Below are 132,916 nucleotides of genomic sequence, written 5' to 3'. Positions count from 1 at the left end.
AAGTGGGCGTCCTCATTATCGAACGGAGATTCAAGAAATTGTGATGACCCCTGCCTTTGAAACAGATTCGAAATTCGTAAATACACACTTTTATTAAACGTAATTACATAAAGTTGTAGATTGGATGTTGACCATTCTTACAATGAAAAGAAATATGCTTGTTTTGAAAGTTTATTTTGTCGCAAATTTCGCATGTCCTTAAGTGCAGTCATCCTTTTAAAATAATCTATAGAATTATATCTGATTGCTAGAGGATATAAAATTACATATATCTGCTATCAAGATTATCGGGAAAAAAGAACATGAAATATACTTCCTTTTTAACAATGAACACAACATGAGAATATACCCAAAACGAATTTTAAAAGAATTTTATAAGTTGTAATTATAAGTTTTTTTTATATAAAGCTTTTATAAATTGTAAAATTGTAATGATTTTTTCAGTTATTTAAGTTTGCTCCTGAAGGATTTCAGATACCTTTCATAACCTTTTTTTTTAATTCGGAAAGATACCATAGCCAATCTTTAAAAGAAAACATGATAATAAAAATGTGTTACAAACTTATTATATTGATTCTTGGGGAACAGATGGTAGTAAATACATGTACAGGAAAATTGAGTCTCTATGGAACACCAAATCAACATAAACTCCAAAAATGGAAAAATAACATTTGATTATTTGAAGACATATTCAGTTTATTTTATACGCACAACAATTCACTTAAAGATCTTTTCAAATAATTAATTATATGTATCTTCAATTAGTAATTAATGCGGACACCAATTCAATTGTTGATATCACGTATTGTTTTGCTGAATTGATATATGCAATAATTATGTTTTGAAAAATTATTATTTTAAAAAAATCATTTCTAAGAAAACTGTTTTTTTTTTTTAAAATAAATATTACTAAAACGTGTTCCCCAATTTATTGTGTCCTTCTTCATATTCACGCGTACTATGAAACCTGCTTTAACTTGCCACCATTGTTTATGTAAATTTTTGTATACAATCGTAAAATTGTGATAAATTCAGTTCAGCTCTCTTCAAATATCAGCAAACATTAATGCGAGCCATAGTTAAATCGACAAAAGCAATAATTCAATTCATGTGCGTAAAATTAAAATTAATACCTCTTTCAATTGACTTATTCGTATGCTCGCAATAATTGAATTATTGCTCTCTTTTATTGAATTCATGCGCACATTGTTATTCACTTTGATTGCATTAAAGAGCGCATCAATCATTTCATGCGCACATCAATCCAATTGATGAAATAAATTCAAATGATACATATTGTTTGTTTGTTTTATTTGAACAAAAGACACATCTCATACGTATACAAAATATGTACATAAATATTTACACATAAGATTTGCACAAGATAAGTGTATTATATGGTATACAATATAATTAGCAATTACATTAACAATAGCATTTACTGCTTTATAATTTCTTATTGTACACTATTTCCAATAATTGCGCTTAGAAATGGAATTTTAAATGTCTTCTAATACTTTGCATGTATGATCAATGATTTTAGTTTATGTTAATTTGGTGCTCCATATTTCACAGGGAGAAAATATATTTCTGTCTTAGTTCCTAGCAGTTAATAAATTGCATTATCCATTAAAATACTGGAATAGTAAATACAGTACCATTTTTGACTGGGATACGATTCTATGGATGTTCTATACAAAGGCAATAAGTAAGACAACTATTACCCGCTCAAAATTCACATTGTATTAAATACAGACTGTATTTCTTTTTTACATAAATGTAAAAATTTATTTCACTTTCATAAAAAAATATGATACAAACTCAAATATTGCAAATACATTGTATATCTGTTAGGAAGAATGTTACTGGTCATCACAGTTTTAGAATTAACAGATCTTATGGAACATGTACGGAAAATCATACTATTTCCTTGCCGGTCATGTTCACTATAACTTTTTGTAGAAATGTTCCTTTGAGTTGCCGTATCTCTGACTTATATCTCTTATTTTCCTCCGTGTGGTTCGGACCCCACTGTTCGTTTGGCTGCAGCGATTTTCTCAATTTCTGAAAGTTTAAATTTGAAAATTTTTGAATTTTTGAATTTATAAAACAAAATCATATGTTATCACAAAAAAAAGAGCTATAAACTATCATTCATTTGACAAGTAATATTCATTAAAGAAAAAAAATCATATTTATGCATTTTACGGACAAACAGATAATGAATACTTAAAGAGTATATCTCTAATTACTTGATTCAAACAGCTACCAGCAAGTAGTATGTACATCATTGGTATTACTTTACAGTGAGTATAAATAAGCTAATTAAAAAACACCAACCTCCAAAAAAGTGCCACCCGAGGCGATTCTTATTTCTCTGTAGGCTAGGAGAGGGATCGGTAGAAGGGGTATCACTGCAATAAACCAGCCGAACCCCTGGGCCCAGTCGGGGTATTTGTAAGTGCCGTACTCGGGAGGGACGTAAGAGTTTAGGGTCACTATCATAGTTACCTGATAATGGAGACATACATCAATTAATTACGCCGAATAAAACAACGTTCTTATGAAAGAAAGAAACGGCTTATATTCTGTATCTGAATATGCATACCAATAGGATCAATGGAGTGATAAAACACCAAGAAATTCTGATAATGGTTGGAATTCCATGTCCTGTCATTAAAGCAACATCCCGAGAGAACATTTCTGCTCCTGTAAATCGTTAATATAATTTTTAACACACAGCAAAATGACGGTGCATAGATAATGTATATAATCGACTGAAAGAAAAAAAATGAATACAGATATTACAGTAGTAGCTGCAGAACTGTAGCTCTCTGGTTGAGAAAATTTGGACACACACAGATCCAAGCATTAATGTAAAAACCTTCAGGACTACTTCTTCGTCGCACGCTTTGGGTATTGTTTAATGTATAAAACATGTATGTGTCAAAATTTTTGAAACTGACATTCGTAGACGACAACATAGGACTGTTCGAGACTTTTGAAAGGTGAATAAAATAACAGATTATGAGTAAAATATATGGTTAATTAATGGATAGAAGGCTTTTTTGCAGTGGAACTCCCATATTACATGAAATAAAACCCAACCGTGCGACAAAAAATCCCAATAAAACCCAAGCGCCGTAAATCGAAGGTTTTTGCATTGCTTGGATCTGTAGCTCTCCGGTTTGTTTGTCGAAATTTTTTTTTCAACCAGACAACTACGTACAGTTCTGCGGCTACTTCAGTGGCTGAACCACGCTTATGATTACCATAAATCCACCCAAATACTATGCATTCAAAAAATCCGAAGAGTGGCACTGCAATGGCTGCCGAATACCAATCAATGAGCTGAAACACGTACATACCACCCTGTAAAATACCACAGTCGTGATAAAAAGGTAAAAATACCATCTAAATGTTAAATGCAAGAAATGATTTCAAATCGCTATAAAAAAGAAATTAATCATTTGAACAAAAAATCATTATATTAAACTATTGGAAAATTGCTTTTCATAAACAGGTTGATCTCATGTGGTGGCACGGCGACCCCTAAACCAACCGCCGCTTCTTGATTAACTTTTTGCATTTGACTTGATCGGTAAAATATCACATCAGTTTAGAATTTTGTTTTTACAAAGGAATTATAAAAAAAAAATCCCTTATCGCCTTTGTACTCTTTTAAAATAATTTTTTTTCAGAGCGAAGGCGAAATGTGAGCACATCGCCATTATTACCTCAGTGCACATGATTAATCCAACAAGGAAACACACACCGGAGAAAATTGCAGTCAGTAGAGCTCGGCGTTTTCTCCAAATGCGGAAGGAATCGGACAGTGCTGTAAAAACAGGCTCGATAGTCCCGAACTACAATATCAAGCGGATTAGATTACTACCTTAAAAGAATCATGGATTTTTCACAATGGACATCCCAAACTAAAATTTACTTTGTGATATCGTTGTGATCGGAAATATATTCTCAATGCTGTTTCCTCTTGTCTTTTTCAATCGTTCAAAAGTCCTCAATGACTTCTTATTGTTAAACATCTTTTAAAGCTGGTTTCATAAAAATCTTTACCCTTTTCAAGATTACAAAACGACTGAAAATTAGGTCACCATGACCTACTTTTGAAATTTTAGTAGCTATATTTAAAAATTTCAGATACTAATTGTCTTAGAATCATCAAACTTTGTCAATTGATGTTTCTTGGGTCCTCGGAGTGTGTCAACTGAAAAGTAGGTCACTGTGACCTACTTTTGGAATTTTATATTTAAATATTTCAGATGACGATTGGCTTTGAATCATCAAACTTGGGTCCTCGGAGTGTGTCAACTGAAAAGTAGGTCACTGTGACCTACTTTTGGAATTTTATATTTAAATATTTCAGATGACGATTGGCTTTGAATCATCAAACTTTGTCAGTTGATGTATTTTGAGTCCTCAGAATGTGTCAACTAAAAGTATTTTGAGTCCTCAGAATGTGTCAACTAAAAGTAGGTCACAGTGACCTACTTCTTGTTTTTTTTAAGGCAATATCTAAATATTTCAAATAATAAGAGACTTAGAATCATCAAACTTTGTCTGTTGATGAATTTTGGGGTCCTCGGAGTATGTTTACTAAAAAGTAGGTCACCGTGACCTACTTTTGGAATATCATGGCTTTATCTGAATATTAAAGATAATAAGGGGCTTTAAATCATCAAACTTTGTCAGTTAATGCATCTTGGGTTCTCAGAGTGTTTTAACCAACATGTAGCTCACGATGACCTCCTTTTGGAATTTCAAAGCTTTGTTTAAATATATAGGATACTTAGAGGCTTCAAAAAGAAGTGATAGGTTGTACAATTTATCAGAAGAGCGATTCAAGGCCCTTGGGCTTCTTGTTGTTGTTAACATAATTACTTCGATATTGTATTAATGAATCCTACAAGTAGCCTATTTGAGATATTAGTATCCTTTAAGTCAATATAGACCAATACTAAAATACTAGTGGGTCTTGGATGGCTTTATTTATAGCCTCACATACTTGTCTGATCCCCACCCAACCCTTTTTGTGGTTTTTGAGTACACATGCAGGAAGCATTTTGTGTTTTAAGTATGAATGTTGTGTATAAATTGTTGAGGTGTGTATATGCAGTACCCGTACTAGATACTTATTATCTTACCCTTATTTAGATCAAGATCTATGCATTTATATGTAACAGGATGAATGGAGTATGAAAAATGATTGTATACAAAAATAACCTCATGTACGTTACATTAATGCATTACTATGTTAAATTATAGATTCCAAGGCTCCCCAATCTTGGCTATAAGCTAGGGCACATGTTTGTTCTGGGGTAATAAAAAAGGTTACAACATGACTCATTCCACATATTAAATTAAGAACGGGTTAAGAAATAAAAAGTAATTAAAATAAATTTGCAAATAAAGAACTGATACAACGCTCTAGCTAGCTCACGATTATCATTGATGTACAGTACAGGCCACGAGTTTTCCCCGAAAAACACGGGGCCCCGTGGACCGCAAGTCCACGCTTTTGCGTGGACCTCGATCAATGTCGGCGTCTTTGAAGTTAGGATGTCTGCGCACCGTGTAACACGGTGTGTACGCGCGGTGTATCACAGTGTCCCATTACGATATCACGCAGAACTTAAAAAAAATATTCATTCTCTTTGTTTAATCATTTATATCAATTTCCTTTGAAAAAAGTTTTTTTTTTTAATTTAATACCTTTTTCTTTAATATTAGTTCTTCATTATCGATATACAGATGTTTGAACAAATAAGATGTCCTAAAATCTAAGATCCACGTCCTCGTGACAGCACCGAAAAGACAAAGTCTTCAAATGTGTAGACATATCCATGTAAGTCGTGTTTCAAAACCTAGTTATACGAGAGAAAAAAATATGTTCGGTAAACTATTATAATGCTCAAAAGGAATAGTGATTACAGTTTCGTAAATAAATTACCTGGTTGTCTTTTCTTTCGATTATAGCTGTGTTCATTTTATTTACAGTCATTTTCATAATTTTTTTTTTTTTTTTTTTTTTTTTTTTTTTTTTTTTTTGGCACGTATGCATTCTGTCGTATTCATCAGATGCATATTTTATTTTATAAATCATTTCTACATAAAGAGATTTAAAAAAAAAATATCTAAAATAAAATTTAAAACGTGTCAGATACACGCACAAAATTCATAAACTCTCGATAATTTAAGGATTATTGCAGTCTGTAATCTTGTAAAATATGGAGGTAAATATATATCACACACAAAAAAAGTCGAGTTTTGGTATACTGTACAAATATTACCTTATCCTGAAATTATTTGATGAAAAATGTGTCGAACGGTTTGCGAAAAAAAAAAAAAAATCAATTACATGTAGCGAATGTAGTTCGGGGATGTACATGCATAGAATAAAGCTTCTCTTATGATCAATTTAAAGTCTTTGTAAAGTTATTATCATGGTTTTAGAGAAAAAAAAATATGTAGTTACATGTAGTAAAATCCCTGGCCTCTTTCAAGCTATTACGTTTGTTACCCCCCCCCCCCTTCTAAATTAATTGAGAGTCTGAAGATTTTTTTATGTTACGCTATTGTGAAATAAAACAACCATAATCTAACAGGTTACATGTTTATATGTGTCTGAAAAGGAATAATTTACAAGTAAGTTTGTAATCAAGCCAAAGTACACGTGTGGTGGCGTAACTCGGTAGATGAATTGCTGAAAGTCAGTTGAGTGTGTTATACACTTGATGTGGTCAAAGACGAACAAATTTGAAAGGTGTGATAAACACACAGCGCCCCTGGCCCTCCGGCTGTGTCCCAATATATTTTTAAGAAAGGTGTGAACTCGGAACTGACCATAAGAATGTTTCAAATCACGACTTTCCGCGTAAACAGACTTTCTGGGCCGTCTAGCGTCGTGCGATTTTGATTGACAGGTATGGCACGAGGATTTCGTGAGTAACCGAGAATAACATGTTGGGTTGACTATGAAACAATGTTACAGAATTTAAATAGTATTATAGAATGGTTAATTGTGACTTTGGTAATGTAAATAAAACGAAGAATTAATATTATTATTTATTTTTTTTTTTACAGATTTATGTGAAAGGAGGTTTAAAGAATCTCTCTCCTTCTCTCTCTCTGATTTTTTTTTTACACACTTCAATTAAAGAAAAACTTATAAAATACTTACACTGAAAAGGTTTTAAAACATAAATACTAGTTTATAAAAAGAAAAAAAAAACGTCGGTTACAAGAAATACGCTTCGGCATTATTAAACGAAGAATTAAATGATTTTTTTTTCCTTCAGACTTACATGTATGTGAAAGGGGGTTAAGAGCATCTCTCTCTCTCTCTCCTTTCTCTCTCTGACATTGTTTCTTTACATAATTAAGGAAAAAACATATTAAATTCTTACACACACTGAAAGGATTTTTAAAACAGAATTTATACTTACTAGTTTATGTAAAGACTTAATTCTGTTACGAAAAATACGCACATTATTGTAGACAGGGATTTTGCTCTCGATTCTCGCTTATAAATTCAGAATAATATAAGATTAACAAAATAAATGTGCTCTACACAAGAATATAAATGCTTGGTTTGTACACTAAAACAAATACATGCAGCTCGGATCGTATACCACATGTAACACTGATCATGCCATTTCTTCGTTACGTGATTACGTGGGATTAAATTCTTCAGACATTAAAAATTTCAATCCAAGTAATAATTTTAAAAAGTAATAACTAAACAACTTTACGAAATATGAACTTCTGGGCGAACAGTAAATTCATCTCCATTTAATTTTTCTGTTACTGATATTTAATCCTGTTACATGTATCATTATTTAGTACAATTCAGAATTTAACACATGCATGTCAATGTCTTCTAGATTAGAAAACGATAATTATACATATAAATCAATGTGCTAATTGTTTTAAAATCTTAAAAAATACTTTATCAGAACAAAATGATTTTTCTCTGTAATGTTAAAGACACGGTGCGGCACGGAGGGAATTTTTTGGGCACGGTGCGACACGGGGTGCATTAGCTGGAATTTTTCTAGACACGGTGCGGCACGGTGTGCCTACCTGTGTATTTCAAATCCACACACACCGCGCTACACCGTGCACACGGTGTAACACAGAGCATTTCACACGGTGTGTTTTCCACCGTGCGACGGGGAAAACTCGTGGCCTGTACTGTACAACCGAGAACGGGGGCTGTAGTTTATTTAAAGAAAACCTAGTAATTACGGAATAACAGACCTAGGTCTATAATAATACGAACACAAATTGTTCTCATATAAGGGAATTTTTTTTGTAGAGAATAAAGATCAATCCAGTACGTATAGATGAGGGAAAATGTAATTTTGAAAGTTTTCTAAGGTTGTCTCTCTTTTATGAATTTTGTAGTCAACCTTTACGGGGTGATTTTTGTGTTATAAAAATATTTCAAACTTCAGTGCAACAATTTTGTACAAACTACCCAACATACCTTCTTTATAATTGTTTATAGAACAGGATATATTTCTTAACAAGTGATAGTATACTAGTAATACTTCATTCTTATGTACTTAGTAATCTACTATGAACTCAAAGATTCATTACCGTGCTATCCAGTCCTACAGTGAGTAACATAATAAAGAAAACAACAGCCCAGACATTGGAAAGAGGAAGTTTAGCCAGGGCTTCTGGGTATGCTATAAATCCCAAACCAGGCCCTGTAGATGAAATAATGCAAAAAAATCACTTTAATCAAGTTCAGAATTTAATAGTGTATGATTCACATATCATCGTTATGGTGTGGTAAAAGATTATACTAGTATAATCAATATCTGAAATATGAACCTGACTTGACGACCTTCTCAATTGGGACACCGTTTTCATGTGCCATGTACCCTAGGACTGAAAAAACCACGAATCCTCCAAAAATACTGGTTCCCTCTCCCGCCAGTGCCAGAGCATAACAGTCTCTAATAGAGGGCAAAAGAAGCAAAAGATCTTTAAAAACGAAGTTTTCATTTGCAAAGCTTTGGTAACCTGTTTATTTGATTCTTGGTTTTCCGTGAGCAACCCCAAAAGCATTTATTCTTTTCCAAATGGAATTCTGTATTGAAATAGCAAGAACTTTAAATAAAATATATCTGTTGAATATTTTCAAAAGAAATTTAAAAAAAAAAGAATTCAAAACAAGATTTTTTGTGAACTTATTTCCTATATACCTTAGGCAGTTGTTATGGAATTTGTTGTAGCTAGCCATAGTTATTAGTGCTCCCCATACTATTCCACTGGAGTAGAAAATCTGAATGGCGGCTTCTGCCCATACCTAGTATATTATAAGATATGCTTATGAAACAGTCTCAGACAGGTTGAAAGTGACAAAGGACCATGAATCGACTTAAACCTCTGAAATTATTTAATTGAACATCTTCATTTTCATAGCGGGGCATAAAATTTCTCAGACTCTTAAACTGTTACCTTAGTTCTTGCATGGTTTCTGAAGCATCAAAATATATTGCATATTCAAATAAAAATGAACATTTTATCATAGGTTTCTATCTTTTGTAATGATATTTTATTTCATAACTTCCTACAATTAAAAAAACAAAGGTTAAAAGTATGTAAAAAAAATTGCACTATATATTCTTTAAGAAATGTGGAGGAATGTGTGAAATTTTTGCATAGCAAACAAAGTAGTCCGTTGCATGTTGAAAGCGTAATTTAAGTGGCTGCAGATGCCAAAGTCCAATCCCAAAATTTTTTCCAGAAATGGCGGATGATCAAAACGATTCATTATTCAAAATAGAAACCTAAGCCAAATATAGAATGTGTACCTTTCCATCCTTCAAACGCTCAAAATCTGGAGTAATATAAAACAGAATTCCATCGGCGGATCCAGGCAAAGTTAGGCCACGTATAAGTATTACAAACAAGAGGATATAAGGAAGGGTCGCAGTGACGTAAACTACCTACAAAAAAAAGAGACGTTCCGTTTATAAAACAATTAGAAAATTGTTTTTAGGCAACAGAACTGAAGATAATTGACCAAACCTTTGGATTCGTAGCATTCTATTCACACTAACGAAGGTTATAAGAACACGGTAAGTTGGACGCCAAGCGGACTTTGACAAATGGGATGTCACGAGAAAGTGTTACAACGATTGTTATACAGTGAAAGAATAATCTTGGTGCAGTTGAGTCAAGAACGCTATAGTTATTCTTTTACAGTTAACAATCGTTACACATTTCTCATGTTTATCCCATTTGTCATTTGTCACACTTGTGACACAAATTTTGTTAAGGTATACCTTGAAATTCTTTTAAGTTTCTCTCCGAATAGCTTCCATTGTGAAAATTGACAGAAATCAAGGGAGATGTACTGCGCTTAGCACTAGATACCAGTATTTTATTATTTCTCTGCGTGTCAAGAACGCAACTGACATTGCCGTTTTCTTAAAAATCAAAATAACGTTTGAGTTTTAAAAAAAACAAACATGTAAACTACGAGGGAAACCAGATTTTGATCGTTTTAATTTTTTTTGATGCTATAATTAATGTATGTAAATAATAAACACGATACTTTAAACAAAACTGAAATGTATCAGGCACGTAGTACCAGGGCTGGCTTGCCCCCTCCCTTTTTTTTATCCAAAAGTAGCCTTTTATTGTTGAAAATGTTCATTGAAAGGGCGGTTGACAAATGTTCACTAAAAGGGCGGTTTCCCCTCCCACTTTTTGACCCCCACCCCCCGAAATAGGATTTTGCCCGAAGAAGAATTTTTCGGTAAGTTGTCAAATATTCCCCCCCCCTCCTTCTTTAAAAAACGATACTACATACTTATATGTACGTATACATGTAATAAAAATGGCCTTGTGGCTGTCGGCACAATCGGACAATGATATTTCACTAAACAGAATATGATCATATTTTACATATTATTATATTATCATATAATTATATGATTATATTTTTTAAAAGTGTATTTTTTATTAGTAAGATGCACACATGAAATTATCTTTTAGTAAAATTTGCGCATTTCTGAAATCATATACATTGTCTGCGAATTTCTAGAACAACCCTCATTACATTCTTTTTTTAAGACTCAGAAAAATAAAAGTTAGTCTTACAAATATTCTGAGAGTTATTATAAAGTTTTCGTAGATATTTACATTGTTCCTACCTTTCCAACCGTTTTTACGCCTCTGACAATACATAAGTACACAAGCACCCAGGCCCCAAGGAAACACAATGCTAAATGCCACTGAATCTTCCCTATATCTTCAAGTCCTGATGACAGATGAAGAACACTTCCTCTGATAAAATGTTCAAAAAAGTGAAAATAACCCCTCACTCAAAAAAGACAAAAATGCAAAACGAGGTTCAGGATGGAGGGTTACTTTTTTCTTCTTTAGTTGTCAAAAGCTTAAAATTTTTAATACTTACTGCCAAAATTCCTCTTCCGGTGTTGCAATTAAAGTACTTTGAGTTTTGTTTACGACATCCAGACTACCGTTTTGGTGTACATCTAATGTACCGGATACGTTTCCGACATTATGGGACGTAATGTTATGAATGGTATCATTTACTCCGGACTCCCGATGTCCAGCCAGCACACACAGAGGTGTGTTCCATTCCTGTCCACACAGAGTCCATGGTAGTGGGGATTTGAAGGAGTTTATAAGGTAATAAAGTGTCCAGCAAATTATAACGATGTAGTATGAGCATGAGATGGTAGATAGAATCGAGATTCCAACACCCACTCCTGAAAAAGTAAGTGGTATCTCGGTGAAACATATGACAGAAAACATCTACGTTACAACATTTACTTATAGAACTTTTACTCATGCACAAGAGTCAAAATTATTTATCTAAAGCAGCATCGTCGCAAGCCACGGGTTTTGTGTCCATTCTATTTCCACTGTGGAAATAGAATGGACACAAAACCCGTGCACGTGGCTTGCGACGATGCTAAAGCAATTGCACTTCCACATTTTGTGCGCGAAAGTACTGTATATGACATAAGAATACATTTGCGCCACAGGTACTTGTGGACAGGACCCCCCCCCCCCCCCCGATATTCAACCCCGGGGCTTGCTGGACATTTTTTCACAAATCATATTTATTACAGTTATTTATCATGTGTACCATAGGAAAAAAATCGGGAAAACCCCAAAATAATCAATCCACACAAAAAATACCCCACTACACATATACATTATAATGTATAGTGGGGTAATTTTTGTGTGAAACGATTGTTTTGGGGTTTTCCCGATTTATTCCTATGGTACACATGATAAATAACTGTAATAAATATGATCTGTGAAAAAAAAGCTTAACAAGCCCTTGGTTGAATATCCCAGGGGTGGGGGTGGGGGGTCCTGTCCACAAGTACCTGTGATTTGCGCAAAAACATTTACAAGGTACGGGTTATTAGAAAAAAATTGACAATCACAAAAAGGGGTACCCCCCTCCCTACGTGCCTGAATGTTATGTTTGCTGGACTAGGAGTGGAGGTCGGGTGTAGCTAAAATAACTTTTCATAACTAATTTTATCAATCTAGAAGTTCCCAATCTAATTTTAGTCAAATGTAGAAAAAATAAATTCTTACATGTCCCTGAAAGATCGCGTGCAGGTGAATACAGTGTATTTTTTCTACAATGGTTTCCTGGGAAAGCTAGCAATTATTCAATCATGTAATAATTCGTATTGTTTAAAAATACATGTATTTTGATTATGCGTTACATTGTGATATTTTATAAAATATATCATATACTTTTCATTTAATACCCCGGTAATCTGTCATCCGTAGAGGATATGTACAACATCTGCACCGCACGACACATAATTTTGGACATTGAACCCCCTCCCACCTATAAAAAACATACCTAGAGTGAAGGGAAAATCAACCAAATAAAAAATTATTTAGAAATATTTTAAAGATTTATAACACTTACCTCTGAAGAGGGGACATACATCCCAGACTTTGACAATTCCCTTGCCTGAGAACTGACCCATGGTCACCTCTAGAGTGAACAGAGGAAGGCCGCAGAAAAAGAGGAAAAATAGGAATGGAAACAGAAAGGCTCCTGTCAACAGATTGTCAAAAATACTGTTGAATTTCCGTAAAAATTCTATACAAATATCCGTAAAAATTAATGTGAAAATACCCATGTAGAAAACTCCTTCAGGTAGTCCATCCCTCAGATTTTGGAATATAGCAGTGAAGTCTCTTTTATTCTTATTTATTGACACATCTCTGGTTAAAAACTTTTTTTGTTGTTACAGTATAGATCATTTATATAATTTTACTGCGAATGAACATCGTTAACACAGTTTCAACTCACCGCCGCCATTTCTCATACAGAGATATGGAAAACGCCAAATGTTTCCCAGACCAACGCAGAAACCCAACATAGAGAGAATGGATTCCGCCTTTTTGTCCCATTTCTCTCTCTCCTCGGAATTCTGGGTATTGTTGTCATCGCTAATTGTAAATTTCTCGTTAAGGTCCATCTTGTCTTGGCGTTGATTTTGTTAATGAAACAATGCTGTCACTTGTTCTAGATTTAAAAATAAGGAGGATTGTTTTAAAAAATTTTATTACATTTGAAATTGAATAAGACGAGAAAAATGTTGCTCATGTAGGCATTTGTTTGCTTATAAAAATAGCCATATCATTGTTGGATATCAAGGTTATCTAAAATATAACTTAAATCATGATGTAACGACATGTTTAAGATTGTTTATAAAAAGATTGGAAAATGAATTGTTAAAACAATTTTTTGGTGATTTTCTTTTTATATTATTGATTCTGTATTGAAAAACTTTTTTATTACCTACCTTTTAAGCCAAACTTTACGTAATACCATTCCGAAAAAAAAAAGAGAAAACTATTGGTAGATTTAATCGACATTGACCTATCCGATGCCCTCTTTAACTCTGTTCAAAAACAAATTCGCGTAATGTATTCAAAGACACAAAATAAAAAAAAAATTGGCATGATCCTAGTTCACATATAAAAGCAAGTATCATCGAATCCACCTGTCGTTCTATAATTTCACTTAATTGTAATCCTTCCGTGGGTGTAACATTTTTGTGCAGAATAAACCTGTTAGGTTAAAGAAAGTAAACATTTTATCACTGTTCTGGGGAAAAACACAGAAATTTTGACTAACCACGTCGAAACTTTTCTTCGAAATCAAAAACGGATGAATGTAATTAGTCTTAGTGTGGTCTACCAAAGGAGATGGGTGAACAAGGCGTGCAGAATGCCTATTGCTTCAGATATGTAAAAATCATATTCAGTTAGTGAATTTAGTATTTAGAGTAAAGTTTTCTTTATTGAAATTTATGAAATTGTGATAAACAAAATTTTTCTGAAGAAAATTTCTCGGCAAAATTATTCTGTTATTAAAAAAATAATGCAGTATTCGACTATTCGTGGGGTTCGAACCCTAGCAGTAAAAATCCTTAGTATCATTTTCTTTTGAAACTAACGGCTAAACACTACGCTACACAGCTCCTGGTGAATAGTGGCATTTAAATCATGTTTGTGATATGACCCTTGACTAAACGGACTCAAGTTTTTCACGGAAGATGGGAATGTTGTGTCATAAAAGTGTACTTTTTAGGTATAGTGGGTCTTTGCTCCATGTTTTTGTTAACAGAAAAATGTATATTTTTAGGCAAAATTTGAGGATAAACTTTTAAAAATAAATGGAGCAAAGACCCACTCATATCGACAAATTGTGATATAGTATGAGAAAATGATTCTTTTTGTCCTCTTTAGTGTACGTATGCTATTTCATAGGCAAATTAATCCTATCTTTGTGAGATTTTTGCAAATTGTTGAGATTTTACATGAAGTATACTTTAATGTTAGATGAAATATCAAAGAAAATTTTGTTATAATTGTAATTTAATTTTCACCTTCATATGCATGTTTGTCGCACTATAGGCACTTCGCCCGCCTTGTTCGCCCATCTTCTTCATTGAAATCGGACTCAGACCGTCGGAATACCACTGGGAGCCACTTGTAGTCACTCATTCCCTCCAGTTTTATTGGTGTTTAAGAAATAATATATTTAAAGAATTTCACAGAAAATTGTATTTCAGTAACCTGGCAGCATCGTTCGTTGAAATGAAAAGCTAATGCTAGTACTAGGAATTATATATCTTATAGTATTGTTTATTTGTATACCAAGTATTAATGATATCAAATCAAGTAAAGTAGAAGAGTTTTGAATTTCACAGATTTTTTTTAGTTACCCTGGCAGTACCGTTCATTGAAATAAAAAAAAAAAACGATAACCGACAGGTTGTTTAAACAGTAATTAACACTTCACAAACTGACCAATTACCCATGCGATCTCAATCAAGAGAGCCATAATTACCTCCAAATAGATATGTTGAAACGCTAAATTATCACCGTTTGTGCAGAAATTTATTTTAAAAAATAAATTTTAAGAAAATTGCGTTCAAATTTACATATATTTTATTTTTTCCGACTAACCGATTAAAGATTTTCTAACCGATTAACATCGTTCCGACCGAGTAATCGGTTAACCGGTTACAAATTGCCATCCCTAAAAATAATTTTGCCTTGTTTTTAAACCGTGCGCAGTAAACCGGGAAATACTCATATTTCCTAAGGCGGTGAAAATTCTGATAATTTCTTGGAAACACTCTGACTTCGCGGAAAATACTGGGAAATAAGGTGTGGCTGCATGTTTCATAATTTTAACCATATCTGATGGATATAGACATGAGGACATATGTAGTTCACCTACCTGGCTAAGACATCGTTGTCTCTGCAGCTGGTTTAAAAAATTCTAGCTACCCAGTAAAATATTTCCTTACATTATCATTATTACAGTTTACTCATAGACCAGTGTCATTTGTTTTAATACTTAACAGGAGAGGAGAAAAATGCGACGGACCAGACCTGGATTTGAACCTGGGTCCCCTGAATCTCCATTCAGGTGCTCTTACAATTGAACTTTCTGGCCACCGGCGGTCGAAACGGTCTGACCGCCTCATTCCTCCCTCGAAGATACCAACACAGGCTCTTCTTTTGCAGGTCTTTCACCTCTGTCACTCCCAGGGCATGGCACGGCACCAAATGCAACAGGTGAAAAACCTGCCAGGGAATATTGTTTGTAGGGCCGACTTTCTGTCTTTTGGATTCATATTCAATAACATCTTTCGTCCAATTTTTTTTTTCATCGAGTTGATACACAGAAAGCTACCGAAAATGTTCTCGTCATTATTAGGTATGAAACATAGTACGTGGCCGTTTTTTCATGGTCATTGGCACAACTTAGATGAATTTGGGTGACCAAATGTAATGTATTTCACGATTGATCTTTATTGATGGTTTCGGGATTAAAATGACTTAAACTAAATTCTTCAAAATTTCTGAATGATATTTTTCACCTCAAAAAATCAATTGGCTTCACATGTCACATACTCGTAGTTTATGTCAGAAACATTTAAGTATTGTGTGACTGTCCACAGCATTTTGAAAACATCGCTACTAGTCTACTACTGATAATTTGGCCATTATTTTATGTTCGAACAAAATATGCAAATTTTACGAAATAAATTTCAGGTTATAACAAGTGAATGGTCTGTTCTGCGTATTAAAGTACGAAGCAATACTCTACAAGACAAAAAATAACGAAGTAATTCAAAAGTCACTGAACCAAGATCAAGCTGATACTACTGCGAAAGAACACTGTCAGTTGTGCATTGTGTTCCTAATTATCTACAACACGTATATCTATATGATACATGTATTCCTGTAAACCTACTGAAAAGGGTTGATTCTCCTACATGCTTAGGAATGAGGTCGGTCATACATTGAGATGGCTGCATTTTTTTCCGGTGTAAAGGAGGTCAACTACAAAAGCTAGGCCATTTTCGAAGAATGAAAAATATTTTGCAATATATTTTTTAGCGATAATGTATGATATTTATATCTAAAATCAAAATAAATAAACATAAAAAAAATATGATGAATGAAGCAAAGATTATTTTTTACAGATGTGATAAACAAAATTCGTTAATCACGACGTTAAGTCTATTTCTTTGACTTAAAAGTCAAAATCTGTGTAATCTACATTCAAATGAATATACGAGGGGTTATCAAAAAGTTCGTGGACTGATGCGATAAAATTAATACTATGTAGTTGATGATTACAAAATTTGTAGGGAACATAAAACAACAAAAGTTTAAGAAGTGTTGAAAATTTCAGCTTGATATGTTGATAATTTGCCAAATTATCATTGAATAAAAAGAGCATTATATGATCACCCGGCGCTGTCGCCGTTTATTTTTATGACGTCCGACAACGTCATTATTTCTCCATGCCCGCTCCCTCTGCCTCAATACACTTATCTTGATGAGATTCTCTTGAGTAAAGTAAAGACCTAAACCCGTCTTGTTTATATGACTTTACAATGTTATGAACACATGATTTCAATGCATTAATATTGTAAATATTAAATCTATACATTGGAAAAGATCCTCGCTTGATTTGCCTGCATAATTTTCTTGCCGGTGTTCAATGTCAACCAATGATCAACGTCACTTTTCGACGTGTCTGACTTTGGACACCCTGACTACAAATCGACATTAACCGTGTGTCTCTTTTCTTGCTGAATCTGTCTTGGTATTTAAACACAAGTACTCTGGATGTATTTTATTTCTCTGTAGCCTGTTTAAACATTTTCTAGGTCTATGTCAGGTTTTCCAGGGGCTGAAACTTTATAGAAAGTTGTAAAATGACACCCTACCCCCTTTCGACGTCATTTTTAACCCCTATATTGGTTGGACATTCCCTATAAAATTTACGATAAAATTTCATAGAATATATAGAATCAGGTAAAAATTGCAACTTTTACGGAAAAATTATGTCATATCACATGAGTGAATTAATGGGAATTTCGGATGACAAATGCTCATATTAGAAGAGTTTTTCTCAGTTACACTCAGGTAGAAAATACGTCATGTTCGAGGTTGCGCCGCCTTGACATACCATTGCTTACAAAAACATTTACGATTCACTCAAAAATAAAACTTATGATTTATAGTTTATTTTACGGATAGAAAAGAAGATGCTTATTTAATGTTTAAAAATTCATTGATGTATCTTAAGCGGTTTTAATTTTATGACGCTAGTCCACGAACTTTTTGATAACCCCTCGTATATGACAATTCTGAAAGCACTGTACATACATATAAATGTATATTTTTGCGACAAACTTATCAGTGCCATCTTTTCACATCAAACATTCGTTTGCAATTTGTTTATATTTATACTTCAATTTTTACTTGACAAAGATTGAATCTCTCGAGTTTGATTGTTGGCCAATTATTTCATTTTTACGCATTGTAGTCGGCGACGGCGTATTTCTAGTGCCACTCTCCCCCTTTATCATAGAATCCTATGTAAATATTATTTATAAGAATGGTAAATGTCTTTAGGAGATAACCGTATTTAATTTTTTTTAAATATAAGATTTCTGTTAGAGCCTCCTTCATAATTTTCCTTACTTGCATGACGACTTTTCTAGAAATGTTCTGTTATAGCACGAAAGCTTAAAGCGTCGAATGCTTATGTTTGAATTAGCTTTACAACGTGGAATCACATTTCCACAAGGTTTCTTTTAAAAAGAAAAACAAAATCCAATGAAACCTTGATCAATACGCTAAACTGGGTATATTCAATTAAATTGAAGTTTCTGTACATTGCCATCAATTATCCTGGGCACCTTAGTGTTCGCAGAAAGTACAATCGCCATACGCTTAGTTTTGTCATGTATAATTACGTTCTGCTCCTCATCTTCAGCTCACATTTCATGTATGTTAGCACGTTATAATAAGGTAATATTTATCTAAGGAAAACAAATGTATATTAATTTTTATGATACCACATGTTCAGCCTGCTATATTACCAAGATTTCTATTTTCCTAACTATATACCTCGGTATCATTAAGATTTTTTTTTACACGAAAGTTAACGCCTCACTCACAATATACATACCACCACCCGTAAATATGAAGATGTAAACAATATAAAAAAAAAATAATTTAATACATATACACGTACTACTGTGTTCCTTACAAATTTTACGATTAGATTCTTTATCAGATATTTTGCTTGGTTTAAGGGGTAGCCGTATAATTATAATCTTTAAAATAAAACTTTTCTTTAAAGAATCTTTTCTTTTACTTCCACGAAAGTTATGCGTTTCATATTCATTATTTTTTTTAAAAAAAAAACACCTTTGATAAAGTTTTCATACACAAAAAAAGAAAAGTAAAAAAAAAAAACCAACTCCTACCTCTACTTTCAACTGTTTTCCAAGCACCTTTAGTAGCACACTAAGTAGTACTCGAGTCGGAACACCTAGAAATATCACTCTCACTCACTCCGAGGAGCAGGCTAACACGAGGTCAGCTGTCTGTATCTAATAAAAGTCCTGATTGACAAACACACTGAATGGAGCTAACGGAAGTGTTTGTAGGCAGAAAATCTTTTCGAGGAATTCCGCTTACGAAGCAGTTAAACTGTCTTTGAAGTTACTAAATACGTGCCAACGTCTTTGAAGTCAATAAATACGTGCCAACGTCTTAGAATTAAGTCACTAAATATAGTCACTAAATATATATTGCCAAACGTATGCAATATTTTTTTTCTTGGCAAAACGCAAATTTATAGATGCGAACGGTGTTCTCATGGATAATACATGTATGAATATACAATTCATTAATCTTTTTAATGTAAAGATGTATACAAACATGTATAGCTTATTATTTGATCTTTTACAGTTTAAAAAAAAATCACGTGTTTGTAAAATAGACTCACCTGTGTAAATGTATTCTATAATTTGCACACATCTGGCATTCAGCATAAACTGGTGAAGACGTTAAAGAATTGTTAATCGTACATAAATAGATGGCTGTATACTACCATTATAGTATACCCTATCACGTAACTGGTATTGATAGATAAAGCTGTACTCCAGATTTGTGGTGGTCAATACGTAGATGTTATTTACAATGTAGAGAATCTCATTGGCCAAGTTGGCTGTCTTAGTGCATGCCAGCTGATACTTAACAAAAAACATTACATATTTTTTGTAATAAAAAAATCAAATGAGAAACTATGTAACCAAATATACATATCATCCCGAAGATAATTGTTTACTCAAGTCTTTAGCTATACGACTCTCTGGCAAACTCACCGAAATCACTACATGGTCTTTGATTACTTCTTCTGGATTCACACATATATTTCAAACAAATATGTGGTTGTTCCTATTTGGTTCCACGAATACAATTCTGATTGGATCCAAGGATAGCTTGGAATTTACCTGAGCAGTAAGGATTAGCTTAGGGCGAGGGTAGTCGAGACCCAGAGAGGCTGATAAACAGTTCCAATCACGGACCAGAAACCAACCCGCTTTTATTCCGCTCAGTGTAAAAATTTTTAAAAAATCTTGCACAGAAACATGCGCCTACGAATAACCAATATACAGTATTCCGAATCAACAGAACAGCTTTGAAAGATAAACTATTTTAAAAATTATGCATATTGTCCCACAGATAATTGTTTACTCATGCATGCAGTTCTTGAGCTTCGACCCTTTGACATCTTTTAGTCAAACTCTCAGGAGATTCTGTAGTCTTTCGGGATTAACACATATGATCTTGGACACTCGGGTGTTTTTGAGTTTATATTGTAGCTTTGAGAGAGACCCCTCATATTCGAGATCCCGAGGTTAAAATTTAAGAGTAATTGTCTATCTATTAATAGTATTTATTTGGTGAAGAATATTTATGCAAAGGAAGAGCTAGTGGACATTGGTGCAAACTCTTTAAAAGTAATATTTGGGCAAGGAATAAGAATTTTACAAGGTAAATAGGTACCATATGCTTTATTGATTCTTGCTAGTATTATTTGATATTTAAAATGTTTAAACTTTATACTTTGCTTTTTAAAGATCAAAGAAAAAGGTCAAGATTAATTTATAACTAATAATTATTGAATTGTAATACTATAGTAATTTGGAGACTAAACCGTTACATTAAATTTCACATTATCTGCGGCAAGTGGGGGACACTTAATAAAAGTCAAAGTAAAATATCATGAAACATTTATTTATCTATTTATCTATTTTATTATAATTTATGCAATGTTCTAGTCTATACTTCATATGTTATTTACTGTGTTTTCAAAAAATGGAAAGAGTCACTTATTCAAAGAAATGTCAAGATGATCGAGTAAAGACAATTGAGATGTATTTATTGAATGTGGGGGTGGCGCAGCTTTTGCCTGACACACAATTGTCCGTGCAACAATATATGCCAATGAATAACTCTTGAAAGAAAGTAATAGGTAATAGAAAAAAATCTATGTTAACATTTATTCGTTGGATTTTTGTATGATTAAACGTCTGTGGCAACGCATTTTGAAAAAAAAATTACGCACTTTGAAATTTTTTTCAAAGTGCTTTAAAACTGGGACAAAATAACGTACTTGAAAAAAAATTTCAATGTGCGTTTTTTTTTTATTATTTATTTTTTTTTTTTAACCATTGAGACACTTAACGCACTTTGAAGAAATATGTATAAAACAAAAATTCTGGACTTGGATTTTAAAAATAGACGTCATTATTTTGTTACATTTCTTTCAAAAAACTGATGAATTGATCTACCCTCGTCGAGAACGAGAAGACAGGTAGAAGGTCCCTCAGCCCAACTCTTTATCTTTCCTACCCAAAAATTTGTAACTGGTATGACATTAATATACTTTCTCTCAATAAAGAGTTAACGTAAAATAGATGAAAAAAATTTGAGATAAGCTTTCCTAGAAAAAAAAAATTACGCGCCCTATAATTTTAAAGAAGAGAGGCTCAGGGGCCATATCGCTGGCCTGAGTAATAATAGCCAACTCACTACCTTTGGGAACAAGACAACCCCTTAAAATCTTTGGGAACAAGACAACCCCCAAAAATCTTTAAAACGTCTATATCTCAGACCCTGAAGTGACGCCATCACCGAAAAGTTATCCAACCAGGTTCAAATAATCATTTATCATACCAAAATATTGACGAAGCCGTGGGCATTTTTTTTTTCAATGCGTTAACTTGGTCCCAAATTTAACGCACTTTCAAAACATTTTTCAAAGTGCGTTGTAACACGTTTGATACTGTTTGAATGAAAGCGCTAAAGATTAGCTCAATAATCTAATTGATGAACTTATATATATATATATATATATATATATATATATATATATATATATATATATATATATATATATATATAGTATATATAAAATTTGTAACATATTGATTTGTTTTGCTCAAGTAATCAATATTCATTCATATACAAAAATTACTAAAGAAAAAAGACAGTAACATTCTGCGTGAATTTTATTTTCATTTCAATAAACAAGAAAAAAAGAAAGCGATGAAACATGTGTTTCCACACATAAATAATCCCCTAAACCAGATGTCACAAATTCTTTTCGCATTGTTACCATCATCGAAACTAGCACTTAATTCACCACCGTTATTCAAAAATCTGATTTTATAGGCACCGGCCGAAAAGGACAACAATGAAGAGACATGCATGATTATGACAAGTTTGTGGCGCCCGATTTGATATTTATTGCCAATGAGTGATATATTCAGAATATTCAGATTAGTGATTTTACCTAATCAATTAAAACAAGAGGCCCAGGGGCCACATCGCTCACCTGAGCACTATGGCGAGGAAAAAGCAGAAATCACTTCAATCTTAAAGGTTGAAAAGTTTAAATATAAAAGTGGTTGGGGGGGGGGGTGTCATGAATTGAACAAATTTGAATCTACATTATCTGAGGATGCTTCCATTTAAATATGACAAATCATGGCTTTGCTGTTCTTGAGTAGAAGATTTTTAAAGATTTAACCTATGTATTCCTATGTAAAACTTTGATCACACATTGTGGCACCACCCGACCCCCAGGGGTCATGTTTGAACAAACTTGAATGTACACTATCTAAGAATGCTTCCATATAAATATGACCAATCATGGCTTTGCTATTCTTAACAAATAGTTTTTTTAAAGATTTTTACTATGTGTTCCAATGTAAAACTTTGATCGCCCATTTAGGCCCCACCCGACCCCCGGGGGTCATGATTCGAACAAATTTGTATGTACACTATCTAAGGATGCTACCATATAAATATGACCAATCATGGCTTTGTTATTCTTAACAAATTGTTTTTTTTTTTTTTTTAGAATATTTACTATGTGTTCCAATGTAAAACTTTGATCGCCCATTGTGGCCCCATCCGACCCCCGGGGGTCATGATTTGAACAAATTTGAATGCACACTATCTGACGATGCTACCATATAAATATGACCAATCATGGCTTTGCTGTTCTTGAGAAGAAGATTTTTACTATGTGTTCCTATGTAAAACTTCGATCGCCCATTGTGGCCCCACCCGACCCCCGGGGGTCATGAGTTGAATAAATTTGAATGTACACTATCTGAGGATGCTTCCATGTAAATATGACCAATCATGGCTTTGCTGTTCTTGAGAAGAAGATTTTTAAAGATTTTTCCTATATATTCCTATGTAAAACTTTGATCGCCCATTGTGGTCCCACCCGACCCCCGGGGGTCATGAGTTGAACAAACTTGAATCTACACTACCTGAGGATGCTACCATATAAATATGACCAATGATGGCTTTGCTGTTCTTGAGAAGAAGATTTTTCCTATATATTCCTATGTAAAACTTTGATCGCCCATTGTGGCCCCACCCGACCCCCGGGGGTCATGATTTGAACAAACTTGAATCTACACTATCTGAGGATGCTACCATATGAATATGACCAATTATGGCTTTGCTGTTCTTGAGAAGAAGATTTTTAAAGATTTTTCCTGTATATTTCCTATGTAAAACTTTGATCGCCCATTGTGGCCCCACCCTACCCCCGGGGGTCATGATTTGAACAAACTTGAATCTACACTACCTGATGATGCTTCCAAGTAAATATGACCAATGATGGCTTTGCTGTTCTTGAGAAGAAGATTTTTCCTATATATTCCTATGTAAAACTTTGATCGCCCATTGTGGCCCCACCCGACCCCCGGGGGTCATGATTTGAACAAACTTGAATCTACACTATCTGAGGATGCTACCATATGAATATGACCAATTATGGCTTTGCTGTTCTTGAGAAGAAGATTTTTAAAGATTTTTCCTGTATATTTCCTATGTAAAACTTTGATCGCCCATTGTGGCCCCACCCTACCCCCGGGGGTCATGATTTGAACAAACTTGAATCTACACTACCTGATGATGCTTCCAAGTAAATATGACCAATCATGGCTTTGCTGTTCTTGAGAAGAAGATTTTTCCTATATATTCCTATGTAAAACTTTGATCGCCCATTGTGGCCCCACCCGACCCCCGGGGGTCATGATTTGAACAAACTTGAATCTACACTATCTGAGGATGCTACCATATGAATATGACCAATTATGGCTTTGCTGTTCTTGAGAAGAAGATTTTTAAAGATTTTTCCTGTATATTTCCTATGTAAAACTTTGATCGCCCATTGCGGCCCCACCCTACCCCCGGGGGTCATGATTTGAACAAACTTGAATCTACACTATCTGAGGATGCTTCCACATAAGTTTCATGTTTTCAAGCACAGTGGTTCTTAAGAAGAAGATTTTTTAATGATGCCATTAATTTTTCACGAATTCTTAATTATCTCCCCTTGGAAGAAGGCGTGGCCCTTCATTTGAACAAACTTGAATCCCCTTTACCCAAGGATATTTTGTGGCAAGTTTGGTTGAAATTGGCCCAGTGGTTCTTGAGAAGAAGTCGAAAATGTGAAAAGTTTACAGACGGACGGACGGACTACAGACAAAATGTGATCAGAAAAGCTCACTTGAGCCTTCGGTTCAGGTGAGCTAAAAAATGATACCAACTATAGATTCGGATAAGCGATCATGCAGCTATCCAAATGGGAGATATCACAAGTTCAGATCATAATTAGGCCCTTGGTTTCAGGATGGTTTATTTTGTGTAAATATGATATTTTTAAAATTTCAGCGATTTCAAATAGATTGTATGTGAATCTTAATGTTTTAAATTAATAAGAATACTTGATTAGCTAAGATTCTTAGTGTGAACAATACAAGAGAAATCAATAACCTTTAAGAAATTTATGTTGCATAATTTGACGCCGTGATTTTGTGACAGTTGTATATTTCTGTAATAATTTGTATAGCATAATTATAAAGCGTAATATGATATTTTTCTGGCTCTCTCTCTCTCTCTGCCTGGGAAGTCACTGACTAACTGGGACGATCAAAGTTCTGTAGCATAAAAGAAAAGTTTTGTATGTCGGCCAGAGCTATATGTAATCATTAAACTGATGTAGCTAGATCACCCCTACTTATAATTGGTTTATAATTAAAATATACCAGGTAGGTCGGTTTTTTCCCATTTCGCCTTAACTGTAAAATTTCCTATTCCCATTTCGCCTTCGTACCTTCTGGGGTTTATTAGGGCGAAATGGGAACTTGTGTAAACATATAATTATGCGTATAAGTAATGCTTGTATTGCATAGCAAAATTTCAAAGATTGCAGAGATTTCAAATTATTTGCTCACAGTGAAAAAAAAAATGATACAAAACCTGAAAAAAAAATTGATGAAAAAGGTGAATAGAGTCAATAGACTCTAAGCATAAAAATTACTGTAGAATACTGACTTAATACATTTAAGATTTACATGAAACATTTAATCTATACTTAAGTATTTTCTAAGACACTACATCCATAAAATAATTCACATTTTCATGAATAATTTTTGCAAATTTCTTATTTTTTAATTGTACAGTGACTCTAGAGACTTTAATGATAATTAATATTTACATATTACTATTTTTTTTATTTTACATCCAAAATATTTTTTTAACAGTGTAATTAACCTATCAGTAAAAAAAACATCTAATTAATTTACAGTTATTGTTTTTACAAAGGAATAATCAAATTCCCACTTCGCCTTACAACTTTTTCACATTATTTTACTTACATATTTTTCACAGTTAAGGCGAAATGGGAACACACCGATAGGTCCCTATATACACGTATAGATCTACTATAGATATATTTATTTACCAATTAATTTGGAGAGTTTCTTTGTATTAACTTAAGATCTTTAAGGAGAAGTGATTTAGAAGATAAAAGTAAAAAAAGGCCAACATTCAAGTTGGATTTGAGGGAAAATAAAATTACATTGTATAGATGAATATGGCTCATTGGTTTATTTTATGTCAATGTATATACGTATTTATATGCAAGAAATTTAAGAAAATATGATACAGATTCACAATATAACAAGTTTTTTGTTCCAAAAGTTCCCACGACTGGGGTGCTGGTGTCAAATCGACGAAGTGGCGAAACGCCTCTCAACTGCGTATTTCTCCCATGAAGAGTTGTCGTTCGTTCTTCTCTCAGACATGACATGATACGATGTAAAGAGTGATTGCACGAAATTCTCAAAAGCAGTGATAGCTTACCTGCAAAATTTTCTACTTTTTGCAATAAAAAGTAACAAATTGATATAAAATGATATACTTAGGGCTTACAGGTTGTAGCGTAAAAAAAGTTTTATTTGGGAATACCATGTAGCCTCGCTATCGATCGCGGAGCATGTCACGAGAGTGACGTCATTCGGTTTGCTATGGAGTGAGAAAATCCCACAGGAAAATTAAGTTTATTTGATAAAGCACTGGGTGTTTTCTCTATGTACGACTGAGTATGCAGTGTTAGCATATTATAGAATACATCTCCTTCAACATTCTTTCGGTTTTTAATCGAAAAGTACAAAATGCAAGACGGACGCTAGGAGCCCTCGGAGGACACTTTCGGGATGCCACGTAGAAAATCGCTTGGTGTTGAAACATTGATAGACCGTATGTATGCAGTCAAATATTTAAGACCATTATATGCTTTTACTTATGTTTCTCTTTGTGAACTTGGTAGATGTATATTATTACTAAATTCAAAACATATCTTTATTGGGGAAACACCTTCGGTTATCAGGGGTTCCCCAGGCATGTCACGTGATGAGCAGAATTTTACAGGATTTTCCATTTCATTATTGACTGAACATTCTCTGTCTATCCAAATTCCAATACCCCTGAATACCTTTGAATAGGGCACACATATTTTGTATGCATTTATCATTTATATCAGTATCATCTTTAGAATGTCTGTGTTTAAACAGAGACATAAATTACATTTTATTTATGTCTCTGGTGAATATTTATAAGCTGAAAAAGTAAAAGGTTATATATGTGTACAAGTATTTTCAATTTAAAAAAAACTTGTCTAGATAAAGTATATTTTAAAATAAATAATGTTTAATAAATAAAAATTTGCAAATTAATTTACAATTATTGTGCTAAAACAATATATTATTTTTAATATATTAATTATACTACATGAAAGCTTTAATATTTCCTAGTTGTAGTAATTTTAAAAAATATTTTTTATTACTTTTTTTAAAAAAATAATTTATTGACTTGTATGTGCAGATGGTGAGACAGAAGGGGAACAACTGACAGAAAGTTTATCAGTGGGAGAAAAGGGAGACAATATAGCAGATAATGAAGCATACGAAAAAGGTATTGATTTGAAAATTTATCAGAAAGACAGTTTCATAGCTAGGCTCTTTTGGTGACATTTTAGATGACAGTTGAGTCAATGTGCTCTTTCATTATAGTTAACATATGCATGGTTAATGGTTTTTATGTTAAATAACAATTAACTGAAAAATATAAATTAATTAACCTAAAACAGGTATACTACCACTCATGTTGATGCAAGCCTTTATAACTCAGTAAAAATTGTTGTACTCAACAAACATGTATATACATGTGGCAGGATTCTAGTATATATAGGTTTCTGATTTCCCATCTTTTAACCAAAGGGTCAGAATATATATAGGCACCAATTTATTTAAAAAATAAATAAACACATTGTATCTCAATAGTAATTTAAAAATTACTATGTGATCCACTGTATATATACAGTAAAACCCCATTATCTCAAACTTGACGGGACAAAGGAAAAACTTCGAGATATATGAGGATTTGAGATATCAAGGGTAAAATTCTTCAAGAATAAGTAGTTGAGACTTCCACATCAGTTCGACATATCCATGGTATTTGAGATATCAGTGTTCAAGATATCGAAGTTCAACTGATGTATTTATTACCCCATAAACTCCAAAAACTACCGGTAGACTGTTATTTCTTGTTAACATTTTAAACCATCAGAAGTCTTTATTGTTAAACACCATGCACTAAATGATGAGGGATGTCACATAGCATGGGGCAGCTTATACACACTTTCAGATAAAAAGGAATTTTTGCCATCTTAATGTCTATTGTAAGTCTCTGTAAATACATGTATAAAACTGTACAGTGTGCATATAGTCAATTTTAATTACGTACATACATGTATATTTAAGAAATACAAGACATAATAACTCCTATTAAGTCTGTTATCATTTTTTTTAACAGTAAGTAAACTTTAGCTTACCTGTTTCTTTTTTTTTTTTTTATAGATGAAGATGAAGAAGAAGATGATGAGACACCTGAGCCGAAAAAAATCAAACTTCACTCCAATGACCAGAGTGATGACACGGGTATGTATGATCCCAGATGGCACAAATTCTGTTAACATGCTGTAAATAAAGTCAGTAAATAAACTGAGTTTCTAAGACTTTCTTATGTCTGTCTGGTTGTTGTTTGCTGGTCGTCTATCAATCAGCAATTCTGTAAGAGCATGAATAACTCATGTACTCTCCTGTTCAGTATACTTATACAAACTTCATATTCACTTCATACTTGGTGTAATGGGCAAGCTTGTCTTTTGAAAGTTTATAATGAAGATTTGATTGAAAAGAAAGATAATTTATGAAATTTTTGTTTAGAATCCTATATGTATGAAGAGTTAGTATCAAAACACTGTTATTATGAAATGTGTAATAATAAATATTGGAATCAATGCTTCAAAAATGACAAAATTCTGACAGGTTATGGTATTCTTTATTTACCATCAGAAAAAAAAAATATTCCAAGATCATGTTTCAAATGATATCTGTTTTAGGATTTGAACAGACACAGGAGGAATTGTCTGATGATGCTGTACCCCCTCCACCAGGGAGTGGAAAGGGGGATAACTTCTCTACTGCTAGTACCAAGGTAACTTGGAAACAGCCATTGAATGGAGTAGTAGACTTTATTATAAGTGGAATTTTTATCAAATTTAAATACTGAGGGTCTTCTTGTAATGTAAACACCTAGAATCTTCATTAAAATCATACATGTAACATCAATGATAATACCTGCTTTAGAATTAGAATTACTTTTAATAATTAATATTATCCAAAAGGGAGCCGAAGCAAGGGCATTTAACCTACCTTGTTTTTAACATGAGAATTTTTTTTGGTAAAATTTGACCACATGTCCAGTTTGCAAAATAAATTATTTGAGAGGGACAAAGTTAGATTTTCCCTATTCCAGAAGTTTACAGTTAGGGTGAAAATAATTGAAATACTTTGATTTGTCATAAATGGTGTTAAATACATTTAGATTGTGTCTGTAAGAAAATATTTTACTGAAGGAACTAAAGGTTGAACACTCTGCTGTTTTTGAATTTCCTTTACATTGACGTCTGCCTTTTACTGCATAATGTTGTCTAAGCAGGACAAGTGAAGCATTTGATTTAGTTTTGTAGACCTCTTTCATATGCCAATTTTTTGTATTGTAGATAGTGAAAACACCACCAGTGGTTCCTACAGTGGAAGCAATCTCACAGTCAGAGAAACGTAATTTGTCATTGGAGGCTTTGTGTGAGGTTGGATCATCTGAACTTGAGAACATTCAGCGACAAGGATCCCCCAACACACCTCAAACACATGAATCATTATCAACCCCACCCCCCTCAACTAGTTCACAGGAAAGTAACTCGGAAGCAAGTTCCTCGAAAATCAAGGTGGTAAACCCAGAGGATATCCGAAAGCGTAAGCACCCAGCTAAACCTGGTAAACACATCTGTAGTTTCTGTGGAAGGGGATGTGCTAAGCCGAGTGTGCTTCAGAAGCATCTCCGAGCACACACAGGGGAACGTCCATTCCCTTGCCTGGACTGTGGATTTGCTTTCAAAACCAAAAGTAACTTGTACAAGCATTGTAAGTCAAGGTCACATGCACTGAAAGCCAAACTTGGCAGAAAAAATTTACCAAAGTGGCCTAGTCAAGAGGAAATGGAGACTGAAGATATGGATGAATCAGAAGATGATGAAGAAGGACTGAATGAAAGTCAGTCTAGCACAGACACTGCAGAGAGAGATGAAAGTTCCCTGACTCCAAATGAAGCAGAACAAATTTCTTTGTTGAATGACATGTCAAAGTTTCTAAAGAAAGCTGACTCAGATCCAACAGGATCTCAAGCTGTACAGAGAGAGGATAGCTTTGAAAACCGTGAACAAGCTCCTGTGCATGTTTTACAGGAAGTAGCAAAGTATCTAGAGAAACCTAAAGCAGAGCGGCCAAGGATAGAGGTACCATCCTGGAAAAGTGATGCCAGACCTAGATTTGAAACGAGAATGCGGAATTTAAATTTAGAATTTGAGCATGCAAAAAATATTGGACCTTTAGGAAAAAGACCAGGAGTTGTTGATGAACAGAAATTAAATTCAGCACAAAGTCAGTTTATAACTATTGCTCCCAAACAAGATCTTCTGTCTGCCACATCCTCTAAAGGATCTGAAAGCATTGATCAACTCACTACTGTTCACAGAATGGGAAGTGGAGGGTCAGTCACAGTACACAGGCTTCTTCTGCCATTAGCTTTCCAAAATGTCGAGGCTTCCAATGTACCATCAAACCATACAACCTTAAGCAATGTAGAAGCAGAAAAGATGATAGCCATTGATAATGGAGCAGGGGCTGTGGAAGTGATTAGGTTACCTCATCCTAATACTGACCCTGGCATGGCTAACAAAGTACTGAGAGAGCTGGAGGAGCTGAGTGACAGAGTCCAACAGTCCAGTGCCTCAGATGTGCAGCTGGTCCCCGCTGTTATGGAACTCCAGGATGGAACTTGTCAAGTTTCAGTCAAAGCTATCCCTGCCCGTGAGGCCCATGGACCTCTGGTTAGATCATTCTCACAACCTGCTGGTGACCTACAGACAAGGAGCCAGAGTGACTCAAAGGTAGATATGGAAAAAGTCAAAGAGAGAATTCAGAATCTGATATCCAGCAATGCAGCTATTGTGAAAAGTCCCTTGTTTGAATATAAGCGTTTGTATAGACAGAGTAGTGAATCTAAAGGTACCGTTACAAAGCCTAGTACAGTGCTACTCCAGAAGTTTGAAAACAGCAGCATTGAAAAATCTGTTTCAGCAGCAGAGACAGGTGTTACAACAAGAGCTGTGTTAAAACCAGAGGGTCTAGATAAACCAGTATCAACTTGTGTTCCCTCATTAGTTAACAATGAAACATCAAGGACATCTTTAGAGGGTAAATCAGAAGCTAGTACTACCAGACGACTTGTTAGACAGTCTGCCCTGTCCTCCAGTGTAGATTTAGATGCAAAGACTCAAGTCAGCCTAGGAAATCAGTTACCAGTGCTGACTATTTCTAATGAAGTACTGAAGCAGATAGCTGAAGCCAATAAATCTGGAACTCCAAAACCTGATCCCAAGGGGGCAATTAGAACCCAAGAAATTGCCTCCAAAACAGTGACTGCTTTAGACCATAGTGGAAAAGAAATTACAATCAAGCTTCAGTTGGAGAACCCTGTTCAACCTAAAACTGTAAAGCAAGAAAATGAAGCATCTGATGGACAGTCTAAAGCAATCAAGGATAAAATTCGTGAAGTTATTAAAGCTCGGGATATTCCACCTGTCCAAAAATCTAAGTCAGAAACTCAAATCAGCATCTGTGAGAAAGATGAACTTGGAAATACTACTCCAATAACATTAACAGAGTCTTCAAAATCTGCCACATTGAAAAAAGAGCAGTTCGTGTGCAGTTTCTGCAAGACTGCATTTTACAAGAAAGAGACATTAGATTTACATATGGCTTACTATTGTAAATTTATAAAAGCACATGATTCCATAGACAGATCTAAGGTATTGCAAATTTTTCAAAAACAGGAGAGTGAAAAGAAACCAGCAGAAGGTTTAGTAAAAAGACAAATATCTCTACCTGTTATACAGTTTCCTAAACAGTCATCTGTACCAGCCAGCAAGACCAATATAATGATCAGGTCAGAGGGTGGAGGTGTCATTAAATCTCCAGACACTGGAATGCCGAAACAACTCAGTATCCCAGCTCAGTTTTCTAGAGGTGTGTTGAATGTTCCAGCAAATGCAAGCCTTACCTCCTCAGTGGAATATCTCATCAATAAAAAGGGAAGACCAAGACTCAATGAAAGACAGCCAAGAAATTCCTTGCCATCTGCCCAGACACTTCCACATAGTCCAATACCAGTCAGCATTTATCCTTTAAGTCAACTCTCAGGTGTTCTGCCTGCACAATCATTGCCACAGCTACAGATAGCACTAGGAGGATCACAATTGAAAGCAGCCCAGGAAGTATCTCAGACATCAGTTATAACTAGTCAGAAAAGCACCCCATCCTTTACAAAAGCTCCATTGCCTGTGTCATATTCAGTGATGACCTTCAGTTCACAATCAACACCCAAGGCCACTGGAGTAGATGTTCAGCCAATCGCCATTCAGAATGTGATGTCTGTAAATAGGAATTTTAACCCCACTGAAAGTAGAAAAGGACAGCAAGAAGTAATTGTCAAAAAACAACAGTCTTTGTCTTCTGCTGCAGCCAGTGATCTTCATAGTATGATTCAAGTCCAGATAGTGGGGCCTGTGGGAAGTGATCTGTACTGGAAGGAGCTGTCAGGAAAGACAGGCAGTATACAGCCTGCTGGGATAGTTAAAGTTTGTGAACCTTCACAACCAAATATTAATGTTGCTCAAAAACAATTGGAAACTAAGCTCAAAGACAAACATTTGATTCATTCATCATCAGATTCAACAGAGCATTCCTCACCTCATGTTTTAAATGAAGATCTCAAAGAAAAATTGAAAGGAAAATTACTCATGAAAAGATCGCTCAGTTTAGACCCCAAAGTACTGCAGTCAACAATATCACCAGTATTGTTTAGAGAAGATACTGAGGGTTCAGCAAGTAAAAAGATCAAACTGGTTTCAATTCAAACACCCCTAAAACATGAAGACTTGATTCCGTCTGCACAGTCATCTTCATCAGATGTAATTCTTGAGCCAGAAAGTAAAGCATGGAGAATCAAGACTCTTTCCATACCAGTGGTGAGGGCTCAGCCCATGTATCACTTGTCTCAAATGGTTAGCCATCTTATGTTCAAAGAAAAAACTAGTCAGTCGAGTGAAACTTCAGATTTCCCACCAGAACAGAATTTAGCAATGTTAGACAGCAACAAAGCCATTTCAGCAACTGCTAGTGGTTCACAAGTTCCAGAGAAAAGTCCTACTGTGTCCGTTCCACTGATATTGTATGGTCATAACTACCCCTCCCTCAGAATGTCAACACAAGTGTCATTCTGTTGTATTTCAAGGCCACAGCCTATGTATGTTCCATTCAGATCCACCAAAAAGATTTCTATGTATTCCAATTGGAAGGTATCAGGGCACAATACAAATCCCATAGGACTCACTCCAAAGATGCTGTTGTCTCTGTACAAATCAGATTCTAACAAAGACCCAGGCTATGTTACTTCATCAAGTCAGGCTTCCAAAGGAGGGATGTTAACACACAGTAGTTACTGGACTTATAAGGAGAAGAAGGCCATGCCCATTGAAAAGAAGCTTGAATTGAAGAAAGAACCAGATACTGCCAAACCAATATCAAGCATAAAGATCTCTACCCCAAAGAAAGTGACAGGGGGTGTTAAATCTCTGGATCCCTATGTGTATGTTAGAGGGAGAGGCAGAGGAAAGTATATTTGCAATGAGTGTGGAATTCGTTGTAAGAAACCCAGCATGTTGAAGAAGCACATACGATCCCATACAAATCTTCGCCCGTATGTCTGCTGTCACTGCCACTTTTCTTTCAAAACAAAAGGCAACCTGACCAAGCACATGAAGTCAAAGTCACACCACAAGAGATGCATAGAGCTGGGAATCCTTCCAGTGCCGACACAGGTGGACGAGTGTCAGATCGATCAGGAGATGCTGAAAGCTCAGTGTGATCTGTCCAGAAAGGCTCGAATCGTGCTGAAAGATGGAGCGTCAATGTCCCTGGACCTGGATGAGATTGACTCGGAGAGCGATGATGAAGAGGAGGAGGAATCACAGGTCAGTGCAGTTTATAGGCATTTAAATCCATGTCAAAATTGCAAAAGATGTGAAAATAATTTCCATTACTTTCCATTATCTGTTTATCTTTGAGTGGAAACATTGCTTTTAGATATAACATTTTTCTAAAAAGATTTGTTTTAAAAAAAAATGTTTGGAGTATTCTAAACACCTGACTCCATTAAAATGAAGTGGTAATTTTATTGTGTTGTTCCAACAATGAGATTTATATGTAAAAAAAAAAAAAAAAAAAAAAAAAGTGAAACATACATGTATATGGTATTGACTGTAAACGTACTTTTTTCCATGGAGTCATAATTCCCTGGAGTCGCAATTTCTGTTCAATCAGCAGGTAGAATGTTATGTAGATTTCTTGGATTGTCATTATATGTCCTTAATTCATTTTAAGCATACACTGTGACAAGTGGGAAAAAAAGTTTTTCTACAGAAATTCAAATTAAAATTGATTCTAATTTCAAGTATTGCCTTGTATATTTAGGACCAAGAGAGCATGGATGTCGGTGATAGTCCGCAGGAAGCACCTGAGGTTGTCACGGAGATGGAGATCACTACAGAGGATGGGGTCACTGCAGAGAAAGAGGTCACACAGGAAGTTAATAGGTATACAGACAAGAATGAAAACTGTAGTCAAATTTCAATATCTTGAACTTGACAAGGTTTAAATTTTTTTTCCATCAAATTTTAAAAATACATGTACTTGTATGTACAAATTTTTAAGCAGAAGGATGTGCACAGACCACCTTCAGCCTGATTCAAGTATCAGATGGATTCTGTTTAGAATTTAATGACATTTAATTTTATTTTATACTTACTTTCAGCCCTGGCTCCAGTTTGGAGGGTTTGGAGAGAGGCCTTGTTGGATCCACCCCTGTGATTTGTTCTGTAGTTCAGCCACACCCAAGTATACCTCAGTCATTGAGAAACCCTGGCCAACCTCTAGTAGCCATTGTACATCAGAAAGAGGAGGCGACGTCAGAATATACGACCAGTAACGGTCAGCAGATCATCCATATTGTAGAGGACACCAGCAGTCAACCAGCAAGGTAATGTACGGGTTGTGGAGGGATTTGGCTCTTCTATGTTTTAATTTTAGAATTGATACAATTTTTTGAGCAAGAGCTCTGTATACATGGAAATGTACTTTTTGTTTTGATTTCATTGGCTGACATTGAGACATTTGTAACACTTTGGTATGTTTGTTGTGAGTTCACATCACAATGCAATGTCATACATGTAGACATCATATCATCTGCTGGAATCATCAATACTTGAAAAAAAAAATTTTTTTTATAAACTTCAAAGGAAGTTATAAAAGCCTTTTTGATATCAATAAGCCTGGTGTCTTTCAGTTATTATTCCTATGTGTTGTCCTGTTTTTCTGAACAAAACAATTAAGATTTGTATTTTTCTGTGTCTTTTCAGCCTGGGAACAATATATGGATTTCCTGCAGGAGTGTCATCAGTTGAAGGTAATGTGTATACCAGATATTACACCATCTAATAATATCTATAACGGACATCATTTCAAATTTTGATTTAACCATCCCCAACATATACTGAGTTATTTTTGCCCTTTCATACTTGCAAACAATTTCACCCCCATTTCAATTCACCCAGGCACAGATTTTGCTTAATAAGAAATAATGCTTTGAAATCACCCCATTTTAAATTTGCCCACTTGTTACAAGTGTGAATGGGGCAAAAAATTTTCCATAGACCTGTATTTAGTACGATGCTCATGTAAAGTTGTGATTTTTTATTAACTTTTCATGACACATCTTCATCAAATATTTTGGTCTAATTTAATCAACAGATGTAAACCTTTTTTTTTTGCTACTTTCAGAAAGCCCATCATCCAGTGTGGTGGAAATCACAGAGGTTTACATTTCAGAGGGAGGTAAATTGTGGCATTTACATTTACTGTCTTTGTATTGTTGATGGTATACTGTAAACCAACTATTATTCGCGACAACTTTTATTCGTAATTCTTCAGTTTGGAATCCATCCACGACTACTAATTTTAGCAACTGAGGCAATATTTAACATAAATACATAGGGGAATAATTGATTCATGACAAGAAATATTTGCGAGTAAAGGAAGGTCGAAAAAAGGATATTTTTTGCAGGCGAAAAAAAAATGGTTTATAGTAATAAGACTAAGCGCACTAAAGAGAGCACCAACAGCTTAAAAGATTTAGCTAAAAGTGATACAATTATCACACATACTAAGTTATAGTATGTGTTCAAAATATGTATGTTTATGTAAAATCTCTTTTCAAGTTCATTTAGGGTATTTGCTGAAGAACAATATATATAGTATATATGCAAATTAAATCCAAAGTTTTAGATGAAAAATTATGTGTGCTTTCAGATCCAAAGTTAGGATTTTTATTTGAGGAACTACGTAAACATGAAGCAGTGTTAAAAGAAGGAAATGAGGACTCCATTACTCCTGAAGACTCTTGTCAGGTAAGGTATATAAAACAGGATTAAATCTGATATAATCTCTATCACATGACGTCTGCTGGGTTAGTTGTACTCAGGGGAGATATTTAGTTGAGTAAAAACCTGTTTTACTTTAGTGTTATGGGGAAAGGTTAACTCCTGGTGAGGTTATTGACTGTGATTTCAGTGTCATTTCTTAAGTCCTCTGGGTAGGAGAAAACTCATCCAAGTAATACACTTTCCTTTTTAAAAGAATGCCTCATCTTGTTTAAGTACCTAGACATCACCTTAATTAAGGGATTTGTTTTAATTTATAAATGTAAATTGATTTTTTTTTCTGTCTCTTTCAGAAGAAACCAAATGAAGATGGAGAAACTTCTGAAAACAGCTGTGTTAAAGAATCTGATAAACATACTGACAAGAATGAAAAAACAAATCTTGATTCTGAAGTTAATGATGCAGAAAAACCTGTGGAATCCTTTAGTCCAGAGATTACAACTAGTGTAAAAGAGAATGATCTCGCCAATACATCAGGAGCAAGGGTTACCAGAGAGGAAAAGAAAAACAAAGTGGAGTCACCAAGGCAATTGGAATTTTCTATTCCACTGGGTGGTTTCATGCCCCCATTGGCTTATTTCAAACAACCCAAACAGACCACAAATTCTGGCCCAATTATTGGCCAGCTCATTAGGCAGCGGCCCATGACTTTACAGTTAAGTAGCCCTGTCAAGACCCCCACTAGCCAGGCCACACCCTTGAGTCAGGCCACCCCTGTCTTTGCTCCATTCCAATTTCAACATCCATTCATGGAAAAACACGATTACCAGGAAGTTTTTAACGTACATAGCAGTGAAAGTGTTGTGAAAGCAGAAGACTCCTGCATACAAAGCAAGATTTCTACAATTCAGGATGGAGAGGAGAAATTAAAAGTCTTGAACATTAATGATCAAAATGAGGATAACTACTCCAGCTACATTATCATTGAAAATTCAGATGAGGACAATGTGATACATGTGACTTCTGCGGAGGGTGCAAATGAACAAGTGCTGTATCAGTGTCAGTTTTGTGATGGTTTATTAGAACCTGAACACATTCTTGATCATCTCAAAACCCACAAAATGGAACATCTCTTCTCCTGTGAAACATGTGGGGTTGACTTTCCTTCGAGGGAGAAATTTGAGAATCATAGCCATGGGAAATCTGAAAGTGTGAGAAGTGACTCGGTGAAGTGTGACGTATGTCTGTTGACCTTTGACTCCAGGGACGAACTTTCAGAACACTTTAAAACAGAGACACATATAGATAAACTAGAAGGATTGGGAATGGTTCCCAAAGGGACCTTCTCAAACCTTGAAAGAAATATCGAATCTTTAACAACTTCCGACCATAGTGAGTTCGTTCAGCTTCTTAAAAATAGGATTGACAACCACAGGAAGGCTTCTTCACCAGTTGAAATGGTAGTGGATGTGAAGGATGTGAATACAGAAAGGTCACAGAGTCCTGCACAGTTTCAGGGTCAATCTCAGTATGAGAAGAGTCGAGCAGCCTCCAATGATAAGGTGACAGTGGAGATAAAGCATGAGAGTAATGACTTCTGTCAGATCAGGAGTTCTAGCCCGGACTACCCCCCAGAGAGGGGCACATCCCCTAACATGCCACATCTCTGTGAGATCTGTAGAAGGGGATTCATCAATCTGGACCACCTAAAGGTGAGAATGTACAGTGTATGATAATTTGGTAAAAGAAGAGAAAATGATAATTAAATATTTTTTTTTTAAGAAATGCAAGTCTACAGATTATTCAATAAAAATGCAATTGTACATACATACATGCATCTTTATGTGCTTAGTTATTAAAGTTTGCTTAAATCTTCACACTGAGTAACTGTTGTGTGGGGCCACATTAAAGTTTTACAAATGAGCTTATATGAATATGACAAAGACCAGACAATAAATACCCAGAAAATTCTCAGCTTGATTTGGTAAAAGTTTGCCCACCTCTTTATTGTAGGCCCACCTTGTCAGTCATGCGGAGATCAGACCGTACGTTTGTGAATACTGCGATGCTGGATTTACAAACAGTCAGTCCCTCAAGACCCACCTGCTGTCCCATGCACAGGTATACATTGATATTATACATCTATTTATCTGTATACATTGGTATATATATGTATATACAAACTACTGGAACATATTTCACATATTCAAAATATAACCTAAACTGTCTAGGATCTAGGATCATATTTAACGTTTTAAGATCTAAAGATATTGGATTTAGGCATTGAAAATTCTGCCAAAAATAGAAAATTACAGTAAAACTTGCTTATGACGAAGTGCCAGGGATGGGCGATTTTGCTTCGTTATAATCGTAATTTATTTTACTGGTTAAGTTTAAAATATATTTTAAAGTCGAGGGAAATGAAAATAATTCTAGTGTAAAGGTCAATTCATTATAAGCTTGTTCGCTATAAGCATGTTTTACTGTACTAACTTTTATTCTATAATTACATGTATTTTGAAATAATAGCATTTAATTCAGTGTTGTGAGGTTTGAATTATTACATACTATTAGTTGCTAAAATTGCATCCAAATTAATAATATCCTGATCATAGTTGCCAGATTATTTGATGTGTAAGTATTAATCCTTGACTTGGTATTTTGCAGGAGAGACCGTATGTTTGTGGTTATTGTGGTCAAACATTCCCCATATCCTCAGACCTGAAAAAGCACACAGAAGTTTTTCACAAGACATCTCTCTCCGTCTCCAGAGATAAGACAGCGGAAGTGGAATCTAACGATGTCAAAAATAGTATGCTGACTAGCAGTAGTGTAGCTTCAGTTTCACTGGTTACAAGCCAAGCAGGAGATCAAACTAGGTCATCACCAAAAGCCAAGGGGAATAACTCTAAAACAGACTAAATTTCCTGGGAAAGAAAAAATTGGGGTGTTGAACATGTTGAGAAATAATATGTTTTTGTCTTTCAAGAAGGAATCTGGAAAATAATTTTAAAATTGTAGTTATGATCAGTGTATTAGTTTGGGTATTGCACCCAAAATGTACATTTGATACTACTAATATGAAGTTGTAATATAATTTTTCTGCAACCAGTAAATACCAAGCTTAGGGCAAAATAGTTCTGTTTTTTTAATTAAGAAAAGTTGTGCATTCTACATATTATGCACAATTTTTAAAAATGTGCCATATATGTGTTGCCAGTTGACTATTTTACAAAATCTTTAGTGCTTATTTTGTTAAGTTACCTGAGTCATTCAGGTGACCTATTGCTATCTGTTTTACTTCGCTGTGATTCAATGTGTCATGTGACGTCTGGAAACATTTGAATATGCATGTATCAAATTTCTTCTCTGAAACTAGTGACCCATTTTAAACAAGAATTTGGTATGTACATGTATGTTATAGGGGGGAAATTTTGAATGTTTAGGCCCCCCTCCATTAAACTGAAAATATTTAGCAATTTTTTTTTAAATTTCCTTACTTTCATTGAAGATGCATTATTTCACTAAAATTGCTCTTACTGGACATTCTGTAGACAATTTAATTTCTGCATTTTAATACTCACCATTGAGCTTTTTTTCTGAATTGTAACATGAGTCCCTTGCCTGTAAAATAAAGTTGTAGATGTGAGTGTAGGGAGTATGTAAAAATAGACTTCTTATTGCTTGATACTCAGGTTAATGTCAAGGCCCATGGGCCTCTTGGTATGAAAAAAGAATCAGTGGTAAGGTGATGAAAGATGGTAATACAAAATGTGCAGATAAAAGTTAGAAATTGATTTTTTTTTTTCTATTTAAATTTTGTAGAAATCTTAATGTTATAAAAATATGTTATATTTGTATAAATGGTTGATTTTAAGATTTTCTTTAATCTTATATTTTATAAATATAAGGATTATGTTTTTTTTACCTGTAACATTTCCATGCTTTGCCATGTATACTGCCAGGAGAGGTGTTATTTTTTATGCCCCCCCCCTTAGTCAGTCCATCCCATTCTATGTTTAACTCTCTCTTAAAGAAACAATTTTAAGTAAATCATGAATAACCACAAACAGATTGATAATACTTTTGAAAATAACCCCACAGCATCCAAAATACTACCACCTTGACCATCATTGCACCCTTTTTTTTTTCGAATTCTGGATTTGATTTCGGATTCCCTGAATACTGTAAGATATTCATTCAAATAACTTCACACACAGATATCAGCTGCCAGAGTAACTGACACTGACCTTTCCATTGATACAATATATTTTAATTCAGCTATGCCACTGAAATTCATAGAAAACTGCAACTCAGCTACACGGAAGTTTTTACAAGATTATCAAGATGGCTTTCATACTTAAAAAACTACAGGTCTACAGTCTTCATATAATACTGTAAAATATAATACCATGGCATATAAATACAGGTTTATGGCTACATTGCATTTTTTTTTTCCAAGGTGTAATGATTCAGTGTTGTATTTTACATTTTTAGAAATTGTTTTGTTATTATGAAATATTAAAGTGATGATAAATACATGAGAATGTTGTCAATTATTTGTGTTTAGTACTCTAGGAATTTGTTTATAAACTACTTTTGTACTTTCTTTAGACAAATCCTTATTCTTGTCTGGAGATAATACCTGTAATTCTTCTAGGTTAAAAAGAAAGGTGAACAAAGACACTTTCGGTTTTAATTGGACTTCTCCATCTACAATGTACTTCCAGAGAATACAGGTTTTGAATTTTCCATTTTCAAATAATATGGAGTTTGTACAGTCTACATGTAGTAGGATGGAGATTTAGCAAGGTTATTGCCCTTTAATTAAAAATGGAGATACTGAAACAGTTTTTTATATAATGTCAACTTTCTGGAAACTGATTAATTTTAAAGGTTAATTAATAGCATCTGTAGTGAAGTTCAAAGTGTATATTTGTTTTGACAGATTTGAAAGTTGGAACATAATGTTTGCATTTGCAGCTGTGTAAATTAAGATGTGTGCAAAATATTTCAGTTTTTAAATGTCACAAAAATTTAACACAGTTGCTGAAACAGACTCCTTACATTTGTTGCCAGTTGACTGTTTAGCAAAGTGTTTTGCTACTTATGTTCATATCTGAAATTATTATTGAAGTGGTGATGTGAAATGACAGTTCAATCTGTGTTGGTGATAGTAGTGCAACTGATTGAGTTGCAATTGAATTACATTGAAGTCAGTATACTAAGTACAGTTACTATGTTATAAATAATAAATATACAGTAAGGACAGATGCTACAAACAAAACTTTTTACCAAAAATTCATGATGTTTAGTCATAACAAATCTCATTTTTCCTTATAAGTTTCTCAGTAATGCCTTATAAAGTCATAAAAAAGGTTGTATATATATAGTTTTAGAAGGGTGTGGAAAAAGGGATGTGATGATCATGGAAAGTCTAGAATTTCTTAATATATTAGAGATAAGATATATGCACCATTCACAGCCAAAACAAAAATACAAAAATTTGTAGCATGCATTATTACATTAGAGGCAAAAACAAAATCTCTGTTCTATTTTGAAAATTTTTTTTCAGAGTTAGGTGGCACTGTTTTATTTTTATTAGCTAGTTTCATCATTAAAACAAACAGATAATGTTAAAAAATTAAATTTACACTGAAAACTACACCAGCTGAATCAAACATCTTCTTATGACCCCCCCCCCCCCCAATAATTTTGCCAATTTATACTTTACTATAGAAAGCAAAGTCAATTTACAGTTGTGACTACTCAATAATTTTGCCAGTATATACTTTACATTAGAAAACAAAGGTAATATACGGTTGTGCCCCTTCAAAATCGTCTGATGACCTTTGATTGGGGGGGGGGGGGGGGCTTGTTAAAGATTTCTGTTAGCCCCCCCCGCCCCCCCCCCCCAATGCTTTCTACGAGCCTAACATTCTAAACACTAAACATGTAAACCTAGCATCACTATTCCATAAATCCTCAACATTCAAAAAGTACAAGAATTCTTGTAAAAAAAATATAAAGATCACACTCCTTGGAACCATCAAATGTTGCTTTAAATGTGAGCGTTTTCTTAATTTCTGTAAAATAACCAAGATCTGAATAGTATCAGTATCCTATGATGAGACTCGATGTGACTAATTTAGTGTGAGCACAGGAGTTCTGTTTTAAAATTTGCATACAAAATTAACATCAAGATCCCAGCTTAATATATGAACTCGTGATCTGGTTGCAACTCAAGATGATGTGAATGAGGCAAATGCCTTTTTGTTACAATTGTATGATATATCCGACTTCTTCAGAACCAGTGGACCAATTTCAACCAAACTTGCCACAAAGCATCTCTGGATAAAGTCAATCTTTTTCAAGTGAAGAGCATGCCTACTTTCAATGGGAGATAATTAAGGAATTCGAAAATAGGGTGGAATTAGTAAAAAAAAAATCTTCTGGGCCAAAAATGACAAAGGGTATATGAAAGCTCCCTTAATAAGTGTAAATTCAACTTTATTCAAATTTTGGACCGTGAAGAAAGGATGAGGTATAATAAAGAATCCTAGCTTAACAAGGAAATATAAGAGAAATTCATTTAAAAATCTTTATCTCAAGAACAGCAGAGCCATGATTAGTCACATTCATAAGCAAGCTTCCTCCGATAGTGCACATGCAGAGTTGTCCAATTTATGGGGTAGGATGGGTCACAATATGTGGTCAAAATTTTTCATAAGATTACAGAGGCAAAAAATCTTTCGAAATCCTTAGCTATAAGATTAATGTAGCCCTCTCCATTTTATTTTAGAAGAAGGTGGTGGGGGTGTTATAGAAAAAGGGTTACATTATTGCAGCTGGAGAACAGCATGGCCAAGTTGTATAAATCGCAAATAAGCAAAAAATAATTGAAGGTACCATTAATTATTTGTAGTATATCAATTCAGATTTAATTTTGGAATAATAAGTTGTTGATAATTTGCTGAATTGATGTCCTTATCAATTGAACTATGTGCTCATCAATTCATGAATATAATTTAAAAATGGTTAATGATATAATTAATAAATGATTTGAATTATGGATATGTTGAATTGAAGAAATAACTAAATTATTAGTTGTTCCCTCTTTCTAAAAGAATTGTCTTGAGCATTAATTGATATAATCAATTGATGAGAGCAATAATTGACTTGATGTGCGCATGGATTCAAATATTTCTCTCCTCTATTCAATCGATAAAAGCATCCTCGACAGTATCGCTCGCAAAAATTAATTTAAACATTGGATTAAATAATTCGTTGAGCTCTTTTATTCAATTGAAGATGTCTGATTATTTAAGACGATTTTGTTAGAGAAAATACACGCATCAATTCCCTTAATTTGAAGAGCGCAACAATTCAGTTACAAAGATCATTATATGAATTGGATATGGTGAATTAAAGTTATCAATACTTCAATAATTGTTTTCTCTATGGAATTGTTATGAATTAAGTATTGTTGTGCGCATTAATTGAATTAATTATATTACCGGTATTAATTCGGTTGAAGAAAACAATAATATAATCAAATTATTGCGCGTATCATGTGAATTGACGCGCAATAAAATGTATAAATCTCAATCACCCATTAAATTGACGTTTGAATCAATTCAGGGAATTAATTAATGGTATCAACAATTGAGTTAATGCGTGCAACAATTCAGAATTAAAAATATCATTAATTATGTGAAGAGATCTTTACTTTAAATGTTGCGCGCATGCATCAAATGAATTTGTGATATTGTTTATTAAGAAGTGTAAGTATTGGAGTCGTAATGTAATTGCATCACTTATTATATCTTTGGCATGTGCTATAAGATGTATGTCTTTTGCAATAAAGAATCGAATTAAATTGACAAATGGCAGATAATTTAGAAATTGGTATACAAGATTGGTATTTTTCATTGCATGCTAAATTGTCATGTTATATACACTGTATGAATATGGTTAGACAAGGGCACCAATGTATTTTACAAACTAGTTTTCTGATGTTGGTCTTGCGTCAAAAGTCTGCCGGACGTACACAATGGTTGTTTTCAGATTTATTAGATTTCGTGGTAAAGATATAGTAAACGAAAGGAGAATACAGATTTTTTAAACGTTGCGTATGAATACATTATTGTTCCCTTCATAACCTGATTAATATCAGAAAGAGTTCATAGGGGCAAACGTAAGAAATTCACTATACAGAACAATAATTTTTTTAGTATTGTCTGATATAAACCAGAACGCCCACAAGTTCACGAAAACCGATTTCAATAAAGATAATTTGATTTGCATTTATAAAAAAAAAAAGTATCAGGATTACTTTTGGATTGGAAAATGTTTAAAAAAAATCATTACATTTGTACATATTTATGCAAAGAATATGTAAACGATTCAGTAAAATACTATTTTACTTGAAATCCATTCATTACTTTCAAAAGAACAATAAACAACAGAAACCATTTGGACGTAGCAGGTTTATTACATTGTCATTTACTGATTTTTATTTGAAATTTGAATAAAAATTGGTACATTACGTGTACTATATAATTTAAATTTTCGAAAAAAAAATCGGTAAACGGCAATATTGACAAATATAATTATGTAGAGTATATCATTATATATCATAAAGTTGGATTAAATAAACTGAATTTAAATTTTATTTTCAAAACTTAAGGTTCATTGATACTCTGCTAAGAGAGATAACTCTTAATGACAAAAATGTCTATTATTCCTTATAGATTTGTCAAGTTGAAATATCTTTTTTGATTAATTTTGCCACGCAAGCTATGGTATAATTGTTTGTATTTTACTTATAAAATGCATTTTTTTCGGAAAACGATAAAAGTTAAAGCAACATTTTATATGCGTGAGCAGAGGGTCGATGAACCTTAATCGTGCTCTACGTGCATGTCGTCCTAAACTGGTATTTAAACACCTACTCACCTTATATTACAAGTAAAATTGATGCAAAGCATCAAATCGGCCGCAAACAAAATTTAGCATTTCAAAAAATACTTTCACAATTTTAAAAGCATCTATGAAAGGAAAGCACGAGGTATTCAAAACTGAAAGAGTGATAATTATTATTTCAAACTGTCTTTAAAGAAAAATAAATAAATTAATAATTTTAAAAAATAAAATAAATAGAAATTTTAGTGTATTTGCTCATCAAATTGATTCATCAATGTAATAAAGTCAATGATAAATGATTAGAAATTATTGTCATCAAAATTAAGATGTAGGCCTATTTATATTCAGATCTCAAGATGAACTACTTGCTGCATGATACCCCTGGATCTTTGTCACGTGATGATGCCCATGATTTCTGTAGAGTAGGCTATGCTGTACGCGCGGTGCAAAATGTTGAAAAAATTATCCTTGTGTCATTCGCAGCTGTAGCATATTCAAAACAATTTTTACTAGTTGAACACCTTTTCAATTTTTATTCACCATGCACCTTAACCACTTCATTATTATCCGGAAAATCATAACAATTTGCTTTCATATCTTACACACTCCCAGGTTGGGGAGTACCTAATGTAAACTCTTTTATCATAAATTATCAATTATCTGATGAGAAATGATAAAATTGAAACATAATAACAACAATTAAGACTTAGTTTAAACAAGTTTTTAAAATATTTACTCATGATTTTATACATGTTATCATTTAAGAATTATTTTACTGAAATAATAAAGAAATAAATTCTCATTTCCCCATGTACACTTTCTAACACAACCACAAATAGATCGGCCGCTGAGCATTGCGGCCGATAATAAAACCGGTTCTAAAGAACCACGTGATATAAAACAGGTATTCGAATGAAAACCTTGCAATTCCGAACAATTCCTAAAAATACCAAATAGAAATTCATTTTTGTCTCGTAAAATTTTCTGATAAAAATGTTCCAGTGTCCATGATTAATATTTGAAAGCTGCCCAAGAATATCATTTATTTCCATAATTAACATACAAATGACCATCCTATATTCGTTAATTACCTCAAAGGATTATACTAAACTTGTCTAATGTGGATGTTGTGTATTCCAAATTCTCGCCTTCTATGATGTAAACAGTAAATTCAATTGTTTCTAATCCGGGATGAATTATCTAATCCGGCCAATTTCTATGAAACCGGTGGTGTCCAGATTAAGTTTTGTGAATTTGGTGACATTTGTAGTTAAGGTCAGGCGACACGTTCCTCAATTATATAAATAATTGTTCCCCAAAATGTGATTGAAGTACTGTTACTTTAGGGAATTTCCTCACAAATAAATTAATGTACTTTTTACCAGTCATTTATGCAAGATTCCAGAGGATACTATTTCCTGAATAATAATCCTCAAAATCACTCGAATTGCTGACCACAATTTTTCAGTGTTGCTACATTTACATCGTTCTAGAATTGCAGGGACAAGAATTAAGTTTCAAAACGGATTCCAGTTATTTTCATTTATTATATATGACCTATTTTAATGCATATTATGTTGGATGAAAAGCTAATATCAGTAAAAATTAAATAGTAAATTCATTGATATAGTCTACATTTAACAGGTAGTTCACAGTAAAAGAAAAGAGTACTCGCAATATCGATGTGTGATGTGCTTTTTTTTTTTTATATTAATCGCCAACTAGCAGCATCAGCTAATTAAATAGGAAATTTCATCTTTTCGAATTTGTGATTTTCTTTATTAAATATAAATATTCATAATATGTGACTCGCCGATTCAAATAGGTGATATTACCTTTTGAAACAGGGATAATACAGCAAATTCCAGTAAGTAATTATTGAATAAGTGATATCACCAAATCGAATTTCTCATTTATGTATATATATAAGATATATCACCTATTCAAGCTAGATTAGTGACACGAACTAATGGAATTAGTAATCTCATCTGCTTATTCTATTACCATTATTTGAGAAAATTTGAATCTACACTACCTGCAGATGCTTCTGTATAAATACTGTATAACCAATCGTGGCTTTGCTGTTCCTGGAAAAAAGATTTTGAAAGACTTCTCCTATATATTCCTATGTTAAACTTTGTTCCCCCTTTCTGCCCCACCCTTCATCCAGGAATCATGAATTGAACAAACTTCAATTTACAATACCTGAGGATGATTCCATTTAAATATGGCTTTGCATTCCTTGAGAAGACGATTTTAAAGACATTTCCTATATATTCCTATGTATAACTTTGATACCCTGTTGTGTCCCCACCCTACCCGTAGGGGTTATGATTTGAACAACAATGAATCTACACTATCTGGGGATGCTACTGTATTTTTATATGACTAATATTGCTCAGAAAATCTTGAGAAGATTTTTAAAAAGATTTTTTTTCCTATGTATTCCTAGTATGTACAATTTAAATTCCCTGTTGTGGCCTCTCCCTACCCCCGAGGGTCATGATAAAAACAAAATTGAATCTTCACTACCTGAGGATGCTTTTGTATAAATATGACTAATTACGACTTTGCTGTTCATGAGAAGATATTTAAGGATTATTTCCTATATGTTCCTATGTAAAACGTTGATTACCTGTTGTGGCCTCACCCTACCTCCGGGAGTCCTGATTTGAACAAACTTCAATCTACATTACCTGAGGGTCCTTCTATATAAATATTACTAATCTTGGTTTTGCTGTTCTTGAGAAGAATTTTTTTAAAAAGACTTTTCCCATATATTCCTATGTAAAACTTTGATCCCCTGTTGTGGTCCATCCCTACTGCTGTTTTGATTAACTTGAGAAGACGAATTTTAAAGATATTTTCTATGTTTTCCTATGTTAAAAAACCCAATCCCCTGTTTGGGCCTCGCCCTAACCCCGGGGGTCATGATTTGAACAAAATTGAATTCACAGTATGTTATGAAGATTTTACATTAGTGTTATCTTTTCTAGCCAGTGGTTTTAAAAGATGCCACCAAATTTTCACGAATTCTTAATTATCTCCCCTTGAAAGAAGAAGCGGCACTTCCAGTGAACAGAGTAAAATCCCGTTCACCCGAAAATGCTTTGTGGCAAGCGTGGTTGAAATCGGCCCAGTGGTTTTTTAGAAGTCGAAAATGTGAAAAGTTTACAAACAACACACGATACACGACAGAAGACACACGTCAGACAGACAGTTAGGCGAACACCAGACCCTCTTTGATCAGAAAAGCTCATCTGAGCCTTCGGCTCAGGTGAGCTTAAAACTAAATGCCAAACACGTTGTCACCTCCTGTGCACTTTATAATATGCTATCTAAACATGATTTTGTAAACGGATAGTCCAATTCCCTTGCCTGGCTACCCTTTTCATGGCCGTAGGAACCGGGGGGGGGGCACCGGGGGGGGGCCGTGCCCCCCCAATAATTTTGCCGATGTATAGAATACTATAGAAAACATAGCTGTTATATATGCTTGTGCCCCCTCAATAATGACGTCTGATGACCTTTTTTTTTTTTTTTTTTTTTTTTTGCTTGCCAGGGAATTTTGGTAGTTGATAGTGCCCCTTCAACTGAAAATGTATGGTTGTGCCCCCTCAAAGTGAAATTGCTTCCTACGGGCCTGCTTTTCTATGAATATGTATCGTATAGTGTTATTCTCTGCATGTTGCAGTTTTTGTGAACTCTTTCCTCCTTTTTGTTTCCTTCTTATTTTCATTATTTACAATAAGTATATTTTTCTGCATATTATGGTTCATTAAATTTTTTCTACATTGTACTTGTCGTGTTCAAAATCTCTGTAAAATTAGGGGGGGAAAGATGAATGAAAGACATTCGAATACTATTAAATATAATTTTCATGAAATCGGAATAGATGATATCATCTTATCGAAATTAGTGAAACTTAATATCTCCTTTTTGAATTGAGGATATTAAATGGTGATAAAATTACAAAATGGCTCCATTGTTATGCGGTCACGTCTTTTCCCCACGCAGCATGTGCTAGTCAGGCACGTAGTGTCATTTTTCCTACTCAGCAGTATCAAGTCCTGTCCTAGTCAGGCACGTAGTATCGTTTTTGAAAAGAAGGGTGGGCAGTCCGAAAAAAAAATAACTGTAAAATCTTTGACAAGCAGAAAAAGTAAACTGTTCAACACTTGAAAATCCTATTTCTTTGGAGGGGTTTGGGGATGGGGTGTTGTTAAGTGTCAGCTTCTTCCACAAATAAATTTAATAAATACATAACTTACCATGGGACGATTTGACTATACAGCAACAAAAAGTTGGGGGGGGGGGGCTTTCATTGAACATTTTCAACAGTAAAAGGTTACGTTTGGAAAAAAGTGTGGAGGGAGGGGGGCTACCCTTGGCTCTTGTGACCGGGTCTTTTTATAAGAATTTACGACTACATGTAAGACCCAAAATAAATCATGGTTCTAAATTATAATGGTGCTATTTTCAAATGTTGTACATATATCAGTAAGAAACATATTAATTGTATATCAAGCTTAAGAAAAAATGGATCTACACAGGCTGTTTTTTTTTCACTTGAATTATCTAAGAATTAAAATAATGATTTTTAACATTCAAATACTCGTATAGCATGGCTCCATGTTCGTACTCTAGGCTCTGACGCACAAATTTATTTATCGTGTACATTTAAATAACATCAAATCAGCATTTTTTTCTTAGGATTTTAAAGAATGTAAGGTGCTTTCGTGTCAATGGACAATAATGTTCAGTCAATAAATTAATATTTAAAACACTTAAAAATTTTCTTTTCCATGAGCTAAAAAAGAAATAAAAATAACTACTATAGAGAAGTTTATGAAACTGATTGCTTTAAATCATATTCCATCATAGTGTTTGTGACCGAATCTGTCTACGTCACTGAAATCAGAATGGTGTGACATTTCTGGGATCATATAAATATTGCCGATAGAACTGTGACTGTAACATTTCACTATGGAGCTGATGGTGGTGTTCGGTGTGTTGATTTGCTGTAGTGTAGCCCTAGCAGTTTGTCCGGACGATGCCACGGATTTAAATTCGTGGGCGGCTACTTATGTAAGTAAATCAGTTCCATCATCAACACTGATTTTATTCATTGCTAACATCTGCTAAATTGCAGATGCGTTTTGTAAAGTTAATCTGAATGGTTTATTTGACACATTCTTTCATATATTGTCCAATCGTACGCCATTGCCATAAACCCCAGCATCCTTATATTAACCTTCTAATTTTGAATCAGGCATTTTTTTAAAACTCTTGGATTCACAAACTTATAAACTAAGAAGTAATTAAGAATTTTTAAAAAATCAAATATACTACCCAAGAATTTAGAAAAATATTAATTAGATTAACCTGCAAATCATCGTCCCCCAGACTGATAGACCAGATCTGTAATATCTGTAATAAGGGACAAATAGCAGATGAATATCACTTTATTCTAGAATGTTAATTTTTTCAGAATGCTGATAAAGGTATCTTCCTATAAAATATTGTAAAAAACCAAATTTTTACAAATTCTCAAGACTATGGACAAGCTGTCCTCCATAATCATTTTTGTTAACTTGTACGTACATGGTGTATTTCCGTCATTTCAGGTGTATATTGTATGTTGTCTTTGTATATATTGTATAGAACCTCATGTACCATTCAGGGACGTAGCATCATTTTTAAAAGGGGAGGGGCAGCCAGAGAAAAATTTCAATTTACCTGAAAAAAAAATTGACAAGCAAACTCCAAATTCTATTTCGTGGGGAGGGGAGAGTGGTTGTAGATTCCAACTTCTTTCAGTACCAAGTTTTATTCATGAACTACTACATTACCCTTGTATGACTTAAAGCAACAAAAAGTGTGTGTGTGTGTGTTGGGAGAGGGGGGGGTTTCAATGAACATTTTCAATAGTAAAAAGTTATGTTTGGAAAAAAGGAAAAAAGTGGGGGAGGGGCTACTACCCCCCCCTTCCTCAGATGCTACCTGCCTGCCAATAATTGGTTTGAGGGAATAAATTGAACTTGAACTACTACATACAGTTGGAGGGTGTAAAAGAAAGCAAAAAGAAGTTTTAGAGGGGTGTTTTAAAAAGTAAAGGTCACAAGTGAGGATAATTGCTAACGCATTCATTTGATACACCCGGGATCTTTAAGTCACGAATTTTAAATTAATATCTTAAATTATATCACGTATCTGGAGTAAGAGAGAACACCTATATAAAGATTTTTGACTCATATGGTCAGAGGTTATGATAAAAGGTTGAAATTTTTAAATAGATGAAATATCTTGTGTATTTATTTAAGGTACAATCTTTTAGTTTAGTACATAAGTAAATGTTTAGAGAAAGGTCAGGGTCAAAAGATCATTATATAAAGCACATTACCAGCCCTGTACGATTTCTTGATTTCAAAATTACTTTGAGGATTTTGTCCTCAAAACAAGGCAATTTATTTTCTAACAATTTTTCTTCGTCGTCATTTCTGCAATTGATGTATATCAAATTTTTTTTCAGTTAAAAACGATTTTAAAGGTTAACGTCTTTATGCTTGATTAACTTATAAGAAGTACGCCATTGAAAGGCTTTTGATTGACTCATTTCTAGAGATTTTATGAGTTCTCTTTTTATTTTTAGTTAAATGTTTTCACATAATTTCTTCCAAACAGTTATAAATTTATGTAAGCATGAATCTAGAATTCAGTAAGTATAAAATTAATTCAATTTTTAAAAAAAAGCATAAAGGAAAATATGCTTAAAAATCTTTGCACTTGTACGTACATGCAAATCTTTGCATCTTAAGCTTATATAATGTATAAATATAGTTACTTAATGTTACATATTCCATAAACACGTGAACTGAAATGTAAACCACGTGTGCTCTACATACACATGTAATTGTAGAACTGACAAATCGCTCAATTCCTTCACCCTATTCATCTTTTATTCCAGTGTAAAGTTTTTGAAAACATCAGAGAAGCTTTTTTTTTCAGAATGTTAATTTAAATAGAAGTGTACATTGTAAATCCAGCCGATAATTTAAACACTTTAATGAAAAATAATTAGAAACTAGAACTAATTAGAACTGAAGAATAATTAGAAATAATTAGAAAATATTTTATTATTTATTTTATTATTAACACATAAGTTGTTAATATTTTTTAAACCTATGGATAAAATTTTCAAGAAACAAGTCACAGCTAGGAAGGATATGCTAGAAAATCATATTTTAAAACGAAATTGAAAGATAGCAAAAAATTGCAAAAATCTAGGGGAAAAAAAGATAATTTTGAAAATTTTGAGACGTATCAGGTTAAACCAAAGGCACTAACTTTTAAAAAATTTTCTTAAAAAAAAAAATCCATGCTAAAATAATAACGATTTTTTTAATTTATAAAGACAATGATTGAAACGTCAAGTGCCTGTGGGATAAATTAGCCTGAAACGCAAGAATCCATGACAACCATGTATCAGCGGTGCTACTTTAGTAAGGGACGGTATGCACCATTTAGCTTTTGACTTTTGGCTGTCACTCGTGATGTCCTCCTCACCCCTGGTTCTACATAAATGTGATCACATCGGATCATATATATTATGGCATGTCAAACGTTGCAATATTCGATCTTTTGCATTTGCATTGTATAATTTTCCATTTGCATTGTATAATTGTTATTTGTATTGTATAATTTTCTATTTGTATTGTATAATTTTTCATTTGTATTGTATAATTTTTATTTGTATTCTATAATTTTCTATTTGTATTGTATAATTTTCATTTGTATTGTATAATTTTTATTTGTATTGTATAATTTTCCATTTGCATTGTATAATTTCTTATTTGTATTGTAAAATTTCTTATTTGTATGCGATAATTTTTCATTTGTATTGTATCCGCGGACTGTTTATTTCTTTCGTTACGAAGGATTTCATTGGTCAAGTTTCAGCCTGTATCGGGTTGAAGATGTTCTGGATGCTCAAAGCAAACTGGGCTCATATGTATTTGCTTGATTGATTGATTGATTATTGTTTAACGCCGAGTCGGCAATATTTCAGCCATATTTCGGCGGCATATGTATTTGCGTGCATGTTAGACGGTCATTGGATTCTAAAAAGGGAGCGCTGGTAGATGGCAAATAAATAATCTGTCCTTAGGAATACTGACTGAGAAAATAAATAAATTGACCTTGAGTGGTGGTAACTACCCCCACCCCCAGAAAACTGAGTTTTCGGGTTTGGGCGGATTTTCTTCTTTTTGTTTTTCTCCTTGTCTCTGGTCATATTGGAAATAAATATTCTCTCCTGCGAGAGAATGAAAATAAATAATCGGATTCGACACCCCCCGAGAATCAAATGGTCGTCCCTTAGCATGCACCGCAAATAGAGGAGCCGAGTTTGTGTTTGTAGAGAGTGCGCGATCGGAATTGTGGGAAGGGTACCAGACTAAGTTTGTGATGGGCACCTGAGACCTTTATACAGACTAAATTTTATGACCAATGACATCCTTCGTAACGAAATAAATAAACAATCCTCGGATACAATACAAATGAAAAATTATCGCTTACAAATAAGAAATTATACAATACAAATAAGAAATTATACAATGCAAATGGAAAATATAGAATACAAATGAAAAATTATACAATACAAATGATTTTTTACAACACAAATGGAAAATATAAAATACAAATAAACTTTATACAATCCAAATGGAAAATTATAAAATCCAAATGGAAAATTATAGAATACAAATAAAAATTATACAATACAAATTGAAAATTATACAATACAAATGAAAAATTATACAATACGAATGAAAAATTATACAATACAAATAAAAATTATACAATACAAATGGAAAGTTATACAATACAAATGGAAAAGATCGAATATTGCAACGTTTGACATGCCATAGTATGTATGTATGTATGTATGTATGTATGTATGTATGTATGTATGTATGTATGTATATATATATATATATATATATATATATATATATATATATATATATATATATATATATATATATATATATATAATTCTTCAAAAGATGCTTCTTTGAATTACATACCATTCTAACAAATCCAATAAAAGAAAATGGCCAGATCTAGTCATATGCCAGCTGAACAAAATTATAAATAGTTTTAAGTGTTACATCTAACATAATTTCACAGATCTAATTGTGTGTGTGTGTGAGGGTTTTTTTTATTTAAGCTACATATATTTTAAAGTAAAAAGAAGCATGCAAAACATGCAGTAACTACGATTCAATTTATTGATTAAGGGAACAACTCCAAGTGCTAATATAACCTTGACACAGCCAATGCTTTTGGACACTTCTGTTGAACTTTTCGGACTTACTATCGCTTCCGGTGGTCGTCTGGTATGGAGCAGACAAGGAAATTATGGCCTTCGGACACACTACATTAGAATCCAAAATGGAGGCGAACTTCACATTGGAAGTCAATTCTGCAGATTCAATAAGAAGGCACATATCACGCTTTTGGGTAATATTACATGGCTGGAAAAAAAATCAGTTTATTGATCTGAGTTGAAAAAAATCCCCCACTCTCTCTCTCTCTCTCTCTCTCTCTCTCTCATATTAAAGTGTATTACACTTCTGTACATGTAATGTTAGTACTGAGAAGCTAATATTTGAAGAAAAACCGTCATCCGTCTTGCAAATAGAAAAGCAAATTGAAAATTTCTTAGAACTGTGCGATTTAATTGATAAACTGAAAGTTCTGAAAGTTGACATGAAATTTACTTCCTTATCATTTGAATAAGGTGAACCAGATGAGAAGTTGAACATTCCTGGTTTTGGAGAGAAGTTCATCGGCGTGGAAGCAGGCGGGGTTCTAAATCTGTATGGAAAAGAGAAACTGTCGTGGACCAAACTGACCAAGCATGTTCATAAATTCGATAAAACAAAAGCTGAAATTTACAATCACAGGGTGAGGATATATAAAATGAGAATTTATACCCCAAGTTCTCCTCAATATTACCACCCAAGTTCTCCTCAATATTTTTATTTTTTTTAAATGTAGGATAAGGGAAAAATGATTTGCAATTGCAAATACACAATATTCATTTTTTTTAAAACGAGGGCGATTTAAATTTTTGGTTCAATCTATAGGAGGAGCCCAATATCTTTAGAAATCATGGTCTCTACATATACCACTTCAAGGAAGAATATCCGGCGAACTTTGACATTGAAAACGACCCTGGTCTTATTAAAGTCAATAGTATTTATAGAAAGTTATCATCTGGTGACCAGAATTACATCAACACGGCTATGGAGGACCTCGTAAACTTCATCAACAGTAAGACTTCTTATAATATGTAACAACATACATGTACCATATTCATGAATTAAATTATACGGCAACATTATTTCTATTCTCCATGCATGTTTCATGTTATACAATTCTCCTGATTGTGAAGATTTATATATTATCACATTAGTTGCATCATCGTATTTTACATCATCCTAATTTATGAGGAATTTTGATATTGCTTTTCAAGATTTAAAAAAAATATGTTTTATTATGTATCAATGAATATTAATGTTCAGCAGTCAATATTTTGAACTCTGATTAAAGTTCAAATTTGTTACTTGTTTCATATGATTGACTAATTATTAACAAGGTAATGACTTTTTCCAGCTATACCTGATGGTGACATATATGCCATCGCCACACAGAGACACTTTCTACGTGATTATAAGGACTACACTATGCTGTATGATGCAATCGATGGCCTCGGAACAAACTCTCTCAGAACAGTTGAAAGCGATGATGCCTACGTCGCTGTAGGCAAAAAAGGTATGATATTAGGCAAACTATTTGAAACAATCATAGTAAATGTGTCTGGCTACAAATTACATGAAAACGAATTTCTTCTAATTAAAAATAAAATATATATATGACTATGTAATTTCAATAAGTCCAAAAATATTATTCACAGATTTCACTAATTCTGTTATCAATGATCATTTTTTTTTTAAAATTCATTCCTTTTAAATTTTTATTACAATAGATTAATTAATAGATTATTAAATTAATAGATTATTAAATCTATTACAACATAAAGTGAATGTCCACATAAAAAACAAATATAAAACTCTCTTACAATTAAGAATTGGTCAATTATTTTTTTCTTTAAAGCAGATCGCTTGTCTGAAACAAAAATAATCTACAAAAACATTCAAAAATATGCTGGTAATTGGTTGATTATTTCAAATTTAAACAATATACAATGTACTTTGCATGGTAATGAGTATTTAGTCTTCAAACATCGGATAATAATAGGTGACAGGAAATCGTATACCGAAAAACTGGTGTCAGAGATAGGTCCAGACGGCTACGCTGAAGCTATGGTAGTGTATTACAATGAAGACAGAGAACGGGAGCTGGTTGTGAGTTCTATCAACTACTTAGATCCATTTAAAGGAAAGACGCAGTTTCTTGCCGTCAATACCCTTCTGATCAGACCTATTATCTCAGTCGTAGATCAAACATGGTCTTGGAAAACGGGTAAGTCCTCAATTTCTCTCATAAAACATTTGTAATGTTATTTTCTATTATTCTGATATTGTCTGTTATTATACTAATAATATTTTCTTTTAAAAAGGAAAGGAAATTTTAAACAAATTTACAAGATTTTTCTATATAGAGTTGTCGTAAAATAATCGCTGTTAAATTCGCTTAATTTTCTTTGAAATTGTTAAACACATTAATTTCTCTGCGATACTTTCAGACCGTACGTCTTGGTTTGCTTTGGTATAATATAAAACCTGTTTTCTGATTTTTCGTGCAGTATTCCAGTCGCCGATTTGAGAGGCATGGTTAATCCTCTCTCTCTAAAATTTTGTTTTATTTGCCCCTAGAAACGTATATTCGAATTGTATGTATAAAAACCATAAAAGCAGTGAATTTTAAAGCGATTGTTCTCACTAAGTAGATGGGTACATCTGAAAATTAGATGTATATTAATTGTACTGTACTGATATCGTTAAATAAACACATTGACCTTTGAAAACATATGAGCATTTAGGCCTTGTGCAATCACTGAAATAAGTCCAAGAGTGCGAGAAAACACGTGTTTGTTTACAGGTGATAGAATTTTCATAACTTCTACTGATTATGACTGGAAACAAGTGGAGGAATTCACCATCATCCCCTGTAAGAGTCCCCTGTGTTCCCCTACCACTGTTAGACTCGACCGTAAGTCATAAATATAAATACCATAAAGCAGTATTTTTTTTTTAATGTTAACTTGTTTTCATCTTCAGACAACGTTTATCTGTTTATAGTCGTATAAAATTTTATCTGCATCTCGTCCATTAAAAAAAAATTCTTTGTAGATCCCGCTGAATATGACCATTATGGAGAAATCTATAAAAGAGTAGATATGAGAGCGGAAGTGGGCCTTATGACAAGAAATATTCTTATTGACGCTGAAGTTTCAGAGGGAAATAATAATGGCGGACACATAAAGGTGACTTTTGCTCACATTTTCTTCCAAACGTTTGAGTGGTTTTTCTGGCCACTAGGGCATCTGATTTCTATAGCGATTTTTTTTTTCAAATTTGATTTCCATTTAATTTATTCGTTTCTTATCCATTTAGTTTTTGTACGGATTTAAGGACGTAAGAGTGGAGGGGACAGAAATCACGAATATGGGTCATCCACTGATTTTAGGTCAGTTAAAATATAAACATTTAAAAGTTTTAAATTATAGCTAAATGATACACCTAATCACTGAATATTATAAACCCGATCTAAGGTTTCTTTGCTGCATTTCTATTTTCTTCCTATGACTGTTTGCAGGCAGGTACCCCCTGCATTACCACATGTGTGAAGACCTAGGCAATAGGACTTTGTACGCTAGGCAGTCTGTCATTCGCAAAAATTCCATCCACCATACTCAGTTCCGATGTGTGACAATCCACGGCACACATAGTGCCAGGGTAATGCATCATTTACGTCACAGTGATAAAATACTTTTGAAAATGGACAGAATAAGAAAAAAATATAAGCATTAATGATTTTTTTCTGTTTCACGATGTTGACACATAAATGGCACCATGGTAAGCAAAAATCATAATTCATTGCTTTTGTTATAATATACATTCTCATAGATTTGAAAATTAAGTATGTATACAATTGGTCAAATTGGTTAAGCATGTAATAATTGGTTATCTTTTTCAGCTTCTCGATAATGTTTGCTATGACACCGTGGGTCATGGCTTTTTCCTGGAAGACGGCGGAGAGAAACATACATACTTCCGGGGCAATTTAGGTTTGGGACAACGTGACTTTGAGGGGACACCAGTGCTTGGACAGACAGGAGCTATTCCAACCGACCAGTGTGTATTATCCGAAAATATTACCAACATTTTTGCTGATCATGAGTCGTCTGGAAGTATTTTTACTTAAATAAAATCACCGAAAAGTTGTTGCTGCTTTTAACTTGAATTTGTTTTTGTAGTGTTAATTATCATGTCGCAACTAAGATAAGCTTAATTCTAAAACCATGATCATTTTGTTCACTTTTTTTTCCTATTCAAAAATCAGATAAGACATATTTTATCATTTAGGGGTAAAGGACCTGTCACGTTTTGGATCACCAATCCTATCACTTCTGTTATAAACAATGTGGCAGCCGGTAGCCAGGTACCTTTAAGGTTCATTGATACTCTTATAAGAGAGATAACTCTGACTGGTATAAATTACTATTATTCCTATACTGTCGAGTTAACAGACCATTTTTGTCAAATTTTGCCCCGCAAGGTATACAGAAATTGTGTGCATTTTAATAATAAATTAGATTATTTTTGTATAATCATTAGCGTTAAGGAAAGATTTTATATGAGTGAGCAGAGGGTTGATGAACCTTAAAGACTAGATTTCTGATAAATAATATATTATCTGTTTGATATTGATTATAAATGTTTTGAAATATCAGATCAAAAAAGAATTTTTAAAAAATTCAATTAGGACTATTTAAAATGTTCATCATGTGTAAATTTATTAACTGCCAAGGATAAGTATTCAACTTTTCGTTTCAGGGTATTGGGATGTGGTTTACTTACCCCGATTTACCAACTGGACCGTCCAGAACGAAGAATTTCATGCAAGAAAAGGAAGCGCGTCGCACAAAAATAAAGCTATTTAAAAACAACGTTTTTCATTCAAATGCAAATGTACGTTTCTAATCGGGATCATTTTAAATGGATACATTTTGGAAAAGCTATTACTGCATATTTCCATTCCAGATACTAACCATAGAAAATTTTCATTACTAACCAGTGGATTCTTGAATATTAGTTATAACGTTTACCAGCCTTTTGAACATATTATGTTTTTCAGTGTTATAAGTTTTGATGTTTCGAAATTTCTTCTAATCTGTTCTTCATGCTTCTGCTTAAAATGTAGACAAATTAGAATGTACAAGTCAAAATAATTAAAACCCTCACTGTAGAGGTTGCTGGTGATGACGTTATGTACATTTGACGTCTGTTACTCTGTAGAGCGGGCTGTTTGTTGACAACATAGAACACGACAATCTGACAGTCAGTGGTTACAACATGTATAATCCAATAGAGAATCCCAAAGACCTTTCATCGAAGCCTGTTCCGGCCGTGTTCGAAAGAATTACTGGTAAAAAGTATTTGTTTTGCTACTTATTGGTATCGTCCATTGTCTTCATGAAAGCGATATTCCAGCCAGCCTGCTTACTCTAAATTAGGACTTTCCAGTGAGCCCCAAATATTTATAAATTTGGATCTAGAAATGTGAAATTAAGGACTAGTAAGGGTTTTGTGAATTTCTTGAACTATTAACTTCAAAATCGGCCATTTATTGCAGGACATTGCAATCCGTTGTACAACAAAAGTATGTTTTTAAGTAAAGATAAACAGTACTTAAATACATCCTCGATCAATGTTTTGATAAAGTTCGTTTTACAGCCTTAAACATGTTTTCTTTTTTGAAAATTGGGAAAAATTATCAGTAAAACTATTTCCGGTAGCATGGCGATGTCTTTCTCATCCACTTGTTGAAAAGATTTTTAAAATATACCTCAGTAAATTATTTAGGGAAGACAAATATTTTTTTCTTGTCCTATCTTCTGGAAAGCGAAATACTATTAATTTTATGGTTTCAATAAATAAGATTTATATATTTATTTTCCAGCATACAAGAATAGGGTGCAGAACGCATGGATTCGAGGGACTCCAATGATCGTTACAGATTCATCGTAAGAACATTTTATAAATATTAATGATTCCTGTTCTTGACTGTACATACTCGTATATATAATAAGTTAATTTACATGTACATAAGAAAATGCTGTTCTTTCATATTCCAGGTTTGCAGACAGCTTAAGTGCGGCAATAGTCATCAAGTAAAGGGATAGAATCTTATTTTTTTCCTTAATTCAAAATATAAAGTAATACTAGCAGTTCCTAAAGAGAAACTTTAATAAAGTAATAACACTATCTGTTAAATGTATCTGGAGACAAGAAAGAAAAAATTAAAAGAAAGTTTTTTGTTTGTTTTATAGGGAGAGTGACATATGGGTGGAATTCAGTAATAATGTGGTACTAGGGTATACAGATAATCTGGGGAGTCCCAAGTCGGGGTACACCAGGTCCTTCCCTAACTTTCCGTGAGTATGCTGTGGTTGTAGCAAATCTTTAGGTGTTTTTTTTTTTTACCTATTAAAGATAATTTATTTTATTTACTTTCATGAAATTGATCAAAATATACGTATAGATATACAGCGAAGCCACTAAAATTTTATGAAAATTGCTCCAGTTTTATCAATGGCTCTGCATGGTTGTATGGTCTCTGGTTGAACAATGGCTCTGGTTTTACAATGGCTGTACAATAAGTCTGGTTGTACAATGGCTCTGGTTTTACAATGGCTATACAATAAGTCTGGTTGTACAATGGGTCTGGTTTTACAATGGCTGTACAATAATTCTGTACAATGGCTCTGGTTTTACAATGACTGTGCAATAACTCTGGTTGTACAATGGCTCTGGTTTTACAATGGCTGTACAATAGCTCCTGTTGTACAGTGGCTCTGGTTTTACAATGGCTGTACAATAGCTCTGGTGGTACAATGGGTCTGGTTTTACAATGGCTGTACAATAACTCTGGTTGTACAGTGGCTATGACTGTATCTTCCTTTCCGTTAACTATTTCAAAATTTTGTCATTTAGTTTTTACGTATCTACAATCATTTCCATTTTTATTTTTTTTTTTCTCTGTGATATCTCTTTGAAAGTTCTTGATCATTCTACCGAAATGTAAATTTCGCCAAGCAATAGGTCAGGACCTAAGGTGGCCTAATATGCATGTAAATCTCGTGTGCGTCTGTCTTTGCGTCTGACGCTAAGGAGGCCTAATTATGCATGCATTTCTCGTGAGGCTGTCTTTGTGTTTGACGTCAGTGGGCGGGAACTATTGAAATTGACATGGGAGGCCTCGTGTAATTTAAATCTATTAGTCTACATTTTTAAAATCTAAATTTACAATTTTATTTCATAATGAAATGGAAATATAAGGAATCACTGTCTAGTTAGTAGAATATGCCAGGGACATCAAAGATAATTGGAAACGTGGGATAATTTATGCATAACGGGCTTCTCCCGTTATGCAAATTATCCCACGTGTCCAACTATCGTTGATGCCCTGGCATATTAGAATTACTAAACTAGACAGTGATTCCTTAATATATATATATATATATATATATATATATATATATATATATATATATATATATATATATTCCGTGATTTAGTATGCGCAGTGTTTGTAAGTAAAAACAAATGTAGGCCTAGTTGTAGTTCATATATTTATATTTTAATTTTCAAGAAAATGCGCAAAATTGACGACGTGTTTATTTAGATTTGTACATTATAGGACCATGTTAGTAAACCCAAAATAAAATTTTAAAAGATCAGTAGACAAGTATTTATTATCGAAAGACTTCAAATGTCATTCTTTATTAACTTACATGATGAATTAGTCAAACGAGGGACCAGATTTTGGCGTTTACAATAATATGCCAATTTTGGCCAATATTTAGAGAAAGATTTGTTTAATGTGTATTTGATAGAAGCCCATTCAACAACAGGCACGTACTGTGATTTTTTTTTCTTCTCTTTTCAATGGGGGAAGGTCAAACTTGGAAAAAATAATTCACAAGATACCTCAAAAACTTTAAAAAGCCAAACAAAAAGATAAAACTGACCAAGCTCCAAAAAACTATTTTCGGAAAGGGAGTCCCACTCCTTTTTTCCCCAGCAAGTTTAATCTCGGAAAAAAGGGGGCATGCCTGTCCCATAGCCCCCCTCTCCCCTCACCGATGCTACGTGCCTGAACAACAAATGAAATACATGTAGACCGACACAGCCATTAGCGATATATAATTAGCGAAACGCTAATGATTGATTTTATAAAATATTCTTCATTTTTGTGTTGATCTATGAATTAATATTTATGTCGATTCTAGGTCGAAAGATGTTGTAGGATACCGATTTAATAAAGGACCTGTATTTGTGATGAACACTTGGTTTGATGATTTCACTTCAACCTCCATATATCAGGCATCGGCTCTGACCAACAAACTGTGTTTCTCGCATATGAATGCACAAAATCAAGTTAAAAACTTGTTATTCGGATACAACGATGTGAGTCTCTTGTCTTTACTCAGTATACTGTTGTGTATATTTCACCAATTAAACTAGATATGTTAAAAAAAACCGTTGAGATTACGTTTGTAATCCATTGCTTGTATTTTTTTTAAAGAACATCTAGATCGTCCTTTCACTTTATACTTGCACATATAGAATATAAAAAGATATGGCTTTTTTCACCATCCTCACAACTTTAAGGGTCCTGTGCATGTGAGTCCAATCATGGCCATGGGACTACGAGTGGGCTCAGGACCCCTGACGTAGTGAGGATGGTTTTTAACGGGCTGACTGCACGCTTGTTGTAGGGACCTGATAATAGGTTCAGATTTCGCCAAAATGACCAGTGTACAACTGCGGCTGATGCAATGTTCTCTCTGAAAGATATCGGTAATGATTTGACCGGAAGTAGTGGACCTAATGACGTAACTTTGGTGTTGAATATCCCTTTTCATGTCACCGGTCAGTGTAAAGTGAGGAATTCTTGGAATATTGCTTACTGCCCTTATAATTATGGCGAGGTTAGTGCAACATTTTCATAAGAACGCGCGATAAAATATCAGTAGTGAATCATTTTGTAAGGATGGGGGAAGATACATTAATTAAAAAAGGTTTTCTTTTCAAAAAAATAATACAAAGACTTACTGAGACACAAGACAATATTTTCAGCAAAATCTGAAGTATACATCTTTTAAACTTGGATGTAATCTTGGTTTATTTGAATTTTAAAATCAAAACGGTAAACAATTCAGCACAAAAGAAATTGACCGAGGCAGTGATATTGTCTCTGAACTGTTTTAGATACAAGCTATTTATCCATCAAACGAAAAACTGAGCGTTTACAGAGTGGATGGCGATTCTCCGCAGAAGAGAGACTTGTTAAACAAAGAATTCCTCGCCATTCTCGGCCAAAATGGCAACAATTTTCTATATTTAATGGTGTTTGAAAATGGCATGCCTGCTGCTGTTCATTTTGAAGGAAGATCGGTTACAAAGTATGTAAATGTTACTAGTCATATATTCTAAAATTTGTGGGTATTTCTTTTTAAATTCTGAGATTTTATATAACAAAGCTTTCAAATTGTGGAATTAAAGAATTCACAAAATCTTTATTTATAGTGCATTACTTTACTTCTTTTTGGAAACTATTCGTTTGATGATAAATTTTGCCAACATTTTGCAATTTTATCGCATTTTTTTTATTGCAAAGTCACAGATACGATATATAAACATAATATATATAATAAATGAAAGTTGAAGTAATTTATTGTTTTATGTGAATTCAAAATGAAACCCTGTTAATGAAATATTCTAAGATTTTAGGATATGAAGTTCATCCACCCTTTTTTGAGGGGGGGGGGGGCATTAATAGCATTGACATTATCTAGAACAACTTTAATTTGAGAAAGCACTCAAAATGTTCTTTGTCAAGTTATATATTGCCTTTCTTTGGATCAGGTCAGACACCGCGGTGATGGCCTACTGTATCCCTAGGGACAGTGTCTTATCAGTCGCTTACAAACTTGACGAGGACAGAAGGCCTACTGAACTGGTCAACACACTGGACGAGGTTCTCGGTGATACCGAAGGAGGAAAATTCTTCTTTGACAGACAAGTGGGGTAAGTGTCAGTCTCAGGAAATGTTCCGAAAATATTATTGAGATTATATATTTCTCTTTCTTTGTTTTTAGGCTTTTACTAACTTGTATTTACCCCCCAAAATGGAGGGAAATCAACTTACGATCCGACCATTTGATTCTGAAAGGGGGGGGGGGGTGGCAAAATTTTTCGAGTAAGATTATTTATTTTCTTGCCGGTCCAGGACATATCATTTATTTTCAAAATGATCAAGGTCAGATTATTTATTTTCTTTTTCACAGAATTTTTTTTTTTATTTTCTTGCCGGTCGAGGACAGATTATTTATTTTCAACATTTTCGAGGACAGATTATTATTTTCAAAAATCTGCCGGCCCCCTTCCCCCTCTTTAGAATCAAATAGTCGTTCCCTTTAGAAGCCTTCAAGGTGCATTTTGAGTTTGAATTTCATTTTTTTTCTATTTTACTCAAGTATTCATGTAATTGTCATACCATTTTCAGTGCCATCTTCTTTAAAATGATACATGTTGTTGATTATGCGCCTGGAGAAAAGGCATCATGTCCCTCGGGTCATTGTCCTAGAATCCTCGTCCGTATCGTCAGCGGCAATATGGCTGACACCGACTGTTCCAGCAGGTTCTTTGCTGAGCCTTTCTATCAATATTCCGAAAAGGTAACATAAAATTTATTTACGTTATTTATGACCTACTGTAAACGTGGGGGTAATTTTTAAATGCTAACTTGAATAAACGAAAAATTTTCGTGTAAATTTAATTAAAACTGCACATGTAAATATCATTGTTTACAGTACATTTATTAAATTTGGTCAGTATGCGTTTATATTTTTTTTTTACAATAAGAATAAAATCAAGTGAACGTAAATAAAGATAGAGTCTTATTGCATACTCTATTCGTATATCACAAACATAAGAGAAAAAAATCTTCTCTACAACAAAAAGGACATGTTAGCTAAATTGATATTGATTATTGAAGCATCCCCTTGATGTATGGAGTCAAGTTTAAAATGCCATGGCACCTTAGGGCCAGGGTGGGGCCACGTTTTGGGGCTTGGGGTCAAAATTTTTCTTATGAACAAAAAGGGAAAATAATCTTTAAAAATTCTGAGAAAGAACAGAAGGGCCAGGGTGACTCAGGTGAGCTTTGTGATCTATGGGCCTCTTGTTTTTATTTTTTAACGATTTTCTTTTTTTGGTTATTGCAGTTTTGGAATTGAATTTTATTAATGTTTGTGTGGTTCACCGTTTATTTACCGTACTGTGGACAGTATCTTAAATTATTAATTTCATGCAGTTCACTCCCATTATTGATTAAAAAAAATCAGAGACTCTTAATTATTTATTTTCAGGGAAGTCCAACAGTTGATAATAACCTTCTACAAGCCACAGCTACAGAACCGCCGGAGGTACAGTCACTACATGTACATGTACATGTAAACTGAAGAAGATATGTAGTATCTAAATACTATATTCTATAATCTAACAAATACATATTAATGCAAAAGTCCAACAATGATAAAACTTCAATGATAACCACTTTACCAACTACATGTACAAGGTATAGTTATTCACAGTAGATAACCACGCACGTCCTTAATTAGTACCCAGAAAGTCATGACCATGAGGAATTACGTACTTTGTCATTGATTAGTGCAACTAATTTACTTAATTGTCCTAAAAATGCATCTAGGAGGACGATATGGATATTAAACATTAATAATGTCTTTGTCCGAGATAAAACTACAAATAGTAAAAATCCTTGATTTCTACATAAAGCTACTGGTTCATCGATAGGCGTGGTTAAAAAAAATCAAGTGCGGGCGGGGCAAATAGAGACAGAAGCGGGGCTTGTAGCACGTGAATTTGTGGAATCAAAAGCATGTAAATATAAGGAATATTTAATTTTTCAGATTTTTTGGTTTCATGACGATGATCAAGCGATTGGCTTGCGTGATAATAATATGCACAAACGCCTTCGGCGTTTATGCAAATTGTCACGCAAGCCAATCGCTTGATCACATCATGAAATCAAAAAATAGACAGTTATTCTTTAATAAGACGGAAACTGTCCTTTAAAAAATCTTTTCTGCACTTGGGTATTTACATTTTGTAGTAGACAATCTAATTGCATATGATGCAATCTCTCACCAGATGGCGCGCTCCGCAATCTTCACTTGATATGCCCTCTGGTGAGAGATTCGGTTATGATGAGAAAGGATGCCTCTCCCTAAATTATGAAAATTTCGGTCAGTGGTTCTGATGTTGGGGTGGTGTAGTTTATAAGGGGGTCTGTTCCAGCTTTCGGTAAATATTTCAAAAAATGAAGAGGGAAAAAAATTGAGGTTTCAGCGAGGCTCGAACTCGCGACCTTCTGCGTGTGAAGCAGACGTGATAACCACTACACCATGAAACCTCGCATAAACCTGTGTGCGTTGGTAAAATGGAAATAAATCGCACCTGATTTTTATCTTATCTACATGTATTACCTGTACGTTGTCAAGTTAGAAAAAAGCCCAATATCTAACTTGTGAAAAAGCAACGTAAACTAGTAGTTGTTATAAATGTTGGTGTCAAAAACGAGAATAATGTATTCTAGGGTTATTGATTATGAATTAATTATCGTCACCTTAATTTTATGACAAAAGGGAGCGGCTGAATGACCGACTATTTTATAAGTAGACATGGTAATACTTTTTACAAGGATGTATATATATCCTTGAGATCACAGTTGCGAAAAAAAATTGACGGATTACTTTCTTAAACATTAATCAGAATTTCTACACTGGCCTCATGTACTATAAATCAATAAATTTTATTTGAAACCATATCTTATTTTAAAGTACAATTGAATGGGATACGGGACAGCTAACTATAGGCATAATTCATGTAACTTTTTTTCAAAGGGGGGGGGGGATATTGAACAAGCACAAGCAGTTCTTTAATCGGGGGGGGGGGGTCACTCTTAACAGAAAGTTGTGGAGAGGGGCAATATCGGCCTAAAGTGAAAATTTCAATAAAAAATTAACGGCAAAGGGTTTCTCAGAAAAAAGTGGGGTAGAGGGTCCCCCGCCCCAAGGGCCTGTATTTAATAGACCCCTCTTTTTATGCGTTAGCCAATATTTAATGGTCAAAATAGAAAAATCTACAGACCTGAATTTAGTGTTGCTTGATCAGAAAGTTTCATGCTGTGTTTCTAATTTCTTTAAAAATATCGGATAGAACCAGCGGTGCGATATGACATACATACATGTAGATGTTTTAAATAACCCTAGAATATGTCATGCTGAAGTTAATTGGATCTTAGATAGAACGTTCTATCGTTAAAATGATACTGTCCTATGGATCCGGTGGTGAGGGCTTATCCCGAGACACAGTTAGATTATTCTAACTAATTGGATCTGATCCATGTTTGCCAAGCTTTAGTAGCTCTGCAAATAACTTGTAACTGTTGTATATCTGTTTGGTAAAAAAAAAAAATTATGTCATATTTATCATTGAATAATAATTTGCAAAAAAAAAGTAATAAAAATAAAAAATAAAAAAAAAAATAAGATAGAATAAATATAATCTATCTATACATGATTTCTTCTTCTTTACAGAACTGGGGTGCTGGATCAACATATCCACAGCCATATTAACACCAGATCAACACCAGATTACTTGTCCGGATGAAAAAAAGAACAAGATATATAAACAACTGATAAAGAAGCCATCTTCCCTTATATAAAACAATAAAAAATAAATATGATATTTTTTATTTGGTTGTGTACTCAATATACCTAAAGCAGTATGATTTTGAAAATTGCAGTACATTTGTATTTGAAAACCTCAGAGAACAGGATAAAAAAAATAAATGTCTATTACCAGTTTAATTCTTTCTGTCTTCTAAACAGATGTTTGATGAGTAATAAAACTCATGCCCCGCTGATCCAGGGATCAGGCCCAAAGGTTGGACTAAGTCATACACATGTACATTGAAGTTTGTTAGATCGTGTACTTTATTTTCTTTACACCTGAAATTCTAAGAGACAAGCTACATAACTATAATAATGGTTGAATAGTGCTCATCAGACTTTGTGACATGAGACTCCTAACGGGGGGCCTAAGTAATCAATCATGATACAGGTGACTGTAAGGCCTGTGGGCTTCTTGTTCATTGATGTGAACAGGAGACTTCATGTCAAATGAATAAAATTTTCAACAGCGAGCAAAGAATGAACAGAAATTAAAAGCATGGAAATTGTGTGTGTGTGTGTGTGGGGGGGGGGGGGGGGGGGGTAATAATGATTAGATGTTCTGGTAATGAAAATAACAAACTTTTCTTTCCACATAACTTTATTACAATTATTAACACAGGATTCATGAAAGTGATTGCCTTAAAGCTGCTATAGGCATCTATGAAGTTGAAACACTTATAAATGTTAAGCACCATGGTAACATATTTTCATCTTTCAAAGAAAGTTAAGAAAACTTGCAAAATATTAAAAAAAAATTATATAGTAGTAGGTATCACAAAGATAATAAACACGTGGAACATGTGAAATACATGTATGCTACACAATCCAGGCTGACTCAATCACTATGGATCCAACATTAGAAGAGATTTTCATGTTACCCTCCTATTGTTTTGAATAAACATGTATTTTGTTGAATATCTCAAAAAAGATTGGGGAAAAAATCTTACAACTTACTTTTTCTTCTTTGTAAATATTACATTATGTCAAAATAATTCACAGAAATGTAAATTATACAAGTGACACAAGTGAGATTCTGTTGGATATCTATCTTATCTAGATCTTTCACATAAAGTTTGTCTTTAAAATACCCCCCCCCCCAAAATTTTAAAAATAGACTGACAGACAGATGACTAACCTGATTTTTAACTCTTGACCAGGGTTCTTCATAAGATTCTGGGGGCTGGGGAATTTCCCCGCCTATAATGACAAAAATCCCCCTATTATTTTGGCATTGCCCCCTCAACCCCCATTTGAGAAGGGACCCAAGACACCCTTCTATCTTTAGAATGTCCCCTTCTATTTTACCGTAATTCTGAAGGACTACCCTGCTTGACAAACACACAAATAATTCATTCAAGATATCCTTCTAAAACAAGGATTCTTTATAAAATATGTACAACAGAGAGGGTGAAAAATCACAATATACTTCGACAATGGTTTGCTAAATTAAATCAATATTGATAGAATAAATAGCACATAACATACATGTAAGATGAGGAAATGTATATATAGGGGATATAATAAACAATAGCTACTCAATAAACAAAAACAAAAAAATGACCTATTAAATTGATACATAAATAAAGTTTTTTTTTTTTTCCAATTGTAATCAAGGTATCGTACAAACATTCCTGAGACACCAATTGTAAAATTGAGCAGATGGAGACAATATTCAAATTCTCTATTGGTCCTAGCCTCTGGACATCCCCTTTGTGTAGAGTGACATGGTACCATTGTCATAACCATAAGTCCTGTACAGATTACCCTTCACAGCCACGTCCTCCAGAGCTCGTATCATCATGATTGACAGCTTGTGCTCCTCCTGTGTGACCTTTAACCTTGTAAACATGCTGGACAGAGCAGAAATGTAAGCATCAGTCAAGTTTGCTTCACGGTTGACCGAGGCTACAATACCAATCTTTCTTGATTCTGCAACTGCTGCTTGCTGAATTTCATTGGCTAGAGAGATAAAAGTTCCTGTATTAATAATTAAGTTCCTATACATCAGTTTATGTACATGTACAACTGTAACTGTAAAAGAAAGCAGTGTCAAAAGAACAAAACAACTCTGCAATATTTCTGCCTTAATCAATTATAGGACTCTTGTAGCATTACAATGAAAGGTACTGTATCTGCACCCATCATGCTATGCAGGTGACACAAAAAAGCTTACTTGAGCCCCTAGCACAGCTGAGCTTTTAAAAGTACAAGTGCTGAAAATTGTATGCTGTATTTAGCTACCCGGTATTATTATGTATACCTGTATTACGTAATTTCGTTGTTTCTCGCAATGTCTTTTTAGTTTCCACCATTTTCTCCTGAATAAACACCTCTCTATCAGCATTTTCCTATAGATTAAAAGGAGGAAATCTTGTAAACATTAGCTATCCAAATCCTAATACATGGTGTCTTTAACAGAAATAAAAACTTCTTGTTCAAGTGACTATACTCTGGATGTTATTGAAGAATGAAAATTATTAAAGATCAGTAGAGCTCATCTGGCACATTCTTTGTATTTAAGAAGAAAGCTACCTTAGAGATATGGAGAATGATTTATATGGATCACAAGTTAATCAAGCAATTGAAGTTTTTTCCTTGTATACTCAAGATCTATCATTGAAAAATATTTACACCTAATTGCACAATCATATGTTATTGTTTTGAATTTTTTACTTGTGCTTATTCAAGCACATTCAAAATTTACAGCAAACAGCTCATGATAGGCATAAACCATTTCTAGTATAATCATAAATTAACACTATCATTATCTCTTAAAAGTAATACATATTTATATTTATTTTAAAGATCTTATATTGGCAGTACATATGAATTCAGGGATAAGTGCACAAAGGAGAGCACAATAGGTGATATTTAATACAGTAAAACATGGTTTATGTAGTGAACACACTTACAGTCAATTCAAGCATTTTCAATCCCTGTGGTTTTAAAAAGTATTGTAATCTTAAAAGATATAACAAATTAACTTTATAATGAATCAAAATCGGTCATCCCTGGCATATCACTATATGCATGTTTTACTGTATAAATCTTGCTAAAATGAGTACATGATCTTTCTTTATACAGTGATAAACAAATCTGCCAGAAGTAGTTGGTTAAGTTTAATAAATTTACTAATCATATTGAACGCTATTTTACATTGACAAATTATCAAAAGAACCATCACTTTGCAATACTATGAACTATTGGAGCTGGAACATTTATCTGTGCTAAAATTACAATTAAAAAAGGAAAAAATGAACAAAACTTGCATACAATAAATAATTCCCTGCATTTTGAAATACTGATCTGCATGTTTGGAACAGAATCACTTACTTAAAACTGCCTCTGAAAATAACAGACATTTTAGTGGTATATTACTATAACTGAATTTAAAAAGGTCCTCACCTTAAGCAGAGTCCTGGTGAGGTACCTCTCTGTTATCACTGCAGGGATATCCACTTTACCAAAGTGGAAAAACTCTACATTGATGTGGAAAGCCTTGTTACAGGAACTTGAAGAAGGACAGAGGGAGCACAGAGTTATGTTCTCACAGGTGCTTGGACAACAATCAGGACAGCAATTTCCTGTAAAATACCAAAAAAAAAAAATTTATTGTTCATCTTAAGACTGCATAATATTTATTTAATAACCAGTTAAGGGTGATTTCTATTATTAATCTGATCTTCATTGAGAATTCACACATTCAAGACAGAAGGAGGTATGAAATAAAGTGTACTACAATTACTCTCATTGTTTTTCTTCAATTTTCCCAAATTTTAGAAGAATTGATGTTGCTACATATACCTTCCAGCCTTTCTTTCAATTTTCTATGAAAATATTTTTCCAGCACGGGTCGATGTAATCGGAACTGATCCACACTGAATGGAACAGCCAGGTTTTTCATTTCACTCTCTATCACACTTCGAATGACATCATCATAACCAACTCCAAATTCTCTGTGCAGTGCTCCAAGTTCCTTCTTTCTAAAATCAAGTTAGACTCAAATGTTGGATAAATGATCATTCATCCTTTAAACATGTATAAGGAATTTCTTGTTTCAATTCAAGGTTCATAAACCCTTTGCTCACTCATATAAAATGTTTCTTTAACTCTTATGATTTTCAAAAGGAAATGTATTTGTTAAGTGAAATACAAACAATTGTAGCATGGCTTGCGGGGCAAAATTGGACAAAAAAGACACTTCAACTTGACAAATTTATAAAGGAATAATATTCATTTATGTCATTAAGAGTTATCTCTCTTATCAGAGTATCGATGAACCTTAAAGACCAGTGAAGCATCAAAAGTATCATTACATTCTTACTTGATGAAATATTGCACATGGTAGGTAATGTCAATGGGCAGTTTGTCCAGTGTGAATACTCCATGAGTCTTGGACACAGTGTGGGCAGTTGCATCAAACTCCAGAAAGCCCACACTAGGCCCCAGGATGTAACAACCAAACTCATAAGTGGTGGATCTATCAACCATGCCAGTGATTTTGTTATATTTCAAGGCCATCTATAAAAAAGAAATAGCGTTCATTCTAACAAAACATCAATACTCTCTCATTTTCAGAACAATAAATGGATGGGAGAAGAGTGAGACAACCATTTAAAATGTTGGTTTTTTTTTTCTTTATTCAAGTGGACATATTATCTATACAATCTGATTAAAATCAGATCCTTTGATCCGCTCACAGGGATCTGAGGAAACTCCATTTAGGGTCATCTCCTGTTGACCTTTCTAATAAAAATATTCATTAAAATTTTGACCAATCAGAGAGATCATACTTAAGCGACATTCGGGAAATGAATGTAGAGTGAAAGTAGCTGAGGAGATCTTATCGTTCCGTACAAAACAAAGAGCTAAAAAAGAAAAAAAAACAAGACAAAAGCAAATACTAAATATACATGTATTTCTGTTCAGAAGAAACTGTTTTCATTCTTTTGACAGGCTAAGGAAACCAGGTCACAATTTTCCGTTCGTGAATCATTGGGGCTTTCACATTTGTAGCTGAATTCCGAGATACATGTACTTCAAAATTCTTGGAAGCAAATGTTTGATTTGATAATTGAAAGGTCACCAGGAGATGACCCTGAATGGGGTTTCTTCAGATCCTTGTGTAGCAATCTATGTGAGCGGATCAAAGGATCTGATTTTAATCAGATTGATTATCTATACACCAAAGGATTTATCGTGATTTATTCTTATCTCAAATGTAGCTTTGAAAATTATTTAGTTTCCAAAAATTGAATTAAAAATATTTAGAGTGGCTATAAATATTATATGATCATGTAATAGAAACATTTTCTTTAAATCACTAACTTGTTGATAACAGAAACTCTATAAAAATAAATTTTTACCTTATGATAATCTAAATAAACAAAGCTGGATGGGAAGACGCCTAAAAAGACAATGGCTGAGATGATCCCTGTCACCAGAATGACTGCGCAGCACAGCTGATTAAATGATATGTTCTCTATACGACGGTGAATAAACTTCTGTAGACGAGATTGCGACTCCTCCTCTCTATCGGAAAATACAGATCAATTAACAAACCTCAACAAAAACATTCTATCCTTAAAATGGTCTTTATAAACTCTTTTATATATAGTCAAACAGTATATTCTGATAGAGATACATGTGCTCTTTTAAAATGTTATTTTTTTTCAAAAAAGCAAACCAAACATGTTAATCAGATTTCAATGAATGTTCAGCATCAATGGACAAAAAAATCTCTTATCAAATGGATATATAATCATTGATTATTTTTGAAGTTTAATATCATCTTGAGGTAAAAATAAAACCATGGCAGATTATTAACTTGAATATATTTACTTTTGACAAATAAATCTCTATGTCTTAATATTGATATAACACTATATTCTAACCTGTCTTCGTTCCTCCCTTCCTCTATTCTAAACACACTGGCAGAGGAAACCTCAGGTCCAGGTGGTGGAGCTTCATCTATATGTAGATCAGATGTACCATTAAACATACAGATTGTGAATCTCATTTAAAAGTGACCTCCAAGATGGTGCAATGATTGCTATGAGAAGTAGAATTTAAATGAAAGGTTTGTTGATGTATAACTGACAGAATCACCAAAATAAACATCAAATTTGGGCTTACCAAAAAGAATACCCAAAGAATGCTAGAACCTTGAAATTCACCCCCAACCCCCTCCCCTGCAGAATCCTCTTGCACTGCAAACTGAAGAGTTTTGATTCTGTTATATTTTTATGCAGTTAGAGTAATCTGCCCTTAAATAACATAAATTGAAATCTACAGTGTACTACTCAATTTTCAATCAATTCAGGCATTCTCGACTTTCTAATAGACCAAGATTAAAAGATTGAACACTTTATTTGCAGGACTTTCCTCCACTCAAGTAAACAACAGAGATTTCTGCTTATCAATCATTGTCTTTTTATTAACATTTTTCCTGGGAGTAAATGCTAGGTACCCTATGTAGGTAAGGTTCATTGTACAATAAAATTTTCTCAATGTCCAAAAAACAATTTGCTTTAATGTATAGATTTGCTTTAATGTATAAAGGGTAAAGATGCTCTCTTTACAAATTTGTTCTAATTCATATATTGCATATACAGAAGCTATATTGACACTCATTTAATGTATATTGCCCTTCAGCTCTCTGAATATCAATTTACTATCAGCAGAAAAACAATTTAACTCTTTTGTTTTCTGACATTTTGTGCCATCTCATCTTGAAGTATTTCCATTTAAATAACAGGATCATGATTTTCCAAATTTAAGAAAAAAAATTAAAAATCAAATTGTAACCTCCCCCCCTCTCCCCCAAAAATGAAGCGTTTGCCAAGTCTAAAATTCATACACTAATGTAAATATTTGTGACAAAAATCGTTTTGTTATCAAACATGATTTATGATCATTTTCAAAGAAGAAAACTTTTTTGCACACAAATGAAATGTATTACATATGTATTACACTGCATCTAATTTACATATGGTATACAAGAAAATTTTTGCCCCTATTTTATTTTCGCCCCTTCACCCTTGTCGCAAGTGGGCAAATTTAAAATTGGGTGAATTAAAAGAAGACTGCATTATCTGTTATAAATAAAGATATGTGTTTGGCAAATTTAAAATGAGGCAAATTTGTTTGGAAGTGTGAGAGGGCAAAAATAACACCGGGGCAAAAATAACTCTGGATGCAGTATACAGTTTCATTGGCCCTCACCTAATGACAAAAACGAGGAGGAAAGAGAAGCTGGTGGAGTTTTCTGTGGTACAGGGCCAGCATAAGAAGCTGAAAGACAATGATCAAATGATAACAATTAATACGATCAATTACAATGTTTCATTATTAGTTATAATCACAATCATTTTGTACACACATAAAGTCAAGTGTGTGCAACAGGTACCCATCATGAGTGGCAATGTAATCTAAATTAGATTTTCTGATCCACTCAGTTAAGAATTTGAATTTTATATGAATTTTTACCAGAATCTTGATCCTCCCTAGGAACCGCATATAAATCTCTCCTGGCCCCTGGACTGCGTGGTCGATACTGGTCATATGGTGGTTGAAGGGGACCCTTAAATAGCAATTTCAATAGATTTTTTTGGGAAGAAGAATTCCAAGCATGTTTTAACTAAAAATAGCATTTACATTTAACACTGAAAATATATTAACTATCTTAAAGTAGTTGTAGATCAAAGCACAGACATAAAACACAAAATGTGATCTTATCATTACACACTTACACTAGTGTCAATTCTTTCACATTCATTTTGACATTTCTCTCTCTCTTATCTTACTTACATGCTCTGCTTCATCAAGTCCATCTCGTGATGAAATTCGATGATCATCCTCTGATGAGGAAATTCCATGATGATCATCCTCTGATGAGGAAATTCGATGATCATTGTTGCTTTGATCTCTGACATAAAACAGGGAATGTGATATATATACACACAACATGGTAAATTTTTTTTATTTCAAAGTTTGACTTTGCATTCTATGAACATGGTAAATTCTATGAAGTTAACACATTAGCTGAATTTCTAATGGTAGGATAAATCTAAGATTGTCATCAAACATCAATATGTTAATTCTTTTAACTTATCAACATATTATTAAATGCATGTATATTCATTAGTGTATCAATGACAATTTATTAAAACATGTATTCTTGAGGGTGCTAATGCCCATGATCCAACCTCCTCATACAAGAAATTATCATGATGTATTAGCTTAATGAATTGCTATTATCATGATTTTAAATATCCTGTACTAACTTAATGGACTGCTATCCACACAAAGGTTTGCAAAGGAATAAGTAAGATACTAGGCTAGGTGTCCCACATTATCACAGTGTTCGATGATACATCTACTTACCTCATTCTCATAGCCTCATCATAGGTTGGTAAATGCTCTAAAAAAATCACATTATTGATTATTACTATATCATACAAGAGAATAAATCTAGACACAGAAAAAATCCCTAGTTTTGATAATTCAAACATTAAAACAAAATAAAAAGTGTTGCCAAAGGTGTAGATGAAATCCTATACAATGCTGTGTTTCAGAATAAGAACATGAACATAATTTCAACTGTCCTAAGGGGATTAATACCCCCTGCAAGCATGCATTAATGAAAATCTAAATATGAGAACCTTATAGTATTGCAGGTACAAACAATTTGATGCAGTCTCGGAACTTCAAGTGTATACTATTTAGTATACATTTTGACATATTTTTTATCATAATGAACCTTTAAGTCAGGCATCTGCAATCTCTGCGTAACATTGCTTAACAAACCCCTACTCTTCCAGGCCCCAGTTCACAAAGTACTTATGACAAAGACCAAAAAAAATGTTTTTGTGAATTCTTCTAAGCAATAATCTGAAACATAGGTAATCAGAGATTACAGAGCTCACCTCAACGAATGTTGTCTTTAAGTAAGGCAAAGTCCCACACTAAACTAATAATCTAGGAGTGTGCATCCCTAGATGCAACATTTATGCAATTTTGGTCTGATAGGGCTTGCAGTTACTTGGGAATAGACTTATCTGAAAACTTAAAACTAGTCACTCATCCAGAAAATGTAAGTCAAATCCAGCATCCGAAGCAAGTTTTGAGATTGTTCGTCCCTTGATGCATCATCCATGCAAGTTTGGTTCAGATAGGCCTTATAGTTACTTGGAAATGAGATCTGCTCCAAAAACTTTAACCTGGTTACTCATCCGGAAAATGTAGGTCACATCAAGCATCCGAAGCAAGTCCAGTAGTGTGAATCCTTAGGTGTATCATCCATGCAAGTTTGGTCAATATAGGGTTTATAGTTACTTGGAAATGAGATCTGCTCCAAAAACTTTAACCTGGTTACTCATCCGGAAAATGTAGGTCAGATCCAGCATCCGAAGCAAGTCCAGTAGTGGGAATCCTTAGATGTATCATCCATGCAAGTTTGGTAAATATAGGGTTTATAGTTACTTGGAAATGAGATCTGCTCCAAAAACTTTAACCTGGTTACTCATCCGGAAAATGTGAGTCAAATCCAGCATCCGAAGCAAGTCAAGTAGTGTGCATCCTTAGATGTATCATCCATGCAAGTTTAGTCAATATAGGGCTTATAGTTATTTGGAAATGACATCTGCTCCAAAAACTTTAACCTGGTCACTCATCCCAAAAATTGAGGTCAGATCCAGCATCCGAAGCAAGTCCAGTAGTGTGAATCCTTAGATGTATCATCCATGCATGTTTAGTCAATATAGGGCTTATAGATACTTGGAAATAACATCTGCTCCAAAAACTTTAACCTGGTTACTCATCCGGAAAATATAGGTCAGATCCAGCATCCGAGGCAAGTCCAGTAGTGTGCATCCTTAGATGTATCATCCATGCAAGTTTGGTCAATATAGGGCTTATAGATACTTGGAAATGACATCTGCTCCAAAAACTTTAACCTAGTTACTCATCCATAAAATATAGGTCAGATTCAGCATCCAAAGCAAGTCCAGTAGTGTGCATCCTTAGATGTATCATCCATGCAAGTTTGGTCAACATAGGGCTTATAGTTACTTGGAAATGAGATCTGCTCCAAAAACTTTAACCTGGTTACTCATCCGGAAAATGTAGGTCAGATCCAGCATCCGAAGCAAGTCCAGTAGTGGGAATCCTTAGATGTATCATCCATGCAAGTTTGGTAAATATAGGGTTTATAGTTACTTGGAAATGAGATCTGCTCCAAAAACTTTAACCTGGTTACTCATCCGGAAAATGTAGGTCAGATCCAGCATCCGAAGCAAGTTCAGTAGTGTGCATCCTTAGATGTATCATCCATGCAAGTTTGGTCAGTATAGGGCTTATAGTTACTTGGAAATGAGACCTGCTCCAAAAACTTTAACCTGCTCCAAAAACTTTAACCTGCTCCAAAAACATTAACCTGGTCATTCTTTAGCTGAAATTGCAGCATCTGAAACCTTGACTGGTACAATAAAAAAAACTAGAAGCATCCTCCATGCATCTCTGACTAATGTAGGCCATAGAAGTACTTGAAAAGAAAACTGCTCCAAAAACCTTAACCTGGGACGCCGACGCCGAGGGTATTACATAAGCTCCCCCAACTTCGTTGAGGTGAGCTAAAAATGTACATGTATATGGTCTTTTTTTTGAGAATTTGAAATACATTTTTAGAGAGCAATTTTTATCTAAAATATTGGGTAGGCAAGATGTTCTGAATAACTAAAATTGGTCTTAGTTGTAAGTTCTTTTTGTAAAAGGGGCCCCTGAATCTTTTGTTCTTGATTAAGCCTTGGCATAAGATTAAGACACAACCTCTGGTCAAAAGCAACTAAACTGTACCCAGTATAAGTTTCTATTGTTCCTTATCTGGGCAAAACTTTACACTTTGAAGACATAACACTGATCTTGGCCAGTACCTTATCCCTGAAAAACTCATGGCCTGAACAAAAGGAGGGAGTGTCAGATGGACAAGGTGGTTCTTACTTACCCCACCCCCAAAAAAGAGGATGTGGAAAGAACAAGTATTCTGTACATTCAGTGACTTTTCATAAAAAAGTGATCATGATTAAGAAGAAAAATGTGTATAATCTGTGGACTTACCATCCTGTTCTGTGTTGTCATGGAGTGGATTGCTTTGGTTATTCTCTGCTAACCTCACTAATATAAATACATGTACACGTAAATAAATATTACAAAATGGAAACTGTACTCAGATTTATGAAGCATTTTTATGTTACATTGGCTGTGACATTACCAAGAAATGCCCATGCAGAAAATGAAAAGAAATGTTACAAAATGCATGAACTATATTGTATGTGTAGTGCATTTATCATCAATTACAATTCATACATACCACCAACTTCATGTAGTTCTGGAAAAAATTAAAATAGTTAAAATTAAATAATGTACTCTGGGAATGAGTAAGGTGGATCATAAAAACATAGATGGAATAAAATAATTTGTATAAAATTGTGTTCTTTTTCATACCTTGTGAATGAAATGATATCAATCAATATCTTGCTTATAAATTTGTACAATCTGTGTGTACAACACTATACATGTTCTAAATATATATGCCCTCCGACTTCTTCTCTTTAAACAGTTTGAAGGAGGTTAGCAAATCTCAGGAACCTTATTATTATATAGACTTATAAAAAAAATAACCCGATCTCGGTCTTACTGCCTGTTCATCGGAACAAACAATGGCCTTGCTAACTGCACTGTACAACAATTTGCCTTACCCAATCCTTGGCTTTCAACCTCTTTCTGCCTCTGGAGAGTCCTCCTTGCCGCTTCCCGCATTTTTTGCTGCTCGTCCTCTTCATCTGAAAATTAATATTTATCACACGTGAAATGTGGGGGATATGCATATTAATCTTTACCTTTCTATCATCTAATTTAAGTGCACTAAACCTGCCATAATGAAAATAAATAACAACAAAATTAATAATAATCGATGTATACCACGTACAATAAAATTTTATTTACTGGATCTTTAAAATATCTCTTTTGAAACATGATTTCAACACTGCAAGACAGACAAAAGCTCTTAATCACTTTATATGATTTTTCTCTATCTAAAAAAAATTGAAAAATTGTTTGGTTGCAAATAAAACACTTTATAGACCTAAAAATTTGCTGCTAATTAATGCATAATATGAATGTATAGTAATCTAAACCATTTCTGTTTGTTTCAAGACTACACATATACTTGTGTAGATAACAAGTAATATACAACAACCTGCGACTGTCTAGCTTTTTGTTATTGTTTTTTTTCTTTTAAAGGGATTGGATTTAAATACATCAAATTAAAAGTTTGCTGGTTCTTTATTTCTAATGCCCTATTCACATGGAGAGTTTAATTCAAATTAAATGTAAGTTACTGCAAATTAAATCTGAATCGCGTTCACACAGAGAATTTAATGCGAGTTTTTTTAATTTGAACTAATTTACTGCACATTAAATTACTTCGCATTAACTCCATGTGAACGCTAAGCCAAGCTAATTCAAATTAATTCTGATGTATACGTAATAGCAAAATTAAGCCACCTGCCACATGTCAATGTTCAGATATCAGTACATGTACTTACTCTATTTCTGAGTGAAAAATATAAAAAAATTAAGTTTATCACTAAACATCTGTACAGACACTATGATATTATGTCAAATGTAATCTGCTGTGCATAAAGTGACATAATTTGCAAATGAATTCATAATAGCCTTACTATATAGAAATACAATTTTAATTCGTTTTAGTTTACTTCGCATTGACTGTCGTGTGAATGCAATTTAATTTGCATTATTTTAATTCGCACTATTTTGCTTCAAATTAATTTACTGAGAATTAAACATTTAATGCACATTTGTGTGAACAGGGCATACAAGTAGTGTAAAACAACAAACTTACCTCTGCTCTGCCTTCCGTCACCGCTGTCTGACATGACTGTCTGAGGGGAAGTTCACCCACTTCCTTTTTTCTGAAGATCTGCCTACAACTTGCATTAGATGATTATACAAGTAGCCCCTGTATATAAGATGTTTCTATAACCTATATTTATCCACCCCCAGTTGCAATAATAATGTAGCCCTTTCCATTTGGTGAGGTGGGGGTGAGAACATCAAATTCAACAAAAATCGGAGAGGGGTATATCACTCCCATACATGTAACAACATATAATTTGTAATCTTTTTTTTTTTACCGTTCAGACTCAATTTCATATGCAGTAGCCCAATCATCATGATCATAACCTCCATATATTTATTTACTCAGGGTTCACAGTTTGTATTTCGAAATTGATGGATGAATTGTTGCAGATTATTTAATTCATTAGAATCATAATTCTTTACTGCATCGAAATGATTGTACTTCATACAGTGAGACATTTTAATTTTCTTACCTCCTCGATTTCACATCCTGTGTAGGATCTTCAGTGAGTTAAAATTTAAGGTGTGACAAGTCATAATGATAACATTTGTTTACAAGAAAATTGAAGTACAAACACCCAAAAGACTCAGATTCAGATTGTATACACTAAAAACTAAAACAGAACAGCTTCGTAATTCCCGAAAAAATCGCAAAATTTTATGAAGGAACCTATATAATATATAGTGAGTATATTGATTCCTGATTATATACTGCATTTACATATTAGGTAATAACATTGAGTGGGGGGTGGGTGGGCAAATGACCTTTCAATAACGCCGTTTATGTAGTGTAGAAATTCATTGAAAGGTATGAATTAGTCTGTAATTGAAAAAAGGGGGAGGGGGGAAATCCCCCAACCCCACCCTTCATACTTCATGACTAGATCTATCAGATAAACTTTACAATTTTAAGGATATATTCTGCTGAGATAAACTTGAATTAATCTTTCTCTTTTGGCAATTTTATTCGTTATTTGAAACAATTAAATTAGAAACCGAAAATTATGAGTTAGTGAGCATATTTTTAAGATCTAAAACATTTAAAATTTGGAAACCATTATATTTATTTTTAAAATGATATTGCTGTAACTTATTTAAGTAAGGTCAAATATTCATATTCTTTCATTACTGCTGGGCCATGTTTGCCCTAACCTTAGTAAATATTGAGCTTTTTGTAACATAAAAATTATATGCTAAATGTAAATAAAGATTGAAAGTAGCTGAAAATCTCAATCTTTCTTTAATGGCAACCAACACATCTAGCATTTAGTTTTATATATATTTTATATTTTGATAATGATAAACAGATTTTCATCAAAATCGGTGACCATGCGAGCCAAAAAGGTTAAAGTACACGTAGTTACTTAAAATGTCAGCGTTTTCTTATTTATGGTTGAGGGGCCTAGATATTCATGCACTTGTGTTGCCGTTTTGTTTACAATTTTGAATTTTCCTTTTGTTGCATCTTTATCCACAATGACGTCAATATTTAGTTTCCCAATGAGTTTTTTTAAATTTTGAAATTATGATTTTTTTCCCTAAATTTTTAACTAATGGAAATGGCGAACATGAGCCCAAATTATCAGGATCGGAAAAATATAGAAAACACATTCTAAGACGTGTAATATATATCTATATTTAAAATTTTTGTTTTTTATTAAATAATAAAAATGTAAGATGACCCGAGAGTGCATCTCTAAACCATTTCGTCTTTTAATGACCCAATGTACACTAATGCAAAATGTTTCTTGGACTTTGAGGAAATATAAAGGTGTAAATATTGAGTTTATCTTTTTCATTTTCAACAGACATTTACTCATCGGAAAAATGTTCAATCAGTAATGGACTGTAGATATTAATTTATTTAATCTTAAATCTAAAGAAAACTCACTTTAATGCATAAATACCACGGAATTATACCTGTTTAATGCACGACGTATAAAGGGTCGTGATAAAAACCCTATTGTAGTCCGATCCTCGGGATCTGAAAATCAGCTTTTAAGTAATTGAAAATGCTCACAAAAATGTCTCCGATTTCACATAGTAACGTGAATTTACCCATGGAATTTCTTCAAAGTTCATCATTATAGTCAATCATATTATATAGGGAAAATTATCAAATCTCAAACATATTTTCAGGAAATGCGAATAAAAACACCAGCATTTTCTAATTGAAAATTGATCAACAAATATAATTTACTATAGAAAAATATAGGTATCCAGGCATTTGGAGAAAATGGCATCTTTTTACAGCTTATACAGAAATAAAGTTCCTCTTTTTACTTCAATTTTCATATAATACATAGTGTAAAAAGCTTGTGCTATCATTGCTAGACATCACATATCATATCTAATCTCATATCATGCTAATAAGCAGTAGTATCTAATGCTAGACTAAAGGAAATTTGATTTCTCTAAAAATGAATTCATTTTTTTCCTTTAATGGGGTACAAATGTCAACTTTTTACAAGACCGTTTCTAAGACTTTAAAGAACCTCGAATCATATTAAGATGCATAAAATGAAAATTGTTGCACGAAAAGATCTCAATTCCAAGCCTCATTTTGAGACTTTTAAATAAAATAATAAATTTTTATGGTATTATTCTTCCTGGCTGAGGATCGGATATCCTTGAATACTATAGTCACTTTCCACAGCCGAGGGTCAAACCCAATCACAAATATACATCGACTTATTTCTTTCTTTCTCTCTCTCTCTCTCTCTCTCTCTTTTGGCTGCAATTTTTGTCAATTATGAAGAAAAAAGATCAAATTCATGTATCCACATTTGTAATTACTAGCTCATTATTTTGATCATTTCTTTCTTGCAATATATAGGGCACATCGTATCCTACAAATTCTTTGACTCCACTTCTTTTTCTCCATTTTCTTTTCTTTTTTGAAATATCTTGTGGGCATGCAGACCGACCAACATGATAAATGAAACATGACCATTTTATTCTTCCTTGGCGGGAGAAACGTTAAATTATAAATCAAGTAGCAAAATAAAATCATTGTAAAACGCTTCATGTGTCCACCAGGTTTTTCTGTATATGTATCAAGGAACGGCATCAACTGTGATCAACCTTGTTCGATCGCCAAAGTTAGGATAAGATTTTATCCCATACATATAATATACGAATCTATAGAACACTTAAAGAACAGAAGAAAGTAGTAATGCAACATTTTTTATTAATTATCCTCACTTTCCTATGATGGGCGCTTCAAACGCTCTATAAAAATAAAAAAAAATTATTTAAACCCTCAAAGAGTAAGAATATATATATATATATATATATATATATATATATATATATATATATATATATATATATATATATATATATATATATATATAAACCGTATAAATTAACTTCAGTGCAATAGGGGTGAATGTAAACTCACGATGATTCACAGATAAAGTGGTGAGGAATGGTGCAAGGAAGATCATTCCAGTGGTAATGGAAATCTCCCCTAAGCTCCATACAGTCCTCGCCATTAGCGTCATCAGGTTGTCCTGGATTCCAATCCGTGAATGTCAATGGTGCGTCAGATTTCACCCACTTAAATACCCCCTCTATTTCAATATCATTTCCACCCAACCAATAAGAAACTTCGTTTTGATCTGCCGATGAAGCTAATGAAATAAAGGAAATAAGATAATAATACATTTAAGAACTCGGATGAAATCGGTGTTCTTGTCTTGCTTACTGTGGTTGTGAATAACCCTCAGGCGGGACTCCAGGAAGTTGCTCTCTGCCTTTGTTTCAATCTCCGTCAACATGGAGTTCATACTCATACAATACGCCTAGAGTATGTGAATAAAGCTTAAATTATATGATTTGTACATTTATACTAATTAATATATCCATAAAGACGAACAGTGACCATTCTCAAATGTCCATTTAGATAATACATGTACAAAATATGAGCAGAGCTCTAAGAACAGATGTGGGATCAGGTGCCATGGAGAAGTAAGCATCTCCTGTCGACCGATCAATCCCATCGTGTGCTCCTTGTCATGATAGGGAAAATGGGAAAAAATCAGTAGAGAATTCAGTGTGAAAATGATAGCCGAACAATTTGTGCAATATGTCACGCAACATTCGACTTATCGACAGATTGAATTTGCATAAAAAGTCATTGAGAATTTGCGAAATATTGACTTTAAAGGAGATTGTTGATATCCTTGTATCATCAACTTTTTTGTCAAAAGCTTGCCTCTTTTTAGAGATTATTCGTACGTAGAACATGCTCTTGCGTATCGAATCAACTGGGAGACATAAACTCCATTGGTAATGGTATATTGCTACATAAATAAGGGAAGTTGACGATAGAAAAGTTGAAGTCATCATATTTCTCATAAAGTTTAGCTTCAGTTTGCCATCAGTATCATTTTCTGGTAAAACATACAGATATGAAACAGATGCCTCAGACTCTGTGGTGTCTTTTATTTCGAGTTCAGTGGATACATCGAATCAAGGCAGGAATGAAGCTGAATATTGTTAATTGATAAAACGTCGTCGATATATCTAAATGTCGAATTGAAGGCCATATCAATGTAGATTTTTTTTTAACTCTGCTTCGTTCAAATAGAAAAAGAGGTCTGCTAATAACGGGCACAATTGCCACCCATAGTAATCCCAACAGATTGAAGTAAGACCTGGTGTCTGAAAACTAAAATCTAATATCATCTGTTTAAAGAAAAAAATACGGTTAAAATTTGATATGAATTCCAATGATAAGTTCTGATGATTATATTGAATTTGAAGTATTAATATTTATCATTTGAGGTTATAATTATATCTTATGTTCAAAAAGTAGAATTAAGAATTGAACAAGTCTATATTGTTTTGTATGTTTGCTCAAATGTTGTTAGCTTTTAAAATGCACGTACTAGTTAAATCAAAGGAGTGAAACAATAGAATGAGTGTTTTGTCTGAAATTTCTAGCTGGGAAACGTAATTTCGGTGTTTACATATACCTCAGCTTCCGGCCACGTGGCCTTCTGGGTCCCAAAGTAATAACAACTTTCTTGGAAAAATTCCCATCCTCCCCGACAAGTTCCAATCTGTGTATAGCCTTAAACATCGAAATAATTATTAGTATTAATATGTAAATTGTTTATTCATAAAAATGGAACAAATAATCGCGAATTTGAAACATTGTAAATTGGAAAGCAATTTCAAAATATTCTTTAATTCAGATATGCATTTTCTTATTTAGTCTTTTACAAATAAATTAACATAATAAATTATAAAACAAGATGTGTTTGTGAAACACTATGCCCCCGATGCTAACACAATTCTGGAGTGGGAAGTAGTCTACAGTGCAATAGTTATGGCCAATGTTATTCAAATGTAGGTCAAAGGTCACAGTTGAGGTCACATGATCAAAAATTTCTGTACCAATGGAAAGGTCTTGTCATAATGAACACTCATGTCAAATATTAAAGCCTTACCCTTGACAGCGCAATAGTTATGGGCTAGATTAAAGTTGACAACGGACAGACAGACAAACAGACAGACAGGACAAAAACAATATACCCCCGGGATCTTTCGATCCCGGGGTATAAACAAGATACACTATTCAATAAAGGTATTTCTTTACCCTTTCCGTCGCCCATACAATTTTACGAGGCTTAATTCTTATATCAAAACTTCCACACTAACGCACTGAGTACAAACCTTTCTCAATGAACAACAAAACAAGAAGTAGGCAATGTCGAAACATCATGAGGATGAGTTAGAACAATAGTATTTCTTAATGTTTTGTTCTGTACTTAAACATGCGTATACAGAGAAACTTGTATGTGTTATCAGTAAATATAGAGATAATAGAAGTAGAATACTTAAAACGGTCATACTTTGGAGAGAAATGTGTCCTACATATATATTCTTCAAGAAAAAATTGCATTTAATGTCATAACACATACACACACACGCACACACCCTCCCTCACGGACACACACACACACATAGAGAGAAAGAGAGAGAGAGAGAGAGAAATGCACACACATAAATTTACACACACGCGCACTAGGTAGGAAAAAAAATAAATCTTGACATACATTTAACTAAAATCCTTTTTTTTTTTTACTTTACTCTTGGCAGTTCTACTGGAGACGCTCATTAAAAGAAAGTAAATTTAATTTTATATCAGCCTGTAGAAACGGGAGGGTGCTTACCCTTCCCCCATTAATTAAGTATATATTTACATTGGGAATTGAAGCTATGAAGCTGTGTTGGGGATTAAAAGCATGACTTTGTCTCGCTTGTTAATGCCTTAGAGGAGAGATTTGTGCCCTCAAATCAAAATACCTGTATACGACAACGATTAGACAACAAGCGATAGAAACTTTTCCAGAACTAGGACAGTCCATTAAAAAACTCACAAACTTGGCATATCATACTGCACCAAGGGATGTACAAGAAACACTGGCAAAAGAACAGTTTATCGATGATTGTAAAATTCTAGAAACTTAATCTTTAGGGGATTTTAGTATTCCAAAATTAAAAGAAGGTCATCCCTGGTGATATCGTTTTATAATTAGCTCACCTGAGCTGAAAGCTTTAGTAAGCTTTTCTGATCACCTCTTGTCCATCTGTAAACTTTTCACATTTTCAACTTCTTCTCAAGAACCACTTGGCCAATTTTAACCAAAGTTGGTACAAAGCATCTCTGGGTAATGGGGATTCTAAATTGTTGAATGAAAGTCTCCTTCCAAGGGGGAGATAATCAAGAAAAGGCAAAAATTGGTCGGGGTCATTAAAAAAATCTTCTTTTCAAGAACCACTGGGCCAGAAAAATGGAAACTTATGTGGAGGCTTTCTGAGGTAGTGTATATTCTGAATTGTTCAAATCATGGCCCCGGGGGTAGGGTGAGGCCACAATAGGGAATCAAAGTTTTATATTGAAAAATTTAGGAAAACATCTTTAAAAAATCTTCATCTCAAGAACCACTGGACTAGAAAATCTGAAACTAATGTGGAAGCTTCCATGGAATACATGTATATAAGGGAAAAAAATCTGATGCAGAACAGTAGGGCCAAAGTGACTTACGTGAGCATTGTGGCTCCTGCTGGACCTCTAGTTTTCTACAGTCGTCTATAAATATGAGAACTTGGACTATAATTTAAAACATATGTGACAATCTGATGGAGATTTATTTCATACAAACTTTTGACGGGAAGCTGTAAGAACCGAGAAATCAAGAATTCTACTCTGATTCTGTGTACAGCGATACTCCGATAATGCTTCTTATATGTATATAGATCTATGGTAAGTTTATGCTTTTAGTGAAATGTGAGAAAGCATTGTTCAAAGTGAGTACATTTTACTTTTCTGCACGGTCAACGACTTAACTACTTGGCAACGCTACCCATGGATGGGGGGGGGGGGGGGGCTAACATCCGTCATCGCAGTAGCCAGTACATTTATTGATTAATAGTGACATTTCATTGAGGTATAATAAATCTTTTTTTTTGTTTTTAATTTATGCTCATTATAATTTATTTTACAACGCAAAGAATTTTCACAAATAGAAGTTTCGATGAATTTACAGTCTCATTTGCAGACTCTCTCAGTAGGAGCCGATGATAGAGAGTGAAACCATGCCCATGGATAAAGCAGAGGTTTATCTTATGGGAAGCATCCACAAGTACTAAAATAATCAACCTTAATTGTTTGTCATTATTATATTAAGGGTTTAAAAAAATCATTACAGAAACATTTAGCACACACCCCTCTTCCAAGATGCAGTATCTTACAAGGTATGGCGACTATATGTCTTTAAGTATGCAAAATTTGATTCGGACATGGTTGGACTCTCCCAGATGAGTCAATTCAACCTCAGTATTTTGATGTTTCGACACCCTCTCCCCACCCCACCCCTCTCCCACCCTCTGATTGACAATATTTAAAGTACTCAAGATAGTGAGAATAATCATAAGCATTTATATTTAAAGAAAACTGAAAAATATAGTATATTATGAGTATGAACAGAGAATAGCTCTCTTATTAATACGTCTTTGATATTTTTTCCTGGAGGGAAAAATTAAATCGATCGGGATCGGGATATGAAAATTACATAATGAACAACACCCGACTTCAAGGCTCTGCGAAATGATTACTTTGTAGAAAAACTGATATAATTTGATATAATTTACAGTATATACTTTAAACATATACTTCAAAATAACTTTTTTATCCAGATTTCAGGGAATCACAGCAATATTACACGTTCAATCTGTAATGCTTTAGTGCATTTGAAGAAATTGAGATACATTTACTTTCATTTTATTTATATTCATTTATTAGGTCACCTGAGTCACTCAGGTGACCTATTGCTATCTGTTTTCGTCCGTCGTCGTGCGTCGTATGTTAACATTTGAACATTTTCAGCTTCTTCTCTGAAACCGCTGCACCAATTTCAGCCAATTTTAGCATATGGCATCTATGTGTGAAGGGGAACAAAATTTGTGAATTTCATGGTCCCTGCCCCCCTGGGGCCTGAGGGGTGGGGCTAAAACCAGCAAAAATTAATGCAATCTTTAAAAATCTTCTTTACTCCTGGACATCAAGCAGCCAAACTGTTGGCATGATTGTAATAAGCATTGAGCCCTCTACCAAAATTGTGAAATTCATGGCCCCAGGGTCAGGGGTTCTGGTGCTAGGGCGGGGCTATATAGATTTTATAGTGAAAGTGCATTATTTCTTTGAAAATCCTCTTCTCTACTCCTGGGTAAGGGTGACTCTACCAAAATTGTGAAATTCATGGCCCCAGGGTCAGGGGTTCTGGCCCTAGGGCGGGGCTATATAGATCATATAGTGAAAGTGCATTATTTCTTTGAATATCTTCTTCTCTACTCCTGGGTATTATTTAAGCAAACTAAGTACATTGTTATGATATGCAAGGATGCCTCTTCTAAAATTGTGAATTTCATGGCCCCAGGGTCAAGGGTTCTGGTGAAAAGGGGGGGGGAGGGGCTCTATTGATTATATAGTGATAAAGCAAAATTTCTTTGAAAATATTCTTTTCTGCTTCTGGTTAAAAAGCAAAGAAGCTAAGTATATAATTATGATGAGCAAGAGTGCTTCTTCCAGAGTTGCAAATTGCATGACCCCTGGGTCAGATGTGTTGGTGTAAGGGTGGGGCTCTTGATAATATAGTGAAAATGCATTAATTCTATCAAATAATCCTGTCAGCTCCTTAGTGTTAAGCATATAAGCAAAGTGATTACTTATGATGAGCAAACCTCTGGTCCCAGGGTGAGTGGCTCTGGTGTTTCTCGGTGGGGAGGGGGGGGGGGGGCTCTATTGATAATGTAGTGAATCTATAGTAAAAATGCATTCTTTCTTTAAAAATCTTCTCTGCACCTGGGTATATCAGAGGCAAAAAGAGTAAAAGTTTTAATAAGGAAGGGTATTTTTACCAGAATTTTGAACATCTGGACCATTTGGTCAAGTGTTCTGGTCCTGGCCAGGGCTCTATTAATTTGTATTCTACTGAGAGGAGTTATTCCCCTTTGCCATTTACTTTTGATAATTAATCACTGTAAATAATGTACTTGAAAGGTTATTAGAATAAGAAAATTTTGCAAGAATTTTTATTGTAAAATACAAAACAGGTAGACTTGTAAGTAATAGATGAATAAAAATGAGACAAAAATAACTTGTCTTATTAAATGTTCATGAAAGACCAAGAGAGGCCAATGTAAGAGATTTCAACAAGGAATTAAAATAGTACAGAAGCACTGATAGTTTGTTAATGTACTGTATGGTGAAAGTGATAAATGGGAACAGATTAGAACCTAATTTATGAACTGTTAATGAATACAAGAATAATTATTTTGTTGATCCTGATCACCCTATTTTTCTTGCTTTTGGGCAACAAAGCTTCACCTTTCAGTTCATTTTATACTCAATGGATCATCTAAATTGTTGTGTTATACTCAGGTGACCGTTAAGGCCCTTGGGCCTCTTGCTTTATTTGTTTCTTTCTTTTTGTTTTGCTTAAACACATATCAATACCCCAATTACTAGAGCTCACTACTTCATACAAATATTTTCTTTTCTTTTGGTCTTGCTATGGGGAAAAAGAAACTTTCACTTTGGGATTCCCAGATTTTAAATAACAGTCTTTATCACTACTCAGAAATATAAATTATTTAATATTTGTTATTATGTACATGTCTCTGCCTTATTTTTATGGATATAATTTGATAATAAGAATTATTAATTTTTTTAAGATTAAATCTATTTGTCTATTTCAAGTTTCTTTCAAGACTGAGTGCTTGCACACTGGACAGAAGATAGATTTTCAGGGAAGAAATCAACTTTAATTACAAATATAGGCACCATGGAGAAACTTATGTTTTTTGTTAATGGCAAGAAAGTAAGACGCTAATTTTTTTTTTTTTACAACTGTAACTAGCTCCACCCAGCTAAAGATAAAAAATTTAATAGCTGGTTATATGTTTAATTAATTTACACATATTTTACATCTCCAAAATCACTAGGCTTATTACGACCAAATAAATTAATTCTGGTTGTGACATTCCATTTGATTGGATAGCAAAAAATTGTTTATATCTTATTATAAACTTGTTTTGCATACTTCACAATGAATTATAACAAAAACATATCAATCCACTTTATGTATATTTAAAATTTGTAGAATTAAAGGATTTTTTGAAGGGAAAATAGTCTTTTTTTAACACTTAATGATAGAAAATTAAATTATAAGGAATAAAATTTAATAGATTCCCAAATTATACTTGTATAACCTGGATTTATGGAACAGTTTGTGCTTTGTTATAAACTGCTGATGAACCTTCGAGGTTTATAAAATTAAGCATAAACTGCCTCAATCCAGGTTATACAGTATGATTTGGGTAGCTATTAAATTACGTCTTTAATGGCATCATTGGGAATCTTTCCATTTTAATTACTTACAAGTTTATGAGATAGATATATATTTTTTATATCAATTATTGAGATGAAACACAAAACCATACAAATAGGTATTGTTTATTACGGACAAATGCATCTTAAGAATTTTTTTTTTGGCAGATTGAGGTGAATGGTAATGATTTAGAATATGGAACAACACTGTTGTTTTATCTCAGAAATAGATGTATCCTTTTTCCTCTTCAAGTACCGGTACTTTTGTTAACTTTTTGCAATAATTTTTCAATAATTTTTGTTGTCAACTAAAGTTTGAAACTAAAATTCTAACTGATTATTCCTTCAAATTAATTGTATTTTAAATTTGTCATGCAAACCAGCAAATAATTGATGTTCACAACACATTTCTTTTACCTTTTTTGATGTTCTTATCTTCCTTAACCTGAGTGCAAGTGCACCTAACAGGAAGTAAGAATGCCTGTGGACAGGGAGAGTGTGGAGCATGCTCGGTTATTTTGTCAAATTTTGACCATCATTTGCAAAAAATAAGGTAAATCATTTACTAAATGTTTAATTTCATCTTAAAAGCAGTACAGTGTCACCTCATTTTTGCTTGATGTACTGTTCAACATGAAATAGCTAGAGCATAAACAAGAGTCATTGATCCTAAACATTTTTAGTTTCTTAGACATTTTTAGTTTCATAGACATTATGGTGACCTCAAGATCTCTGTGTGGATTGAGTGTAAATTAACTTATGAAATTTTCAGCTACCTTTTTAAACTTTTTAACTGCATGGAGTTGGTTCATGAGCATATATTAAAAAGTCCAAAATATTGATCTTCATGGTCATTGCCTCTCTCGGGGGCCTTAGGATGGGACCAAAATGTCTAAAATCAATGCATTTCCATGATAAGCAATGGACCTTTTATCAAGATTCACCTTTGTTTTGAATATCTTCACCATGCCTTTTCCTGATGAAGAGCTTAATTCACAGTCATTCTCTTGGGCCGGGACACATGGTCAAAGGTCATGGCGCTAATACATGTACAAAAAATGATCAGGAAAATTTAGCTTCTGACATATAGGAAGCTTTTGTTGAGAATATTCCTAGAAAAATTGCTGCATGATACTCTGTTAATCAGTAGAGCTTATTGCATGATACTCTGTTAATCAGTAGAGCTTATTGCATGATACTCTGTTAATCAGTAGAGCCTATACATATTGATTATGCTTTCTTATTTAGAGTGGCGTAAGATACAATTATTTTGATATGGATTCACACCTAATGTTGACACTTTGTAGAGACAAAGCAAAAACAACAAACAAACATGAAATCAATGCCTTCACATGGAGCTTTTTGATGGACGAGGTTCAGATATTGTTATAATTTTCTTTAATTTGTTGATTTTTTTCATCTTTGCAAGTTCATTTTGTGATAGTTAATATATGTGTTGCATTTATGATTATAAATGTGTGTACATTAATTGATCTCACATATACATGACTGAGAATGTATCGTTTGACTTCACTGTTCTTCATGTATGTGTAGTACATTTGCCTTTATGAACATGTGTACTTTGGCCTTGCAGACATATGACTGTGAATGCTTGTATCACTCCACTGTACTACTTACATGGATGTGCTGTTACCACAGTGGAAGGTATAGGTACGCCACATGATGGGTTACACCCAGTTCAGGTACATGTATACAGTCATTTTACTCTCAAACATTTATCGAACATCCACTATACAAACAACCAAACCATGAACCACTAATATAATTTAATTTTTTATAGACTTCGAAAAAAAAATGTGTTGAAAGTCCAATTTGAATCTCTGATTTAGCCCACAGATTGTGTGATAAATATCAATATATTTTAGGAAAGTTTGGTAAAAAGCCATGGTATTCAATGTGGGTTCTGCACTCCTGGAATGGTTGTCTCCCTTTCTTGTTTACTGCGGAATAATCCAACACCTACCAAGTATGATGTGGAAAGAGCCATTGAAGGTTTTAATATGATTGAATTCTTACACAGTTTTTAAATTTTATATAGGCATGCATAAGTAAATATTTTTATATGTAAAATGTTACAACTTGCCGTTTAGATTTCATAAAAAGGCTGTTTCATTGGCCTGTACTATCTACCTCTTTTTGCAGGAAATTTGTGTAGATGTACTGGATATCGTCCTATTTTGGATTCAATGAAACCTTTTGTTGTAAGAATTGATGATGAATAAAAATGATAAAAAATTGAAATAACAATAATTTTATTTTATTAATTTTTTTAAATTATACTTGTATCATATACAAGATTAATTCAAACTTAACAATTTGTTATGTATTTCTAGGATTGTCCTTTGGGAGAAAATTGTTGCAAATTAGAGACAAAGAAATTGGTAAAATGTTTTTGTTTTCTCTCTTTGAAATTAATTTTAAAATATTACATTTTTGAATAAACATATTAGTAGTACAAATTTCATTTTGAAAGGTATTTTACTAACTTTACTTTTATAATGTTTATCAAAGGAAGGTGATGAAAATGTCTCTGAATACAAGACAATAGATTCTACACAGGCTGCTATTTTCCCTCCAGAACTAAAGGTAAGAAAGATTTGTAAATTACCGATCCTCCTGTCTGCTGAAAGAAAATTAAACTTGCATCTCTTCAAAGAAATAAGCAAAGTACAGATAGATTTAAAAAAAATAAGTAATACATGAAGTAGATATTTGAATCAGACTTATATTTCTATGTACAATGTACAATTTTAAAACTTGAGATGGACAACATTTTTGATTTCCAGTTGAACTGTGTTTGTAGAAATGGAAACCTCCCGATAACAAGCTTTTGCTAAGTTTTGGATTGACCACTTGGATTGTCCCATTCAGTATGGAACATCTCAAAACTGCTTGGACAGAGAACCCTACAGCACGATTTGTTGCTGGTGTCACAGCTCTGGGTATTCACAGTACTTTAATTTTATCTTAATTATCACAAATACAGTTTACTAGAATATTTAAAAAAAATAACTATGGTCCATTGGGTGAAAAAATTCCAATGAAAAAATCTGCTGAATAACATACATGTATTTATTTTGAAATTCTTTCTGTTAATTTTATTCATTAACGTCCAGGAGGAAATTTGATGTAAATATTACATACATACGAGATGTTAAATATTCATCTGCTAAAATAATCACTGTAAGTATTTGAAGTATTTTTTTTCAAAATTTGACAGGAAAATTAATAAAAGGAAGTGAAGAAAGGGGCTCTTGCTTTATTAGTTGTCATCAAGTTGGTGATCTACAGAAAATGTCCACCAGCGCTACAGGTATAGATGTTGGTGCTGCTGTTACATTCAGTGCAATGGAGGAGTTCTTCACAAAGGCAAAAGAAACCATTAAAGGTATGATCTGTACTTTTATCTACCACACTCCTAATGGAAATTTGCTTTGTTGGTCAATTTAGTGACAAATTTATTAAGAGATTTGATCCTCCCTTATCTATTACACTCAAAATGAGTAAATAACAACTTTCCTATTGTAAAAGTGCTTGGAGGGAGCAGATTCTGAAAATACATGTATCTTACAGTGGTTTGTTTTTAAAATCAGTTTATCCCCATATTGATGAAATCCTTATCTTATATACTTTGAAAAATTTTAATGTTTAAATGACAGTATGATATCATTCACATTTATAGAGACAAACAGATTACAAATATTGCAGTCTTTCTTGGATTGTATTCGATGGCTCGCCACCGATCAAATACGTAATGTTGCGGTGAGTTTACAATACTTGCAACATTATTGATAAGTGATTTTAATGAAGCATCCAATGATTTTACATCATAAAATTATGGTCATTGGATTGAAAATTAACTGTTGATATTGATTTTGAGACTTGTCATAAGACACAATGTTATTAAAACATTTATTTGCTTAAAAAGCATGCAAAATATTCCAGTATTTCTCACAATCTAAATATTTTTTTGTTTCTAGATCTGTTTCATAATTATAGATCTTATGTTTGGATGTAATCATTTTTGTTGCAGACTATTGGTGGTCACTTAGCTTGCCGGGGTAATAATCTAGACATGATCCCACTGTTAGTTGCCTTAGATGCCACAGTTAGTTTAATGGACATCACTGGTGAGAAAACAACTTTGCATATTTTAATCTGTTATATACATGTACTAGAATCACCATGCTCGTCTGTGCTTTTTAGGCATTTATTCATATGGAGACATTTTAAAATGTATTTAAATAAATATTTTCCCCCAAACTTTGTGGAAATAATACATACCATTTCAATATGTGCAACTGGTATTTTCAGACTAATTTGTTGGCAGATTAAAAAGAGTTTGTTTTACTTTTAATGGTTCATAGTACATACACTGTAACTTTTGAGACAAAAGTAAGAAGAGAAAAATTCTTGTCTAGATGAAACTTTGAAACAAGAAACATTCGAAGCTTATGCTTAATATAAAGGTAGCTTGTGACCATGAAATGTTTCACCCATATTCAGAGGTCATGTACATTTGGTCAAGGTCACAGGATTCAAAAGTTTTATTTTTCTAGCCAAATCTTGGAATGAAGCAACATTAGATGCTTACACTTGAGACAAACACGGTGTGTCTAATGTTAACCCGAGGTCATTTAAACAAGGTCAAGGCCACAAGTTTCAGAAGTTAAAATTGGCCAGACAAACTTTTATAGATTATTGTACTAGTATGTGTTTCATTTGTCATTAATCTAGGAACAATACACAAAATGACAGTAGAAGAGTATTTGTCAGATGAACAAAGAGCAAAGGAGCTTATATTGAATATCCACATACCCTTCCAAAGTGAGGTATGACTAAAACACATCTATCTATGTTTGTAAGATTGTCAGTATTGGGTCCTCTTTAAATTACCAGAATTATGTTTTAGTTCCAGAGTGTCATGTTCTACAAACAACCAAAGAGACGAGGTTATAATGGTATTGGTGTCAGTTGTGCTGTTGTGTTAGATATCACCCAGGAGGGGATTGTGAGGCATTTCACTGCTTGTTTTGGAAGATTTACTCAACATCTTGTAAAAGTAGTCCTTTCTGATGATGTGTTTGATGCTGAGAGGTAAATTTTGAGGAGATGTTTGTTTTTCTTCTTCTAGCATTTGAATGGAAAAAGAATCATTGTATAATACTAGTCAGAGTAGTGTGTATTCAATGCTGAATGCTATCAGTTTGGATTGTTATTGTAGCTTAAATAATTTATGATATACATGATATCCTGTTCTGTTCATCTCTTGGATATATCTACCATTACTCATACGGGGACACTCAGTCATGCATTACGTGGCCTTGTACTCATGCGCCCCCCCCCCCCCCCCCCCCCCCCCCCCAAATAACTTTGCTTTTTTAATAGGAATGTATGTACATTGAAATTAGTTATTTTACATAATTGAATTTTAAATAATTGGTTTTCCCTGGTTAGGACATGGAAAAGTCTTTCATTTGCAAAACTAAAGTGTCTGCTAAGAAAAGGATTTTCTGAGGAAGAAGTAGATGTGAAGGAAGAATTACTGCTTCTTTCTCTTGGCTTCATCAAGAAAGTTCAAACTTCTGTTGATGCAGTAAGTATTACAGTGTGTCTCAAGCATAATGATGACAAAATGACTCAAAATTATGGGAAATACATTTAAGGTTTATTGCCCCTCTTATAAGAGAGATAATTCTAACTGGGAGAAATGACTATTCCTTTTTAAAAGGCCATTTCTGTCAAATTTTGCCCTGCAAGGTATACATTGTGTTCATTTTAATTACAAATTATTTTTCTTTCAGTAAGTCAATAGTGTTAAAACAAAATTTTATATAAGTGAGAGGGGCAAAGGGGGAATCTTAGAGAGACTTTGAATACTTACAGCAAATTAAAGAAAAGAGGCTCCCCATCCAGACACAACCAGAGCCGTGTAGGTCTAAAATTGTCTTTGATAATGCCCCAGCTGAACAGTCACAGTCTGATCCTGTGTGGAGGCCAATCCCCCAAACTACTGCTGAGGATCTAGTATCAGGACAGGCCATGTTCATTGATGACATGCCAGCATTCCAGAGTAGGTTTCCCAAACTGTTAAGCTTTAACATTTTTATCAACTTCTGATTCTGTAATTTGTTTGTATTTTTTATTTGATGCTTTAATGTCTAACTGTTACTTGTAGATGAACTCTATCTTTGTTTGGTCTTGAGCAATATGGCACGGGCAGAGCTTGTTAGTGTAGACTGGTCTGGTGCCAGGGATTCTCCAGGGGTGGTGGATTGTATTGACCATACATCTGTCCCGGGCAGCAACATGTGGGGAACGATAGTCTGCGATGAGGAATTATTTGCATCCAAAGAGGTTTTGATATATTTTAGAAATATACAGAAAAATTTCATTTTCCATCACTGGAAACATTGTTTTTTCACTGCAGAACAAAGTCATGACATACCAGTAGATAAATATATACATGTATATAAATAGTCACAGATTTGAAACTGAAGAAACTTTGTTAAAAACAAAAAAAAAAAAAAAAATTAATGCAGGTATTTTTCCTACTACCCGAAGTGTTTAATTTTAATGCCCCCATAACTGGAGATTCAGAGGCATATATTTTGTGGTCTGTCTGTTTGTCCACAAAAACTTTAACCTTGGCCATAACTTTAGAAAAATTGGTGCTAGGGCTTTCATTTTTTTCATTTTTATTCCTTGTGACAAGTACATGTACTTACAGTTTTGATCTGATGACCTTGACCTTTGAGATTGACCTACTTTTGAATCGCTTTAATCTTGGCTTTAACTTTCTAATGGTTGGTGCTAGGGCTTTATTTGGCATGTTTATTCCTTGCTAGGGCTTTATTTTGCATGTGTATTCCTTGTGACAAGAATTTTTTTTTGGTTTTAAAATTTTGACTTCATGACATTGACCTTTGAGTTTGACCTACTTTTGAAAAACTTTATAACCTTAGTCATAGCTTGTGAACGGTTGGTGTAGGGCTTTTAAATTTCACATGTGTATTCCTTGTGACAAGATCTCTCTTTAGGTACCAATATTTTTGACCTCATAATCTTGACCTTGATATTTACCCTATTTTTGAAAAAAAAAAACATTATGGTTGGCCATGAGCAGCATTATGGGTGCATCTGTGTTTCACAAACACGTCTTGTTTTGAAAAAGTACAAGTATGATTTGGTAATATTATCTCAACTATATGTATCCACCGCTGTTTGTTTTACACAGGTAGTTTACTGGGGACAGCCAGTTGGTGCTGTGATTGCCAAGTCTAGAGAACAGGCAGAGCACGGAGCACAAAAAGTCAGGATTAAGTATCAGGAGATGAGACCCATTTTAAGTATAGAGGTATTAATATTTGTATTATTTCTTGAGACCTTAACACCATCTCTAAGATGTAAGTGCTATAAAAATGAGCAAGATTTTCATTCAGCCTTAGTAATTAAATTTTAAAAATTTGATTATGAATTATCCACCTTTTCCTGCTTTTTCAGGATGCTATTAGTTCTGATTCATTCTTTGATGCAACAATTTCAAGATGTCGTGGAGATGTTTCTAAGGGCTTTACAGACTCGGATCAGCTCCTAGAGGGTTCTGTATGCACTGGAGCTCAAGAACAATTTTATATGGAAACCATTGGAGCCATTGGGGTTCCCAAAAGGGAACAACATGAGCTGGAAATGTTTGTTACTCACCAGTCTCCTGCCTTTATTCAGGTGTGTATGTGTGTTTATATCGTCGTATACACATACTTGTTCTTTATAATAGGCAATCAAAATCAAGAGTTAAAATTTAAATTTAATGCCTTTTCAAAGATATTTTCTAAGGGGCATCTTTAAGTAAATAATAGATGAAAAAACATTTGACAATTTTTGCTTCACGTTTAAACTTTAAACTTAATGTGGAACTTTTTATTCATACCAGACCCCGCTTGAAAAGCAGGGACTCTCTTTCCGTCTTCTGTAAGTCTTTATCACTTAGGAGCCCATCTCTTATCCGCAACTCCTCTCAAACCACTGAATGAAATTTAATGAGACTTTCCGAGTCTTTATTACAAAATGCCATTGTGACCTGCTATTTTATTTTTCGATCATAAAGATAATTGGGGTTTCCCATAGCAAAACGTGGACACTGCCATTCTTTCTATATCATAGAGGGGGGTACTCATCTCTTATGTGCAACTCCTTCTATACCACTGAGTAAAATTTAATGAGACTTTTACAGAATCTTTATAACATAGTGCCATTGTGCACCTTCTGTTTTATGTTCTGATTGGACAGATATTTGAGCTTTACCATAGCAAAACTTTGACTTTGCCAGTATACTTATGTGTGGGCAGAGGGTATCATTTTGTCAGCTCAGTGCTCACATATATCTAGTCTTGTTTTTACAGTTTATCCAAACCAACTACTAGATTTTATTCTTGTAGAAGTCCATAGCTGCAACTTTGGGAATACCAATCAACAGAGTAATTGTTCGTCACAAAAGAACTGGTGAGTAAATTCCTATCACATACATGTAATAGATTTTCGATAGTAAAAGTCCAATGTATTTCCACATAAATGAAATAGTTGCACACCATTGATAACCCATATTGTCCTTATCAGGTGGTGGATTTGGAGGTAAGGAAACTCAACCAGTGAAGATCTGTGCTCTAGTAGCCCTAGCTGCACAGAGGTAGGTTCAGTTCTGTTCTCATGGCCTTTCCACTTGTATTTTAATTGAAGCAATGTTGTTTTTAATATGTACATGTTTTATTAGGCCAAAATAAAAAATACCTTTGTTTCCCCTAATGCGACCGACCCGACTAACTCCCGCCGACTGAAAAGTCTTTTTAAGAAGATTATTCAAATATTTTTTTTAATGTTTATCAATATACAATTTCATCAAAACCCGTTCTTATCAGAAATTCAGAATGTATTTTCAAAGCTGCTGTCAGAAAAAAAATATTTATCTACCAACCTACCCAACTTCAGATTCTAGGGTCGGGTTAGGGGAAACAAAGATATTTTTAATGATGGCCTTAGAAATCTCCTTCATGCAACATACATGTATATGTACTGTATATAAATGTACCATTCCTACTGTTCTTAAACTTGGCATAATCTGAAACTATCATTGCAAGCCAATTTCATGCCAGAGCGGCTGGTTCATCTGGAAAATTAATCACTGTTCACAACCAGATCTGGTTCACCTAGAAATTAAATCGTTGTCAAAATCTAAAATCTAAATAGGGTGTCTTATTCATAAATTGTTAATAATATGCATGTTCATTTTTATATACATATAATTCATTGTATATATCTTTTTAGGAATGGTTGCCCTGTTCGAGGTATACTGACCAGGAAAGAGGATCTGACCATTACAGGAAAACGTCATCCCTATTTGTTCAAGTACAAGGTCTGCTGCCTTATGTATTTATTGACAACCTCAGTGTTATAGGCTTTGTTACAGATTTGTGTACCATTTTCTCTCTTATTGGCATTTTGCTTTTGTTCATTTAAATGTAGGTGGGATTTTGTAAAGGTGGTAAAATAGAAAGTCTGCATGTTAAAGTTTACTCGGATGCCGGATGTGCTCAAGATTTATCCCTAGAGGTTAGACAAGTTTTGACTTGTACCTAAATTCTTTAATGTTAAAGTAATGATTTATTGTTATCCAAGGCTATATTTAAAGGAAAGATTTTCTGATTGCTTTTTTATGATATTATTTCTGTCACATTTGAAACATAATCACATACAAATTGTACATGTATCTTTACATTGTACCTGTACATGTATCCATAATTATAATAGGTTTTGAAATGTACAGTGGACCACCTAGAGGGGTGTTACTCCATACCAAATGTCCAAATTGAGGGTCAACTGTGTAGAACAAACACAATATCCAACACTTCATGTCGTGGATTCGGTGTTCCACAAGCATATGTTGCAATGGAAACAATAATTGATCACATTGCACATGCCTTGAACATGCCTGCTAAACAGGTAATTAACTTAAGTTTCTAATTAATGTGTATAGGACCAAGACTGCACCACATCACTTTTTTCTCTCATCAATTGAAAAGTAAATCAATGTAAGGCAAACTAATTTTTTGAGAGATTAGCAATAAGAATCATATACATGTTCATGTATTTTTTAATTAGGTTCAGGAAGTTAATTTTGCAAAGACTGGATTTGTACCATTCACCAAACTCCCAGTTGAGGACACAACCATGCTGAAGGCATGGCACCAATGCCAGGAGCAGGCCCAGTACGCCAAAAAAGAAGCAGAAGTCGCTGCATTTAATGCGTAAGAGAGATGTACATTCATTTATGGCAATTTTCAACAGAATGTTTGCTTGCTTGAAAAAATACATGAACTATAAAAGGAAAGAATTATTTTTTCTAGCTTGTTTTTTTCCAACACTTTCAGAAAATGTAAACACAGAAAGAGGGGCCTAGCAATGATGGCAGTCAGGTTTAAGATTGGTTTTGATCTTCCTTTTCTTAACCAGGTTACTGTTCAATATTAGTGTGTGCCACAAATTTTAAAAATAGTTCAAAGTTCTAATGCAGAAAATGAAGGTTTTATTCTCCAAAATGTTGGTTGAAGGATATTGATGATAGTATGTCTAATGGAATGAATTATAGTGGGGACCAGACTGAGAGTTAAATAATTTTTTAATGAAAAACTTTAACTTTTATTTACAGGGCAGCGCTTTAATACATGTATACTTGGATGGTTCTGTAAGTTTATCACACGGAGGGTGTGAGATGGGACAAGGTCTGAACATGAAACTTCTGCAGGTGCTTGTTTCTTCATTTATAATATCACAGAATTCCATTTTATGACAAGCATTTAGTATTAAACATGTAAATCAACAGAATTCTCTAGTAACGATTTTGTAGTTAGGTTAAAAAAAAGGTATGGAATGCTTTTGAAACTAAAATCTTAGATTTGACCTCACTGTAGATTGCCTCCAGAGCTCTTGGTATACCTTTGAGTAGAATCTACACAGCTGAGAACTCGACACAGACTGTTGCCAATGCTAACTCCACCATGGGAAGCTTTACCACAGATATAATGGGGGCTGCAGTGTTGGTAAGGAGGGCTCAGAAATCCTTTGATGACAAATTATGCACATTTGTTTTTCATATTGAATTTCTTGAGATCTTTTAGGGACAAAATATGATGATAAGTTGATATGTATTTAGCATTGTTTTGCTTTTCATGATAGAATGCTTGTAAGGAATTACTGGACAGACTCCAACCATTAAAGGAAAAGAAACCAGATGCAACTTGGGAAGTAATAGTATGTTGACAAATTCTGAATATTGTATATATTTAATTTGAAGTAAAAGTAATTCATGAATCTAGACATTTTAAAGAGAAGCAGAGAGTATATCCAAATTTATTTTACTAATCTCTTAAAAAAAATGATGTACCACATTTGTAAATAAATGTATATGTGAATAAAATAAATGAATTGTATTTAGAAAAATATAAATACAGTATTGAATATCAACTATATTAGCAAATGGATTTTTTAATGCCATTAGGCACTGTATGCATAACAATGCAGTTAGGTAAATTTCATCTGCAAAATCAAATTCATGTGTAAAATTTGTTTTTGAACCACCTTTCAGGTGATGGATGCCTATGTCAACAGGATTAGCTTATCAGTAATGGGTCATGGAAGGTAAATCATTTTTAGCTCACCTGAGCCGAAGGCTCAAGTGAGCTTTTCTGATTGAAATTTGTCCGTTGTCTGTCGTCGTTGTCATTGGCGTTGTCGCAAACTTTTCACATTTTCATCTTCTTCTCCAGAACTACTGGGCCAATTTCAATCAAACTTGGCACAAAGTATCCTTGGGTAAAGGGGATTCAAGTTAGTTTAAATGAAGGGCAACGCCCCCCTCCAAGGGGAGATAATTACGAAATAGCAAAAAATAAATGGCATTATTGAAAAATCTTCTTCTCAAGAACCAATGAGCCAGGAAAGATGAAACTCATGTGGAATTATTGTCAGCTAGTATAGACTCAAATTTGTTCAAATTATGACCCCCGGGGGGTAGGGTGGGGCCACAATGGACGATCAAAGTTTTACATAGGGATATATAGGAAAAATCTTCAAAAATCATCTTCTCAAGAACAGCAAAGCTATGATTGGTCATATTTATATGGAAGCATCCTCAGGTGGTGTAGATTTAAGTTTGTTCAAATCATGACCCCCGGGGGTAGGGTGGGGCCACAATGGAGGATCAAAGTTTTAGGGAGGAATATATAGGAAAAATCTTCTTCTCAAGAACAGCAAAGCAATGATTGGTAATATTTAAATGGAAGCATCATCAGGTGGTGTAGATTCAGGGATGGGCACGATTACTGAAAAATGTAATCGATTAATAATCGATTACTTAGAGGAATTGTGTGTAATCGATTATTAATCGATTACACTCATTTTTGTCCTGTAATCGATTGTAATCGATTACTTTGGAAGATGTAATCGATTAATAATCGATTACTTTCAAGTTTTTATCCCTTCAAATATCAAAGCAATATTTAAATGGTAAATGTTGATGATATTCACTGAAGTTTGAATGTGTTCCTGCAGTTTCAGTGCAGATTCTTTTAAGGTTTTATTCTGGCTAACATTTTCACTAAATGTCTAAATGAAGGATTCTCTACCATGGAAAGTGGAGACATGATTCCTACAATAAAATATGCCAAGGAATTAATTATTCCTTTCAACCTTGGATCTGAACCTCCATATTTATTGACTTGTTGCAAAAATTATTTTAATATTTTATTGTGAATTACTTCATTAGAAGTATTTGGGCTGTCCATATGTTGACAGTACACATTAAACATTCCTGTATGTGTCTTTTTCAAAAAAAAAAAAAAAAGAAGAAGTAAATTAGAACTTTTAGTAATAAACATGTAAATTAAATGTGTCTTTAAGTAATTAAACTAAAAGCACGATTTCATTCTGTATTGAAATAAGTGTTTTGAGAGCTATTAATTGTTTTAATAATATTGTTTGTCTTCAATGGAACTATCAATTATAAAGTTAAACACTAGGTAGTTCACAGTTGACACCTTATTATCTGCAAATCAGGGATGTCTCAGTCAATTAATTAGCCAAGATAAGCAAACACAGTGACACTTACTCCCTCTCTTACAGACATAACCTCTCACTGATATAAAAGCAACCTTACAATTTTAAATGAAAACATGAGAAGGATTTTGCAAATTTTCAAAGTTACTAAAACACAAGTTTGAAGTTGTTTAAACATTTTCAGATATGAAATTGAATAAGTATTTCCATCTTCTTTTTTTTCTGAGTACAATGTAGTTTATTTACCAAATTATTTATATTTAATACAGCACTTAAATTTGTTTTTGCTATTTATTATTTTCTATTACAAGACAAAGTTTTTCAATATCTGAAATATGAAAAAGGACATGCAGCAAGAGAACAGTGGGTCAAATGTAAAATGCACACAAAAAATCTGTATATTTTATTAATAAATGGTTGAAATACACTTCTGAATTATTTAATACTAGACCAGAAGGTCTATAATGCAAATTTTATTGAGAACATTATTAAACTTCTGATAATAAAAGTTAGGAAATCCAAACATTACACTAGGTGGTTTAAATTTGATATTTATTTGGACTGATTGGAAATAATTCTCCAAAATAACATCCATTTATGTATTAAATAATCGAAAGTAATCGAAAAAGTAATTATAATTACATTGAAAATTTTAGCTGTAATCGATTAAATTACGATTACAAGTAATCGAAAATCTCTTCGATTACAGATTACTGTCGATTACTTGAAAAAAAGTAATCATTACAATCGATTACGATTACTCGATTACGATTACCCCATATCCCTGTGTAGATTCAAGTTTGTTCAAATCAAGACCCCCAGGGGTAGGGTGGGGCCACAATGGAAGATTATAAAGTTTTAATTAACATAGGAATATATAGGAAAAATCTTCAAAAATCTTCTTCTCAAGAACAGCAAAGCTATGATTGGTCATATTTAAATGGAAGCATCCTCAGGTGGTGTAAATTCAAATTTGTTCAAATCATGACCCCCAGGGGTAGGGTGGGGCCACAATGAAAGTTCAGACTTGTAGAGAAAAAAGTGACAGTTAGTCAAAAAATCATGTAAGCATCCTTAGTTAGTGTATAGATTTAATTTTGTTCAAATCATACCCCCCCCCCCCCACTCCCTTTTAGGGGTAGGCTTGGACCACTTATGCATTTAAGCTTTTCAATACTAAACAGATTTTTCCTCTTTTCCTAGCCACAGTGTTCAGGTGAGCGATGTGGCCCCTGGGCCTCTTGTAATTTTTCCTTTTGTTTAGAAATGTGACACCCTTTTACAGCCAGTGTTATGTTCAATAATGCATGGCTATAACATGAAAAATAGATGCATGTAACAAAAAGAAGACAAACATAATAAATGAATGAACACTTCTTTCTGTACAGTCCTGGTGATGGTGGAACATTGTACTACACTTTTGGTGCAGCCTGTTCTATGGTAGAGATAGACACTCTCTCAGGAGAACACCAGGTCTTGTATAATCTCTGTAGATATATATCTACTAACACTCAGAACATCACCTGTAGAAAGTGGATTGTATCATTTCAAGGAAACTGATAAATTTGATGATTAGAATTTCACTTAGATACAGGTAGTTTATATATGTTAAAAAGCAGGATGTCTTTATGGTTTATTTTAGGTTCTAAGTACAGACATTGTGATGGATGTTGGTAAAAGTTTAAATCCAGGAATTGATGTCGGACAGATAGAAGGAGCCTTTCTTCAAGTTAGTGTGTTATTTATATCCTCTGTGGCAGGGTGCAACACAAGCCTGCCTTCTGCCTTTTTTTCACTACAAGTAACGACATAAAAACTTTTGTTGTTTATAAGCCAAAAAATGTTATGTTTTAACATATTAAATTTTAACATTAGCTTCTTTGGTAAAGCATGGCTCCATGCTTAAAGAGGTACTAGAAATGTATAGCATCACAGTTATAAAATAGAAGACTTGCAATTTTTATGAAGTATGGTGATTCTTTATCCATAATGACATATAAATATACATTTGATTGCATTTTTTAGAGGTTCTTATCCTGCTTTCTTTCCACAGACAAAATAAACATTTGGAAAAACATCTAAACAAATATGAAATAAACATAATTCAGTTATTACTACTGTTCATAAAAGTAATATTTTATAGATTTTTACCATGTAAATTTTTATGTTGGTCCATATTACAAAAGTTACTCTACATTTCCATCTTTGCAATAAAAAATTACACTGTACGTTACTTCTTAAGCTCAAGATTTTGTCTACACTTTGTTTTTGTTTGTTCCACACTTTTGAAGTTGGAAGGGATATAGTAACGCGCTTGTGTGTATGTGGGTGAGTGAGTGTTTGCATAACTTAAGTAATAATTTACATCAAGATCAATGTGCTTGCGTACAAGGGGATGCTCCGCTCAGTGTTGCCCTGTTTTTCAGTGTTATTACTATCACTTAGATGACTTTAATAATGCTATGCAATTTTGTTTGTTATCGACATCATCCTTAATTTTTTGAACCAGATTTTGCTCAGATTTCTCAAGACCCTTTGGTTTTGCACAAAAATGTGCAGATTTTAGTTTGGATTTCCTATATTCTTATATTTAGTCTTTAGAGTTCACTCAGCACTTCGCACTATTCATTTTGCTCGCTTTAACATCTATGGGTAAAGAAGCATGACTATTTTGAATTTTGTGGTCCCTGCATGTCCACAGATTCCCTAGGGGTAGTGTCAAAACAAACATAAGTAATGCTTTTTGGGTCTGTCACAGCCATGCTCTAAGCTCATTTGGACAGAGTCAGGTCATTGCAAGGAAAACATGAATTTCTTCTTCATGTTAAAGCTTCTTACTGATAAAACAATCCCACATGATGGTCATTATAAAGTTGAAAATACATGTATATGACATTAAATTAGTTTATGTATTTGAGAGTGTGGAAATGCTCTTACTTCTTAAGTGATTACCAAACCCTAAAATATGTAAACTACGCTTGTAAATCCTTTTAATTTCATGTATTAAGTATAATTATGTTAAATGTATTTTGCATGCTTTGATTGCACACTACTTGAATGATTGTGATGTATCTTATTGTAGGGATATGGTATGGTGGCTTCAGAGGAATGGAAATTGAATAGCAGTGGAGAAATTGAATGTACAGGTCCAAATAACTATAATCTTCCATATGTTGGAAGTTTACCAAATGAGTTTAACGTGACTCTTCTCAGCGACTGCCCCAAGGAACAAACTGTCTACTCCTCCAAGGTAAAAACAAGCTGTCTACTCCTCTAAGGAAAAAACAAACTGTCTACTCCTCTAATGTATAGACAAGCTGTGTACTCATCTGTGTTAAAAACAAGCTGTCTACTCCTCTAAGGTATAGACAAGCTGTCTACTTCTCTAAGGTAAAAACAAGCAGTTTACTCCTCTAAGGTATAAACAAGATGTCTACTCCTCTAAGGTATAGACAAGCTGTCTAATCATCTAAGGTATAAACAAGCTGTCTACTTCTCTAAAGTATAGATAAGCTATCTACTCCTCTTTGTTAAAAACAAGCTGTCTACTTCTCTAAGGTAAAAACAAGCAGTTTACTCCTCTAAGGTAAAAACAAGCTGTCTACTCCTCTAAGATATAGACAAGCTATCTACTCTAAGGTATAAACAAGCTGTCTAACCATCTAAGGTATAAACAAGCTGTCTACCCTTCTAAGGTAAAATCTTTACTGAATATGTAGTCAACTATCTGTATTTTATTAGGCAATCACACAATTAAAACTTTTATAGTAAATCACAGTAATACCCTAAAGAAGAATTAAGAAAATATCTCAATCATTTGACATAGTAAATAAATGTTTTTATATTGCCCCTTTGGTACAAAGGGAAGGCTTTGGTCCATGTGTCTTGTCAGTTCTTTAGGTATTCACCAACAAATATCAGAGAAACAAGACATCTCAGAATGGAATTAATATAAATTTGAAGAAAAGTAAATATGGAAAGTGATAATACATTATAAAGTTTCTATGGAATGATATGTCACATATTGTCTTTGTTTTACAGGGGATAGGAGAACCCCCACTGTTGTTGGCCATAACAGTCCACAAAGCTATCAGGTCAGCTGTTTTAGCTTCCAGGAAAGACAAAGGGCTGACTGAATATGTCCGATTGGATTGTCCAGCAACATCGACAAAAGTACTCAAAGTCTGCAATGACAGTGTTCTCGATTAAGTTAAAGTACTCAAAGTCTGCAGTGACATTGTTCTTGATTAAGTTAAAGTAATCAAAGTCTGCAGTAACAGTGTCCTAAATTGAAAATAGTTAAAAGTACTCAAATTTTGCCAAAAAAAAAGTGTCCTTGATTAAGTAAAGTACTAAAGCCTGAAGTGAAAGTTTTCTTATTTTCTGTCAGGGGAATAAAATACTTGAACATGTATAGTCTAGTGTGGTACTTGCTCAATGCTGGATATCTATAAATGCATAATTTTGTTTCTATTTAGCTGAAATTTATACATACAGTTTTTATGAAACAGGAGTGAAAAGAATGATTTTCAAATTAACTTGTATAGTTCATGTGTATTTAAATATTTTTTTTAAATATTAAACATTTTATACAGTGGATTGTTTTTCTTGAAAGTAATATACATTTCTCTTGATTCCTTATTTCATAAAACATTGCTTAATTTTTCAAAGCATCCAAGACATCTGTGATATCATATTACTTAAGATGACTGGGGTCTAGAAAAAAAAAACAATGGATGGGACCACCATTTGAGTTAGGGCAAAGTTGACATCGTTAATCGGTGTTGTCAGGCGGTTCAGAAATTCTTGGGGAAGTTTCAGATGTATTCAAGTCCCGTCTGTTAGTACTGCAGGAGCAGCACTCTAGACTCTAGACTGCTCGACCATCTTGGCAAGCAGTTCGGCAATAATAGATGATTCCTAGATTTGGATAAAAAGGATATTGTCCTTATATTTAAAAGACATAAGATAGTATTTTTGAGAAAAATATGTAAAATGCATTTTGACAAGACATAATTATGATCTTAATTCGTTTTTTTTTTTGGGTGGGGGGTGGAGGTCATAGAAAACTTTTTTAGGAAACGTTCATGGACTACAATGCAATCGTGAATATTTTCACTAACAGTTTTTGATATAGTCATATGAAGTCATGGCCATATATATTTTAGATAACAGTTGTACAATTTTGTGTTGTGGTGTTAATGTTTTTCTTAATGTTATTGAGGTCTAGAAATTAACAGTATGGAACATATGTAGAAGATGATATCCAGATGGCATTGAGTAAAAAATAAAATGGTAAAGTCGCAGTAATCCACGGTGTATTATTTCTTACCAGTACACTTCAATTAAACGTTGTTCTCGCACTGCACTGAATATGCAGAATATTATTTGTGAAAGGACAAGTGCACTTAAGCAATGCTTAATGGGCCCTTTTCAGTGCCGTATTACTTTAGAATATATTGCCAAAATTGTTCTCTCTTGGTTATAGTTAAGCACAAGTGGATATTTCTAGTTAAAATCACCTAAATCAGCACGGATTTGAAACAAATGAAGATTTTTAAATGCCTATAGATACCCCAAATCCGGAAAAGTCGCACCGAACCTATTTGAGTTTCGTCTATTTAAATCATTTAAATCGGACACTTGAACAATCTGATGGTGGATCATTGACGGGCGTGTCTGCCGAATGATACTTCTTGCGCTATTTTACCTGAGAAAAAAATCGAATGAAGTTGTATAGATGCCTGTAGCCATAGTGATCAAACTAAGAAATTTGCACGCTTGCATTTGAAATAATACAATAAGTATTAACATTAGTTCCTTTAAATTTTAAAATGAAAAAAAAGTGTATTTAGGTGACTTTCAATACCCGTAGCACTGTCTTGCATGAATGTTAAAAGTGTTTGACGCTTTTATGTGTGATGACATTTTAACGACACTAAACTCTCCTACCCCTCCCGTGTTCCTAAAACCAAATACATACAAACTTCTCTATGCGGCACGACTTCGATATAATGATACAAAACGTGCATGGCTATCTTTTACAGTGAGCACCTTTGAGGAATGTTAACATGGGTAGAACTCACGTGACTACCGGTATTTTAAACAATTTATTCCACGGGTGGGTTCAACATAGGTCATACAGGTAAATAGCTTTCGCTTGCTATAGGAAAAACATTGAACTTTTCATACATTTTTAATATTTTAAGTACAAACCTAATCTTGTACAAATTTCCTACTCTCACACAAGTTTAATAAATGTAAATGTATAATGCGCTTTTTGTCATTCGCACAAGTTTGTACAACGTTAGGCTGACAGTAAACAAAAGCTTTGAAATGAATGACCGTCCTCGATTTACTATAGCGGCTGACCCCTACCACATTGTATGGCTTTGCTCTTTGAAAATTCATGAATTTCAGCGATAAAATTTGTTGAATCTTATGGTTTAGATAACAATTAATGATCTGAGATGAAAATTTATGCTTAATTTGATTCTTCATTTTTTCACATTTTATCGGGGCCCTTAAGTGCACTCATTCTTTATAAACTGTGTAGGAAATACGCATCAAAACGTATTAATCTCCCACTCTCGCTAGAATGAGAAATATTAGACAGTTGACATCGTTTATACCCTAACTCATGACTTAAAGAAGACCCATATATATAAGTTTTGAGGTCAAAGGTAAAGACAAGATATTCAGATATATTAACATGTATTGCATAAATATTGTCCAGATATGATGATTTTAGTTCTCTTGGACCTTTCGCAATAAAACTTAAGTTTTATGACTCTGTCTTAAGAAAGACCACGTGTTTTGAGACCAAAAAGGTCAAGGTCAAAGTGTTTTGAGACCAAAAAGGTCAAGATCAAACATTTCCTTTCTCCATCTGCTCACTGAAACGTACTAAATCCGGGGTTGTTTCATGCAGTTAGAGTGATCTGCCCTTAGATGCAAGATGGAGTAGACTGGAATGTACACCGAAAGACGCAATGTGTACTAGAAAGTATTCTTAACATTAAAAGTAATTAAATAAATTATTTGTGTGTATCTTCCCAATGTAAAGTAAACAGCAGTAATTTCTGTTCACTTACCACTTCATTGTCTTTGAACATTTTTTCTGGGGAAATATGGTAGGTACCTATGTTGAAAGTGAACTAGATGAATTCAGTATGTACACCTTTATATGAAATAATTTTCCCCAAGTCCAAAAAACATTTTATGTTACATGTAGTGTTAAGAGCTTAATATAAGTAAGGGAGCATGTACTTAAATTCCCCGAATAATTTTTTTTTTCAGAAGACAGAAAATATTGAAGATGTTTGTGGATATTTATCGGTACAAAAATGATTTGGGCGGGGGTTATTTATACTGGGATTAGCTACTTAACATATTACACAACATAGCCTCGTTAATCTTCATATTAATCATTTAGACAAATTTGCAATTTCATAATTACAATGAAAAAAGAGACTAAAAACTTTAACAACATACAAGTGATTTCTTCCTGAGAGTTGATGGGAAAACGGTGCTTAAAAAAGTAGTTATTGAATTCATAAAAATGGCTATTTTAAGAACATTATACAAAGAATTTTCAAACGTATAAGAGCACAGCCCTTGCATTAACACTGAAGCATAAATATACTTTGTAAAGAAAAATCCTATTAAAATTTCATAGGCATTTTCTTTGGAATCTTGAGGCAACACTTTAAAATATTAGAAATTTTTGCGGCCGATTTGATGATTTGCTTGAATTTTACCTTGTAACATTTTGTGTGTCTTTTTTTTTTTAATACGGAGCATTGTGCTGCTTAAGGAATAACTGTCTAGTGATTTGGTTTTTTGCAATTGATGTGATAAAAAATTTGCTCGTTTGATAATACACCTAAACGCAATTAAGGCGTTTATGCATAAAATGATCACGTGAGCAAACTGATCATCATCAGAAAACAAAAAATAATTCATAAATTAAATAAACAAATTCCTTTCTATTTAATTTTTCTCGATCCAATAAGCAAGGGGCCCATGAGCCACAACACTCACCTGAGATACTATGACCCTGCTGTTCGTCATCATCAGATTATTTTCCCTATAACTTTGCTCACGTATTATGACCCCATCCTACCCCAGGGGTCATAATTTCAACAAACTTGAATGTACACTATCTTAGAATGCTTTCGTTAAATAAATTCATCATGACTTTGTTAATCTTGAGAAGAAAAACCTTTTTTATGTATTCCCATGTAACAAGTTATTTGCCAATTGTGAACCCACCCTTTTCCCCGGGGGTCATGATGTGAACAAACTTGAATCTACACTACTTGAGGATGCTTCCATTAATCATGGCTTTGCTATTTTTGAGATTTTAAAACATTTTTCCTATGCAAACTTTCGCACAATGTGGTCTATTCCAACCTCAAGGGTCAAAAGAAGTTGGGCGAACAAGACGAGCAAAATATCTATTGTATGACAAACAAGAAAGAGGAATTTAAATCTCAATTATGACATAACTTTCTTTGATATTTCATTTAACATTAACGTATACTTTATGTAAACTCTCTACAATTTGCAACAATCTCACAAAGATTGAAATTATTCGTCTATGAAATAGCATATACACACCAAAGAGGGCAAAAATGATCAATTTTTAAATACGACGATGCCAACGACAGAAAAGCTCACTTGAGTCTTTGGAGGGCTGCAAATCGGCACTTATGTCTTTGAGCAATGAGGGATCTTTTTCGTGCCAGCACCCACTGCGACACGGAACCCCAGTTTATACGGTCTCATCCGAAGGATCCGCATACACGTCACACAGTGGATTCGAACCCGCGACGTAAGGATCGACTCCTTACTCTGCTACTCTAGAACAAACACTCTAACCACTGCGCCATGCAGCGCAGACAACGGAAAGAATGTTGACAATCACAGTAGCCTGCAAGTAATTTAAGAAGAATTAACCAGTAATGGAACCTTATGAAATCTGGTGAACTTCCATTATGTAATGTGTATTACATTCCATGCTTGATTTACTGTTCCACGTGCGGGTCAGTTGAAAAAGGGTTTGGAATCTTTATGACTGTTCTTAACTTTACGGTAAAAATAAAAAGCTTTGACCAGGGATGTATAGACTGCCCATTATCTATTTTTGCTTGCCAGTGAATTTCCCCTAAGTGCAAGATAAATTATGTCAACATGCGAGAAAGTATGTCAACATGCAAGATATAAATATGTGTACATGCAAGATAATTATGTCAACATGTTACCAATCCTTTTAGAGAATCTTATTTTGATATATATTTATTTAATATGGTGGCATATCTCTGCCCCCTACATGCAAATTATTTTTTCTGGAGATTATGTCGACATGCAATATATATATGTCAACATGCAAAATATGTCAATATGCGACTTAACTATGTTGACATGCAAGAAAAATAAAAACAGATAAAAAATTGGAAAATTTCTTATATTTTCAAATATCGTCAACATGTGACTTCCAACATGTTCATGTCGGCATGCAACTTATCTATTGTGGCATTAAACTTATTTATGTTGACATGCAACTTCTTTACGTTGATCTGCAAGATAAATATATTGACATGCCACTTATTAATGAAATAAGTTGAGTGACCACATAAGTAAGTTGCAAGTACATGTAAACATAAATAGTTGCATGTCGACTAAATAAGTTGCAAATTGCATTTTGGAAGTCACATATGGGCGATATTTGACAATTTATTCCTTTTTCCAAATTTTTCTGTGATCACATTATTATTGCATGGCAACACATTATGTTGCATGTAGACATATTTATGTTACACTTTGACAAAATTATATTTCATGTCAACATAGTCTTAGTATAGATAAATAACTTGCATATAAGGGGCAGAAATATGCCGCCATAACTTACAAACACCAGTATCTGACATCATACATGCAAAATGCAACATAATACATATATGTCGACATGCGACTTAAGCTTATTTATGTTGACATGCGAGTTAATTAAGTCGACTCGCAGCATATCTATATCGACTCGTGATTTATTTACGTCAACATGCGAGTTAATCATATATTTACATACATGTATGTACAACATACGAAATAATAATTATGTTGAAATACAACTTATTTATGCTAACATGCAAGATAATAAGTCAGTCGCATGTCATCATGATAACTACTTCGCATATTGACATCATTAACTCGCATGTCAACATAACTATTTGGCATGACATAATTATCCAGAATATTATCATAATTGAGTCGCATCTCTGCATAATTATCGCATGTTGTCATAAATTGGCATCAAAAAATTAATTGCATGTTAAAATTAGTCGCATGTCAAATTAGTATTGCATATATTATGTCAGATAGTAAATTTACCGTTATTAAAATCAGAATCTCTAAAAAGATAGAAAACCTGTATGCAACATAATTAGCTTGCATGTACGAATAAATATCTTGTATTTTGACATACTTTTTACAAGACCGTTTCTAAGACTTTAAAGAACCTTGAATCATATTAAGATGCATAAAATGAAAATTGTTGCACGAAAAGATCTCAATAAATAATAAATTTTTATTATAGTGTTATCCTTCCTGGCTGAGGATCGGATATCCTCAAATACTATAGTAACTTTCCACAGTCGAGGGTCAAACCCAATCACAAATATACACCGACTTATTTCTTTCTCCCCCCCCCCTTTCTCTCTCTCTCTCTCTTGGCTGCATTTTTTTGTCAATTATGAAGAATATTTAAGATCAAGTTCACGTATCCACATTTGTAATTACTAGCTCATTATTTTGATCATTTCTTTCTTGCAATATATAGGGCACGTCGTATCCTATAAATTCTTTGACTCCACATCTTTTTCTCCATTTTCTTTTCTTTTTTGAGTGGGCATGCAGACCGACCAACATGATAAATGAAACATGACCATTTTATTCTTCCTTGGCGGGAGAAATGTTAAATTATAAATCGAGTAGCAAAATAAAATCATTGCATTGGCGGATCCAGAGGGGGGGTTCCGGGGGTTGGAACCCCCCCCTTTATTTTATGCCGAGTGGAGAGAGAGAGAGATAGAGAGAATAAACCGTTTGCTGGAATAGAAATTTGTACGTCTAAATAAAGTTTTAAATAAAAACGTAGTTCAAAACAAATCGAACGGTCGGTCATATTCCACTTGCTATTAGATAGTCTCACAAATTTTCCTCTCCCCCATTTACCTTCACTATTCCTCTCTTTCAGCGTTTTTATTTATGAATGAATGGAATAAAATATTCTACTTATTTCAATATATGATAAGTAACATGCGAGGTTTAATTTTGATATCGGATTCCGGCGATCTTTGTTATATATATGTACCATTTTCCGATTAGCTTTTGAAGGAACTAAATTAAATAAGTCAATAAAGGGAATATGCAGAAGGCCACAGTAAATAATATGTAATTCTTCGTTTTACATAGGTTTTCAAAACCTACCAAAGAAAACAAACTTTTTTTAAATTCTAAATAGAAAAATCTATGTTTTTTTCTTTAGAAATGCTGCAAATCCATTCAATTTTAAGACTCCAGGTAGTTTTTGGAATGAGTTTGTTTTTTATTCGGACTGCAGGAGGGGGGGGGGCGTGGGGGCTTTTCAACGTAAATCAAATATATTATTTACCAAACCTAAGAATTTCTGTGTGTGTGTGTGTGTGAATCTATGTTTGAGAGTGTGTGGGTGTGGGTGTGTGGGTGTGGGGGGGGGGGTGAAGGTCACCACCCTGGAACCCCCCTTTCAAAAATCGCTGGATCCGCCCCTGCATTGTAAAACGCTTCATGTGTCCACCAGGTTTTTATGTATCTGTATCAAGGAACGGCATCAACTGTGATCGACCTTGTTCGATCGCCAAAGTTAGGATAAGAATTTATTCCATACATGCATATAATATACGAATCTATAATATCAATTCAGAATACTGGTAGAGAACAGAAGAAAGTAGTATTGTAACATGTTTTATTAATTATCCTCACTTTCCTATGATAGGCGCTTCAAACGCTCTGTAAAAAATAAAGAAAAAAGTATTTATAAACCCCTCAAAGAGTATAAGATAACCATATATATATATATATATATATATATATATATATATATATATATATATATATATATATATATATATATATATATATCTATATATCTATATCTATCTATCTATCTATCTATCTATCTATCTATATATATATCTATATCTATATATATCACTGTAAAAAATGTGTTTAGATGATAGACACATTTCTAAACACAACCTTGTCACACTTTTTTTAATGCGTTTAAATTCTAAACATGTTTAATTTCAATACGCGTAATGGAAAGTGTTTTGAACCTAAATGCTTACATGTTTAGATTTTAAACACAATTCTCAACCGTTTAGATTTGCGTTTAGAACCTAAACACTTCAATGTTTTAAACAAGGATATGCAAGAAAACTGAAAATATAACAGGCGTGTCCATTATAAGTTTTATTTAGTTATAAACATCATATTCAAATGCTAAAAAAAACCTAACACACAGTAAAGTGTTCTCACGGAGTCATCGTTCGGCGGAACTCCTTTCTCCTGTGAATGGTTTTCAATTTTTTTGCACAGTCTTACAGAAGTTTTGACATATGATCCTTTTTATATCTAAAGAGTTAGAAACACCCAGTTGTTAAACTGTCTGCATTTTAAGACAGTAGCACAATACAAAGTTAAAATTGTATTTACAATATACAATACAGTCTTTAGACTCCAGGTACAAATGTATGGTGTGCTTCTTGCGATGTTATGGAATGCGGTTCACTATTTTAAATCCGCCGTGATGTAAACAAAACAGCAAAGTATCTGGATAATGTTGAAAGTATTTTCTATGGCAGTATGTGTAATCCATCTTCCACATCCATTAACAGAAATGAATTTTGAAGTTCCTCCCTCGGCTATCCAATAAATTTAACCTGTAAGAAAGAACGTACGATGCATTTAAGTAGCAGTATGTGCTCCTTACTAAACATGCTAAAGTTTTACATTAACTATTGAGCATATAATAAAAATGTTTTAATCGATATTTATGCATCTTTAGATTCAATATTTACTCTCATTAGTGAATACATGATATGGCATCCAAAGACATCCTGGATATAAAAAGCAATGTTGTTTACCTTGCTCTACATGTAAATTTTATTTAAACAAAATCATACATACCCTCTATAGAAGTAACAAGAAGCCTTTCATGTGTATTTCACTATTTCTGCGATCACTGTCACTCAAAATCTCACCAGTTTCCTTGAAAATATCGTTTACTGTTTTGTTGTGACTTTCTTTGTTTCGACAACCGCGCTTATAAACGTTCAAATATATATATCATTTCCGGGAAGATAACTCTGCACTTGACCGAATTTAAAACAAAAACATGTTCAATATCTAAACGCGTATAGATTTTAAATACATTAAGACTCAAGTGTTTAGTTGTTAAACACAAAATCAAACATGTTTAGATCTAAACACGTAATGGAAGTGTTTATTTCCTAAGCACAATTTTTACCGTTTATATATAAATTAACTTCTGTGCAGTAGGGGTGAATGTAAACTCACGATGATTCACAGATAAAGTGGTGAGGAATGGTGCAAGGAAGATCATTCCAGTGGTAATGGAAATCTCCCCTAAGCTCCATACAGTCCTCGCCTTTAGCGTCATCAGGTTGTCCTGGATTCCAATCCGTGAATGTCAATGGTGCGTCAGATTTCACCCACTTAAATACCCCCTCTATTTCAATATCATTTCCACCCAACCAATAAGAAACTTCGTTTTGATCTGCTGATGAAGCTAATGAAATAAAGGAAATAAGATAATAATACATTTAAGAACTCGGATGAAATCGGTGTTCTTGTCTTGCTTACTGTGGTTGTGAATAACTCTCAGGCGGGACTCCAGGAAGTTGCTCTCTGCCTTTGTTTCAATCTCCGTCAACATGGAGTTCATGCTCATACATACGCCTAGAGTATGTGAATAAAGCGTAAATTATATGATTTGTACATTTATACTTATTAATATAATGCATGTACAAAATATGAGCAGCGCTCTAAGAACAGATGTGGGATCAGGTGCCATGGAGGAGTAAGCTTCTCCTGTCGACCGATCAAACCCATCGTGTGCTCCTTGTCATGATAGGGAAAATGGGAAAAAATCAGTAGAGAATTCAGTGTGAAAATGATAGCCGAACAATTTGTATGAAATATGTCATGCAACATTCGACTTATATCGACAGATTGAATTTGCATAAAAAGTCATAGAGAATTTGCGAAATGTTGACTTTAAAGGAGATTGTTGATATCCTTGTATCATCAACTTATTTGTCAAAAGCTTGTCTCTTTTTAGAGATTGTTCGTACGTAGAACATGCTCTTGCGTATCGAATCAACTGGGAGACATAAACATATGCAGGTGGTAATGGTATATTGCTATATAAATAAGGGAAGTTGACGATAGAAAAGTTGAAGTCATCATTTTTATCATAAAGTTTAGCTTCAGTTTGCCATCAGTATCATTTTCTAGTAAAACATACAAATATGAAACAGATGCCTCAGACAATAAATCTTGATATACATTTAACTAAAATCCTAAAATTACTCTCTCTTTTTTACTTTACTCTTAGCAGTTCTACTGGGGACGGCATGTTCATAAAAAAAAGTAAATTTAATTTTATATCGGCCTGTAGAAACGGGAGGGTGCTTACCTTTCCCCCATTAATTAAATATATATTTACAATGGGAATTGAAGCTATGTGACTTTGTCTCGCTTTTTAATGCCTTAGAGGAGAGATTTGCCCTCCCAAATCAAAATACTTGACAATGTATATACAAGTCAGTGACGACAACAAAGACAACAAGCGATAGAAACTTTGCCAGAACTAGGACCATAGAAAAACTCACAAACTTGGCATACTATACTGCACCAAGGGATGTACAAGAAAGACTGGTAAAAGAACAGTTTATCGATTTTTATCGATGCTCTTCTGGACTTGAGCTCTGACATGAGACTGAGAGTAAAACAAGCAAGACCCCTAAATCTAAATGATGCAATTAGAAATGCTGTCGAAAGCATTCGTAAAATTAATCTAGAAGCTTAATCTTTAGTTGATTTTAGTATTCCAACATTAAAAGAAGGTCAACCCTGGTGATATCGTTTTATAATAAGCTCACCTGAGCTGAAAGCTTAAGTGAGCTTTTCTGATCACCTCTTCTCCATCGTCCGTCCGTCTGTAAACCTTTCACATTTTCAACTTCTTCTCAAGAACCACTGGGCCAATTTTAACTTAAGTTAGTACAAAGCATCTCTGGGTAATGGGGATTCTAAATTGTTGAAATGAAGGGCCAAGTCTCCTTCCAAGGGGAGATAATCAAGAAAAGGCAAACAAAAATTGGGTGGTGTCATAAAAAAAAAATCTTCTTTTCAAGAACCACTGGGCCAGAAAAGCTGAAACTTAGGTGGAGGCTTCCTAAGGTAGTGTATATTCTAAATTGTTCAAATCATGGTCCCCGGGGGTAGGGTGAGGCCACAATAGGGAATCAAAGATTTATATTGAAAAACATAGGAAAAAATCTTTAAAAATCATCTGAACCACTGGACTAGAAAATCTGAAACTTATGTGGAAGCTTCCATGGAATACATGTATATTGGGGAAAAAATCTGATGCAGAACAGTAGGGCCAAAGTGACTTACGTGAGCGTTGTGGTTCATGGACCTGTTGTTTTCTATAGTCGTCTATAAAAATATGAAAACTTGGACTATAATTTAAAATATATGTGACAATCTGTTGCAGATTTATTTCATACAAATTTTGACGGGAAGCCTGGAAGCTGTAAGAACCGAGAAATCAAGAATTCTACTCTGATTCTGTGTACGGCGATACTCTGATAGTGCTACTTATATGTATATAGATCTATGGTAAGTTTATGCTTTTAGTGCAATGTGAGAAAGCATTGTTCAAAGTGAGTACACTTTTCTGCACGACCAACAACTTAACTGCTTGGCAACGCTACCCACGAGAACGCATGGATTGGGGGGGGGGGGCTAACATCTGTCATCGCAGTAGCCAGTACATTTATTGATTAATAGTGACATTTCATTGAGGTATAATAAATCTTTTTCTTGTTTTTAATTTATGCTCATTATAATTTTATTTTACAACGCAAAGAATTTTCACAAATAGAAGTTTCGATGAATTTACATCTTGAACTTTGAACTGAGCGATCGAGGATTGTGTCAAAACCAGAAGTGCTTTTGATAAAGCAATATTATGATACCAGTCCCATTTGCAGACTCTCTCAGTAGGAGCCGATGATAGAGAGTGAAACCATACCCGTGGAAAAAGCAGAGGTTTATCATGGGAAGCATCCACAGGTACTAAAATAATCAACCTTAATTTGTTTGTCATTATTATATTGAGGGTTAAAAAATCATTACAGAAACATTTAGCATACACCCCTCTTCCAAGATGCAGTATCTTACAAGGTCTGGCGAATCTATGTCTTTAAGTATGCAAAATTCGATTCGGACACGGTTGGACTCTTCCAAATGAGGTCAATTCGATCTCAGTAATTCAGTTTGATGTTTCGACACCCTCTCCATGCATGCTCTCCCCACCCCACCCCTCTCCCACCCTTTGATTGACAATATTTAAAGTACTCAAGATAGTGAGAATAATCATAAGCATTTATAGCGAGCGGCGCGAATTTACTCTACAATGTATTTCATAATTTGCAATTAGCCCTTTCACATAACTGCGGTACTACTCCTTTGCAGGGCAAAATAACAACATTTGGCAAAGTTTTTGATGACAGATAATTAAATGACGTATATTAAACAATTAATTTTACGTCATATTTCACCAAAATATATCATTTTGCCCTGCAAAAGAGCAGTACCGCAGTTATCGTGAAACAGTCCATAGGCCTGTAGTCTCGTTCAACCAGACGCTCGGCTGTCTCCGTCATATGACGTCACAGTCCAGACTGTGTCTCGTGCGGTTTGGAAGTTTGAAGAGGCGGATCAAAGTTTACAAGTGTAATTGGATGGTACAACTGCGCTCGCCCCAACGGTCACACCGTAAAACATAATATTGAAAGAAAACTGAAAAATATAGTATATTATGAATATGAACAGAGAATAGCTCTTTTATACGTCTCTGATATTTTTTCGTGGAGGGAAAAATTAAATCGGGATCGGGATATGAACACTACATAATAAACAACACCCGACTTCAAGACTCTGCGAAATGGTAGAAAAAAACTGAAAATGTTTGATATAATTTGCAATATATACTTTAAATATATACTTCAAAATAACTTTTTTTATCCATATTTCAGGGAATCACAGCAATATTACACGTTCAATCTGTAATACTTAAGTGCATTTGAAGAGATATAATTTGAGATACATTTACTTTCATTTTATTTATATATTCATTTATTTTATTTGTTTCTTTCTTTTTGTTTTGCTTAAACACATATCAATACCCAAATTACTAGAGCTCACTACTTCATACAAACATTTTCTTTTCTTTTGGTCTTGCTGTGGGGGAAAAAACCCCTTCACTTTGGGATTACCAGATTTTAAAGAACAGCCTTTACCACTGCATGCTCAGAAATATAAATTATTTATTTGTTATTATGTACATGTCTCTGCCTTATTTTTATGGATATACTTTTATAATAAGAATTATTAAATTGTTTTATATGAACATATGTCATTTTGTGACTTAATCACTAAATACATGTAACTAGATATTTATTTACACAATATTAAGATTAAATCTATTTGTCTATTTCAGGTTTCTTTCAAGATTAAGTGCTTGCACACTGGACAGAAGATAGATTTTCAGGGAAGAAAACAACTTTAATTACAAATATAGACACCATGGGGAAACTTACGTTTTTTGTGAATGGCAAGAAAGTAAGACTTTAATTTTTTACAACTATTACTAGCTCACCCCAGCTAAAGATCAAAATTTAATAAATGATTATATGTCTTATTAATTTGCACATATTTTATGTCTCTAAAATCACTAGGCTTATTACGAACAAATAAATTAATTTTGGTTGTAACATTCCATTTGATTGGATAGCGAAAAATTGTTTATATCTTATCATAAACTTGTTTTGCATACTTCACAATGAATTAACAAAAACATATTAATCTGCTATATGTTACATTTAAAATTTGTAGAATTAAAGGATTTTTTTTTAAGGGAAAATAGTCTTTTCAGGGCTCGACATTAACGCTTGTCCTCTTGTCCGGTACCAGTGAAAAAAAATTACGGACAAGTGAATATTGCCGGGCACTTGTCTGATTGGACAAGTGCATTTTAATGTAAAGAAGTATTCAAATAATAAAAAGAATGACTGTTCATCTGTTGAAAGTTCATCGGTAAGGACGGAAGCAGTGCATAAAAACGAACTTGGATCCCGATATGGATCGCTATGTAATCGAGTTCACACTCGATCGGGATCGAAGTTCACTAATTGCATACTACTGCAAAGGCATGAAAGTTACGTCGAGTTACGAAGTTTAGATTCTGTTTGATGTTGACAGTTTCATTTTTGAACATTTATGTTGTTGTTAGGATAGAAAGTCTAGATGAAATTTTGTTTTTATGTATTTATCAAAAACATCACAAATCAAGCACATGTAATGGACTTTATTGTAGTTTTCAAGTTGACAGTATTGTATCCTTATTGAACAATTTTCGGACACGTGAAGTTAAAGTTCGGACAAGTAGATGTCTTGGTAACTTGTCCGAATGGACAAGTAGGAAAACAAGTTAATGTCGAGCCCTGCTTTTTTTTACACTTAATGATAGAAAATTAAATTATAAGGAATAAAATTTAATAGATATACCCAAATTATACTTGTATAACCTGGATTAATGGAACAGTTTGTGCTTTGTTATAAACTGCTTCTGAACCTTCAAGGTTTATAATGCCTCAACCCTGGTTATACAGTATGATTTGGGTAGCTATTAAATTCCTTCTTTAATGGCATCATTGGGAATCTTTCCATTTTAATTACTTACAATTTTATGAGATAGATATATATTTTTTTTTATCAAATAGTGAGATGAAACACAAAACCATACAAACAGGTATTGTTTATTATGGACAAATGCATCTTAAGAAAAATTTTTTTTTTGGCAGATTGAGGTGAATGGTAATGATTTAGAATATGGAACAACACTGTTGTTTTATCTCAGAAATAGATGTATCCTTTTTCCTCTTCAAGTACCGGTACTTTCGGTAACTTTTTGCAATAATTTTTCAATAATTTTTGTTGTCAACTAAAGTTTGAAACTAAAATTCTAACTGATTATTCCTTCAAATTAATTGTATTTTAAATTTATCATACAAACCAGCAAATAATTGATGTTCACAACACATTTTTTTTTTATCTTTTTTGATGTTCTTATCTTCCTTAACCTGCGTGCAAGTGCACCTAACAGGAAGTAAGAATGCCTGTGGACAGGGAGAGTGTGGAGCATGCTCGGTTATTTTGTCAAATTTTGACCATCATTTGCAAAAAATAAGGTAAATCATTTACTAAATGTTTAATTTCATCTTAAAAGCAATACAGTGCCATCTCATTTTTGCTTGAAGTACAATTCAGCATGAAATCTAGCATAAACAAGAGTCATTGATCCTAAACAATTTTAGTTTCTTAGACATTTTTAGCTTCATAGACATTATGGTGACCTCAAGATCTCTGTGTGGATTGAGTGTTAATTAACTTATGAAATTTTCAGCTTCCTTTTTAAACTTTTTAACTGCATGGAGTTGGTTCATAAGCATGTATTGAAGAGTCCAAAATATTAATCTTCATGGTCATTGCCTCTCTCTGGGGCCTTAGGATGGGACCAAAATGTCTAAAATCATTGCATTTTCATAATAAGCAATGGACCTTTTTATCTTCAGAATCTTAAGATTCACATGTGTTTTGAATATCTTCGCCATGCCTTTTCCTGATGAAGAGCTTAATTCACAGTCATTTTCTTGGGCCGGGACACAAGGTCTAGGTCATGGCTTCTAATACATGTACAAAAAATGATCAGGAAAATTTAACTTCTGACATATAGGGGGCTTGTGTTGAGAATATTCCTAGAAAAATTGCTGCATGATACTCTGTTAATCAGTAGAGCTTATTGCATGATACTCTGTTAATCAGTAGAGCTTATACATATTGATTATGCTTTCTTATTTAGAGTGGCATAAGATACAATTATTTCGATATGGATTCACACTTAATGTTGAAACTTTGTAGAGACACAGCAAAAACAACAAACAAACAAACAAACATGAACTCAATGCCTTCACATGGAGCTTTTTGATGGACGAGGTTCAGTTATTGTTATATAATTCTCTTTAATTTGATGATTTTTTCATCTTTGCATGTTCATTTTGTGATAGTTAATGTATGTGTTGCATTTATGATTATGAATGTGTGTACATTAATTGATCTCACATATACATGACTGAGAATGTATTGTTGGATTTCATTGCATGTTCTTCATTTATGTGTAGTACATTTGCCTTTATGAACATGACTTGTGTACTTTGGCCTTGCAGACATATGACTGTGAATGCTTGTATCACTCCACTGTACTACTTACACGGATGTGCTGTTACTACAGTGGAAGGTATAGGTACGCCACGTGATGGGTTACACCCAGTTCAGGTACATGTATACAGTCATTTTACTCTCAAAAATTTATTGAACATCCACTATACAAACAACCAAACCATTAACCACTAATATAATTTAATTTTTTAGACTTTGAAAAAAATAAAAAATGTGTTGAAAGTCCAATGTTGAATCTCTGATTTAGCCCATAGATGATGTGATAAATATCATAATATTTTAGGAAAGTTTGGTAAAAAGCCATGGTATTCAATGTGGATTCTGCACTCCTGGAATGGTTGTCTCCCTTTCTTGTTTACTGCGGAATAATCCAACACCTACCAAGTATGATGTGGAAAGAGCCATCGAAGGTTTTAACATAATTGAATTTTTACAGTTTTTAAATGTTATATAGGCATGCATAAGTAAATATTTTTATATGTAAAATGTTACAACTTGCCGTTTAGATTTCATAAAAAGACTGTTTCATTGGCCTGTACTATCTACCTCTTTTTGCAGGAAATTTGTGTAGATGTACTGGATATCGTCCTATTTTGGATTCAATGAAACCTTTTGTTGTAAGCAATGATGATGAATAAAAATGATAAAAAATTGAAATAACAATAATTTTACTTTATTAATTTTTTAAAATTATACTTGTATTATACCGGTATACAAGATTGATTCAAACTTAACAATTTGTTATGTATTTCTAGGATTGTCCTTTGGGAGAAAATTGTTGCAAATTGGAGACAAAGAAATTGGTAAAATGTTTTTGTTTTCACTCTTTGAAATTAATTTAAAAATATTACATTTTCGATTAAACATATTATTAGTGCAAATTTCATTTTTACTAACTTTACTTTTATAATGTTTATCATAGGAAGGTGATGAAAATATCTCTGAATACAAGACAATAGATTCTACACAGACTGTTATTTTCCCTCCAGAACTAAAGGTAAGAAAGATTTATAAATCACCAATCCTCCTGTCTGCTGAAAGAAAATTAAACTTGCATCTCTTCAAAGAAATAAGCAAAGTACAGATAGATTTAAAAAAAAATATGTAATACATGAAGTAGATATTTGAATCAGACTTATATTTTCTATGTACAATGTACAATTTTAAAACTTGAGATGGGCAACATTTTTGATTTCCAGTTGAACTGTGTTTGTAGAAATGGAAACCTCCCAATAACAAGCTTTTGCTAAGTTTTGGATTGACCACTTGGATTGTCCCATTCAGTATGGAACATCTCAAAACAGCTTGGACAGAGAACCCAACAGCACGATTTGTTGCTGGTGTCACAGCTCTGGGTACTCACTGTACTTTAATTTTATCTTAAGATCAGGATTTAATTATCACAAATACAGTTTACTAGAATATTTAAAAGAAATAACTGCGGGTCATTTGGGGAGAAAATTCCAATAATAAAGTCTGCTAAATAAAATACATGTATTTATTTTGAAATTCTTTCTGTTAATTTTATTAATGTTCGGGAGGCAATTTGATGTAAATATTACATACATATGAGATGTTAAGTATTCATCTGCTCAAATAACCATCATTTAAGTTTTTTTTCTTCAAAATTTGACAGGAAAATTAATAAAAGGAAGTGAAGAAAGGAGTTCTTGCTTTATTAGTTGTCATCAAGTTGGTGATCTACAGAAAATGTCCATCAGCGATACAGGTATAGATGTTAGGGCTGCTGTTACATTCAGTGCAATGGAGGAGTTCTTCACAAAGGCAAAAGAAACCATCAAAGGTTTGATCTTTACTTTTATCTACCAAACTTCAAATGGAAATTTGCATTGTTGGACAATTTAGTGACAAATTTGGTAAGAGATTTGATCCTCCCTTATCTATTACACTCAAGACGAGTGAATTACAACTCTCTTATTGTAACAGTGCTTAGAGGGAGCAGATTTTGAAAATACATGTATCTTACAGTGGTTTGTTTTTAAAATCAGTTTATCCCATATTGATGAAATTCTTATCCTATATACTTTGAAAAATATAATGTTTAAATATATAATATCATTTACACTTTTAATATAGAGACCAACAGATTACAAATATTGCAGTCTTTCTTGGATTGTATTCGATGGCTTGCCACCGATCAGATACGTAATGTTGCAGTGAGTTTACAATACTTGCAACATTTGTTTGAATACTGGTTTATTGATGCATCCAGTAATTTAAATCATAAAAGTATGGTCATTGGATTAAAAATTAACTGTTGACATTGATTGCCTAAAACACAATGTCACAAAAATGTTTCTATGCTTAAATACTATGCAAGATATTCCAGTATTTCTCACAATCCAATTTTTTGTTTTATTTTTATGACTTTGTATATGTGAGTGTTAACATTTTGTTGTAGACTATTGGTGGTCACTTAGCTTGCCAGGGTAATAATCTAGACATGATCCCACTGTTAGTTGCCTTAGATGCCACAGTTAATTTAATGGACATCACTGGTAAGAAAACAACTTTGCATATTTTAATCTGTTATATGCATGCATGTACATGTACATTGTACTCTTGTACTAGAGTCATTAGGTCTGTCTATGTTCTGGACATTTATTCATATGGAGACATTTTGAAAACTTTGAATAAATATTTTTCCCTAGACTTTGTAGAAATAATACATACCATTTCAATATGTGCAACTGGTATTTTCTGACTAATTTGTTGGCAGATTAAAAAGAGTTTGTTTTTCTTTTAATGGTTCATAGTACATACACTGTAACTTTTGAGACAAAGATAAGAAGAGTAAAATTCTTGTCTAGACGAAACTTTGAAACAAGAAACATTCGAAGCTTATGCTTAATATAAAGGTAGCTTGTGACCATGAAATGTTTCACCCATATTCAGAGGTCATGTACATGTGGTCAAGGTCACAGGATTCAACAGTTTTATTTTTCTAGCCAAATTTTGGAATGAAGTAACATTAGATGCTTACACTTGAGACAAACACGGTGTATCTAATGTTAACTCGAGGTCATTTAAACAAGGTCAAGCCCACAAGTTTCAGAAGTTAAAATTGGCCAGACAAACTTTTATAGATGATTGTAGTAGTGTACTTTTCATTTGTCTTTAATCTAGGAACAATACACAAAATGACAGTAGAAAAGTATTTGTCTGATGAACAAAGAGTGAAGGAGCTTATATTGGATATCCACATACCCTTCCAAAGTGAGGTAGTACACTGTATTACTAAAACACATCTATCTATGTTTGTCAAGATTGTCAATATTGGGTCCTCTTTAATTCATCGGAATTATGTTTTAGTTCCAGAGTGTCATGTTCTACAAACAACCAAAAAGACGAGGTTATAATGGGATTGGTGTCAGTTGTGCTGTGGTATTAGGTATCACCCAGGAGGGAATTGTGAGGCATTTCACTGCTTGTTTTGGAGGATTTACTCAACATCTTGTAAAAGTAGTCCTTTCTGATGATTTGTTTGATGCGGAGAGGCAAGTGTTGAAGAGAAGTTTGTTTTTCTCTTTTTTTAGCATTTGAATAGAAAAAGAATCATTGTATAATACTAGTCACAGTAGTGTGTATTCAATGCTGAATGCTATTTGATTGGATCATTATCGTAGCTTAAATAATCTATGATATACATGATACCCTATTATACATGTAATAATAATTATTGTGAATTTTTACCAATTTATTATTCCTTCATTATTCAGCTCCTTCATTTCATTATGTATAAGTTTAATCTAATGATATAACAGTTGTTCAAGCTTCTGACAACTGCATGTCTATTAAAGAGAAGTGCCTGACAATGATGCCAGTGGGTGTGTGACCATTGTTAGGTCATGCTTGTTAAATGCAAGCATGAGTTATCCACCGACATTCCCAGTGCACAGTTTCACCGATAACATTTGCCATGAAAATGCAAAACATGATTCAACCCTATAATCATACTTTCCCCCAATAAGCATTTCATAATCATCTACGGATATATCAACCATTATTCATACGGGGACACTCAGTCATGCATTACTTGGCCTTGTACTCATGTCCCCCCCCCCCCCCCCCCCAAACAACCTTGCTTTTGTTACTTGTACTTGTATGTATTAATAGGAATACATGTACATTGAAATTAATTTTTTAACATGCTTGTATTTAAAAAAAATTGGTTTTCCCTAACTAGGACATGGAAAAGTCTTTCATTTGCTAATCTAGAGTGTCTGCTAAGAAAAGGATTTACTGAGGAAGAAGTAGATGTGAAGGAAGAATTACTGCTTCTTTCTCTTGGCTTCATGAACAAAGTTCAAACTTCTATAGATGCAGTAAGTATTATGTGTCAAGCATAACAATGACACAATGACTCAAAATCATGGGAAAATACATTTAAAGTTTATTGCCCTTCTGATAAGAGAGATAACTCTCACTGGGACTTTGTAAAAGGCCATTTCTGTCAAATTTTGCCCTGCAAGGTATACATTGTGTTCATTTTAATTACAAATTATATTTCTTTTGGAAAGTCAATAGCATTAAAACAAAATTTTATATGAGTGAGCAGAGGGCTGATGAATCTTAGAGAGACTATGAATACTTACAGCAAACCAAAGAAGAGAGACTCCCCATCCAGACTCAACCAGAGCCATGTAGGTCTAACATTGTCTTTGATAGTGCCCCAACTGAACAGCCACAGTCTGATCCTGTGTGGAGGCCAATCCCCCAAACTACTGCTGAGGATTTGGTGTCAGGACAGGCCATGTTCATTGATGACATGCCAGCATTCCAGAGTAGGTTTCTCATACTGATAAGCTTTAACATTTTTATCAACTTTTGGTTCTGTAATTTGTTTGTATTTTTTATTTGATGCTTTAATGTCTAGCTGTTACTTTTAGATGAACTCTATCTTTGTTTGGTCTTGAGCAAAATGGCACGGGCAGAGCTTGTTAGTGTTGACTGGTCTGGTGCCAGGGATTCTCCAGGGGTGGTGGATTGTATTGACCATACATCTGTCCCAGGCAGCAACATGTGGGGAATGATAGTCAGCGATGAGGAATTATTTGCATCCAAAGAGGTTTTCCTGATATATTTTAGTAATATACAAAAAAATTCATGTTCCATGACTGGAAGCAGCTTTTTTTTCACTGCAGAACAAAATCACAAGATAAATAAATATATATGTCACCGGGTCTTTTGTAGGATAAAAATCAAACACTGGATTCGGCACAACTATATTTATTTACTGTGCTTATAACAAAAAACCTACAAAGTATAAATTAAACACACTCTCACAACACAATACACACACAAAACAAATACTTTACATTTAACATCAGACATTAACAACACATAAATTATATGATTGTTCGCTGTCGGGATTAATTAATAAAAGTAAATTATAAAATACATTTATATAATAATTATAATAAAGGTAAACGGAAAGCTTACCAGGAATCCAGTTAAATTAACTCCAAGTAATACTTTACAGAATACTTATATGTTTCAAATACATGTACAGACTTCTACCGTAAAGGTAAAAAAGCGTGGGGGTCGAGAATTGGCGGGTACTAGGCTTATATACTGGGTGCAGAAATTAAAACATGCATATTAATAAGATAAAAACAGTCGGTTATTGGTCAGCTGTAAGGTCACATTAGGACACCTAACCGGAAACACGTGGAAATACAAAAATAAACAATGTCACATGATCTTCCAAAACATTCACACAAAACATGACACAAACAAACGCAGCGAACGCATTCGATTGGCAATGCGCGCCAATTTTATGTACAAATTAAAACATTACATCTGTGACATTTACATGTATATAAATTAATTGTCACAAACTGAAAACTGAAGAAACTTTCTTTAGAAACTGAAAAGAAAACTTTAGGCAGTTATTTTTCTCCCACCTAAAGTGTTTAATTTTCATGCCCCCATAATCAGAGATTCAGGGGATTATATTTTGTGGTCACCTGTTTGTCTGTACCTTGGCTATAACTTTTAATAAGCTGTTGCTAGGTCTTTCATATTTCACATATGTATTTCTTGTGACAAGAACTTTCTTTGGATGATAACATATCCGACCTCATGAACTTGACCTTTGAGTTTGACCTACTTTTTAACCACTTTAACCTAAATTTGACCTTGGTCATAACATTTTAATAGTTGGTGTAAGGGCTTTCATATTTCACACGTATATTCATTATAATAAGACCTATCTTTAAATACCCAAATTTTTTACCAGATGACCTTGACCTTGGTGTTTGACCATATCTTTTGAACTGTTGGTGCTAGGCTTTCAAATTTACATGTATATTCCTTGTAATAAGAACTTTCT

The 132,916-nt window shown here is 33.6% G+C and overlaps 8 protein-coding genes, 1 long non-coding RNA gene and 1 other non-coding gene across 14 annotated transcripts in view; 5 read left to right on the top strand and 5 right to left on the bottom strand.

The window, feature by feature from the left end:
• Window positions 1-1,312: 1,312 nt before the first annotated feature.
• Window positions 1,313-13,570, bottom strand: LOC133191575 (sodium- and chloride-dependent GABA transporter 2-like). Its single transcript, XM_061327354.1, has 13 exons — window positions 13,361-13,570; window positions 12,971-13,102; window positions 11,459-11,777; window positions 11,196-11,328; window positions 9,849-9,983; window positions 9,237-9,340; window positions 8,863-8,987; window positions 8,623-8,735; window positions 3,738-3,866; window positions 3,273-3,372; window positions 2,609-2,709; window positions 2,341-2,511; window positions 1,313-2,064 (listed from the first exon to the last, which is right to left on the bottom strand). The coding sequence occupies exons 1-13, from the start codon at window positions 13,527-13,529 to the stop codon at window positions 1,918-1,920; spliced, it is 1,878 nt and encodes a 625-aa protein (XP_061183338.1). The 5' UTR covers window positions 13,530-13,570; the 3' UTR covers window positions 1,313-1,917.
• A 13,178-nt stretch (window positions 13,571-26,748) lies between these two features.
• On the top strand, window positions 26,749-28,701 carry LOC133191507 (uncharacterized). The gene is made up of 3 exons (XR_009721724.1): window positions 26,749-27,018; window positions 27,643-27,732; window positions 28,677-28,701. It is a non-coding gene; the product is annotated as an uncharacterized LOC133191507 (long non-coding RNA).
• Window positions 28,702-29,196: 495 nt separating this feature from the next.
• LOC133195104 (zinc finger protein 40-like) lies at window positions 29,197-41,478 on the top strand. The gene is made up of 10 exons (XM_061330981.1): window positions 29,197-29,316; window positions 29,885-34,474; window positions 34,974-35,095; window positions 35,314-35,538; window positions 35,918-35,964; window positions 36,339-36,392; window positions 36,867-36,964; window positions 37,291-38,649; window positions 38,951-39,058; window positions 39,605-41,478. Exons 1-10 carry the CDS (start codon window positions 29,197-29,199, stop codon window positions 39,857-39,859), a joined length of 6,978 nt encoding a protein of 2,325 aa, XP_061186965.1. The 3' UTR covers window positions 39,860-41,478.
• Window positions 41,479-50,848: 9,370 nt separating this feature from the next.
• LOC133195095 (cell migration-inducing and hyaluronan-binding protein-like) lies at window positions 50,849-69,060 on the top strand. Its single transcript, XM_061330974.1, has 24 exons — window positions 50,849-50,950; window positions 55,162-55,384; window positions 55,665-55,831; window positions 56,014-56,200; window positions 56,543-56,701; window positions 57,188-57,412; window positions 57,992-58,102; window positions 58,243-58,376; window positions 58,507-58,579; window positions 58,709-58,848; window positions 59,090-59,247; window positions 59,479-59,554; window positions 59,950-60,084; window positions 60,412-60,541; window positions 61,076-61,139; window positions 61,251-61,286; window positions 61,446-61,550; window positions 63,408-63,585; window positions 63,897-64,109; window positions 64,390-64,583; window positions 65,047-65,208; window positions 65,687-65,858; window positions 66,552-66,608; window positions 68,802-69,060. Exons 1-24 carry the CDS (start codon window positions 50,849-50,851, stop codon window positions 68,838-68,840), a joined length of 3,240 nt encoding a protein of 1,079 aa, XP_061186958.1. The 3' UTR covers window positions 68,841-69,060.
• Window positions 67,543-67,615, bottom strand: Trnav-cac (transfer RNA valine (anticodon CAC)). Its single transcript has one exon. It is a non-coding gene; the product is annotated as a tRNA-Val (tRNA).
• Window positions 69,061-69,519: 459 nt separating the features above from the next.
• On the bottom strand, window positions 69,520-82,425 carry LOC133185862 (uncharacterized). Of its 3 annotated transcripts, none has more exons than XM_061321155.1 (16): window positions 82,352-82,425; window positions 81,862-81,943; window positions 80,696-80,779; window positions 80,308-80,325; window positions 80,055-80,111; window positions 77,325-77,361; window positions 76,749-76,866; window positions 76,428-76,521; window positions 76,164-76,232; window positions 74,834-74,909; window positions 74,306-74,471; window positions 73,264-73,460; window positions 72,744-72,922; window positions 72,345-72,523; window positions 71,200-71,287; window positions 69,520-70,898 (listed from the first exon to the last, which is right to left on the bottom strand). In XM_061321155.1, the coding sequence occupies exons 2-16, from the start codon at window positions 81,893-81,895 to the stop codon at window positions 70,630-70,632; spliced, it is 1,665 nt and encodes a 554-aa protein (XP_061177139.1). In that variant the 5' UTR covers window positions 81,896-81,943; window positions 82,352-82,425; the 3' UTR covers window positions 69,520-70,629. The 3 variants fall into 3 exon arrangements, with proteins under 3 accessions (XP_061177139.1, XP_061177147.1, XP_061177155.1); XM_061321163.1 differs by having other exon boundaries at window positions 81,862-81,949; window positions 82,352-82,387; XM_061321171.1 differs by having other exon boundaries at window positions 81,862-81,939; window positions 82,352-82,369.
• Window positions 82,426-85,065: 2,640 nt separating this feature from the next.
• On the bottom strand, window positions 85,066-89,332 carry LOC133195084 (perlucin-like). Its single transcript, XM_061330964.1, has 6 exons — window positions 89,287-89,332; window positions 88,939-89,004; window positions 86,861-86,958; window positions 85,588-85,684; window positions 85,282-85,513; window positions 85,066-85,109 (listed from the first exon to the last, which is right to left on the bottom strand). Exons 1-6 carry the CDS (start codon window positions 89,330-89,332, stop codon window positions 85,079-85,081), a joined length of 570 nt encoding a protein of 189 aa, XP_061186948.1. The 3' UTR covers window positions 85,066-85,078.
• Window positions 89,333-89,979: 647 nt separating this feature from the next.
• Window positions 89,980-110,504, top strand: LOC133185828 (xanthine dehydrogenase/oxidase-like). Of its 3 annotated transcripts, none has more exons than XM_061321119.1 (35): window positions 89,980-90,045; window positions 92,152-92,272; window positions 92,950-93,013; window positions 93,238-93,334; window positions 94,376-94,484; window positions 94,668-94,794; window positions 94,945-95,003; window positions 95,136-95,183; window positions 95,314-95,388; window positions 95,606-95,744; window positions 96,023-96,190; window positions 96,485-96,564; window positions 96,836-96,932; window positions 97,540-97,634; window positions 97,715-97,899; window positions 98,260-98,398; window positions 98,689-98,875; window positions 98,981-99,159; window positions 100,040-100,159; window positions 100,306-100,527; window positions 101,241-101,304; window positions 101,419-101,488; window positions 102,124-102,211; window positions 102,322-102,408; window positions 102,607-102,798; window positions 102,958-103,103; window positions 103,227-103,308; window positions 103,505-103,600; window positions 103,767-103,895; window positions 104,032-104,106; window positions 104,441-104,493; window positions 107,298-107,382; window positions 107,552-107,638; window positions 108,992-109,159; window positions 109,951-110,504. In XM_061321119.1, the coding sequence occupies exons 2-35, from the start codon at window positions 92,237-92,239 to the stop codon at window positions 110,116-110,118; spliced, it is 3,816 nt and encodes a 1,271-aa protein (XP_061177103.1). In that variant the 5' UTR covers window positions 89,980-90,045; window positions 92,152-92,236; the 3' UTR covers window positions 110,119-110,504. The 3 variants fall into 3 exon arrangements, with proteins under 3 accessions (XP_061177103.1, XP_061177110.1, XP_061177118.1); XM_061321126.1 differs by having other exon boundaries at window positions 89,981-90,045; window positions 92,163-92,272; XM_061321134.1 differs by lacking the exon at window positions 89,980-90,045 and having other exon boundaries at window positions 92,138-92,272; window positions 97,721-97,899.
• Window positions 110,505-117,926: 7,422 nt separating this feature from the next.
• Window positions 117,927-120,081, bottom strand: LOC133195074 (perlucin-like). The gene is made up of 4 exons (XM_061330953.1): window positions 120,078-120,081; window positions 119,833-119,928; window positions 119,527-119,758; window positions 117,927-117,957 (listed from the first exon to the last, which is right to left on the bottom strand). The coding sequence occupies exons 1-4, from the start codon at window positions 120,079-120,081 to the stop codon at window positions 117,927-117,929; spliced, it is 363 nt and encodes a 120-aa protein (XP_061186937.1).
• A 2,871-nt stretch (window positions 120,082-122,952) lies between these two features.
• Window positions 122,953-132,916, top strand: part of LOC133185851 (xanthine dehydrogenase/oxidase-like) — a 27,356-nt gene continuing 17,392 nt past the window's right edge. The window contains exons 1-18 of the mRNA XM_061321144.1: window positions 122,953-123,211; window positions 123,764-123,885; window positions 125,127-125,190; window positions 125,417-125,513; window positions 126,549-126,657; window positions 126,845-126,971; window positions 127,120-127,178; window positions 127,317-127,364; window positions 127,484-127,558; window positions 127,778-127,916; window positions 128,198-128,365; window positions 128,659-128,738; window positions 128,984-129,080; window positions 129,709-129,803; window positions 129,895-130,079; window positions 130,769-130,907; window positions 131,180-131,366; window positions 131,472-131,650. Of these exons, the coding sequence (XP_061177128.1) occupies window positions 123,850-123,885; window positions 125,127-125,190; window positions 125,417-125,513; window positions 126,549-126,657; window positions 126,845-126,971; window positions 127,120-127,178; window positions 127,317-127,364; window positions 127,484-127,558; window positions 127,778-127,916; window positions 128,198-128,365; window positions 128,659-128,738; window positions 128,984-129,080; window positions 129,709-129,803; window positions 129,895-130,079; window positions 130,769-130,907; window positions 131,180-131,366; window positions 131,472-131,650 (1,884 nt within the window). The 5' untranslated portion in view covers window positions 122,953-123,211; window positions 123,764-123,849. The remainder of the gene's footprint in view (window positions 123,212-123,763; window positions 123,886-125,126; window positions 125,191-125,416; window positions 125,514-126,548; window positions 126,658-126,844; window positions 126,972-127,119; window positions 127,179-127,316; window positions 127,365-127,483; window positions 127,559-127,777; window positions 127,917-128,197; window positions 128,366-128,658; window positions 128,739-128,983; window positions 129,081-129,708; window positions 129,804-129,894; window positions 130,080-130,768; window positions 130,908-131,179; window positions 131,367-131,471; window positions 131,651-132,916) is intronic.

The sequence above is a fragment of the Saccostrea echinata genome, unplaced genomic scaffold, assembly GCF_033153115.1.
Source record: "Saccostrea echinata isolate AGI-Se365-2 ecotype Australia unplaced genomic scaffold, CSIRO_AGI_Sech_v1 ptg000001l, whole genome shotgun sequence".
Classification (NCBI taxonomy): domain Eukaryota; kingdom Metazoa; phylum Mollusca; class Bivalvia; order Ostreida; family Ostreidae; genus Saccostrea; species Saccostrea echinata.
Note: the sequence above shows the minus strand (reverse complement) of the source record. Positions and strands in the feature narration are given on the sequence as shown.

What these genes read in the sequence shown, in the direction of transcription:
- LOC133191575 (XM_061327354.1), bottom strand. Translation starts at nt 13,529, where the DNA reads ATGGACCTTAACGAGAAATTTACAATTAGCGATGACAACAATACCCAG. An exon ending in CTGTATGAGAAATGGCGGCG is followed by an intron (nt 13,103 to 13,360) that starts GTGAGTTGAAAC and finishes ATCTGTTGACAG; the next exon opens with GAGCCTTTCTGTTTCCATTC. An exon ending in TGAGAAGGTCGTCAAGTCAG is followed by an intron (nt 8,736 to 8,862) that starts GTTCATATTTCA and finishes TTTCATCTACAG; the next exon opens with GGCCTGGTTTGGGATTTATA.
- LOC133195104 (XM_061330981.1), top strand. Translation starts at nt 29,197, where the DNA reads ATGTTTCAAATGATATCTGTTTTAGGATTTGAACAGACACAGGAGGAA. An exon ending in AGGAGTGTCATCAGTTGAAG is followed by an intron (nt 35,965 to 36,338) that starts GTAATGTGTATA and finishes TGCTACTTTCAG; the next exon opens with AAAGCCCATCATCCAGTGTG. An exon ending in TCAATCTGGACCACCTAAAG is followed by an intron (nt 38,650 to 38,950) that starts GTGAGAATGTAC and finishes TCTTTATTGTAG; the next exon opens with GCCCACCTTGTCAGTCATGC.
- LOC133195095 (XM_061330974.1), top strand. Translation starts at nt 50,849, where the DNA reads ATGGAGCTGATGGTGGTGTTCGGTGTGTTGATTTGCTGTAGTGTAGCC. An exon ending in CGTCGCTGTAGGCAAAAAAG is followed by an intron (nt 56,702 to 57,187) that starts GTATGATATTAG and finishes GGATAATAATAG; the next exon opens with GTGACAGGAAATCGTATACC. An exon ending in TTTTTCATTCAAATGCAAAT is followed by an intron (nt 60,085 to 60,411) that starts GTACGTTTCTAA and finishes GTTACTCTGTAG; the next exon opens with AGCGGGCTGTTTGTTGACAA.
- LOC133185862 (XM_061321155.1), bottom strand. Translation starts at nt 81,895, where the DNA reads ATGTCAGACAGCGGTGACGGAAGGCAGAGCAGAG. An exon ending in TGACGGAAGGCAGAGCAGAG is followed by an intron (nt 80,780 to 81,861) that starts GTAAGTTTGTTG and finishes ATTAATTTTCAG; the next exon opens with ATGAAGAGGACGAGCAGCAA. An exon ending in AACGAAATTACGTAATACAG is followed by an intron (nt 70,899 to 71,199) that starts GTATACATAATA and finishes TTATCTCTCTAG; the next exon opens with CCAATGAAATTCAGCAAGCA.
- LOC133195084 (XM_061330964.1), bottom strand. Translation starts at nt 89,332, where the DNA reads ATGTCACTATTAATCAATAAATGTACTGGCTACTGCGATGACGGAT. An exon ending in GCAGGAGCCACAATGCTCAC is followed by an intron (nt 86,959 to 88,938) that starts GTAAGTCACTTT and finishes TCGATGTTTAAG; the next exon opens with GCTATACACAGATTGGAACT. An exon ending in GAGGGTTATTCACAACCACA is followed by an intron (nt 85,514 to 85,587) that starts GTAAGCAAGACA and finishes TTATTTCATTAG; the next exon opens with CTTCATCGGCAGATCAAAAC.
- LOC133185828 (XM_061321119.1), top strand. Translation starts at nt 92,237, where the DNA reads ATGGAGAAACTTATGTTTTTTGTTAATGGCAAGAAA. An exon ending in GTTTTATCTCAGAAATAGAT is followed by an intron (nt 93,014 to 93,237) that starts GTATCCTTTTTC and finishes CCTGAGTGCAAG; the next exon opens with TGCACCTAACAGGAAGTAAG. An exon ending in TGAACATGAAACTTCTGCAG is followed by an intron (nt 103,601 to 103,766) that starts GTGCTTGTTTCT and finishes ACCTCACTGTAG; the next exon opens with ATTGCCTCCAGAGCTCTTGG.
- LOC133195074 (XM_061330953.1), bottom strand. An exon ending in GAGAGTTATTCACAACCACA is followed by an intron (nt 119,759 to 119,832) that starts GTAAGCAAGACA and finishes TTATTTCATTAG; the next exon opens with CTTCATCAGCAGATCAAAAC. An exon ending in CACTTTATCTGTGAATCATC is followed by an intron (nt 117,958 to 119,526) that starts GTGAGTTTACAT and finishes TATTTTTTACAG; the next exon opens with AGCGTTTGAAGCGCCTATCA.